Below are 144,179 nucleotides of genomic sequence, written 5' to 3'. Positions count from 1 at the left end.
CCCATTAGGAAAGGAATTAAAAAACAAAGAATCAGAGGATCATGGATTTAGAGCTGGAAGAGAACTCCGAGGTTATCTAATACAACTCTTCCATTTTACATATGAAGACAGTGAGGCTAAGCTCCTGGCCCAGGGTCACACAGCTAATAAGTGTCTGAGGCAGGATTTGAACCCAGGTATGCTGACGGGGCAAAGAGAAGGTCGCCTCGGAGGCCTAGGGAAACCCTTTCCCAGACCAAAAGATATTCACCTATCCCTCTGTAGCCAGAATGGACTTTGTTTTCTTTGAATGACTCAGCTTGCCTCATTGAGCTTCCCTGGACACTGGGGCTTGCTCTTCCAGGGCAGGAGGCCCAGCGACCATGCCAGGGATCAGGGAGCTTCCTGTGTGATGAGTCGTGGGGCTGGCTGAGGGAGGTGTGTTAACGTGGTCTACGCTAGGGGGAGGGGCCAAGTCAAGAACCAATCGGCCCTGGTCGTTCAGGTGGCGCTTGATGATGTCCAAAACTCTATAAGAGGGGAGAGGACAGCTTGAAGATCCTCCTTTCCTTTTCCAGTTGGAGCCAGAGATGCCTACAGCCGAAGCTGAGCTGCCGGTAGCAGAGCTGACTAGAGGCTAGTGGGTAATCTTCTTACCGTAGAGGGGAAGCATGTATACGATTTTGCCTTATACCATCTCGCTTCTCTGTGGCCTCCTGGTTACCCTTGTAAGGCAGACTTATTGGGCCTGGAAGCTTTTGATGAAAATATCAAAATGGGGACGCTGGTTTGTGGGCTTGTTATTGTGGAGTGTAAATACATGCTTTAGTTCTCCTGCCTTCTGCCTAGAGAATTCCTTATATCTTGCGGTTCCGGACCTTTTAGGCACATATGAGATTCTCTTTGAAATCATAAATTCTGCCTTCCTAATATACCCTCAATCAAAGAGATGTTTGTGGTGATGGAGTTAACAGTAACATCCTAGCAACCTTGGCACTAAGGACTGCTCACCCACAATAATCAACGGATCAATCAGTAAGCATTTATCAAAAGTTCACTATATATCAGACATTGTATTGGGCACTGGTTAGACAAAGACAAAAACAAACGAGTCTTTGATCTCAGGGAGCACAAAGAGACAACGTACAATGGGTACATACAAGATACACACAGATGAGCTCAAATGGTAGCCTTCGAAGGGAAGGTGCTAGTGGCTGGGAGAACCAGTGCAGGTCCTATTCAGGAGGAGGCACTTGAACTGTGGCTTAAAGGAATCCAGAGATTCTAAGAAGCAAGGGTTAGGAAGGAGACAATTACAGGAATGGAGGTCAGCCAGTAGGAGATGGAGAATCATGTGTTAGGAAGAGAACATAAGCCGGTATGGCTGGACCATAGAGTGTGTGGAGGGGAGTAATGTGGAAGAAGACAGGAAAGAGAGGAAGGGGGACTTTTGGGAGCCAAGATGGTGGAGTAAGCAGTAAATTGCTATAGTGCTCCCATATTCCCCTCCATAAAACCATAAAATAGTGCCCCGGAACAAAGCCTGGAATAGTGGAGCCAGCAGAAAGACGGGGTGGAGCAGTCTTTTAGCCTGGGAGACCTGAAGGATCAGCAAGAAAGGTCCATCTCACTCAGGTTAAAGGGGAGTGCATTCCAGGGCAAGAAGTGTCCCAGCAAGCCAGCATCAAGCCCCACTTCAAAAAACCAGCAGGAGATGCTGAGCCCCAGTGTGATGGAGCAGGCAAACACCAACACCAGGACCCCCCACATGCATTAGCATAGCCAGGAGAACTGGCAGCCTCCATCTTGGAAAACTACCACATGCTTCAATGCAGTCTTAGGTGGGCAGGCCTCCTCCAGAGACCAGACCTCTATGTGCTTCAGTGTATCCCAGGGTATTCAGGTATCTTTTGGCTGCCTGACTTTTAGGTGCCTCAGTGCAGCCCAGGGCAAAAAGGCATCCTCCAAAGGCCAGACCTCCACATGCTTCAGGGAAACCCTAGGTAAATGCAGAAAAACCCCACCTGGCCTCAGAACACACCAGACACCACCACTAGGACCCCAGATCAGCACCAGGTAAGCTGCCAGACCTCTATAGCCTCCAGCTGCCAGCACCTGAGGCCCCAGTGCACAAAGTCAGTGACAAGGCCCCTGGCCCCCAGCATGAGAAGCTTGGTTCAGTGCTCCCTGTGCTCCAGCAGGAGAGCTCAACTTTAAAAGCCAGGAAATAGGCAAAAAGATGAGCAAGAAGCAAAAATGAACATTGACTGTAGAAAGTTATCATGGTGACAGGGAAGATCAAAACACAAACTCAGAAGAGGACAACATTGTCAATATACCAACATCTGAAACCTCAAAGGGGAAGATGAATTGGTCTCAAGCCCCAAAAGCCTTCTTGGAAGAGCTCAAGAAGGATTTAAAAGTCAAATAAGAGAAGTAGAAGAAAAATTGGGAAAAGAAATGAGAGGTATGCAAGAAAAAGTTAACAGCTTGGAAAAGGAAGGACAAAAATTGACTGATGAAAACAATTCCTTAAAAAATAAAATTGCCCAAATGGAAAAAAAAATCCACTGAAGAAAACAGCTGCTTAAAAAACAGAACTGGCCAAATGGAAAGGGAGGTACAAAAGGTAACTCAAGAAAATAATTCCTTAAAAATTAGAATTGGGCAAGTGGAAGCTAATAACTCTATGAAACATCAAGAATCAGTCAAACAAAATCAAGAGAATGAAAAAATAGAAGAAAATATGAAATACTTCATTGGAAAAACCACTGACCTGGAAAATAGATCCAGGAGAGATAATTTAAGAATTATTGGACTACCTAAAAGCCATGATAAAAAAAAGAGCCTGGACAGCATCTTTCAAGAAAGTATCAAGGAAAAGTACCCTGATAGCCTAGAACCAAAGGGTAAAATTGTCATTGAAAGAATCCACCTGTCACCTCCTGAAAGAGATCCCAAAATGAAAACTCCAAGGAATATTGTAGCCAAATTCCAGAATTATCAGGTCAAGGAGAAAATATTGTAAGCAGCCATAAAGAAACAATTTAAATATCATGGAACCACAGTCAGGATTACACAGGACCTAGCAGCTTCTACATTAATGCACTGGAGGGCTTGGAATATGATGTTCTAGAAGGCAAAGGAGCTTGAATTACAACCAAGAATCAACTACCCAACAAAATGGAACATAATCTTTCAGGGGAAAAGATGGACATTCAATGAAATAGGAGACTTTCAATTATTCCTGATGAAAAAACCAAAGCTGAACAGAAAATTTGATCTTCAAATACAAGATTCAAGAGAAGCATAAAAAGGTAAACAGGAAAGAAAAAAAACTATGTTATTTAATAAGATTAAACTGTTTACATCCCTGCACAGAAAGATAATACTTGTAACTCTTGAGAACTGTATCTTTATTATGGCATTTAGAAAGGGTATACATAAACAGAGGATGTGGGTATAAGTTGGTGTGATGATTAAAAAAATTAATTAAGGGGTGAAAAAAGGATTGTACTGGGAGAAGAGGAAAGAGGGAGGCAGAATAGGGTAAATTACATCACATGAAGAGGTGCAAAGACCTATTGTGGTAGAGGGAAAGAAGGGTCGGGAGTAGGCATTGTGTGAACCTTACTCTCACTGGATTTGGCTTACAGAGGGAATAACATATACATTCAATTGGTTATAGAAATCTATCCTACCCTATGTGGAAGTAGGAAGAGAAAGGACAAAGAAAAGGGAAGGGGGTAGATAGAAGGGAGGGGAAAAGTAGTAGGGGAAAGGAGACAGAAAAGGGATGGGTGAAAAGAGAGAGAAAAGTATAAACAGGGGGAAAGAGGATGGAGAGAAAAACACAGTCACTAATCATAACTGTGAATGTGAATGTGATGAACTCTCCCATTAAATGGAAGGGGATAGCAGAGTGGATTAAAAACCATAATCCTACAATATGTTATTTACAAGAAACACATTTGAAGACAGATACACACAGAGTAAAGGTTGGAGCAGAATATATTATGCTAAAGTTGAAGTAAAAAAAAAACAGGGATAGCAATCCTGATCTCAGACAAAGCGAAAGTAAAAATAGATCTAATTAAAAGAGATAAGGAAGGAAAATACATCTTGCTAAAAGGTACCATAGACAATGAAGTAATATCAATACTAAACATATATACACCAAGTGGTATAGCATCCAAATTCTTAGAGGAGAAGTTAAGTGAGTTACAGGAAGAAATAGATAGCAAAACTATACTAGTGGGGGACCTCAACCTCTCCCTCTCAAAACTAGATAAATCTAACCACAAAATAACCAAGAAAGAAGTTAAGGAGGTGAATAGAATTTTAGAAAAGTTAGATATAATAGACCTCTGGAGAAAATTGAATGGAGATAGAAAGCAATATACCTTTTTCTTGGTGGTACATAGCACCTACACAAAAACTGACCATGTACTAGGGCATAAATACCTCACAATCTAATACAGAAAGGCAGAAATATTAAATGCATCCTTTTCAGATCATGATGCAATAAAAATTACAGGTTACAAAAAGCCATGAAAAGATAGGCTAAAATTTAATTGGAAACTAAATAATCTAATCCTAAAGAATGAGTGGGTCAAACAACAAATCATAGAAACAATCAATAACTTCATTCAAGAGAATGACAAGAATGAGACAACATACCAAAACTTATGAGACATAGCCAAAGCAGTTCTTAGGGGAAATTTTATATCTCTAAATGCTTACATGAATAAAATAGAGAAAGAAGAGATTAATGAATTAGGCATGCAACCAAAAAAAGCTAGAAAACGAACAAATTAAAAATCCCCAACTAAATACCAAACTAGAAATTCTGAAAATCAAAAGAGAGATTAATAAAATTCAAATTAAGAAAACTATTTAACTAATAAATAAAACTAAGAGCTGGTTTTATGGGGAAAACAATACAATAGATAAACCTTTGGTTAATTTGATTTAAAAAAAGAAAGAAGAAAACCAAATTACCAGTATCAAAAATGAAAAGGGTGAATTCACCACCAATGAAGAAAAAATTAAAACAATAATTAAGGGCTATTTTGCCCAACTGTATGCCAATAAATCTGACAATATAAGTGAATTGGATGAATATTTACAAAAATATAAATTGCCCAGATTAACAGAAGAGGAAATAAAATAACCCCATTTCAGAAAAAGAAATTGGACAAGCCATCAATGAACTCTCTAAGAAAAAATTGTCGAGGCCAGATGGATTTACAAGTGAATTCTACCAAACATTTAAAGAACAGTTAATGTCAATGCTATATGAACTATTTGGAAAATTGGGTGGAGTCCTACCAAATTCTTTTTATGATATAAATATGGTGCTGATATCTAAACCAGGAAGAGCCAAAACAGAAGAAAAAAGTTGTAGAGCAATTTTTCTAATGAATATTGATGCAAAATTTTAAATAAAATATTAGGAAAGAGATTACAGCAACTTATCACAAGGATAATACACTATGACCAGGAGAGAGTTATACCAGGAATGCAGGGCTGGTTTAATATCAGGAAAACTATCAGCATAATTGACCATATCAATAACAAAATTAACAGAAATCACATGATTATTTTGATAGATGCCAAAAAAGCTTTTAACAAAATACAGCACCCATTCCTATTAAAAACACTCGAGAGCATAGGAATAAATGGAATTTTCCTTAAAATGGTAAGTAGCATCTATCTAAAACCATCAGCAAGTATTATATGTAATGGGGATAAGCTAGAAGCATTTCCAATAAGATTGGGGCAAAACGATGATATCCATTATTACTACTGTTATTCAATATGGTACCATAAATGTTAGCTTTAGCAAGAAGAGAAGAAAAAGGAATTAGAATAGTCAATGAGGTAATAAAGCTATCACTTTTTGCAGATGATATGATGGTATACTTAGAGAATCCTAGAAAATCAACAAAAAAACTACTTGAAATAATTAACAACTTCAGCTAAGTTGCAGGATATAAAATAAATCCACACAAATTATTGGCATTTCTATATATTACTAACAAAGCCCAGCAGCAAGAGATAGAAACAGAAATTCCATTTAAAATAACTGTAGACAGTATAAAATATTTGGGATTCTACCTCCCAAGACAAACCCAGGAATGATATGAACACAATTACAAAACATTTTTCACATAAATAAAGTCCGATCTAAATAACTGGAAAAACATCAGTTGCTCATGGATAGGCCGAGCTAATATAATAAAAATGACAATTCTACCTAAATTAATTTACTTATTCAGTGCATACCAATCAAACTACCAAAGAATGATTTTATAGAACTAGAAAAAATAATAACAAAATTCATCTGAAAGAACAAAAGGTCAAGAATATCAAGGGAATTAATGAAAAGAAATGCAAGGGAAGGTGGCCTAACCATACCACATATTAAACTGTATTATAAAGCAGCAATCATCAAAACTATTTGGCGCTGGCTAAGAAATACAGCAGTGGATCAGTGGAATAGGTTAGGTACACAAGACACAGTAGTCAATGACTATAGTAATCTACTGTTTGACAAACCCAAAGACTCCAGCCTCTGGGATAAGAACTCACTATTTGACAAAAACTGCTGAGAAAACTGGAAAATAGTATGGCAGAAACTAGGCACAGACCAACATCTTACACTGTATACCAAGATATGGTCAAAATGGGTACATGATTTAGACATAAAGGGTGATACCTTAAGCAAATTAGGAGAGTAAAGTTTACCTGTCAGATTTATAGAGAAGGGAAGAATTTACGACCAAACAAGAAATAGAGAACATTACAAAATGCAAAATGGATAATTTTGATTACATTAAATTAAAAAGTTGTTGCATAAGCAAAGCCAATGTAACCAAGATTAGAAGGAAAGCAGAAAGCTGGGAAACAAAGCTTTACAGCCAATATCTCTGATAAAGGCCTCATTTCTAAAATATAGAGAGAACTGAGTGAAATTATCAGAATACAAATCATTCCCCAATTGATAAATGGTCAAAGAATATGAACAGGCAATTTTCAGAGGAAGAAATTAAAGTTATCCATAGTCATATGAAAAATGCTCTAAATTACTATTGATTAGAGAAATGCAAAGTAAAACTCTGAGGTACCACCTCATACCTATCAGATCAGCTAATATGACAAAAAAAGGAAAATGATAAATGTTAGAGAAGATGTGGGAAAATTGGAACATAATGCATCGTTGGTGGAGTTGTGAACTAATCCAACCATTCTGGAGAGCAATTGGGAACTATGCCCAAAGAGCTGTAAAACTGTACATATCCTTTGATCCAGCAATGCCACTACTAGGTCTGTATCCCAAAGAGATGATAAAAAAGAGAAAAATACCCACATGTACAAAAATATTTATAGCAGCTCTTTTTGTGGTGGCAAAGAATTGGAAATTGACAGGGCGCTCATCAATCACGAAATGGCTGAACAAGTTGTGGTATATGTATGTAATTGAATACTATTGTGCTATAAAAAATGAGTAGCAGGCAGATTTCAGAAAAACCTGGACTTACATGAACTGATGCTGAGTGAAGTGAGCAGAACCAGGAGAACATTGTACACTGTAGGGAGTTAGTGCCGACCCCGGGGCTTCTCGGACCCTAGTGCTTAGCCTGTTTCCTGGGTAATACCAGACAGGCTTAGTAGGAGTTGGAATGGTAGGCGCCTGGAGGAAAGACTTCCGTCCCTAGCAGCCCCCCTAACAGCACCCCGCTCCTGCTCTGATAGCCATCCTTTCTCATGCAGGCAGAGTCCATCCACCAAGGACTCACAAGCCCAGTAGGAGGAACCCAGCTGGCCATTACCGAATGCTCTTGAACCAGTGCCTAACACAAACATGCTTTAATTAATGGGAACTTCTTGGATACTTTACAAGGGCATCCTGCCCCGTGCCTCACATAGCTCATACAGTATTGATACCAGTTTGTATCCTGCCCGAGCCTTCGCATGCCTCTTTAGATACTGTAGAAACAGCACTCCCCTCCTGTTCCCAGCCTTCCTTGTCACTGTAGAATAGCACTCCCCTCCTGTTCCCAGCCTTCCTTGTCACTGTAGAATAGCACTCCCCTCCTGTTCCCAGCCTTCCTTGTCACTGTAGAATAGCACTCCCCTCCTGTTCCCATACTCCTACGGAAACCACCTTACCACAGCCCTAGTTTTCCCATACGCTTGTAGGCAACATAGTTTACAATAATCCAGATTCTTCCCACCAGATATTGCTACTTACATCTAATCTAAGTGCAACAATACATTACTGAGGCACATCTCCTTTTTCCCATACTTTCATCCCCTTGAACACCTGCTTCTGCTTATGTAGTGCAAAACCCTATAAAACTGGATAATGTCTGCCAATAAATTGGAGTTATATCCATCTTGACTCCCGCCTCATCATTGCGTACTGAGATAAGGCAACTTGCTGGTCAAGACCCTAACAGTACACAGTAACAGCAACATGCTGTGATGACCAACTCTGATAGACTTAGGCCTTCTCAGCAATACAATGATCTAAGACAATTCCAAAATACTCATGATGGAAAATGCTATCCACTCCAGAGAAAGAACCATGGAGTCTGAGTGCAGATTGAAGCACACAATTGTCTCTTTTTTTTCTTTCCTGTGGCTTTTCCCTTTTGTTATGATTCTTCTTTTATAACATGACTAATGTGGAAATATGTTTAATATGTATAACCTATATCAGAATGCTTGCCATCTTGGAGAAATGGGAGGGGAGGGAGAAAGGGAGAAAAAAATTGGAACTCAAAATCTTATAAAAGTGAATGTTGAAAACTATCTTTACATGTAAATGGAAAAAATAAAATACTATTAAGTGGGCAGCGGCGGGGGCAGGGGAGGGGGAGAAGGGGAAGGAACCAGGTTAGAAAGGAGCGTGAAATGCCAAACAGAAGAGTCCAGGTGACAGATGATGGGAGCTTGAACTGACTAAAGTGAATCTACTGGTTACATTAAGTGCCCAAGGAAACTTTAGCCTGGCATAGGACTCCCCATCACTTCTAGCTCTTTCAGTGATTCATCCTGGACCACCCCCCTTTCATCTGCTCCCTTATACCATGGCTTTCTCCCATTTATGGCTTTGACTGGTCTGACATGGCCTGGTCCTGGCACTTACTTCCATCCACCTGTAGACACTGTTAATCTCTTGTTCTCTCCATTCCTATGCCCTACCTCCATGGCTAAGGCTGCGAAGAAGGCCCTTCCCTTTTAGGTCTCTTTCTGACATGGTACCACAAAAAAGTACATGACTGTTGCAGCTTCTTTTTCAGTAGTCTGTTAGTTCTGATATGCTGCTTCCTATTTCAATGCAGCAAAGATTCATGATTTCATTGGTGTGGGTATTCCCTCTGCCTACTGAGATCACAATTCCTCTATAACTTGGCAGATGGGATATACTTTGGCTGAGAAAAAATGTATCACTGTGAGGCCAACCTGGCGAGATAAGCACCTCCAACTTACTTATACTGGTCTTGAAATCATAGAAACACAGTACATTGTACAGTACATCCCAAGCCTTTGGAGCTAAGAGGACCTGCCGGAGCTTGTATTCTGCTGCTGACTATACTCTGTGGCGAGATACTTCTCTCCTCTCTTGCTTTTGTGACATTACTCTCTTGTTTCTCTTCTTACTTGTCTGGCTAGTCTTCCTCAGTCTCATTTGCTGGATCATGATCCGTCTCACTCCCTAACTGTGAGTGTTCCCTAAAGTTCCATCCTCAGTCCTCATCACTTTTACGCTCTCTCTTAGTGACCTTGTTAGCATCGTGGGTCCGACTAGCATCTCCATGAGTATGACTTGCAGATGCGTATATCCAGTCCCACATCACCAACTATCTATTGGACATTTGCAACTAGACTTCCTATAGGCACCTCAAATTCAACATGTCTAAAACAGAATGCATTATCTTTCCCTCCAAACTTCCTCCTCTCTTGAAATTCTCTATTTCTGTTGAGATCACCACCACCCTCAGGTTCGCAACCTTAGAGTCATTGTTGACTCTTCCTTGTCTTTCATCCCCCAAATCTTGTTTATTTTATCTCCCTCCTCCACTCACATGGCCACCACTCTACTGGTCCTCATCACCTACAGCCTGGATCTAACTGGTCTCTCTGGCTCCTCCCTCCAACTCATCCTCCATACAGCTGCCAAAGTGATATTTCTAAAGCACAGGTCTGACTGTGTCACTCCTTCTCCAGAAGTTCCAGTTGTTGGTCATGGATGTTTGTTAAGTTTGACATGAAAAAGAAAATATTAATATTAAAGGAATGGACTAGTTACGTAGCAAAGGGACAACCAATGGGCAGCACACACTCCATTGGTATTGGTCAACAATGTCAAGAAGTTAAGAAGAAACATCCAATAAATCTGGGAGAAGTCTCTGTGGAGGATTGACAGAAAGTGGAGGACATGGACAAGCATCACATAGACTGAGAAAGGGGAATGTTCTGCACTCCTGGAGGGAGTTCCCACATTAGCAAGACTCTAGCTCCATCAGAATATTGGAAGGCCGACTTGTATGGAGTTTGTGTTCTGCTCACACTCCCAGATTTCTTCTGGATAAGATGCTAAGAGTCATATCTTCTCATCTTGTACTCATGAAGTTCTGACTTCTTGAAACCAAGTGTAAAACTTTACATTTGTTCCTATTAAATTTTGTCTTATTAGATTTGGGTTGGCAGTCTAGCATGGTCTGCAGAGCTATTTTTGGATCCTGACTCTGTCATCCAACAAGCTAGCTTTGTATCAACTGTGAATTTGATAAGCATGCCATCTTTGCCTTTATCCAAATGACTGATATAATTAGAAAAGAGCACAAGGCCAAGCCCAGGGAACAGGAGCACTTCACTAGAGGCTTCTTTCCAAGCTGACATCAAACCATTTGTGACTGTAGTGCTCTTTGGGTCTGGCCATTCGGCCAATTCTGAAGCCCCATGACTATAGTCTAGGCCACACCTCTGAAACATGAAATGACAGATTTGATCAAATACTCTGCTAAAATCTAGGCAAACAATATCTATGATATTCCCCTGATCTACCTGCCAATTTTTGCAGTTATTGTTCCAGATCTACGATTTCTTTGATGTAGGAAACTCCCAGTGTGAAAAGTTCTTCCACCAATACAGGTCAGTAACTTGTCTATGACTTAACATCTTTGAGAGTTTGCTGGGGATACTGAAAGTTTACGTGATTTGCCTATAGTCTCAAAAGTCAACATGTGCGAAAAGCAGGATTTGAACCCAGGTATTCCTCACTCCAAGGTCGGTCCTGTAATCATTATACCACATTGTCTCTTCTACTAGTCTAATAACCTTACCAAAAGAGGAAAGGATATTAGTTTTGAGGAAGCCAGTCTGGCTCTTTCTGATCAGTACTTCCTTTTCTAGAAGTTCGCTAGACATCCCTTTAATAATATGTTCTGGAATTTTGTGAGGAATCAAAGTCAGGTTCACTGGTCTATACATTGGAGATTCCACTCATCCTTTCTTTTGAAAACTGTAATACTTACTCTTCTCCAACCCTGTGGCACCTCTGGACAAGAAATTAAAATAACTTATATGTTTCATATCATGTTAGATAAAGCCCAGTTTTTGTCTGGGTGCTGAAGGTCATGTAGGCAGCAGATTTTAAAAAGTTATTTTGCTTTACTATTTTTAAGTTAACCAACTTTCTTTTGTGTTCTAATATATTAAAAATATTTCAATTAACCTAATGGTATTAACTATTAATTAACAATCACTCAGCATGGCATCTTATAATGGTATAGATTTTCTTCCATCCAAGATAGCACAGTATCTAAAAGCCAAAGTAGTCCCTGCTACTGGAGAGGTTAAGGCTGGTGGAAAGAAGAAAATAATACTTATTAAGCACCTACTATGTGCCAAGCACTTTATAAATATTATATCATTTGATCCTCACAACAACCATAGAAGGTACATGCTACTACCATCCCCATTAAGGAGACTGAGGAAACAGAAGTTAAGTGACTTGCCCAGGGTTACCCAGCTACTAAGTGTCTGAGGCCAAATTTGAACTCTCTATGTATTCCTAGGGCCTGGTACATAGTAGGCACTTCATAAATGTTGATTGATTGATTGATTCCAGGCCTAGTGCTCTCTATCCACTGTGCCATCTAGTCTCTTGACTTGAGTTCAGAACTTTTTTTTTAATGTGAGGAAATCAGAGTTAAGTGACTTGCCCAGGGTCATATGGCTACTAAATATCTGAGGCTGGATTTGAACTCAAGTCCTCCCGACTCCAGGGTTGGTACTCTATCCACTGCCACCTCCTAGCTGCCCTTGAGTTCAGAACTTGTGAGCTGAGTGAGTATCCCACACTACCTCTGGCACTAATGTGGTGAGCCCCTAGGAGCAGAGGCTACCAGGCTGCCTAAGGAGGGGCAAACCAGTCCAGGTCAGAAAGAGGGAGCAAGTTAGCTTTCATGTGGATCAGAATTGGTATGGGAACCATGAGTGGCTGCTGCATGTCCAGCCGGGGTGAGACAGGAAGACCCAGTCTCAAAAATGGATGGATGGATGGATGGATGGGTGGATGGAAAGACTGATAAAGATAGCAAGAGACAGACCACAGTAGGTCCCTGACCAAGCTCCACTTAATGGCCATATTTTGGGCCCTCCGGGCTTAGAGTAAATGTCAATGGTAACTGTTTCTCTTTGGAATAGCAACTCTGGGGGTCTTCCCCTCCCAGCTTGATTTTTTTCTTTTTTTCTAATTAAAGGGGCCAACCCTTCTTAAAGAAGCCTATCCACTGAATGGGCATTACCTCACTCTAAGTGAGTATGTGAAAAGGCCTTAGCCTAAAAGGGCCAGGGTCTCCCATTACATCCTGGGCCATCTCCAGTCATCCTGATGAATATCTGGTCACTGTATCCAGATGGCTCTGGAGGAGAAAGTGAGGCTGGTGACCTTGCACAGCCCTCCCTCACTCAAATCAAAATCAACTACAAGACATGTCATGGTCCTCTTCAACAACAAATGACAAACACAAACTGTGAGTAGACTGAGCTGCCTGAATAGATGAGCGAGAGAGAGAGAGAGAGAGAGAGAGAGACAGAGAGACAGAGAGAGACAGAGAGAGAGAGAGACAGAGAGAGACACAGAGAGAGACACAGAGAGAGACAGAGACAGAGAAAGAGACAGAGACAGAGAGAGACAGTGAGACAGACAGAGAGAGAGAGAGAGAGAGAGAGAGAGAGAGAGAGAGAGAAGCAATGGATGGCTTGCACCAAAATGTCAGGGTCCTACAGTCTTTGATTTCCAGGGTTCCTTAATCTTCACATCAGGTATGATGAGGCAAAGAGCCTAGAGTCAAGAAAATTTGGATCTAAAGCCCACTTCTGATATTAGCTGTGTGACCATTAGCAAATCTAGGAGCCTTAGGCAACTTTCCAAGACTCTAAGTTATAGATGGGCTGTAATCTCTTGAGTTCCCACTCACACAAAATCACAGGTCCTTGATCTAGGGACAATAGTTCCCAATTACATTTTAAAAATCTTGTGGCATTGAAAGTAATACTAAAGCAGGAGTTAAATCCTGCTTATGAAATATATGAAATACTGCATTTGTTCCTACAGATCTCTAAGAAATAAGTTCGTGTAATGATTAATAATTAGAGTGAGAACATAGCCTCCCACCCATTGTGGAACACTGAACAATTAAAAGCAGCCCTTTGATACATAAACATGGTATTATAAAAGAGTTTGTAGGAATGCTGGTAATTTAAGGGGCTGGTTTTCACCCACTCTGAATCCCACATTACACAAATAACTGACATTACAGAGGAATTTATAATGGGACTGCAGCGTGGTATAGTGGAAACCCAACTCTGTCACTTACTACCAGTGTGATCTTAGGCAAGTTATTTTGCTACTCTGGGCCTCAGTTTCTTCATCTGTAAAATTAAGAAAATAGACAAGATGACATCTAAGGTCCTTTCTAGATTGAAATCTGTGATCCTGTCATGCCACTTTTTGTTAGAACATTTCTCAAGTAAAAGGTCTAATCTTTTCTTACTTGATCCATCAGTACACTTGCCTTCTATCCCCTGCCTTTCCATCTTGTTAGGAATTGTGCTACATGCATCTTGTGGGAAGGAGAGCGCCACCCCATCATTTGCCTACCTTGGAGCCACAAAGCCATTTCTGGCTTCATTTGACTTACTCTGGCTGTCCCCGGGGGTCCCACATGTCATCAAACTCCGATCCTTCTGGCACCTCCTCCGGATCCCAGATGTCCTTTCTATTTTCAGTCTTATTTGGAGGGTTGACTAGAAAGAGAAAAAAGATAAGACTGATGCTGCTACCCTTTAAAAAGTGATTGCTGTCCTTTTCCCATAGTCAGTTTTGGACAGCAAGAATCAAGTTGTTTCTATTTGTAGCTATCAGATGAATTGCCTTTTTGTCAAATTTTCTTTTTGTCTAATTTGGTAACGACCAATTTCTACACAATAGCTCAGATCGACCATGCAGTCAGTAAGCCCATTTCCCCAGACAGTGGCTGACACAGACTAGGCATTTAATAAATGCTTGTTGACTGAGTACATTAATCTGATGTGGGCGTTATGACAACCACCAACTATTTTATCCTATAAGTCACCTCCAATACTTGGGGAAGTAGGTAGGGCAAAACACATTTTAAAGAGCTCTATAAAAGTGAGTTCCTACTATTAATATTAATGATGATCGTGGTGATGATGAGAACCTTGACTAGTGCAGGTAGATGATCTCTAGGTTTCCACTTAGCTGTAAAAGTCTATGCTTGTGTTAACAGGGTTATACCATGTGTTACACAGTCCCATCCTCCTACAGATTCGAGGTTGGCAGTAGAACCAGGAGATACACCAGGCCTCCAATGTACACAAGCATCAAGGCCCCAGGAGAAATGCAGGGCTCAGCATAAAAGGCAGCATCCTGGGTGCCACATCAAGTGCAGGAAGGCACCCTCCTCAGCACTTCCTTCCCCAGGCATGAAAATGACTTTCTGGTTATTAGGAAAAGATCTGCTTCCACAGCCTTTGCACATCTAAACCACATGCGCTATGATTTCTATATTATTCAAGACCCAGAACTTCGAGCTGATTATAGCCACATAAATATATTTTACAGAAGTTTATGTAGTGGATCTTTCTTGACTAAGACAAATAAAGAGATAATTTTTCATTATTCATGTTAATGAGGGAGAGAAATAGCATGAATAATTGAAATCTACAGATACCCCATGAGTTTATCTTGGCCATCATTTTCAAGCTCCCAACCAAATCTTTTACTGAAGAGTCTAAGAATCAGTAAGAGTGATAGATGAACTTCACCTACTTACTCTGCCCATAAGGTAGAGAAAATAATGACGAGCAATGGAGTTAGAACACCCCTTATTTTGAAAGGTCTGTAAGGTGCTTTGTACAGAAGTGTTAGAAACACACACAAAGCATCATATTTTGGTTTAGCACAACTTTAACACACACAATTCTATGGACTTTCTCTTATGACTTTTAAAATTAGAGACCTGAACTCTGAAATGTTTAGGAGGTAGGAAGGTAAAGGATAGAGAAGCCAAAAGCTACATAATCCATAAACAAGACAAGTAGTTCTTGAAGCAGCCAAAGCTTTCTGGCTCCACACTACACCTGTCCCTGTTCAGACCTCTCACTGTCAGCGTGTGCCAATGTGCTCCAATGTATGCCTGTGCATGCCACTAACTGGAAAGAGAGCCGATGACAAGTGTGCATGACCAAGGGCCAATGTATGCCTCCAGTGTGTGAGCTGAGTACAATCTCCAGAGAAGTGATTGTGACTGCTGTGGCTCTGTAATGGCAACCACCCTGGCATACCCAGGATGGCTGCTAGTGCAGGTTCTAAGATCTGCTTTACTAAGGAAAGCAACTTAAAAGGGTCAATGATCTTTAATTACATAGAAAACATACAAAGAGAAATAAAGACCAACAGACAGGGCTGTACTGCCTGAATCAAAACTTTACATCCACCACTGAATCAAGACAGCCTTTACCTCTGAGGAGTCGGGGAGCTCTGAACACATGGCCACTCAGAGTCTCGACCAGGGAATCACAACATCTTTCTCATAAGCGAGCCCCCAAAGCAAAAACTCACCTCTCAGAATACATACTCAATAGGCTCAGTGCCTAATTAGAAATTAACAAAAGGTGTGTAAGCCTTCCTGCAAGCAAACAAACTTCCCTTAATGGGCTCCACATGAGGCCTATTGATGAGTGGGGAAGATCTTATTCTTCATTAACCTTACAGGCTCCTCCTCCTCCTCCTCTTCTTCCTCCTCCTCCTCCTCCTCCTCCTCCTCCTCATTTTAGACAGATCTGAGTAAGTGCTAGGTATGGTTGGGATGGTTCCTCCTAATGAGGAAACTTCCTCTACTAATGAAGACTGACACCTATTCTGGGACTTATGCTCTTAGTTGCCTGAGGTACCAGGAAGTGAAGGGACTTTCCCAGGGTCACATGACCAGTAACTGTCCTAACTCCAAGGCTAACTCTCTAGCCACTACATCCCCCTATGACCCTTGGTCGGTATTAATCTTTGCTAATTTGCTACCACTTTCATGATTGCAAACACTGAAATTCTCCCTCTCTGACCACAGTCTCTCTCTCTCTAGGCCTCAATGACATCTTCAGTCAATTTTTTCAGTTGTGTCCGACTCTCTGTGACCCCATTTGGGGTTTTCTCAGCAGATACTGGTGGGGTTTGCCATTTCCTTTTCCAGCTCATTTTGCAGATGAGGAAACTGAGGCAAACAGGATGGAGTGACTTGTCCAGAGTCACACATCTGGTAAGTATCTGAGGCCAGATTTGAACTCAGGAAGATAAGTCTTCTTGACACCACACCCTCACTGTATCCACTGTGCCACCTAGCTGCCAGACTCATCTTCACTAGGACCTTGAGACCATTATCCCTGCTTTGGCCTCACCTTTCTTCCCTTCCCAGTCTTAAACACAGAGTTAACCGGTTCAGCTATGCCTGACCTTCCACCCTTGAAGCCCTTGCCCCTTTGTCCTTCTGCTGCTCAACTCTGAGTCACTCCCACTATCTGCCTTCTCTGTTCCTACTACTACCGAATAGTAATAATAGTAATAATAATTATAACTAACATCTATATAGCACTTACTATGTGCCAGACTGTGCTCAGTGCTTTACAATGATTACCTCTTTTGATCCTCACAATAACCCTGGAATGGAGGTGTTATTATTATCCCCATTTTACAGATAGAAACTGAGGCAAATAGAGGTTAAGTGACTGGCCCAGGATCAACTAGGCAGTAAACACCTGGGGCTGAATTTGAACTCAGGGCTTCCTGACTCCAGGCCCATCACTCTATCCACTGAGCCACCTACTTGCAGAACACTGCTGGAGGAAAGGCTGGGTTCTTTTTAAATGCACATTAGCTGATCTTCACTGGGGTCCCACTGCTGTGCAGCGATATTCTGATCCCTCCCAGATGGCCTCTGTTCCAATCACCAGAGAAGCTGCTCCAAACTTCTTTTCTTGAGCCCCACTCTGCCCATCCTACTTCACTGACAATTGGAAGCTATCGTGAATGCCCTCATCTAGATGCCTTCAAACCCCTTCTACATTGCTGATGATTCATCTTGCCCCCTTTGCTCTGGGCCCTGAGGAAGAGACTGCCTTTCATCCACTTCGGCCCTTGACCAGATCCCCTCCTGTCTCCTGCCAGAGTTTGCCCCAATGATCAGAGAGTTCTCTTCCTCCTGTTTGGCCTCTCCATCTCTACTGGCTCCTCTCAGTTGCCTACAAACATGCTCAGGTCTCCTCGCTGTCCTTGCCATCCCCTAAAGCTATTGTTCTTCATTGCCAAACTTGTGGAAAGACTAGAGTTTACTTGGGAGCCTTCACTTCCTCATCACCCACTCACATTTCAACCTACTGCAAACTGACTTCTGACCCCATTAATTCAATGGAAATGGCTCTCTCTGAGGTGCCCAGTGAGCTCCTAATTGTTTAGTCTGATGGCTTTTGCTTCTCACCTCCTTCATTTCTCTGCAGCTTCTCACACCTTTGATTTCTCTCTCCTCTTGGCCACTCTCTCCTTCCTCAGCTTCCATGACATGGCTCTCTCCTGGAGCCTTTCCTTCTGGTCCCCCTCACTGGATCACCATTCAACTGCTGCTCCTTGTGTCTATATCCTCTCCCTTGGTGATTTCATCAGCTCCCATGGATTTAAGTATAATATCTACAGAAAGTATTCTTAAATCTAGATGTACAATCTGAATCTTTCTTCTAAACTTTAATCATGCATTAAAAACAATCTATTGGATGTCTCATTGGCATCTGAAACTCTCCATGTCCAAAAAAGAACTCATCTTCCTCTCTTATCCCAGCCCCTGCCTCAATCTACCCACCCCTCCTTGAAATTTTCCTACTTCTTTTGAGGGCACCACCAGCCTCCCAGTCATCCAAGTTTGCAAATTCAGAGTCATCCTGGACTCTCCCCTCTCCTACTCCCTGTATCTAGTCAGTTTTCCAGTCTTGCCAATTCTGCTTCCACAACATCTCTCACTTGTCCATTTGCATGGCCACCATTTGAGGCCCTCATCCACCCTCTCCTGGACACTATAGTGTCCCTGTCCCCAGTCTCTCCCTTCTCCAATCCATCCTCCACATAGCTGTGAAAATAACCTTCCAAAAGTAAGGATCTGATGAGCACACATAGGGGCTAAAATGAATTGCAGTGCTACTATTACGGAAGTTACCAACAAACATTGATTATATTATATTATATTATATTATATTTCATATTTTCTTGAACAACATACCTTTGGATTCTTCTTTCTTTGCTGGTCCAATATTCCCAGGGCTCAAGGCTCCAACAGCAGATGATGGATATGACTGAAAGAGTCCACAATTGTGTAAGTAATATTTACACAGCCCACCTGGTTATTAATGATTCAAATTTGATGATTTTCAACTCTAGATCTCCTAGCGCTCTGTCAAATTAAATTTATTACCCATCCCTGATACAATAATAATATCTTACCTTGCCATAGTGATTTTATGTTTACAAAGCACTTTCATATCCATTATCTAATTAAACCCTCATGATAACCCTCTATGATTTTTTTTTTACAGTTTACAAGGTGGTGAAACTGAAGCTCAGAAAGGAAGTGACTTGACCAAATTGGCACGTGACAGACTTAAACGTCTGACTCCTGGTCTGGTATTCTTTCTACCACAGTAAATTGCTACTATTCTCCCAAGAGGAAAAGTGACAAATTACTCTTTTCAGTATCTGGCTTCCATGTCATTGCAGACCTTTAACACAGAGATGATTGGTCTCCTAATGCACCCTGGGCCATCCCCAGTCATCCTGGTAAATATCTGGTCACTGGACCCAGATGGCTCTGGAGGACAAAGTAAGGCTGGTGACCTTGCATAGCCCTCCCTCCCTCAAATCAAAGTCAACTGCAAGTCAAGTCATCATTTCCCTGATGTCATGGTCCTCTTCGAGAACGAAGGACAAATACAACAACAACAATGATTGGCTCAGGACAATGGGCCTCTAGCTGGGTCAAAGGGGATGCATCATTTAGTGACTCTTGGGACAAGATTTCAAGTTGCTTTTCCAGAATGTCTGGACTAATTCCCAGCCATGCCCATTGTGCATTAATGTGCCTGTTCTCTCGCAGTGCTTCCAACAATTGTCATAATATACATGTGTATTTTTGTTTTTTTAAAGACTAAGTTCAGTTAGTCCTCTTTTATTCTTTATGAATTGAAATGTTTATAATAAAAAAGGACATTTTAAAAGGGGCAGATGGGGTGACAGTATCAGAAACTGGAAAGGGGTCCCAAAAGATGTGGACTATCTAAAATTCTCACTGTTGTAATGGAATTTGTCATTTCTACCTTCACAACAGTTCTCAGATACATTCCCTTCTCTCTACTCACAACATTCCCAGTCCAGTTCAGTCCTTCATCACCTCAAACCTGGACTACTGCAACAGTGCTGACGAATTTGCCTGCCTCAACTTTCTCCCCATTCCAACCCCACTCAGTTACCAAAGTGATCTTCCTAAAGTGCAGGTCTGACCATATCAGTCAATAAACTCCAATGGCTCCCTTTTACCTCTAGGAAACCCCTCTTCTTGGCATTGAAAGCCCTTCACAACTTGACCCCTTCCTACTTTTCCAGTCTTTTTATACTTTACTCCCCTCTATGTACCCTGTGACCCAATGACACCAGACTCCCTATTTGAGGAATCAAACAGGACCCCCCCACCCCCCAGTTCCAAGCCTTTACATTGGATGTCCTCCATGACTGGAATGTTGTCCCTCCTCACCTCTGCCTATTGGCTTTCTTCAAGACTCAATTAAAATTTCACTTTCTTCAAGAGGCCTTTTCCCACTGAGTTCTAGCCTTCACCCAAACTACTGGTGCCTCCCCTCTGGGATTATCGCAGGTTTACACTGCATGTATCTTGAACGTGCATACTTGTTTGCATGTTGTCTCCCCTATTAGAATGTGACTCCTGGAGGGCAGGGCCTATTTTTACCTTCATATCCTCAGCATTTAGGGCAGTGCCTGACACATAGTGAGTACTTAATAAATGCTTGTTGATTAGTTGATTGGATCAACGTTCCAGAGGTAGTCCAAGAACTGAGCTGATATTCCTGGTGTCCTCCACACTAGAAACAACTGAACTAGTCTAGATTCATTCAATCAACAAGAATTTATTAAACACTCACTATGTGTCAGGCACTGTACTAGGTGCTAGGGATACAAAAACAAAAATAGCTGAGTCAAACCCGAATAGAAACAGGGCTACCAAAATGTATATTGCTGTGGGCATTATCAGTCTTCTATTGCATTTTTATTTATTTTGCTAAATATTTCCCAATGACATTTTGATATGGTTCCCAGGGCACTGGGGAGCTTTGCTGGTTTCAATGAGCATGTTTGACACCTCTGCTATAGAGAACCAGCTGTTTAAACTGCCAGTTACCTACTGGAGTCACTAGATAACAGTCTTTAACTTATTTTCCCGGAAGGCATACCTCTCTGGAAAACAACCTGTGGATTTAAACAACAGTAAGACTTCAACACGGTGCCTGAAAAAGTACCGCAGCATGCATTCATTTTTAAAATCCAATTTTAGTGCATCTTTTGGTTTTACATCACCTAGATTCCTGTCCCAGAAAGCTAGTCATTATAGTAAGCAATTTTTTAAAGAAGAAAAAACAAGAAGAGGAAAAATATTCAGTGAAACTGATCAATATGTCACAAAAATCTGACATTATCTGCCATGCTTCATACCCATGAAACCCCTACCTCTGCAAAGGAATGGGGGAGGTATCTTCTCTTATCTCTTCTTTCAATCTAAGCTCGTCCTTTGTAATTTAGCAATATTCATTTTTTTATTGTTTTGGTGTTGTTGTTCTTTCCATTTGCATTGTTGTAGTCATTGTGTATTTTGTTTTCCTGGCTCTGCTTACTCCACTCTGCATCAGTTCATATAAGTCTTCCCATGCTACTCTGTATTCATCATATTCATTGTTTCTTAGAGCACAGTCATAGTCCATTACATTTGTGGACCACAGTTTGTTTAGCCATTCTCCAATCAATGGGCATCTACTTTGTTTTCACTTCTTTCTTACCACAAAAAGGGCAGCTAGGAATATTTTGATGTCTGCAGGGACTTTCTTTTTTGTCACTGACCCCCTTGGGGCAGACATATTACATACATTCTTGTGTGACAATCCCAATTCTGTAATACATGCTGAGTCTTTTTATCAGTAACTTTCAGGCCTTTTGATAAATTACCAATTGCTGAAATACTAGTAGCCAGTAGAAAGTCCTTTTTAGTGATTCCTTCTACAGAACATTAAAATTAGTAGAAATAAAGCCTTGAAAGTTCTTAATAAAATTAATATGTTCTCCATGGGCTTTACTGATTGGATCAGTCTATTGTAACAGAGAGGGGAGTTTCAGTTTACTAATTTAACAAAGACAAATTATTAAAAAACTTATTTCTCAAATGAAAATATTAAACTGGTAATAACAGCATTCAGAAGCTTCTGGTAATTGTTGTCTATTATTTGAGCCTGTACCAAAGATCCAAAGCCAATAATTTGAGCAATTTATCCTTGTCATCCCCACCACTTTGTGAAATGGAGGCGACTTGGACTGTTCTTGGTATTAAATCTTTGACATGTTGCTAAATTGATCTCAAAGAAACTTGGAGTCCTGTCCCTGACACCTAGTGGCTGGCTGAGTGACCCTGGGCAAGTCACTTAATATCTTAGTGTTTTGGGCAGCTCTCATAGTTGAAGGTTATACATCGTAGAGAAGCTGCAATTATGATATACAATATACAGCATTGTTAAATATACAATTATATATACACAATGTAACATACAATTATAATATACAGCATTATTAATGGGAGTTCTCTCACTAGGAGTCCCCATGCCAAAGAAATCATAGGTCCCATCCCAAGCCACAGAGGCTTTCAGGGCCCTTATGAGTTAAAAAAAATAAGTACTTTCTTTCTAATCTCAGGAATTCTTGACAATTCTCAGTGAGGTTGGCACAAACAAACCAATGTGCAGGCAAGAAGTCTCTTGCTGTGACAAAGAGTAGGTTTAAAAAAAATCATTCTGGTGATATTTCTTTGGCTCCAAAATGAACACATGCTAAAGAAAAGACAGCAGCTTTTTTTTTGCAAAATTTAATTGCTTATTAACAATAAAATTAATACCATATATTTGTATAGCATTTCACAATTTATAAAGTGCTTTTGCATCCATTATTTCAAACATTATCCTTTCCAATGCATCAGTGCTACTGTATCCGAATGACCGATTATCTCCAGCTTGCTTATAACCCAGACATACAGAATCATTATATTATGACAATAATTTCCCACTATCGGTTATGTTATTCGTTGAGATCAATCATCTCTCTCAACAAACATTCATTAAGGGCCTACTATGTGCCAAGCCTTGTGCTGGGTGCTAGGAATACAAAATAAGGCAAAAGGCAGTCCCTGCCCTCAAGTTCAGTCTAATGGGAGAGACAACATGCAAACAACTATGACAAACATATATGATATATGACATAGGGTATATGACCTGGCATACAAAGAATAAATGGAAAGTAACATGGGAGAGGAAGGGACTAGCAACTAGGAAGATCAGGAAAGGCCTCCGGCAGAAGACAAGACTTGAACTGAGTCTTGAACAAAGCCAAGGATTCATTCCTTCTAAGAAGCAAAGGGAAAGAGGGAGGTCACTCCAGGCAAGGTGAACAGCCCATGCAAAGTCACAGGGATGGGAGATGGGACTGAAGCTCAAGAAGAACAGCAAGGAGGCCGGCATGGCTGGATCAGGGTATGTGGGGGAGCAGTAATGTGTAGCCTCTTTCTGTGTTCTCTCGAGTTCTTGTTTTTTTTTTTTCCCTCGAACAGAGCTAGATGTAAATAACTATCCTTGTGTTTAAATGTTCATGGTGATAACATTTTGCAGTAGGGTAAATCCTCCTCTCTGGCTCTGCTCCAGTTCAAATTGTCACTTCCTTTCTTTCACAATCTCTGTAGGGCAGCAGACTTGATTTCCATCGATGTCTTTAATGACACAGTCCTGGACCATTGTCAGGAGGTGGTCTCCAGACAATTATTTTCCTGCTGTTTCAACTAAATAAGCACAGAGGAGCCCATGTACCTCATTCTCTTATAGCTCCCTCCTATTTCTTTCTCCTGTGTCTTGCTTTTATAGATTCTAAGCACTTATTAATTTCCAGCTTTCTGACTTCGTTTTATTCTTCCTACACTTTTTCCTGACTAAACTTTCTGGTTTCTGAAACTGACCTCTTCTTCCTAGCTCCCAGATAATTAGATTCTCCTCCTGTGCAAATTCCATCTCCACTTTATGACTAATCTAAAGTCTGCCCTTCTCTACCAAATCCACCCTAGAGGGGGAAGCGCAAGGACTCAGTGAATATCTCTACAATCTAATGGTAATGAACTTGCCACTTATCCAGATTATATGCCTTTCCAAACTTGGTATATGAATTCTTTGGAAGGAATACCCTGGTCTGGTGCATATGATGGTGGGATTCCACCATTTTGTGGGAAAACAATTTCCTAATTCCCATAACGAAATGCTTCATTAAGAAACACAACAACAACAAAATACATTTTGTTCAGATCCATGTATTCTACTGTATTCCATAGATTTCTGGGAAACATTTATTTGCCCTCAGGTAGACAGTTTGCTAGGCAGGGTTCCCTATTATCCAAAACTGAGGGAATGGAATGAGAATATGTCTATGATCTTGGGAACACTGGAATGACCAAAAAGAAGCTGTCAGAGGGGTCCCCTAGGCAGTCTAAGACCCTGTCCCTGACTCAAATACTCCTGACTTGCAGTTCTATTCAGGGAAATACTGGAGAACCATTTTTAGGTTCAAACTAGGCCTAAAAATACTCTGTCATTTGGCCCATAATATTTCCTGTGCCTGTATCCACTTTATGGGTAAGTTAGACAGATCAGAGGAGTAGGGAGAAGGAAGTTTGGGACCTAAGGAATACAGTATAAATGAAAGTTATTTCATGTAAACATAGCCTATAGGTTCAACAATACCATTCTCAGCAATAGTTGTTAAGAATTATTTGACAATAAATATAAGTGATAAGCATTTTGAAATGTGGTTGTTCAGTAAAATGTAATCTGTGAATGCACTGGGCTATGAGAAATGATGAATAGAAGGAATACAGAGAAGCATGAAAAGATACATGAATTGATGCAAAGTGAAGTAAGCAGAATGAAAAAAACAATATATAGCCAGTCAATAAGCTTTCATTAAGTGCTTACTCGCTTAATCAACCAATCAGTCAACAGTTATTAAATACCTACTCTACGCCAGGCACTGTACTATGTGCTGGGATACAAAAAAGGGGAAAAACATAGTCCTTAGCATCAAGCTCACAGTCTAATGAGGAAGACAATATGCAAACAACTCTGTGCATAAAAGATATGAACAAAATAGATGGATGGTATTCTCATAGGCAAGATAATTAGCAGCTGGTAGGATTGGGAAAGGCCTCCTACAGAAAATAAGATTTGAGCTGAGTACTGGAAGAAGGAGATGGGTTAGATTGTAAAGGGAACAAGGGACCAGGTTGGGAAGAGCTCTGAATGTCAGAGGACTTTCTATATTGCCCTGGAGGTAATAGGGAGCAACAGTGACTACTTTAATGTAAATAGAAAAGAACAACAACAAAAGAAACTGAATGTTATGAAATCCAATCAAGCTTGATCCGTGAGAAGAGAAGCGAAGACAAGAGAGGAAGGGAGGAGAGGAGAGAAGAGAAGAAAGAAGAAGCAGAGAGGAGAGAAGAGGAGAGAAGAGAAGAGGAGAGGAGAGAAGAGAAGAAGAAAGGAGAGGAGAAGGGGAGAGGAGAGGAGAGAAGAGAAGAGAAGAGAAGAGAAGAGAAGAGAAGAGAAGAGAAGAGAAGAGAAGAGAAGAGAAGAATGCACCTCCTTCCCTTCTTTGCAGAAGTAGGGGACTGTGGATATGGAGTACTGCATACCTCTCAGACCTGTCTGATGCGGTGCTTAGTGCTGCCAAACTTACTGTCCCTCTTTTTTGTACTCTTTTGTTATAAAGGGTGGCTCTTGAGAGGAGATTTTAGGAAATGAAGGTGATTTAAGCAAAATGATATCAATAAAAGTGGGAAAAGCAATTCAAGCTGTCCCTTCTCTCCAGAGAGACAGAGATAGACAGAGAGAGAGAGAGAGAGAGAGAGAGAGAGAGAGAGAGAGAGAGAGAGAGAGGAATGGTTGTTGCTACCATAGTTACACTGGTGCTTTCCTACAGTGTTTGGGAAGGTCTGTTTGGAACATTAACCAGAACTGTTCTCGAGGTTATGCTTCTGTCCATGTTCTACACCAATTTCTGAGCCAGCCTCCAACACTAGCAATCTGACAGGTAAGGCAATGACCCAGCCCTGCCAGCAGCCTAACCCTTGAGCTGTGGATAGATACTTACCACCTGCTCCACGTCATCCTCCTCCTCCTCAGGAGAGCTGAGCAGCTTGGAGAGAGCCTGCAGAGCAGAAGCCGAAGTCATGTTCTCCAGATCCATGTCTCTTGTTTTCCTATGGTCAGGGCGACACAACCAAGAGACTTTTTTCGATTTTGTCCAAATACTTTTCCACCATGTAATAAATAGATAAAGGAATACTACTTGTTCTTCCTGTGCCCACCCCACAAGAATATTCTCCCCTTGACTTGTTTCACTGTCTTTTGCTCCTCCTAGAGATATTTTGGTGCCTCTCAGACAAGGGCTGAGCAGCAGGTTCAGGCCTTTGCCCTGCTTACCTCAACTTCTACACTTTCACCTCAGTTTGGCAATCATTTATTGAACATCTACTATATGCGCAGAACCGTGTTAGGCGATACAGGGTATATTAAGAAAATACCTTGGGGCAGCTAGGTTGGCACAGTGGATAGAGCACCAGCCCTGGAGTCAGGAGGACCTGAGTTCATATCTGGCCCTGAATCAGACACTTAGTAGCTGTGTGACCCTGGGCAAGTCACTTAACCTCAATTGCCACCAAAAAAAGAAAAGAAAAGAAAATACCCTCCAGGAACTAACAATTTACGGAAATACAAGGCATATGCATGAAACAACCAGAGACCAATTCCTAGGCAATATGGTAAAAGGTGAATGAGAAACATAGTACAGACTATACCCCAATATTTGGGGGTTTACTTGGGACCTTGAAGATCACCTACAGACAATGTTAGTGTTGAATTCAACTTTGCGTGCCCTGTAGCTGAGACCCACAGAAGAACATGGGAATCACAGAGTTCTCACTCGTAACATTGTTATTACCCCTTCCTAAGTGAGTTAGTGTGGCTCCCTTGGAACTCACTCATTTGGGTTTGAATCTAGGAAGTCCTGTCCTGTCCATCTGTTCCTGGAAAAAATAGGAGGCTTCCAAATGGAAAAAGCAATAGAACTGATCCATGGAGGCAGAAAGGGAGCAGGCAGAGAATCTCTCCACTCCCATGGGACTTTCATGTAGTCCGATATTTAAGCATTACTGGCATATTTTTTTAGACTAGCTCCCACCTTTTAGAAAACGCAAAGTGATCAAATCAGAGGGAAGAGAAAGAATCAACAGGTCATACCCAAGAGGAGTCAACAGTGGAGCCACTATCTTTGTACTCCAACATCACAGTCTCTGATATGTTGTAAGAGTAACAATGATATTCAAGAAAACGAAGAAGGAAAGAACAGTTAGTTTAGATCATATAAAAATAGGAAAAAATATAAACCTAGAAGGCATCAATAGTTTTTTTAAAGGTCCAATGTGGACCTTCTAATGTTTACTAGCATGTCCTTCTAGGGGTTGTTGAATGTGGTGCTTCATTACACTAGAAGGGCTAGCTAAAGGATCAAATCAGTTGGGGGGAGGGGATATTTAGGGGCTTTTGGCCTGTTAATTCATACATGGTACTTGCTCCTGATGGTCCATCCCAGCAGGGCTCAGTCATGTATATAACATTTTCATTGTAACTCTGTTGGACCATGACATTATGAAAGTCTGGGTCGGAATGTACCCATTGAATGATTCTGACATCAGGGTCGAGGGTCATTTGTCAAATGTTCACTTTCAACCTGGGCCAAGTGGAAGATTAGCAAATGTTCTAATGCAGAAGTAATTCTCGGCTGCTGGGGACAAGACAGAATCACAGATCAAGGATCACGTCTCACCTATGAGCTTACAGAGACTTCAGACACTGACACCACCGTTGGCTATAGAAACCTTGTGGGTCACTAGTGCAATGGGGAAAGAAGGGACCATTATGTGTATAGAATTATACAGATCTAGATCTAGAAAGGACCATAGTGGTCATCTAATCCAAATGTCTCATTTTGCAGATGAAGAAATTGAGCCCCAGAAGGAAAAGTGACATATTCAGGGTCACACAGATAGAAAGTAGAAAATGTGTAATTTGAACCCAGGTTTGACTCGAAATTCAACACTCTCTCCACTATGTCATACTGTTGAAGCTTTCTTCATAACCCAATAGATTGGTCTCAGAAGGATGCCCATATGGAAAATGTACTGCTTTCAAAAAATGAAAAGGCCTACCTGGCTTTAGGATTCTTTTTCACTATGACATTGTGCTAGGTAGAGGAGCTTGATCCTTATGGAGCCAGGGATGTATCAGACAAATCCCTCCCATTGTCTTCTCAGGAAGTTTACTGATTGTGAGGACCCCTATACTTTTTTCTTGCTGTCCTCAAGGTGCTTGATCAAGGATTGAAGCATAGGTTTTTGGGTGGCCTTTTTTTGGCCAGTGTCCTATGTGACAGCTGCAACCCACCTCATGATTTGAAGTGTCATGGATTTCTGTCTGCAGAAATAAGTCTATATGATGACTGAGACATCATGGTGGAAAATGATGGTATAGACACTTGTCAGATACTCAGTTTTAACCAGAGTCAGGTTAACAAATGCTTTTTCTAAAGTGTATTAAGTCTTATATTGAGTATAGGGTATTGTGTTCAGTTTTGGGCACCACAGTTTAAGAAAGATATTGATTGAGGGGATGCCCATCAATTGGGGAATGGCTGAACAAGGTATGAATGGAATACTATTGTGCTATAAGAAATGATGAACAGGCAGACTTCAGAAAAACCTGGAAAGACTTTGTATCAATAATGGAACTAGCAGTTGCTATAAGGGCATGAGAACAACAGCACCAGCACACAGGAGGGCTGCGAGCACAGGTTCTTTGATCTACTTTTCTAAGGAAAGCAACTTTCAGGGGTTAACAATCTTACTTTAATTAAACATACATATATCATTCACTTAGTTCAGGGGGAAAAGTCAGCACTCTGAACTTCCAGAGAAAACACAAACAGAAATTACAAATAGGAGTTACGAGTGGAGAGAATAACAGAAACCAACAGACAGGCTTCTATCTATCTGACCAAATCACAATACATAGTTACCAGAGGGAGAAGCACCAACATCTGGGTTTTCAAAGCAGTAAGTGGGGGGGGGCCTCTTAATGGCAACCCAGAGTCTTGTCTGCCCTAACCACCAACCACTCTTCCAATGAGTGTGTATGGGACAAAAGACCACTGGCTCAAGTAAAAAAAAACAGAGATGTCTCGGTTTCTCAAGGTAGAAACAAAACAGAAGCTTTATTTGATCAAGTCTCAAGAATTGGGCATCTCCCACTACCAGGGCAGAGATAATAGTGAAGAGAGGCAAGGGGGAGAAGGCAATCAAGGGGATATATATCCTTGTACAAACAATTCTAAGAAATCCCACCCCAGAGGCTGGACCCCTGTCCTCATTTGCGGGGACAGGTAGCCTCACAATCTAACCAGGAATAAGTTTTACCCAATACCAGCACAGAAACTACAGAATTACCTTATAGGGAAACTTTAATGTTAAGATGGCAGTTTGTAAGTAGGCTAGGGGAGGGGGAGAGGGGAATATCACCTGATTTCCCCCAAATCATATGATTTACAGGAAAACAAAACTTAGGCCTAGTGAGGTCCACATCCTAACTAAATTTGTACTATTTGAGTATCACCTTGCCTGAGTTATTCATAGGGAAGCTTTCACAATCTTGTATTCCACTCAAAGTCCCTCTTCTTATTCCATAGTTGAAAGCTTCCCACACCAATCCTTATACACTTCTTCAACCTCACGATCTATCTCATTGGTCTTCTCTTCAGGATCTAGTCGGTCCTCCTGCTCAACTGGTTCCCATTCCTGCCCCTTCTCTAAATATTGATTCCCAAACATTTTAGATATAAATACATATATACATATATATATATACACATATACCCTGTGAAGTTTTCACACTTTATTCTCTCACTACCTCACACAATCCCTCCTCTCCTTGACACTATTTTGAAGACTACACACACACCATTGCTGATATGAACTATCCACCCACCTATCTCCTTCATTCATCACACTTTTATACCACATTTTCTTTCCCATCATGCTGGTGTCCCCATTACCCTTTTTAATAAATATCGGTAGGATTGATCAATGTATTGACAAATCAAAGGGGGCAGTCCCCTTTACAAGTACAACTACAGAGACCCAAAAGAAAACAACAATACAATCATCCCTTTAAAATTCAAAAGTCTCTTCCCATACAGCTGTCTGGCAGGGAGCATCAACGAAGTCTTCTGGTCCTAGGTATTTGTTTCAGCCATCCCCACAGCGTATTCTTCTTGGAGGAACCGGCTTTCTGTCCATTCTCCTACAAAATTTACCTTAGCACAATTTTAAGTTACCATTTCTAATAATTATACCCTGATCATCTTTACAAATTCAAAATTGAAACCTTGGCCAATTGCCATATTTCAGAAATTCACATCAGAACCCAAATTCTCATACTTTACATGACTCATCATTAACTTCCCCACCAGAGGGATGAGACTCCAGTACATACATAAATACATTAAATAACCAATTTTTAACACAGTACATATAAAATCTTAACCTAGTCATGTCATGTTTCCTTGATGGCACTACAAGATAAGCCAAGCCACAAACCATTTTTCTTTTTAGCATCATTAATTATGCCAAAATTTTAAACATGCATGATATTAATCAAATAACAAAATAACATTCTCACATTGCTTAAGGAACATTTACAAAGTGAGTTCTAAGTGGCTCGTATGCATTTCTACCCTTCTTCATAAAGCTTTACTAAGTTGGTGCAAAAGTCCATAAGTAACACTAATTCCAAAGCATCATAACAAGCAAAGTTTCTAGTTATTGCAGAATTCTTAGATATCATGAAGTTGTTTTTTTTTCCTCTTTCAGTCAAAAAGGTGCTGTAATGGAATTTCACATTGGTAGCAGTAAGAGAGCGATCATAGGAAAAAATACTACTGCTCTTAGATTCCTTTTTAGACAAAGGGAACATCTTAAAGCGAGTCTTAAGCAGTTTGTTTAAATTTCTGCACATGCCCTAGTTCTAGATAAAAATATTAGATTGCCCAGTAAGATAACACAAAAGAGCTCATATCTTTTACTGACTACTTGCTCTGATCACAGAAATTTGCTATAGAAGGAAAAAAAGCAGGGACATGTGACATGCCAAATATGACAGGATAAAACATCCTTGGCTTTGTTTATAATCCAGATATAGTTATGATTCCTCAATTATGTAGTATCTCTTCCACCTCATTGCTACACTCAGAAATAGTTAGGTGGGAAACTTCCTTTCCAAAGGAACACAGGGGGAAACTGAGGCCAGGAGGATCCCATCCTAGACTGAGACTAAGATTGTCCCCTCAGCTTTTTCCCAAATGCAGATCTCCACCTTTAACAGTATGGATCACATTCCTTCTGAGTAGCTTGTGGCATTTCTCTCAGATACTGATGTAATGTAGACAACTATACCCAGATTCAAACTCAAAACAAAATTAGTTATGGTCCCAAGTGCCTTTTAACCTTAAACAGCAAGTCCCACCAATCACAGCTTAGAGTCAGATACAGAGCTGCAATAAGCAGTAACGATTTACCAGGACTCACATACATAAGGGATTTAATTAAACATCTTTCGTTCTCCACTTTAAACTTGTCCTGGTGTAAAAGCCAAATATTAGAATCCTTTCTATCTATTGTACATAAACTTTTAATTTCTCAGCAAGCTAAGTTCATTGTTTAGGACCTACATAACTCAAACAAGTTCTTTTTCTGGGGCTGATGACCTTGCCCATGCAGATAGTTTCCAGGTGCCTTGGCAACTTTACAAAATAAGGAGAAGTAACATGGACCCCAGGAAGGGGTTAAATAGAAAAACCTTGGGTCTGTTTGCTATCTTTTGCTGTTTCTCTGAGCACACTTATTCAAGGTCGAGGCTTTCTAAAAATCATGCAAAGGATTTTACAAAACTTTTCTTCATAAAAAAAAACTCTCTGAGAAACAGCTTATAATTTATCCTGATATTATTATTAATTCCTAAGTGCTAAACGATTCTTAAATTTTGATCACCAAACCTTTTCCACATAATTGAGAAAAAACCAAAACTAAACATACTCTGGTAAATACTATCTCTAAGCAATAACATCAATAGCTTAATTAACGATCTCACAAATTTATCAAATGATAGCAAAATAATTAAAGACAAAATTTGGTAATTTAAGATTTCTTAAATTACAATTCTTAACCTAATAACATTTAGATTACAAAAGAAATTACTTTTCTAACAACACAGATGATACAGCTGCTTACCAAGTTATGCAATAAGAAAAATTTTAGAAACATAACAATATCATAAACAATTATCATCTATTTAAACTTGAAAACCAAAACCAATTAATTTCCATTTTGGTGGCTTTACCTCAGTCAGATATGACCCCAAACTGCCTGATACAGAGAATCATTCATCTCATCACCAAAACTTCACATTGAAGAAAATCCACGTAAAGTTAATGAATATGAAGCAATTATTTTTAACTTAAAACAGTTTACATTCAAATAGCATTTATTCTATGCCAAGCATTGTGCCAAGCACCTTTACAATCATGCAATCTTTGTAATATCCCTGGGAATGGATTCCACCACCATCCCCTTATTGAACAGTAAACTACAGTAAATAGAATTTTCTTGGGGCTATATAGTTAATAAATTTCTCAATGCCAAATAACAATATGCACTTTTTCTAAAAAATTATTCAAATATGCATTTCTAAGTTCCATTCACATTTTCTTGGGAAAGTTTTACAAATAGTTTGCAATCACCTATTATAATTAGATCGGTTTAAAATGTGCTGGGCCAGTATTCTAACTACTTCTTTTGCCCCGGGTAAAAAGGAAGCCTAAGAAATTTGAATCATTGCTAACAAGGTATAGTCAGTTTCCCTTCCAGGCAGAGGGGGTTGATAATTAATGGAACAGCAATAATAATAACTCACAATAATTAATATCTTTACCCTAATCAATATCCATATAAAATTTAATAGAACCCACCCACAAGTCTAGCCCGAAAGGTGGATGGACATAATTTCTTTTATCTCTTCAGAACTTCATTGGTTTTTAACATTAAAACAGTAATCCCAAATAACCTAGTTAACAATCTTACAAGTAAGTGCTGGCTGAATTGTTTTAGCTGTGACCTTCCATTAACTACAGGTAAAGTAGAAAATACCTGGTTTTCTAAACAGCAATTAAGGCTGAGAAAGTAACTTAACCAGTTTTACACAATTGTTTTCATATCATTTTTTTCTTCAACAAAATTCAGATTAAAAATTGTTTTGTCTAACACTATTTTTAGTCACTTAAGTTTTACAATATAGGAAAATTTTACTACAATTTAGAAGCACAATAATAGTACAAATAGAAAGATTTCAGATGACATTAATTGCATTCCCAAATCATTACATATATTAGGCTTACTAAGCACAGAGGCTTTTCTTCTCTCCTCATAGTCGCAGAGCCTGGCTGTGTACTGGGGTGGGGAGGGTGGGGCTGGGAAGCTGCAGAGTCCAGTACCTGAATTAAAGGTCTAAGGAGTCATTGAGGAGGGTCCCTGAAAGATCTTTACTTTCTAATAGGGGTTGTTGGGTTTGGAAGACTAGGAGCAAAAATTCCAGGTTCCGGTGGTGTGGGAGCAAGGACTTGGGGGCTTGAGAGGAGAGGTTCCTCTGCCACCTGTAGCCTAGAAGTGTGGGCTTCAGGGTGCCCAGGGGTCCAGGGCTGTTGTCAGTGGGGTAATTATTTTGAAAAGGAGCCAACTCTCTATTGTATATTTGCAGCCGAATCAATTTTTAAACTTTCCAAGTAACAAACTTAATTAATAATAAAAATATCTATATCTATTGAGATAATTCCTATTCTAGGAAGTATTTTTCTTTCTCAGGAATGTAATAAGCAACAGTCTTTTGGGTAAAATACGTTCAGATTGATTCTCATTCTCTGGTCATATTTCTCTATTTTGGAAGCTTTAAGCCACTTTTTTTCTCTCAAGTTCAAATAGGAATGAGGGTCACTAAATTGCACATAAGGATCTCTGTAGTTGTATGTAAAAAAAGTACTTATTAACTCTATAGATTTATTTAATACCTTTATGTTATTAAATATTTTCCAATTCTATTTATAGGATCATTAAAGTTCTTAATTCTGAAAATTGGGAAACCATAATTACAATGCATTATAGAACACATTCTAGATTTTTTCCTTTTCTCCTCATACTGGGGAGCTCAAAGTGTCTCTTTTTCATATCTATGCATTTTCCGAATTTGCCTTAGTGCCAAATAGCATAATAAATTCTGACTTATCTTAAGCATCAAATTAGAAGTAACACATTTCACTTAAATTTAAGGGAAAAGTTCCCGCTTTCTTTCTTATCTCTCTTCACATTCCAAACTGGCCAGATCTGGAATGGAGGGAGAAAGAAAGAGCATATATTTTTTTAACAACTTCCCAAAAGTTTCCACCTTGTACTCTCAAAACCTCTATTCACACTGTTTGTGCAAATAGATTATACCTTTCTTAAACTTCCTTCACATGCCTCTTCCCTACATGGTTAAACTTTCTTGCCTGTCCTTTCTGGTGGACTTTGATGAAAGCCCCTTTAAAACTGCATGCACATACCTTATTTCTTTCTAATTATGACCTGACACTCCTCTTTACCTTGCCTTTTCCATCACATAACTTAAACAAGAGAACATTTTTCTCTCTCTTTCTCTCTCCCCCGCCCTCCCGCTCCTCTGAAGAGACTGGAGTCAGGGAGGGAGAGAAAACCAGATAGTGGACGTTACAGGGTGTCAGATTACACACACACACAGAAGCACAGATACAGAGAAACACAGGCCCAAAGATACAGAAATCCAAAAGCTTTTTTGCTTTCCCTGGGAGAGCTTTCCTCAAAGCACCAGGAAAAATCCATTCTACCCACTTAGGTCAAATATTTTAAGAGCTCTTGTCTATGGCCATTTTCCTTTCTATTTTGCTTCAAAGCAATGGGTTTTAATTGCCCTTTCCCTTTATACTTTTGTTGTTCATTCCAATTTTGCAATTGATTGCCTAAAGGACTATCTACAGGTACCTCATGCTTGTGCTCCGACTGCACAGACTTAGACTGTTTTATTTCCCATAATTTACGAGGGCCATCACCGCACCCTCCAAGGTCAGAAGAACTTAGCCGAATGGGGAGGGTCGCCCAACTCCCCAGAAGTCCCCTGTGAAGTGTTCTCGGAAGCATCCTTGACCTTGGGGTTTCCATCCCACCCTAATTTGGTTGAGAGCCGTCACCAAACTCCCCGAGTCTTAGACTCAACAAATAACCCCCAGACCTCCGAGTGCTTACCTCCAGAGAGTACGCCTACTTGTTTATGACTTCACCACACCGGCCGGCCAGGCTTTTTTACTTTTCACTTTGGAATGTCGGAGCCTAGCACAGCTTCTATTCCTCCAAGTCTCTCTCATCAGGATTTTCCCTCAACGGGGAGGAGCCCCACACCAGGACCAGAAACCCCCAATAAATCTTTTTTTGGTGTGTGCTGGATCCTGCTCCCTGGTGAGGAGAACCCCCCCAATCGAGGGGAATCCCGGAACGAGCCCCCAGAAACTGTGTGGGACAAAAGACCACTGGCTCAAGTAAAAAAAACAGAGATGTCTCGGTTTCTCAAGGTAGAAACAAAAAAGAAGCTTTATTTGATCAAGTCTCAAGAATTGGGCATCTCCCACTACCAGGGCGGAGATAGTAGTGAAGAGAGGCAAGGGGGAGAAGGCAATCAAGGGGATATATATCCTTGTACAAACAATTCTAAGAAATCCTACCCCAGAGGCTGGACCCCTGTCCCCATTTGCGGGGACAGGTGGCCTCACAATCTAACCAGGAATAAGTTTTACCCAATACCAGCACAGAAACTACAGAATTACCTTATAGGGAAACTTTAATGTTAAGATGGCGGTTTGTAAGTAGGCTAGGGGAGGGGGAGAGGGGAATATCACCTGATTTCCCCCAAATCATATGATTTACAGGAAAACGAAACTTAGGCCTAGTGAGGTCCACATCCTAACTAAATTTGTACTATTTGAGTATCACCTTGCCTGAGTTATTCATAGGGAAGCTTTCACAACCTTGTATTCCACTCAAGTGAAACCCCCAAAACAAAAAGCTAACCTCAGAGTATATATATACTTCTTCAGGGTCAGAGGGCTTCACAAACATGCGACTCAAACCCATGTGACCTAGGCCTTCCTGAGACTTAAGCAGGTCATGAAAGACTCTTGATTGAAACAAAGGCAAGACTCAATCAAAGGCACTCGATAGCCTTAGAGCTGAGAAGCATTCAAACAAAAAGCAGCAAAAAGTCCCACCCTGCTTGGCATTACAGACTTATATGAACTGATGCTGAGTGAAGTGAGCAGAACCACGAGAACATTGTACACAGTAACAGCCACAATGTGTGATGACTGATTTTGATAGACTTAGCCTTTCTCAGCAATGCAAGGACCTAAAACAATTCCAAAGGACTTATGATGGAAAATGCCATCCACATGCAGAGAAGGAACAATGGATTTGGAATGCAGAGCGAAGCAGACTATTTTCTTTTTTGTTTTGTTTTGTTTTTCTTTCTCATGGTTACTCCAATTAGTTGTAATTCTGCTATGTTACATGACTGATATGAAAATGTGTTTAATAGGTATGTATGTGTAGAGCCCATATCAGATTGCATGCCATCTTGGGGAGGAAGGGGGGAAGGAGGGAGAGGAAATGTAAAACTTATGGAAGTGAATGTTGAAAACTAAAAATAAATAAATATTTTTTTTACAAGAAAGATATTGATAAGCTAAAGAGTGTCCTGAAAAGGGCAACCAGGTAATGGGCCTTGAGTCCAAGGATCAGGTGAAAGTATTGGAGATGTTCAGCTTGGAGAAGAGAGACTAAGGGGGACAGGAAAGGGGGACAGTTGTATATAAATACAGGAAAGGTTCTCATGTGAAGAAGGCATTAGGTTTGTTCTGTTTGGTCCCAGAGGGAAGCAGCAGGAGCAGTGGGGGGAAGGGGCAGAGCCTGACTTCATGCTGGTATCAGGAAAAACTTCCTAAGAATTAGAGAACACTGAAAGTGGAAAGGGCTGCCTTGGGAGGTGCTGGTTCCCTTTCCTAGGAAGTCTTCAAGCCCTGACTAGATGACTACATGTTAGGTATGTTAGATCGGGGATTCCCTTTGCATATAAGCTGAACAAGATGGCTGCTGAGGTCCCTTCCAACTGAAAATTCTAGTTCTGTGATAGACTGAACTCCTATGTAGCAGTGGATCCACTTATTACTCGTGGTATACTGAAACCACAATGCATCCCCATTTGAGGAAAATCTCTTCCTAAGGAGAAGAAAAACTTGAATTAAGCATAATGTATTTTAACACTTTTTGCTCATGTGTTCAGACATTATTTTTCTTTGAAAATTTTCTATTCACTATTAGTAAGTATGATCTTTGTTTGCCTGTTAAAAGTTCAGAAGCTTTTTTATTTTCAGTTTCTTTTGTAATTTCTGTGAGAAGTCTTCTTAGGCAGTGTCTAGCAGCTTCCCACCTCAAAGAGAATAGCTTCTTCCATAGATAAGCCATCCTTGGACAGATTATGAGAATGTAAGTAGTGAATGTAAATAGCAACTGTTTCTGTTTTGGGCCAGAAACCCTGAGGATCTTCCCCTCCCAGATTGACTTTTTAAAAAAATTTTTTATCATTTTTATTTAACATTTTAGTTTTCAACATTGATTTCCACAAGATTTTAAGTTACAAATTTTCTCCCCATTTCTACCCTCCCCCCATTCCAAGATGGCATCAGACTGACTTTTTTTTTGACTAGGTAGAAGAGGTCATACTTTGCCTCATTTCTTACCTAGCCTTAGTCACTGAATGAGCGTTGTCTCAGTCAGACTGCTACCTGGGAAAGACCAAAGCTTAAAAAGGCCAAGGTTTTCCACTGCATGGGACCATGTCCCTCATCCTGACCTATATCTTGCCACTAGGCCCAGAGAGCAATGAGAAGCTGCACAATACAGATCTTTTAACCAGACAACTGATTGATCAGTTAAACCAAAAGCATTTATTCATTATCTAGGTATTAAGTACTGTGCTAGGTGCTAGCAATACAAATACAAAATCCAGATGACCCTCAAGGAGCTGAGATTCTACTAAGAGTTGAAATGAGGAAGGCGATCATTAACCTATAAGGTAAAATCCTCCCATCCAGAACTAATTGTATTCCCTATTAGAGTCATTCATAATTTCATCTTTTCAACTACCAAGTCAAAAAGCCTCATTTTCCTAAAACTCCCTAATTTAAAGAGTTCCATTGAACAGACTATTCTTAACTCTTGTGATTTAATTTCTTCAGTTTTAGCTTTGAAAGTTACATGTTGAATTTATTAAATACTTGAAAAGCAAACTGTATATAACAGAGATTTGCAGTTTTGTGTACGGTTCTTTTTCTCTTATGTGTATATAGAAGTACCCATTTTATTTGGTGTTTGTTAAATTCAGAATAATTTTTTTTTGCAGGGTGGAAGACTGGGCAATTGGGGTTAAGTGACTTGCCCAAGGTCACACAGCTAGTATGTGTGTCAAGTGTCTGAGGCTGGATTTGAACTCAGGTCCTCCTGACTCCAGGGCCAGTGCTCTACTCACTGCACCACTTAGCTGCCCCCCAGAATAAATTGAAAAAAATTTCTTCAGTCTTCTTTCCCAACCTCCCAATCTCACCTCCCTCTACCCCAACCCCAGGCTGGCTTATATTACTGAAATAAAAGAAATTATAGACTTGCTTTCAAGACACATATAGAATTTTGTTTATTTAACTATCCATCATCTCAAGGTGCTGGGGCTGGAGGGTGGTAGACTCCTTTTAAAAGCGCAATATAGGAATCCTTTTATGTGCTTGCAACTGACCATTACATAGAGACATTCCATTAACTTGGGATAACTCAACAAACTCATGCCTGGTTGTCAATTATCACAAACCTGGGCATAGAAATGAATGTTCCTACATCCTCCAGTTCACACCCCAACCTCCCCCGCCCCACACAATTGGCTTCAGGATAAAGCCCCGGCTACATACCAGTTAGCTAGTCAGTCACCAAGCAGGTATTAAGCACTGACTATGTGCTAAGGCCTCTGCAGATAAATAGAAAGACAAAAACAAGGTCTCTGCCCTCAAGGAGCACACATTCAAATGTAGGAGCTATTTAGAAAACTAGACACATAAGATGTGTAGAGTATGAAGGGAGGGTAACTTCAGACTCTAAAATTTAGAGGGAAGGGAATGCGAGTGGGGGGAGATGCAAGGAAAGACCTCCACTAAAAGGTAAGAGTCTTGAAGGAAGCTAGGAGTTGGAAGTGAGGAGGGAGAACATTCCAGATATGAGGGGCAGTCAGTGTAAAAGGCAGTCAGGAGATGGAGTGCTTGCTGTTTCAAGAATGAGAAGCCAGTGTACCTGGATGCATGAAGGTAGTTAAGTGTAAATTAAGTACATGAAGGGTAGTAAAGTATAAGAAGACCAGAAAGGTATGGAGAGGCCAGATTGTGAAGAGCTTCAAATGCCTAACAGAACATATTGTATTTGATCTTGGAGGTAACAGGGAACCACTTTAGTGACCTGCATATTAGGAAGATCACTTTGGCACTTGAGTGGAGGATGCACTGGAGTAGGGAGAGCCTTGTGGCAGGCAGACCCACCAGCATCTACTGCAATAATCCAGGTGGAAGGCAATGAGTGCCTGCACTAGGATAGTGGCTATGTCAGGGGGAGAAGGGGGTATATTGGAGAGTTGTTGCAAAAGTGAAACCAACAGGCCTTGGCAACAGATTGCACATAAGCTGAGGGGAGGGATGTGAAAAAAGTGAGGAATTGAGCATGACACCTAGGTCAAGCCTGGGTAACTGGGAGGATGGTAGTATCCTCAATAGTAATAGGTAAGTGCTTACTTTGGTAGCACTTATGCTAAAATTGGAACAATACCAAGATTAGCATGACCTCTACACAAGGGTGACATACAAATTTATGAAGCCTTCCATATTTAAAAAAACAGAGCAATAGGGAAGTTTGAAAGAAGATACATAGGTTTTGGAGGGAAAGATAATGAGTTCAGTTTTGGACAGGTTGAGTTTGAGATGTCCTAAAGGAAGTTAATGATGAGAGAGGTTGGAGTTCAGAAGAGAAACTAGGGCTAGGTATAGAGATGTAGGAATCCTCTGCATTTTCAAGATTTTAGGAGATACCCTGTTTTTCCAGAGCTAAGGCCCAGCAAGCAGGCTGTGCCCTGAGCTTGGCATAACTATCCCTTGTGCTCACCCTCTGGATGATCCTACCCTCTGGCAAAATGTATTACTTTGACCAGCACCAGGTGTCCACTGGGGGATTTATGGTTTTCCTATTAATTGATATCAATTACCTCTCCTAACACTCTAACAATTCCTGTGCTTGTATAACCACTAAGTGAACCAAACCAGATGCTGTACTCCTGTTCCTGCCATACTAACTCTTGTTCCCACCATGCTAACTCTTGTTCTGTACCCCACTGAATGATCACAAAGCTCAACAATTCCAATAACTTGGGGACTGTTCACACAGGACCCAAGAATGCCTGTATTGTCCCAAGAAATGCCAACCCTGGAAGCTGTTTACTCAAGACCTAAGAATGACTGTGTTGTGATCCTGCCTTTTGTGGCTTTTCATGTACAAAAGCCCTGCCCCTGCCATAAGCCACAAGTCCTCCTCAGGAGGACTTGGTTCCCAAACATCATTTCCTCACTTTGAAATTAAACCATTATTTGATTCCTGACTCACCTGCTTCTGGCCTGCTTTGTTCAGCTCCGGGCACTCACAGGTTATAGACCGGTCCATTTCAGACTACATTTAAAATTCTTTTGTCAGAATATAGATGAATCCATTGAAGCTGATGAGATGACCATAAGAAACTGTATAGAGGGGAGAAAGGAAGAGGGCCCAGGACAGAGCCTTGGGGAACACCCATGGTTTACGAGTGTGATCCAGAAGATTCAGCAAAAGAGACTGAGAAGGAGTGGTCAGATAAGTAGGAAGAGAACCAGAAGAGATCATTATCCTGAAAACTTAGAAAGGAGAGAATATCCAGAAGGACAGGATGATCAACAGTGTCAAAGATTTTAGAGAAGTCAAGAAGGATAAGGATTGAATAAATACCACTAAATCTGGCAATTAAGAGGTCACTGGTAACTTTAGAGAGGGCAGTTTTAGTTGAATAATAAGATCAAGAACCCAAAGGATTTAGAAGTGAGTGGGAAGAAAGGAAGTGGAGGTAGTAAGCATATAGGGTTTTTTTCAAGGAGTTTAGCTGGTTAGTCATCAACTGACAAGCTGGCAACATCTAGAACCAAAGTTCACTGGAACCAGAGACATGCTTTTTGGCCACTCACAGCTGGTTTAGCAGCTGAGGCCATATCCTAGACCAAAGATGAGCCTGTAACTCTGATCCTCCAAACCAGCAGAGTTTCTCAGCTAGCTAATAACGGCACATTCCAACAGCAATCTATGGTTGCTCAGATCCAAACCTTGCTTAGTAACTTGCAGAATTATGACTAAGAGTGCAGGAATCAGACTTTGCCCTGGATAAGACCACTTTGTAAGCATTGAAAGTTGGCAGGTCACAAGCCTGAGCTGTCCCTGAGATCATAGAACAACATAATATTCAATACCCCCAAGAAAGCAGCAACAGGACCAGCCCAGACCTTCATTACAGAAATACACAAAGCCCAGTCCTAATATCAAGTCTGAAGTTAGGAAGGAGGCTAGATGAATATGCAAACAAAAAAAGAATCTCACCATAAAAGCCATAAATGGTGACAGGAACACTCAAGTCACAAATCTCGAAGAAGAAAATCACTCCAAAATATTAACAAGCAAAACCTCAAATTAAAACAGCTTGGACACAAATTCAATAGAATTCTTGGAAAACATGAACCAAGAGTTTAAAAAAGAGTGAAAATGTCATTGTCAATGAATGAGAGTGCTAGAAGAAAAAAACTGGAAAATAAATGAGAGCTAAGGGAGAATTGGAAAAGGAATTAATAGCTTGGCACAAGAGGCACAAAACCTTGACCAACTAACAAACTCCCTGAAAATTTAGAGTGGACAAAATAGAAGCCAATGGCTCCATAAGAAAATAAGAAATTTTTTTTAAAATCAAAAGACTAAAAATATAGAAGAAAACATAAGGCATCTCATACCAAAAGCAGCTGACCTGGAAAACAGATCAAGGAGAAAAAAATTAAGAATCATCAAACTACTTGAGTGCCTGACCAAATCAAGAGCCTAGATTTCAAGAAATCTTAAAAGAGAACTGCCTAGCTCTCTTAGAACCAGAGAGAATTCACTGGTCACCTCCTGAAAGAAATCCCCAAATGAAAACTCCTAGAAACATTACAGCTAAAATCTAGAGTTTCCAGTTCTAAGGAAAAAATATTGGAAGCAGCCAGAAAGAATTCACTTTTAGTTCTAGACCACGTGTTCTTAATCTGGGGTCCGGGAACTTGGTTTTTATTTGTTTTTATATTTTGATAACTGATTTCAATATAATCGATCTCCTTTGTTACCTTCTGTTTCTTAATGCCTTCAAAAAATAAATTGTTCTGAGAAAGGGTCCATAAGACTTCACCAGACTGTCAACAAAGGAGTCCAAGATGACACACAAAAAGCTGAAAATCTCTGTTCTGTATTGTTACCAGTAACAGTTATGTTTTGAGGAGGGATCTTCTAATCATGGATTTGAGAACCCAGTCCAAATATGTGATAACTAATAACCTGGTATGTTTGTTGAGTACTTGCTAGCGGCAATAATAGCTAGCAAGCACTTATATCAATTTAAGATTCACGAAGCTCATTATAAGGTACAAAGTAACAGCAATATTGCAGGATGATCAGCTGTGAACGACTTAGCTATTCTCAGCAATACAATGATCTCTCCATCCCCAGAGAAAGAACTGATGGTGTCTGAATATAGATTGAAGCAACTTTTTTCACTTTCTTTATTTTTCTTTTATTTACAATATGACTGTTATGGATATGTTTTGCATGACTACACATATATGACCCATATGGAATTGCTTGCCTTCTCAATGAGGGGGGCGAGGGAGGGAGGGAGAGAGAGAATTTGGAACTCAAAGTTTTAAAAACAAATGTTAAAAATTGTTGTTTTCATGTAACTGGGGAAAAATTAAATACTAAATAAATACAAAAAAAGAGGAAAAAAAAACCCAAAGCTCGTTACATATATTAACTTATTTCATCCTTCCACCAACCCGGCAAGATTGTCACTATTATCATCCTCATTTTATAGAGGTGGAAATTGAGACTGGGAAAAGTTAAGTGACTTGCCCAGGGTCACACAGCTAGCGAGTGTCAGAGGCTGAATTCGAATACCTCATCTTCCTGACTTTGAGTCTAGAACTCCAGCCACTGAGATGTTGCAGCTTTAGGTACTATCTGCAGCTCTGGCTTCTCCAAGGAGAGGTGACTCCATCCTAAAAGGCACGACCGCTCCCCAGAGGGCTGCTTGAGACTACGTCGCTCTCTGCTCCGTCGCACTGGTCCACTGAGACCGCCCCCATCTTTACACAGCCCCCAACTGGGGAATTGGGATCTCCCTTGCTTTGCCCCTCCCCCAAGAGGCTGAGGGGACCGCCCACCGTGCTCCGCCCCCACCGGTTAATTGGTACCGCCCGCATCGTGCTCTGTCTACGTAGGGTGCCCCCATTGTATCCCCTCCCTAAAGGGCTGCTTGGGACACCCCATTATGTCTTCCCACAGGGCTAAATGGTACTGCCCCCCGCGTCGTGCCTCGTTCCCACAAAGCTGCAGATAGCCTCCATCACGTCCCGCCCCCAGATTATCGATACAGTCCCCCATGTACCCGTTCCCCAAAGGGCTGTTGGAAGATCCACATTTTGTGCCTCCACAGGTTAAATGTTACTGCTGTCGTTATGCCCTGCCCCCACAAGGCTGCTGGGATGACCCCCATTTATCCCCACACATGGTTAAATGGTATCGCCTCCGTTGTGTCCCGCCCCCACAAGGCTACCAGAACTGCCCGTATCGTGCCACACCCCCACAAAGTTATTGAGACCCCCCCCTCCCCCGTGTTCCGCCCCTGCAGGATCATTAGGGATCCCCCTCCCCATCGTGTCCTCCCCCCCCCCGGCTCCAGCAAGTTTATTGGGACCGCCTCCATTGCACCCCTTCCCCAAAGGGCAGTTGAGATACCCCTATTGTACCCCCTCACAGGGTTGAAACCGCCTTTACTTCCCCTCCCCCAGAGGACAGCTGGGGTGGTTCCCACCTCATTGTGACCACGCCCCCAAAGGGCTTCTGGGACCGCTTCCCTCCCGGCCCCACCCCAGAAAATCTCCTCAGCATCTCAGAGCCACAGCACCTGAGGGACGACACCTCAAGATGTTCCGATGGCCTTTTGGCAGGGGCCAAAACAGCCCGCCACCCTCAGTGCCAGGCCCTGGGGAACAACAGCCGAGGCCATTCTTCATGGACAGGGCAGATCAGAGGTTGAACCCGTTCGGTAAGTACGGCGACGGCGGCACCGGGTGGCCTTCATCACATTTTTCACTAGCACAGAATCGGGAGGTGGGAGGGCGGCCTTTCCCCTCCCCCCTTTTTTCTTTTCTTTTCTCTTCTTTCTTTTCTTTTCTTTTTTTTTTTTCTTTTTACCTCAACCTCGGGGGTTTTTCGTGGCGGCAGCCTCGACCCGTCCGGCTGACTCTCGTCGTCGCGATGCCCCCTCAGCCATTTCTCAGACTGCTAGCCGGCGCCTAGCCTAATGGCCCTGACCGTTACCACTTTTCGGACCGTAAGAAATAGGGGGACGGATCTCCATTACCTGCCACCTGCGGTCTGTGTGAATGTCTTCCTCGGCCTTCTTCCGGAGGTTCCCTCCTTAAAGTCGGTTAGTGAGACGCGTTACAGAAATCAAAACGCTTTATAGGGCCTTCGAATCTGTCCTCAAGCAAAAAAGAAGTCCGAGGGCTCAGCTTCTCCCTGTTGTCATGGCAACTACTGGCCTCTTTTTTCCCGGGTACCCGCTAACTTTTCCCACCAATGAAAGGAGCCTGTCCTCTAGAGCGATCCAAGAAGCAGCCAATAGAACGTCCGGACCAATGGGAAGCCTTCCCCCCTCCGCCCCTCCAGTAATCTGCTTCTGCTACAGGCTACGCTGCTTCCCTCCTACCGCACGTAGGACCTTGGCACGTTGTTGCGCAGGCGCATCTGGCTTGCAACTTCACTTCCGGGCCGGGAACGGGAGCGGCTGCCGTTGTGGTGAGTTCGTATCGACTTGGGGGTCTTTTATCCTCACTTTTCTGTTATTTTCCAACAGGAGTTGACAGATTTCGTTTCCCCGTACCTGGGTACTTCTGCCCACGCCCGAAAGCTGGACTAACTGCAAACAAAGCACTGTGGTTGTGAGCCGAAAGGCCGGGCACAGGGACCTGAGCGGAGCCACTGGGGGCAGCTTTTGTCACCACCCGGCTTCCGTTTCTCCACGTGTCTGAGTCCCCTTCCTCAGTACAAGGAGTGGCGGGGGTCCTGCTTAGGAGGAGCCCTCTCTGATCCCTTCTTGTGTCTTTGGATGGAAAAGACCAGCTCATGTGGAGCCCTGCAGCACGCTGTCACTAAAGCAAAGTCGCACGAGCCTAAGTTCCAAGTTTCCCGCCTTTTTATACTTCACTATGGCAGCTCTGTCCTTTCGCCTCTGAAATGTCTTTGCTTGTCCTGTGCTTTTGGTACTTGGGGACTCTTTTCTGATAAATACATAGAGAAGTAGCGTTGGCTTTTCATTTTCCTGCGTGCGTGCGGTTTGCTGAGGTAATATTTTGTTGGATTATGTTTGTCAGTGACTTATCAGTAACGGTGGCTATTTAGAGTTTTCCTGAGTTTAGTACGGGAACTACTTAACCCACGTGGCAGCATTTAGTGGCTTTGATGAGTGTATACAGTAAGACCAAGATGTGTATTTTGTTTGTAGACCAGCCGAGTTTCTTTCCTGCTGCCCTGACTGCCTACTTTTTCACGCTAGTGCCTTCCTTAATGCGGAAAGGGAAAGTCATCAGCATTTAAGCTTTTACCTTAGTAGTCTGGTACAGTGCTAAGGAGCTGAACCTTTCCGGAGTAATTCAGCTTTCGATCAACCATAATAAAAAGTTTGGTGGAGCAGGAGGCTATTGAAGCTGTTGGGGAAAATAGAAATTTTTGTTGGGATTTGTTCTGTGAGCTATTATTATACAGAGGAAGTTTGGCATAGTGGATAGAAAGCTGGTTTTGAAGCTTAGGGAGAGCTGAGTTTAAATTCCTCCTCTGACACCTAGATGTATGACCTAACTTTTCAGTACTGGCACTGGCCATTCTCAAAGTGAGTTCTGTAGAGAACCCTGGGAGTTCCTGGCTCAAAATTCTTTTCATAACACTAGTAAGATGTCTTAAGTTCTAATAAAGTAGATAAATATTATTAGATATACCCCATGTAAATAAAAGCTCTTTGTTGGATTCTTAAATAGTTTTTAAGAGTTGGAAAGGGGTCCTGAGACCAAAAAAGTTTTAAGATCCACTTCTCCAAGCAGCCTCTGTAGGACTCTTTAAGTTGCAAAGAATGTGCCCACCAGCATTGGTAGAGGGAATTTACTGGCCCTGAGTTCCCCAGTAATAGTGAAATCACAGGTCACAACCCTGTCCCTACCTATTACCTTGCATAATCATTGGCAATCTGCTCTTTGCTTCTGTGAATTCGTGAAGCTTGCAGACAATAATATATAAATAAAATCTGAATTAGCACTCTGCAACTCTTCTATTCTTCTCACTGACAAAAAATTATAGTACCTGGGTTAGTGAACTCACTATTCTTTGTAGTGCCATAAGATAGATGTGTGTTGATAGCATTTGTCTCACACAGTGAAGGATGGTAACTCACATGTACATAGTACTTTAAGGTTTGCAAAGCATTGTCCTTACAATCCTGTGAGGCAGGTTGTTTATGGCTACCCCCCCCCCACCACACACACACACACACACACACATACCCCCACTTTACAGATGAGGAAGCTGAGGCTCAGAGGGGTTGAGACACTTGTCCATGGTCACACAGCTGGTAAGTGGGAGAACCAGGTATTGGAACTCAGGTATTTTGACTCCCAGTCTTATACTCTTTGCACTATGCCTGCCTCTTATGATATTTGTGGATTCAAAATACTGGATGTAATTATGTGATTGCCACTTTTCATCAGAAGTCATAGTTTGTATTTCCTAGAAGCAACCTGGCCAGTTTGCTATGGTAACAGTCTTAAAGGAGAAAACAGGTGCCCAGCTCAAACCAAGCTACAGGATGGCACAGACCTTATAGGAAACACCCTGTGGATGCATTAGACTGAGACAGTATGTAAAACACGTTCTTTCTGGTGGTGTATCATTTGACATATGGCCATAACTAGCGGACCAGGTGTGAGTGGCCAAAAAGTATGTCTCTGATTTCAGTGAACTGGTTCTAGATGCTATACCAGCTTGTCAGTTGTTGATTACTGTGTGGCTGAGTCCTGACATGGGTGCCATTGCCTGGAGGATCTAGAAATGTACGTGTCTTTTTCCAAGGTTATGATACTTGATAACCTGGTAGTGTGCTGAGTTCTCCCAAGCTAATGCTTAGCTTGGAATCTCCCCATGGAATGTAAGTTGCATGCCCATAGGAGGATTCTTATCTTACACGTTTAAAAGTGGTCTGCTGTTCTTCAGCCTCAGCAGTTTGGAATTCTGGGTGGCTAGCTCAAAAAAATTTATGTCTGTGTCCTGAAGGTGAGTCTGTTTAGTACTTCGTTATTTGTTTTATCTCAGCACATTCAGGTGAGCCCAAAATCAGCCTGGCTTTTTTTTGGGGGGGCGGGGTAAATTAGGTAGGGTAAGAGGGTAGGGAAGAGGACTTAGTGATTAAAACACAAAGAGAAATGAGAAAGCTTTTGTGACCGAAGGGATGTGTTTCCCCTCCTCCTGAAGACAGGTAGTTTTAGGGCCTCTGTAAATGTACCTGGGAAGCCACAGTTAAGAAGAATGGCTTTATTGGAGGATGTAAAACAATAGTCCTGGATGGGAATTTCAGGTTGATTTCAACTGCCAGTAGAATATCACTCTGTCAGCACTTTGGTATTTATTTAGTATTTATATCCCCAGTGCCTATGGCATAGTGTTGGAACTGAGTAGGTGCTTGTTAATTGAGTGCTACAGGATTTCATGTAAGTATTTAAAAACCACTAAACTTGACTGCCTGCTGTTTGCTTGATTACCCAACTTCTTGTCATGGAAACTTTGTCCTGGGGAGATTGCAGCATTCTGTGTCTTAGGAAGTTGCTTGGGAAATGTAGAAGTTAAGGGCCTTCCCAGGGGTCACACAGCCATTCAGAGTTGGATGTGGAAGTTGAACCCAGATCTTCAGCCCACTATGTCATGCAGCTTCTCTGTTCATTCTCTAAAGTTTGTAGAGTTTTAAATTTGGTGACCCTTGGAGAATTTACCTTGAGGAAGTGAATGAATGTCCAACTTTAAGACTTCCAACTCAGTCATAGCTTTGTGCTGTGAAAATTAAGAATTAATGTGACCTTTACTTATTGAATTCTCTGGGGCCCAAGAGCCCAGAGAGGAAAGTGCCTGGCCTCCTCTGCCACTTGTGGAGAGTTGCCTGATGCACTGAGTGGTTACGTGAGCTGCCCTTGGGCACACTTTGGATGTCTGAGGGTGTCTGAGACAGGGCTTGCTGCCAGGTCTTTGGGCTCCACTCCCTCCTGGCTGCCTCTCACTGCTATATCTTTTAGTTTCCGGAGCCCTGCTGCTAGAGTCAGGCAGAACCTTTCCTACAATTTGAATCTTTGATAGTTGCCTGGATCACTGAGAAGTTAAGTGACTTGCCCAGGGTCATGCAGTCAGGATGTGTGAGAGGCCCGACTTGAACCCAGGTCCTCCTGGCTTTAAGCCTGTTTCTCTCTCCATTACAGTACTCTGTTCCTCTTAGGAGATCTTAGGCTTTATTAATAGAAACATAGTATGCAGAATATTCTACCTCTGGGGACAACTGAGTGGTCCAGCAGATAGAACACCAGGCCTGGAATCAAGTAGACCTGAGTTCAAATGTGGCCTCAGACCCTTACTAGCTGGGTAAGTCACATAACCCTGTTTGCCTCTGTTTCCTCCTCTGAAAAATGGAGATAATAATAGCACCTACCTCCCAGGGTTGTTGTGAGACTCAAATGAGATCATTTGTAAAGTGCTTAGCTTAGTAAGCACTGTATAAATGTTAATATCATTATCTTTGCCTGGATTATCATGCTGAGTTCTGAGTTAGGAAAGATACCGATAAGCCAGAGCTTGTCTAGAGGAGGGTAGCCAGGATGGTGAGGGGACTTGAGAGCATGCTATTTAAGAATTGGTTTGAAGCGCTAGGGAAGGTTAGTCTGGGTAGAGAAGATTTGGGGGGGGGGGGGGCGGGGAGGATATGATTGCTTTCATGTGGAAGAAGGTCTTAAATTAGCAGCACAACTTGGAGTGATGACTAGAAGTTGCAGAGAAGGCTGATCTAGGCTTTCTCTAAAGAGACACTTGGGCCACCATGCAGGAAGCAGGAAGTTAGTTCCCCCTTAGAGGTTTTCCAGCAGCAATTGGGTGAACAGTTGTCAGGAACATTGTTGATGACTTCTTGTGTGCACTGCATTTGATGGACTTCTAAGGTTCCTTCCAGCTCTAAGATTTCATGTTTCTGAGTCTGCATATTGGAAGAGAAACAGGAGCTCAGAGCCTGTAAAGACAGGCCAGGTAAATCCTCTAACTTGGATGGGCTTGTTCTAGTTAATGCCTGCAGGATAACTGTGCATGTTGACAGAAGTGGATCAGAGACCTCTAAAGCTGGAAATATCTTAGGTAATTAAAGCTCTACCTCTCATAGTGCCTAGTTATGTTTTTGTTTGTTAACTAAAAAGGGCTGGGGGCCCATTCTAGAACTTTTTGCTTAGGCCCCAGAATTAGTAAGCTAAGCTGTTTGTTTGAGGAGTACTTGAGTTTTATATAGTCAGTAATAGTATCTCCTTTCCCTCATTTGAAGGGAAAGCTAGTCCAAGATTAGCTCAGAGATCATTTGTGGAAGGTTTGTTACACATGTGGTTTACTAGACATGGCTACTTTGGAGAAAGAGATTTATAACAGTAGTTATCCCTAAGGGCTTTAGCCATTGCACATTAATCAGTTTGAGGTCCAGCCCTGAAACTTTATTTAAAGCAGAGTTCTGGCATATTGTTTCCAAAATCCATCTTTGCTTCTTTTTCTTCCTCTCTTCTCTTAGAACTTTTTTCTGTCTCTATGTTGTATGAAGGAATTAGACTAGGTGACCCCTAAGGTCCTTTTCTGCTCTGGGTGTCTTCTTCTTCTTTTTTTTTTTTTTTTCTTCTTCTTTCTCCATTATCTAAGGCAAGCATATAATGCCCAGAGGTCTACCATCTTCTACCTCTGTACAATTTTTCAACCAAATTTGAAGAATTTCTTCTGTTTGGCATTTAATGCACTTTGCCATGTGGCACCAGCTTCTCTTTCCTCCAGGCTGATTGTGCATTACTCTCTAACATTCTAACCCAACTGGCGTACTCGCTGTTCCTTGCATAGGATGTGTCATTTCCTACCTGTCTTTTCAGGGGCTCCTGTGTGAAATGCTTTCCCTCCTTATGTCTGTCTCTTGGAACCTGTGGCTCCCTTCAAGGCTCAGCAAAAGTACTACCTCCTAGAAGAGGCCTTTCTTATCATCCCCCAAGCCCCTCCCCAATTATTTTGTATTTACTTGGTATATTTCTTGTATTTACTTACTTATGAACCTGTCATTGCCCATCCTTTCCCATTTTCCAACCCCCGGAAAAATGTAAGCTCCTTGAGGGCAAGGATCTGCCTCATGTTTGTATTTGTAATCTCAGTGCCTGCCACAGTAGGCACTTATTAATGCTTGCTGCTTCATTGTTCTCAATAATTAAGCCTGCAGTATGTCATGGAATATTTGGGTCCTTGGAAATATTTCACAGAATGAAAAGATTTGTGTCTCCACTAATTATTTGATATGCTTCTAGAAATGCTAACTATAGGAAGAAGAAAAGAGCAGAATTAAGACAAGAGCAGTATAAGCATCGGTAGAGAGAAGACTGAATTATACTATTTGCAGGTGACATGGTGGTATACTTTAAAAACCCCCAAGATTTCAATAAAAAAAGAAAACTAATTGAACCAGTGCAGCCAAAATTAGAAGAAAAGCAGGAAATGAGGGGATCTTCACAGCAAGTTTCTTTGATAAGGGTCTCATTTCTCAAATATATAAGGAACTGAGCCAAATTTATAAAAATATGAGCCATTCCCCATCTGATAAATGGTCAAGGAATATGAACAGGCAGTTTGCAGAAGAAGAAATCAAAGCTATCAATATTCATATGAAAAAATGCTCTAAATAACTAATAATTAGAGAAATGCATACCCATCAGCTTGACTAAGATGACAGACAGAAAAGGAAAATAAATGCTGAAGGGGATGTGAGAAAAAAAAAACAGTGCTAATGCACTGTTGGTGGAACTGTGCATTTTGGAACTGTTCCCACAAAGCTATAAAACTGTGCATACTTTGATAGCAATACCATCACTAGGTCTACACACCAAAGGGATGAAAGAAAAAGGAAAAAGACCCACATGTACAAAAATATTTATAGCAGCTCTTTTTGGGGTGGCAAAGAATTAGAAAATGGAGAGGCTGCCCATCACTTGGGGAACAAGTTATGGTTTTTGAATTGTGCTGTAAGAAGTGGTGAAAGGGATGTTTTCAGAAAAATCTGGGAAGACTTAGATGAACTGATGCCAAGTGAAGTGAGCAGAACCAGGAAAACAGTGTACACAGTAACAGCAATATCGTAAAGGTAATCAACTGTGAAAGACCTAGTAAACAGCTCAATACAGTGATCTGCCACAACGCCAAAGGAGTCATGATGAAAAATGCTGTGCATCTCCAGATAGAGGAGTATGGGCTCAGAGTGGAGATCAAAGTGTATTTCTCTCTCTCTGTCTCTCTCTCTCTCTGTCTCAGTCTCTCTCTGTCTCTTTCTGTCTGTCTGTCTCTCTCTGTCTCTCCCCCTACCCCCCATCCAAACATAGCTAATGGGGAGATATGTTTTACATGATTTTATATGTGTATTAAGTATTCCATTTCTTGTTTTATCAATGGGCAGGGGAGGGAGTGGAGGGAGGGAGAGAATTCGGAATGAAAATTTTTTAAAAAGAAACCAATTGAGGTGATTAAAAGCTTCAGCAAGGTAGAAAATAAATCTTAAATCACCATTTCTGTACGGTTCTCAAAGTCTAGTCTGGGTAGGTGGGATCCAGGAACTCCCTTTCAGAGGACAAAAAGAAAGAAACAAGCATTTATTAAGTTCTTACCATGTGCCAGGTATTATTCTAAGCACTTTACAAATATCTCATTTTATCCTCACAATAACCCTGCAAAGTAGGTGCTATTATTATCCCTATTTTACATTTGAGGAAACCGAGGCAGACAGGTTAATCGATTTGCTCAGGGTCACACAGCTAGGAAGTATCTGAGGCTGGATTTGAACTCCACTCTTCCTAACTCCAGACCCTGCACTCTAACCACTACACCATCTAGAAGCCCAAGGGTGTCCCAAATCCTTGGGTCTATGAGGCAAAATTATTTGATCATAATTCTAAGACATTTTAATTTCTAATATGGTAAATGTTGATGCAATGCACATAAACAAAAGCTCTTTGGACAATCCTCAGTCATTTTTAAGAGTACAAAGGGATCCTGAGGCCACAAAGTCTGAGAATCACTATTGTACATTACTAAAAAAAAACTCAGGAGAATCTACACTAGGAGACATTCCATTCAAAATAACTACAAAGTACATAAAACAGTTCTCAGTTAAAGTACCACATGTTACATACAAATACAACTACAAAACACTCTCTAGAAATAGAGGCTTATATATTCTCAAATGACTTCCCTCTCCATCAGTTTATGTGAGACTTTGCATGTTTCTCTGAATTCCTCCTGTCTCCTTAGTTGTGCTGCCATGATATAACACTGTTTGACCATTTCCCAGTCTCTGAGCACCCACTTGGTTTCCAGTTTTTTTCTACCACAAAACGGTGTAGCTACTAATATTTTGTTATATTTCACCTCCTTGAGGTATATGCCCAGTGATGAGATTACAGGATCAAAGGCTATGAACAATTTAGTAACTTCAATTATGTAATTTTGTGTGCCTGTCTTCCTATAATCCTTCCAATACTACTAATATCTTTTATCATCTTTTCCAGCTCGATGAGTATAAGGCAAACCCTTTCAAGTTGTTTTCATTTACCTTCTGTTGTCCAATGAAAATCACTTGAAAGATTTCACTCTTGTAAGTTGCTTTACTTACAGACTTCCATGTTTGCTGGAATACTTACCTTCTATTAAGGGGTTGCTAGTTGTGGAGGTATTGAAACAGATTGAATAAAGAAGAAAACGCAGCACAAAAGTGGCCCTTTAAATGGGCAAAAGATACTGGAGCCAATGAGATTGCGGCTTTACTCTCACTCTTTTAGTATCTTAGGATACCCCTGTGCAGCCTCTCATATATTAATGGTCTGTCTTTCACTGTCTTTTCTCCCTCTGAAGTCATTGTAAGGTATTGTAACCAACCTAAACTTCTACCTGAGATGTTTCTTTTCATTACCCCTTTGAGTTCATTGTAATTTTATTTCAAGAATACCGTGGTCCACGATTTGTGACCTTATAGCCTCAGTGGAAAAATATTGATGTTAGATGGACCAATTTAAGATCATTGAAAACACTATGATTTCCTGCTGGGAAATATAGGCCCCTAGGCACATTGTCTATCTGAAACACCTTTCCAGAATATGCACATAATGGCTTCTTAGTCCTTTTTTCTTTGACTTCTTTGCAGCTTTCTTGTCCTTCCCCTGCCCCCTTCTCCCTTGGCTTCCTTCTATTACTCAGCTCTCTCCTACCTGTCTGCTTTTTTTTTTTCCAGTCAAGATTCTCCTATTTACTAAGTGTGGCTACTCCCCGACCCTCCCAGTCCTTGTCCCACTCTCCTCTTGCTTTACCCTGTCCCATGAAGATCTCAGTTTAGCTTCCCTGGGTTTAATCATCTCTCTGTAGATGACTCCTCCCCACGGCTCCCCCTCAATCTACATTTCCAGCCCCGATCTCTCTTCTGAACTTCTGCAATACAAATAGCCTATTAGAGTCTCCTCTGTTAGAAGCATGTATCTCAAACTTAACGTGTCCAAAATTGTCCAAAACCCTAGGCTTAGCCATTTCTGATGAGGACACAACAATGCTTCTAGTCACCCAGATTTCCACTCTCATTTATCTATGGAGTATTTGTCCCATAGAGAAATGATCACCTCTCACCTCCCTCATTTCAAGTGCCAATAGATTGTTGGCACCACTTTAGTCTTTGTAGCCCTAGCACCTAACATGCAGCCTGGCACAGAAAAAAGGCTTCATTCATTACCTTCCGTGGTAGTTTGCCAAGTCTTACCAATTCTGTCCCCACAACATTGCCTCCACTTACACAGCCTATGCCCTTCAGGCCCTTATTACCTCTTACTTAGACTATTGTCCTTCTAAAACACTTTCTAATTACCTCCTAAATGGTCTTCCTGCTTCCCTTCTCTTATTCTCCAGCCCACGTTCTAGGTGCTGCCAAATTGATGTTTATAAGCCACAGACCTAACCATGTTAGTCTCCTACTTAGAAATCTCTGGCTCCCTATTCCCTTTAGAGTAGAAACAAAAGCCTGAGCTTGACTTTCAGAGCCCTCCACAGAAGGGTGCTCCCAGCAACCTTTCCAGTCTTGTTTCATATTATCTCCCTTCGTATACTCTCCAAAGTGACCTCTTGGCTTTTCCTAATACACCACATCCCGTTTCCCATCTCTTTGTTTTTGTCCAAGCTACCCCTTAAGTCTGGAATGCATTTCTTCCTCCCTCATCTCCATCTCTTAGAACCCCCAGCAGCCCTCAAAGCCCAGCTCTGGTAATCCTGAGTCCCTTCCTCCTAGCCCCCCACCCCCTTAGTGGTCTCTTTTTCTTAGAACTCTTTGATTTGACTTGGTCTCTGTTTACTTTGTGTTTAGCTCCTTTAGAGCAAGGACCTATTGCTTCCTTCCTATCTTCCTGGCTCCAAGTGTATAGCACTGTGGGATTTGCCCATAATCTGTTCTTAACAAATGCTTATTCAATTGTCTTGTTTACTGTTGTGTGTCTTATTTAGACTGGGCAGTATGCATTTTTTTTTTTCATTCTTTTTGGTTTTTGACTGTGAAAGGTGAAAACTGTCTCTTCTCCCACACCATGATAAAATTTGGCTTGGATTTGGTTTGGACTCCAGATGTAATTTGTTGTAGGGAAGTGATGTCAAACTCAAGTAGAAACAGATCTCTTTCATCACATATTGACTTAGAAATCCACAAATTAACATTATCTATGTTGTATTATATTTTTATTTACTTTGTTACATGTTTCCCAATTGTATCTTAATTGGGTTTGGGCACTCTTGAGTATCCTAGAGTTTGACCCTTCTGGTTTAGGGAGCTCCTGTTAGAAAAGCCCACCTTCGAATGCTAATCTGCATTTTCTAGTTTTAGTGGAGTGACTTACCCAGAGTGCCATAGCCAGGGTGCAGCCAAGATGAGGTCTGGCTTCAAGGCACACTCTAACCATCCTGTGCCAGGCTGCGTGCACTTCTTTTCAGCAAGGAATGAGGCTAAAAATCAAAAGACTAAGAAAATGAAATCCTAAGACAAGTAGAGGAAAGGTTCATCTTCGTGGATGGTGCATTTGGTGTTTTTAGGCTGGTGGTGCGGACTAATTTAGTGTCCCCAAAAGCTTTGAAACAAGAAGCTGCCTGGATTAAAATATTTTCATACTATATTTAGGGCAGACATTCACATAATTGAAGGAAACAGATGAGGAATCAACACTGGAAATTACCTTTTTCAAGAACTATATATGTACTTAAAATACTTCACATAAGTGCTAGATGTCCCAAACATTTTAGTGCAGTTTTAAGCTTTAATGAAGCTTAAGTAACAAGAGCACATCTATCCCAGGGTTGTTCAGCTTTAATACCTTAAAAACTGTATGAAGACTTTTGGGACCACCTCTATAAGGAGTTAATAATAATAGCCAACGTTTATATAGCACCTGAAGGTTTGCAAAGCAGTTTGCTTACAGATATTATCGATTTGATCCTTAGAACAACCCTGGGATATGGGTGCTCTTCTTATCTGCTTTTTACAGATAAGGATTCCAGGTCTTCCAGCACTCCCCACTACATTTCTGGCCTTGTGAAGTCTGGTGGGAGCCTCTCACTGGGATTACTTTGAAAAAAAGCATTCAATTGAGCATCTAAGTTCTAGAGGGTTTAAATGTAAAACCAAAACCAAAAATCCTTAAACAAAATCCCAGTCTCATTTCTTTACAGTCACATACCATATGTACATCCACAGCACTAAAGTATTCACATCCCAAACCTTGGTTTTAAGTACAATATTTGTTCTTAAGTGGAAATACTCCTTGCTCTCCATTGCCACTTCCAGGTTCTCTCCTTACCACAGTCATTCAGTAACCTCTCCTTTGAAGTCCATACAATCCACATTGTCCACACAATCAAAATTCTGGTAGTGGTTGTCTACAGACCTCCAGATCACTCCCCTTCCTTCCTCAATGAGTTCAGTACCTGGCTCACAATCTTTCTCTTCCTTAACTCCTGCCCTCATAATAGGGGATTTCAACATCCATATTGACACTCCCTCAAACACCCATACCAGCCAGTTTCAACCTACTCACTTCCCATGACCTACTCCTCTACCCTACCTTAGCCACACATAAAAATAGTTAATTATACCTTTGATCTTGCCATCACCCATAAATGCACCATTAACATGTTCATGAACTCCGAAATTCCCTTCTTGACTTTCCTCTTCTCCTTCAGCTTGCTTATGCCAAACCCTATTCTTTATCCACACTGTGACCCTCCAAGGTCATCTCCTCCACACTAGCTGCTCTCTCCTCTTTACCCCATCTTGATCACTTGGTGAATCAGTTCAACACTACACTGTTCTCTTGTGCTCTGCCAAGCCTCAGCCTTGGATGGCTCCCACCGTCTGCTGCCTTTGTTCCTACACATATGCTGCTGAATGAAGGTAGGGAACAATCACAACCATTCTTTGACTGGGTCCCCTACCAATTTATGGTACAGAACCTCAACTGGGCCCTCACTGCTACTAGACAATCCTACTCTACCTCCCTTATCCACTTACTTTTCCACTCTCCACGGCAGTTTCCGTGGGTCCCCCTCCCTGTACTCTCTCACCTGAGAATCTTGCCTCCTATTTTACAGATCAAATTGAAGCTATTTGCCATGAGTTCCCTTCTCTTTCCTCTTCCTCGTCTCCTATCACTCAGATTCCTTCTGCCACTCTCTCTTCCTTCACCCCTGTCTAACACGAAGAGGTGACCTTCCTCCTCTACCTGCTAAGGTGATCCCATTCTATCCTGTCTCTTCTAAGAGTCTCCTCTGTCATCCTCACTCTTTTACTTATCTTCAGTGTCCCTCTCTGCTGGTTCCTTTATTGCCTCCAAAAAGGCCTGTGCCCCCCATCCTGAAAAAAAAAAGTCATTTGATCCTTCTGTCTTCACTATTGTCCTATATCTCTTCTGCTTTTTGTGGCTAAATTTCTTGAGAAGGCTGTCTATGACAGGTACCGCTAGTTCCTCTCCTGTCACTCTCTTAACTCCCTACAACCTAGCTTTCACCAATGATTTCCTAATTGCCATATCCATGGCCTTTTCTCAATCCTCATTCTTCTTAACCTCTCTTCAGTCTTTGACACTGTTAATCAGCCTCTTCTCCTTGATACTGTCCTCTCTCTAGGTTTTCTGGATACCACTTTCTCCTGGACCCTCTTCTCTTCTCTTTCCATACTATTTCACTATCTCAACAGCTCCCATGGATTTAATTACCATCTCTGTGCTGATGATTCTCAAATCTAGCTATCCTGCCCTAACGTCTCTGCTGACCTCTGCTCTCCCATCTCCAACTGCCTTTCAGACTTCTCCAACTAGATGTCCAGTAGGCATCTTAAAGCAAACATGTCCAAAACTGAACTCATTATCTTCGCCCCTAAACTGCCCTCCCCCCCCCCCCCCCCCCCGCTTCCTCAGTACTGTCACTGTCTTCCTGGTCACCTGGGCTCCCAACCTAGGTGTCCTCTCTCACTCCCCCACATCCAATTTGTTGGTTTCACTTCTGCAATATTTCTCCAATACATCTGGTCTCTCCTCTGACAATATCACCTCCCTAGGGCAAGCTCTCATCACCTTTACCCGGACTATTGCAGTAGCCTGCTGGGTGGTCAGCTTGCCTCAAGTCAAATCACCCTCCATTCGGCCACCAAAGTGATTTTTCCAAATGCAGATCTGACCATGTCACCCACTTAACTCAGTAAAAACTGTTGGCATCAAATACAAAATCCTCCATTTGTCATTCAAAGCCCTTCATAACCTCTTCTGCCTCGGCCTTTCCAGTCTTTTTACATTTTACTCTTGGACTCTGTGATGCTGGCCTCCCTTCTGTTCTCTGAACAAGACATTCCATCCTTTGGGTCTGGGCCTTTTCTATGCCTACTCCCCTTGCCTGGAATGCTCTCCCTCGTTTTCACTTTCTGTATTTCTTTGGGTCCCAATTAAAATTCTATCTCCTACAGGAAGTCTTTCCCAACTCTTTTTACTTCTAGTGCCTTCTTCCTCTTAATTATTTCCAATTTATCCCATTTATAGCTTGTTTATACATAGCTGTTTTGCATGTCGTCTTCTCCGTTAGCCTGTGAGCTCCTTTGAGATCACAGACTGTTTTTTGCCTTTCTTTGTATAGTGCCTGGACATAGTAGGCACTTAATAAATGCTTATGGCCTTTACTCCATGACTTCTGAGGCCTCTTCCTATTTTAAGATTTCTATGAACTCAAAATCCTGGGCTATTGGAATTAGGCTCAGAGAACTGCCCTTATACTTTGTCCCAGGTATACTGTCCTAGACAGCAGGATTATATTGGCAGGAGAAACTTTGGCATTGTTGTAAACTAAGATCTTAGTGGCTGTTGTTAAAAACTGACAAATGATTTCAGTTGTAGACATAGCTAGTGTTGTTAGTGCCACATTTTCATTTAGAGGCCCACTTAAAAATCATTTGGTGCCCAATGAAATTTTCATTATTTTCCAGTATCTGTTAATGAAGCATCATGTAAACTTGCATGTACTACTACTGACAAATCTTATCTGACTCACTGGCTTTCCATTGTTTCTCAAGTGAGTTATTTAAGGATCTTCCTGTCAGTGCATCACGTATTTCAAGTTGTTCTCAAGAAGGTTAGGAATATAGGAATTAGGTGGGAATGTTTTTTTTTTTTGACGAAAGATATTTTTTTTTTGGTACTGAGAATTCCAGTTGCTATAGTATGGTAGGTTTTTTTTTTTTTCCTTCATCCCATTTAGATTTCTAAAATGACCTGATTTCCCCTCCCCCCCTCCCCCCCCCCAAACCAGGGTTTGGAATCATGAGTCAATTTAATTTTGGAGGATCTCCTGCCACCGGAGGTGGTTTCACCTTTGCAAAGACAACTACCACCACAGCAGGACCAGGCTTTTCTTTCTCCACACCTGGCTCTGGAGGAGGGTTTAATTTTGGGACTCCCTCCCAGCCTACCGCAAGCACGCCTGCTACTAGTTTGTTCTCCCTGACCACCCCTGCCTCAACTACACAGACTCCAGGCTTCAGCTTTGGATCACAGCCCACACCAACTCCAGTTTCCGCTACTCCGGGGTTTTCCTTAGGGTAAGAGCTATACAGTTTCTGGCTCTCTAAACAGCTGTGGATATAATCACCTCTCAAGGACAAGCTTTTAGTTTGGAGCAGGGATAAAGGGTCAATCAATTTTATAGGAAGGCATTTATAAAACTACTATTTGGAATTGTACCACTCAGTCCCTAAGTACTCTCTTAAATTAAACCTGTCTCTGGATCGAAGCAAATGGAAGGCTGATCTGCAGCCAGAATTCTTTGTGACCCACTGAAGGATAGGAGGAGGGCTCTGAGAGTTTGGCATGTGTCCTTATTGTGGCTCTCTAGAGTGATCTTTATCAATGTAATAACCAAAAACTCAGTATTAAAAGCATCTCCCCCCCTCCCCCTTTTAAAATGAGTTTCTTTGTCAATCCAGTCTGACCCAACCACTCCCTTTAGTGACTGAGAGAACCATTTGCTGCTTCCTTTCAATGGCACCTGTGAGGTAACTGAGCAGTTACCTTCCGGAATTTTTCTTTCCCTTTCATTTCAATTATCTAATAGTTTGTGGTTAAAGAATGCCAGGATAGCACTTCTTTGGGAAGGCAAGTTGAGCAGCAGAACATTTATTATCTAGGTTTATGAAATGCATTAAGATTTTTTTGGGTCTGTACCCAAGAAAAATTAATAGGATGCCTGTCATTTGGCATTGCCACTCACTCTCTAAAATACCAACTTATCTTATGAAAATAGTCTCTGAGAAGACATAGCATTTCTACCCACCCTAAAGAAAATCCTAGGAATCACTCCTCCCCTGAATCCTAGTTTCGAGTGATCTTTCTCCTTTATTCGGAGCAGGCCAGGATCTTGCATACCTGTCAATGAGCAGCTAGCCCATTACTTAAAATATACTAAGATCTGGCTCTGTTTCTGTGTATTAAGCTGAAAATTAATCTAGTACAATTGTTCCTAGTTATAACTTAATTTGGTATAGGCTCTAAGAACTGCCCTTTAGTAACTGACAGCGCTTCTGTGTTGCTTTGTTAGTCATAGTTCTGACGCATTTCCTTTCTCCGTTTAGGTTAAGTACACCAAAGTTAAATTTGGGCAGCAGTGGCACCCCATTCTCTTCAGGTATCACAGGGGGCTTTGGGCTTGGCAGCAGCACACTTACTAATTCCATAGCAAGCAATGTGTCAAGCCAGGCCTCAACACCTACTGGCTTTATTTTTGGCTCTTCTACTACCGCCGCCCAACCTACATCATCTATAGGATTCTCCTTCCCCAGTGGAAATGCCTCCCAGATGGGGACCACTGGTTTTAACCTCGGCTCAATGGGGAATGCAAGTCAACCAACAGCATTTACAGGGTTAACCTTTGCTGCTGCCACTCCAGCTTCCACTGCAGCAACTTCCACACAACCATATACTGCCTTCAGCCTTGGAGGACAGCCTACAGGTAAGCTTTCTACTGCTCACTCTCTCCCGGAGAAGCCGCCTATCCAAGGTTCCTTGTGAGAGTCTTAGATTGATTTTCACAGTGACTTAGCTTATTGGGGGGGGAGGGGGGGCTTCATCGTGGAGATTTCTGAAACTTATTAGTAAAACTGGTGATTAAATAAGTTGAGAGAGAATTCCAGGATCACTTGGTATACTGGTCTGTTTCATTAGTACTTTTGACACCTGTGTGCTTATATTCCTGTTCACCATGGATATGTTCTTTGCTACTTTTTAAAACATAATTTCAGAAATGAAGCTAAGAGAGACCAAAAATGCCATACCACAGTAGTAAGTACTGTAGAATTTTAGAACAAATTAAAAATACTCATACTAACCTTTGATGCCTGGCATGGTTAGGGAATGGGATGTTTTGTGTAAAACATTCTGCTTAATAGTTTACATATAGTATGTAGCTAGTATATGTTATACTTGGGTTACCAATTTTCAGTTAATTGTAATAAGATACACATAACGCTAAAACTATCATACTGAGCATGATCCATTATCTTTCTTTTTCTCTCATTATTTTCAGTGAACGAAGGGTGCTTGTAGTATGACCCTAGAGTTGTCTGTCATTAGGAAAATAGACAATTGTATTATAGATGTTTTAATAAAGAGTTCTAATGATAAGATCCCAAATGAGCCATCTTTTGTTTTAGGTAGATGTTATAGATTGGTGGAAAACTGCTGGGGGAGCCTCTTAATGAATGTTTATAATGACTTGATTTTATAATGGGTTTTAATAAACTGAAAAAATGAGAGCTAATGAGATAAGGTATCACAAGCAATGTAAAGAATGAGCCATTTATAATATGTTTAGAATGGGGCGGGGGTGGGGGGGGAGATTGGATGTCAGAATGTTTGTCTCTACCAAAAAATCCATTTAAGCCTAATGAAATGAGGCCTATTTTCTTGATTCTTGCCAGAAACTAAAGGAATAAAGTTATAGACCATTAACTCGACTTTGCTTGACTATAATTATATCATTTATTTAGTATTGAGTGGGGAAATTGTTTTCATACTGGTTTCACTCACCAGGGAAAGGTCCTGTTTCTAGGAAAACAAAACTCTTTGTCTCTGAAACCCTTGACTCTGAAGAAGTAAGGCTACTTTCAGTTCAAAGTAAGTGACCGTACTGATGTGTTTAAAAGTCCAGCCAGCTGTGGGTACAGTTTAGGCAACTGAAAATATGCCAGTTCTGAGGCCAAGTGATTAAGATCATAAGTGTAAGCACAATACGTCAGCTAAATACGACAGCCTTTGGCACTACGATGTGATTGTGTTTTGTTGGACTGAACAAATCTGTTTTGCCAATAGCATGATTGGTGCAATATTCAACACCATTTCCTCCGTGTGTGCTTTAGGAATTGCTGCCGATGGACTGTCTTTATACTAACACGTCCTTGTATAAAAGCAGCAGTTTAGGGATAGCTAAGCTGTAGGCAATGGCGGATGGAAACAACTGCCAAGCAGCTCTACACCTGGCAGTGCTCAGAAAGCGATGCTGATCATTTTTCTTTCAGATACACAGGTACCTGCTTGCTATCTGTCACTAATTGATCTTTTCTATCTGTTCCTTTATTTCTCTCCAGGTTTAGGATTTGGATTATTGGGCTCCACAGGCTCTCCTGCTGTACCCACTACATCACTGGCCTCAACCTTCAGTCAGGGACCTGCCTTGTCTTTTGGCCCCAAATTCTCAGGTAGATGACTGGGAATGCTTGCATGCTCACTTGCCTGCAGTCTGATAGAAGGTCCTAGAATCAGTGAGAGTTTGGAGGTATGGAAAATGGTGCTGAGAAGCTCCAGGTATCCAGAGGCCATTTACTAGTGCTTTCTCTTCCTTCCCAGCGGCATTACTAGTGTATTTAGGACCTGAGAAAATTAGGTCATGTGCAACCATGTTGTTTTGCACCAGGGAATGGGCAACTCTAGATAGAAGTTTAATTATTTCAAACTATATTTGGGGAGTTCAAATCCAGCCTCACTTACTAACTAGCTGGATGACTCCAGGCACTTAACCCTGATTGCCTCCAATAAAATAGCATTTATTAAGTGTCTACCTTGTGTCAGACACTGTATTAAGCACTTTACAAATATCTCGTTGAGTCCTCACAACAACCCTGTGAGATAGATGCTATTATTACTTCCGTTTGACTGATGAGGAAAGTGAAGACAGACCGGTAAGTAGCTTGCCCCGGATGACGCAGCTAGTGAATGTCAGAGACCAGATTTGAGCTCAGGGCTCCCTGACTCCAGGCTCAGCCCTCCATCCATTGAGCCACCTGGCTGTCCATTGGCACTGAGTGGAAATTCACTTCCTTCCGAGGCAGCCCTTTACGCTTTGGACGGCTCTGATGTTAGGAGCTGAATTCTTCCCTTTCCTCTTCTATGGGATAGTTTTTCAAGTATTTGAAGACAGCTATCATGTCCTCATAAATCTTCTCTTTTGCGGTCTAGACAGCCCTAGTTCCCTCAAGCATTCATCGTATGGCATAGTTTTAAGTACTTTTCCTGGACACCTTCCAATTTGGGGCTTTTCTAAAATGAGACACACACAGGCGCCCGCCCCCCGCCTCGCCCTGAACCAAGAACAGTGGTATCCTTACCTCCCCCATTTAGTTACTGACAAGTTGCCAGGCTGCATTTGATGAGCCCATATCAGATGTTTTCCTGCACCCAATTTAATCACAGATATAGATGGACAAATGAAAGCCCAGAGTTTTTATTTGGGGTCCCCCTCCATGTTTGTTGTCCTATCATTGAGTAGTTGGGATTTGGGGAGAGGGGCAGGAGAGAGTGTTGGGGTTTTTTTTTAACTGATATAAGATTTTATTTTTATCCTTGTTAAGTTTCATCTCAATCAATTTGGGCTGTTCCAAGCTTGCTGACATTCTGACATCCCAACTTCATGTATCCACAAATGTGACAGGCATGCCATCAATGTTTTTATCCAAGACCGATAAAAATTTTCAGTAAGACAGCTCTATTACAGACCTTCATCGGGATTAATATCACTCCATTGACTCTAGGTCCAGTCAACCAGGTCCAAATCCATTCTAACCCATGTCTTTCCATCTTGTCCACAAGGATATTATGAGAGACTTTGTAAATGCCTTGCTGAAATCCAAGTGTTCTATGTAGATGGCTTTCTTCTAATCTACCATTTTAATTAAAAAAGGAAATGAGAGCTAATCCAAAAAGTTAGACCTGCCAAAAAAAAAAAAAAAAGAAAATGAAGTTAGTCTGGTGCAAGCTGGTCTTAATGAGCCCATGCTGCCTCTTAAGGATCACTGCTTCCATTTCAGAGTTCTCAGAAGCCATTCCTTGGAATAATGCTCTCTAGAATTTTGCTAGGAATCAAGTGAAACTTACAAGCTGATAGTTTACCCTTTTTTCACCATCAGTACAGCTTTTGCCCATATCTAATGCTCTGTTTTGGCAGTTTTTCAAAGATCATTCACATTGACTTAGCAGTCAGAGCTGCATGAGTGCCCTGAGATTTACTTTATCCAGCCGATTTGATTTGATTACAGTTTGAACATTGAGGACAAGGTAGGTGATCTCTTGCTACAGCTTGTTGCTTAGGTAGAGTGGGGCCTTGTTCAGTTTGAGGCAGCATTTATGAAGCCTTTAAAGGTTATGATGGTCCTTACTGTCCAGGCTCAGGCATTTGTACTTAGCTTCATAGGCTGAGTCGTCGTCATATGTTCGTGAACACGAGGAGAGTGGTGTTTAGAAATGATTGGCCTGGCAACTGGCTGAATGCTGGAGTAGATAAGCAGATTAGAGTCAAGGAAGCCAGTTCTGGCTTTGGCAGGAATCACATTCTCCAATATGAGGTGTTAGGTCTGGCCTAGGGCGAGCATGGAAAGAGAAGAAGGATTGTGAGACATTTCAAAGGAAGAATTGGTGGGAATTGTCTAACTAGAATTGGTGGAAATGATTGGCCGTAGAAGAAGGAGAGGGAAGAACTAGACAACTCCAAGGTTTTGGCCCACAAGATACGGGCAAATGGTGACAGAGGGAGAGGTTGGGGGAGCTGTTGAGAGGGAAAGATGAAGAGTTTAATTTGAGGTGACAGGATATCCCAGATGGTAATGAATTCGGAGTTAAAGACCTTTCCAACACCCTGGACTCACAATTTGTCAGCCTTGAATGAGCTTTGCCTCCACTTCAGCCAGTCACCAAAATGTCCACCCCTTCAACCTTTTCATCATTTGGAACTCAAGGTCTTGAACATTGACATTCCCTTCTGACCACAACTTCCTCTGCTTCCACCTGACCCCTTCCCTCCCTCCTGCTTCACCTGTTCCTTGCCCTCGTTATAATCTTCGGTTCCTGAAGCTCCTATTCTTCTCTGTTTCTTTGCTCCTTTCTGGCCCTCTCCTAACTTCCCATTTAGCCTGAACCTCACAGCCTGCAATTTCTGTGATGTCTCTGCTACAACCCCAAGATCTTTCCCATCTTGATTTTTCACTTCTTTGATATTCCTTGATAACCTGAGGTAACACCAGGCTTTATCTCTCTCTGCTCCCACTTCGGGCCGCTGGTCATGGTTAGAGAAAGGTATGAAACCATGCTGATTCAGTCTGCCCCAAATCTATTCTGTTTAACCTCAGCTGGGCCTTTTACTGCTCCTTAGCATTCCTTTCAAGCCAGTCTTATCTTCTCCTTATTCTCTTCTCCATGAAGACTGTTCTGACCTTTTTCCCAAGCCCTCGATCCCACCTCTATATCGTTTTTTTCCAGCAGATAATCTGGCCTTCCCACATGGACTTGCTCAGCATCCTTCCATGCCTCTAAGCTTCTGAACCTCCAACTATCCTTTCTTCCCATCTCAAAGGAAGAGCTGTCCCCTGTGTCTTTACAAAGCTTATCTCCTACCTCCGTGGTTTTGCTTAGACCTTCATGTCTGTACAACTGCATTTTCTTCTATTAAGTTAAATTTTTAAAAATTAGCAATATATAGAATAAAATCTCACGTGTTGTAGTCAGATTGTGATTGACCTGTTGACGGGAGAGGTTCTCTAGGCTTCTCTACTACTAATTACTTTGAGCCTAAAAACATAGCTTCTTTTGTGAAAGCTACGGTATTGTCAGAGAGATTCCTCTAATTATTGTGTACGAGAAAAACAAAGATGATGAACTCATATTACTTGTATAGCTGGATTACTTTGTATAGCTGGATAAACAGAGCATTGAGTTGGGCCCACCAGTATTTATGTTGGATAGAAACTAGAGATAGACATGAGTTGGGCCCAGAGTCGAATTGAGAAAAGATCTGGCTGGATTGCATTTGAAAAATTATACCTTACTTTCAATGAACCCAAACTGCTTTATGCCACAAACATCTATCACTTTAACTGCTCTTCCCCTCTCCCCTCAACACCCCAGCCCCACCCCAATTCTTCCAGTGACACTTGGACTATAAATCTGTGGTCTCCTTGTTAAATCATCAGCATGGGAAAATCAGGATTACAGGTAGTCCAATGGAAAGATACTTGATGGGCATAAGTAGATCACGTCCTCTGTGTGATGTGTGTTGTAAGACGGTGGCCTCAAACTCAAATAGAAGTGGATTCCTGCCAGCCTCACATTGACTTAGAAAACCACAAATGAACATCGTTTATGTTGTGTTGTATTATTTATGTTGTTAAACATTTCCCACTGACATTTTGATCTGAGTCACCTTGCACTTGGGAGTTTTTGTGGGCTGCAAATTTGATACTTTTGTTGTAAGAGACATTCTTGAATCTGTATGACTGCAACAGGCTAGTCATGTAGAGCAAGAATGAGACAGGATTTATGGTGCAAGTGGTCTGTTGCTCTGCTGAGATATTAAAAAGAATGAGAAGAGAGGAGAGCCTCTCACATTTTGGGTAGATCCTCTAGAGAAAGTTGATGGGAAAATGTGGATAAGAGTCAGGCCTGAGATGTGATCCTCCTCTGCTTTCTAGGCCTTTTATCAACAAGTGATTAGCTTTGTGTTCTGATATGTCTCTTAACCTCAGTGTTCTCATCTGTAAAATGGGATTAATCTCTACCTTGTTTCCTATGAATAAAATAATGGGTGTAAGATTTTTGAAAGATGCTGTATAAAAGATTATCTCTTCTTTTTGTATTATCATTTTCTTCTATGAGCCTTTTACTCTCTGTAGCTTTCAGGTTTCAGGGGATGTGATTGGACTTGTTTTTTATTTGAATCCATGTAATGCCAATTCTTTTCCAGCAGCAGCAACCTCTGCTCCCACCACCACTGTGCCTACATTGTTTGCTTCCATAGCAAGTTCTTCCCCTCCAGTCTCTTCTGCCCCAAGTGTCTCAGGTAGGTCACCAGTTTTAAAGACAATCTCATCCATTAAATCTGGGCTCTTAACTGGGAACTTGTTAATAAAACTGAAGGTCCCTTCCGCCCCCGAATTCATCATTATACTTGGTCTGGCCAGCATCTGCTATTGTTCTCATTAGCAGCTCCATCAGACTTACTGATAGAGCTTTCATTCTGAATTTGGGATCTGAGTGATTATTAAAGCATATACAGTGTCTCAATGTGCACCACATTGAAGCAACTCTTTAGACCTGGCAAAAATAACTGGGTATTTTCCCAGGTGTGTCGAAAGGAAGAGGAAGTCTCACTGCCTGTGTGAACGTGGTGAAGGAATAAATGGCAGGGACAAGATACAAGTCTCTGAGCACATTGAACCTTGCTCTGTATTGTGTGCTAAGGCCCAGAGTGATCTTGTTGCTCTGTATTTGGTTAAAATATTAGAGTCCAAACTGTCAGCGAAGGTTTCAGGACCTTCTCTTCTCAAGGGACTCATTATATTCTGGAGGCTGATTTGCCCTTCACTTTGCCATCCCTCTCATCTTTGAAAAGGAGCTGCAAGCAACAGGTGTCAGATTTTCCTTTTGACCGTGGGTCTGCATTGCTGGAATTGTTCTGTGACATCTCACTGAAACCTCGTTCTTGCACCATCTTGGTTCTATTACAATGCTGTAAAGTGCTGAGCCTCCCCCGCCCCCAGCCCCAATCCCTATCATTGGGTAGTGAGGTGCTGAGAAGTGCTGGAATCAGAATGGAGACATTTGGCCTCCACCCTGCAGTGAAGTAGGCATGGATGAGCTTTTGGAAATGGCTGCTAGCTAGTAGAATGCTGTTAGCTCTTTGCTGCACTAAGAGACTCTAGTTTTGGAACACAACTGTGATCTAGAAAAATTCTCTTGATTCACACAGACTTCCTTTTCAAGTAGGGCACATTTTGTGAAGGTATAGTATATTGTCAAGATCACAGATTAAAATTTAGAAGTCTTGGACTGATTCCATTTAATTGATGACTTGGTATATGATATCTGGCAATTCACTTTCCCTCCCTGGGCTTTACTTTCTTTATAAAATGAAATAATAATATACTGGAAAAAACCTTGATTGGGATGATCAAAGTATCAACGAAAGGGTTTTCAAATGTTCCTTAGTAGCTAAATATGTTCCATTTTCTATACTGTATCAAAATTTCTATACTGTATTCAATAAGTTCCAATTTCTATACTGTAATTGTTCCCAACAGTTGGGGCCCCATCCACTTCAGTTGGAGCACCTGGTCTTGGAGTGTTGGGATTTGGATTAAAGCTTCCTGGTTCAACAAGTGCAGCCACTTCTACTACCACTAGTAAGTTCGGGATGCGGGGCTGCATGAGGGGCTCATTGGAGGCTTCTGAGGCTGCCATTGCAGTGAGAGAAGTCAGACTCCAAAGCTGAAGGGCTAGTGTTCACAGCACCATGGAGCGTACTAGGGGCTCTGTGAGCCTTGTCTCCAAAGAGCCTCATCACAGCCCAGGTATTCTCTCCATCTTACAGCCGATGAAAGGATTTACCCAGGGTTGGAAAGCTAGTTCATGTCAGAGGCTGGATTGGAGCTGGCACCTGCTTTCAGACTCCAAGACAAATGCTTGCAGAGCATTTGAGAGGTGGCTGGGACCATGGCACCAGAGTAGGAGTCAGAAGGCCTGAGTTTTTTTATTTTTATAGTCCTGGCTCCTCTGACCTTGGGCAAAACCACTTAACCTTTCTGAGAAATCTGTAAAATTGTCGAGGTTGTTCTGAGGATCAAGTGAGATTGTCTCTTAAAGGGCCATATTGGTGTGAGGGGGCAGGTATTTCTCAATGCAGGGCATTAGTAGATTACCACCGAGATAGCTAGATACAAGAAATGCATCTCTGAGCTAAGACTGCCATCTTTCATTTCCCAGTTTTCCTCTCTGTTGTGGTATTAATTTTTCCCTTCTGACTTGACTACAATCAGCACTATACTTGTCCTGAGCAAAACTTGCTTTCAGATTTTTCTACTCTTCTTAATTATTTTATTAGCGTATCACATGTTACAGATGTTAATACCTCTGATGCATGGAAGTGTTAACCCTTGAATACTTCTTAACCCCAGGGCTGTTCAACATCATTCATAAGAGAGCCCTGCTTTGTTACTGGGGATATCTGGCTGGGGTCAGAGAGGCCATAGCATTCCCAGTACAAAGTCAAACCCAGGAAAATAATTGGTGGTGCGCAGGAAGCAGGTGCCTAGGAAGGAAAGCTGGACAGTGTGGTTTTTACATCTTTTGTTTGGATTGTGAAGTTCCAGAACATCTGAGGACATCAGAACATCTATCTGTTTAAGTGTAAATTCAGAAACATGTTGCAAAGCCAAATAAAAAAGAGTGTTTTTAGTCCTCTGCTGTTTTGGGTCGTGTAGCCTACTGCCTTTCTCCTTTAGGGATAATAAAGAATGACTCTTTTTTTAATTCATTCATTCATTTATTTTAAGAGTGACTTAAAAAAAAAAGTTGACTCTATAAAATGTCTGAGACTTGCTACTTGTACCTTGGTGCGCTTCCTTTTCAGTTTTACAGCTTTGCTTCTTGTCAGCCAAAACAGCATTGAGATTTAAATATTATCTCCTATGTCAGAGTCATATGAAAGGTAAGAAGAGACAAAGGTCATTATCAGTGCCATAGAAACCATATGTCGAATGATTGAGAATTTAAAAGGCAAGCTTTTATTTTGCACTGAAACTGATGGGAATTGGGAATATCATGAAGGTGATTCTCCCAGGATTGATTAAGGACTACATCAATCATTCCTGTTTCCAGAGAATGAGTTGAATTTTTCAGAGGAAAGTCAGAGATCATAAAACTTTAGAGATAGAAGGGAACCTAGAAATCATAAAGTCCCACCTCCTCAGGTGGTGGCCCATTAGAAAGGGAGCTAAGGTCCTGAAAGGTCACGGCTTCCCCCAAAGTCATAGACAGCTAAGTAATGGTGGAGTCTAGGTTAGGAGACCTTGCTTAGGTCTCCCAGGTTATCAGCGAGTCCAATGTACTTTCCACTACACCGTGCTGCCTCTTCTCAGATCAGGGAAATAATAGAACAAATAAGGCCTCTGAGTAATGCCATGATGGGGTGGACCTATGGTCTACTGAATCACTAACTGACAGTGCCCTAAGGGACTTTGTGGGTGCTGGGTTGTCTTCTGTGATATTGGCTTGAAAAGGTCCAGGATAAACCCAAGGGTCCCCTCTAGAAACTCTTAGTACCTCATAATGGATTTGTCACCCATGAATACAACTAAACATTTTTTGGTTTTGAGCTTGTTACTTCTCAGGGCAAACAGTTCCCTCAGATTTTCTACCCACTGTGCTACATTGTAAGACATCACTCCATTCCATTTCAAACTTGCAGGGAGGCCCTCCAGGTCTGGCATTTGGGGATATGGTGAGCACAGCCTTTCTCATTTTCCATCATGCCTCCTACACGTTTGTTGCCTTTGGTGTGGTACACTTGTTTGAAGAAGCCAGAAAGCACAACAGAGCCTAATTTTGAGCCCATGAAGTGTTTTTCCTGAAAGTTGAGCACTGACAGGTTCGATTCAGGAACCTCGTGACTCCCAAATATGTATTATTGCTTTGAGGTCAGACTCCTCCTTCCTGAAAATAGAAGGCCTGTCGGCTCCTTCTTTTACAACATAGAAATGGTGCTGGCTGTTCCCTCCTTCCACCCCAGCTCTTCCCTACCTAGGACCTTAGGAGATGAGAGTGGGAGGTTGGCTTTCTGTCACAGTTCCTTTGGGCAGTTGGCTCTCTCAATATATATTTTTTTTCAACCAGCCAGGTATTTACATGGAACCTGCTGTGTACCAAGTATTTAAGCTAGGTATTCTGAAGGATATGGCAAAAGTATACCATGGTCTGTGTCCTTAAACTGTTCCTCAAAGTTCATTTCTCATGCCATGGATGACTTCCTTCCCATTTTTCCCTGAGCTCTGCCCAAAGGCAGTAATAAGCATTCCCCTCAAGCCTCAGGCACCTCTTTGGTTTATACTTCTCTAGTACACTTAATCACTATGTCTTAGAGATAGCTGTTTGAGTTTTATTCTCCCTCCATGAAAGCTGGGTCCTTTTGTTGTCTAAACTTTGGTATCTCACCCACACCGTATGGAAAGAAGAGTTTAGACCTGATAGGGTTCACATGTAGTTCTACTATTTCTTGGAGTTCTCCAGCAAGTCAAATTAGACCCTTCAGCTTTCCCTGCAGCCTTGAGGCAGAACTTCCATTTGTTGGACCAATAAGCATATAAAAGAAGAAAGGGATAGGGGAATGCATTCATAGCCTGACCTTGTGGCTGCTTGTTCTGTCTCTCTCTCCCCACTGGAAGTACTGGGGCTATTCACAGGCCAATCACATGCCGAGTGGCGTGGGAGCCGACCTAGGCTGCTTGGATGCCTCCTTTAGGGACCTTCGTGGGCCCTTTGCTCCTGGGGCCTCCCCACCTTGATGCAGTCTTCCCCAGTATACTCTCAGACACAGTACTGGTTGTTATTAGGCTAATTCCAAGATTGGGGAGTACCAGCAGAGGGAATGTGCCATAAAAAGACAGACATGGGAACAGAGCCCCCAGCCCTGAAGGACACAGTTGGTCTTTCATTTTGGAGGGTATCTGAGAAGAGGCAGCTGTACTTTAAGCCCACCGTGGATAAGAGAGTCTATCCCCTGAGTTGGTCCTGTTCTACATCTGGTTTCTTAAGTACTTATTCAGAGATGGGCCAGAACCAAGTGGGAGCTAACTGACCTCAGGGGATTGAGATGAGCAGAGTTTAATGACTTTCTATTTGCTTTTGTCATACTTCACAATGAGATAAAACAATGAAATAAAAGTCTCCTTATCTATTGGCCTAGGTTATGTATAGGATATGTCTGTACCTCAGGCACTGAGTGTTATGTTCCTGAGTCCCCAGTCCCACCTCCCCCAACCCCCACCCCATTGCTTTAGTTCTCTTTATTTAGTTATCAGTTTTTGAGGTGGAGCACATTACCATTGCCAGCCCCTGCCCCCTTCTAGCCCTGGAACTATGGTTACCCTTGTGGTAGACATTATCTTTCCCTGCCCTTCCCAGAGAAGAAAGTTGAAACAGCAGCAGCCTGTGACTCTTGGTTCCTGGCTTGGGGATGACCAGTGGAATCTCCTAGGGATTGAGTAGCCAGCAGAGCTAAATTTGTGGAAAATTGGGGGTCTGGCCGAATAATAGAACAGGCAGTTGACTAATGGAGAAGGAGGTCAACCGGGCTATTTGTGGGGCCTTTAGATGGAGCCTAATGGCTGGAAATAATTGAAAGGGGCTGAGTTCCTGGGGTTTGCTATGCAGATTTAGCAGGCAGAAGTTTTTTAGGCCTCCTGACTTTGCAGGGCTATGAAACAGAATGAGTGAATGACAGGAGCTTGATATTATCAAGGACATACCCCAAAGTCCCATTCATCCACACCCACAAAAATGTCAAGTGATATCATTTGATAAAGGAATTGCTTCCCTCTCTCTTTTACTGATAGTCTCATTTGGGTTACTTTTGCCTTTTTACTATTGTATTTCATTCAATCTTTTGTGCATAAGAAAAACTGTCACTGAACAGGCAGGCAGAATGGCTAGAAATCAGCTCCTTGAATATAAGGAGGTAGAAGAATAGTGAAGGGTTACCATAATTTGCCGGCTTTCTTATAGACAACCTTCCATTTCCTACCTCCACATCTTTGCAGAAGCTTCCCCTCCCCCCCACCCCCATGCTTAGAATACTCTATCTTCTCCACTTCTTGAAACTGTTTATTTTGTAAATAGTCTGTGTTTACTTATCCGTGAGTACTTTGTTATCTCCTCAGAAGAATATAAGCTTTCTAAGAGCAGTAACTGTCTTACTTTAACCATCTGTAGCCCTAGCACAGTACCTGGCCTCTTAATACATTTTTTGTTCGTTGATTGATTTCAGTGTCAGAATGTGTAAACACACTCCTAGGTCAAGTGGCAACTAATTTTGAATATTTCTAATAGATATTTCTTAACAAATTCATTGTCTAGTTTAATAGATGTCCAACTGAATTTCTTTAGGTGTAGGAAGTGTGATGGGGGCAGTCGAGACCTGAGATTCTGCCCGCAACACTAACGCCAGCGTTAGAAACCCCAGGGATCATTTGACTCAGGGCAGATCAGCTCCTCACCAGAAATGGTATTGTAAGCCTGCACTGGAATGCTGTGTGGCTCTGGAGGTCCTCCATTGGCCCTCTCCCCTCTATTTCTTTCATAACAGCATTGCCATCTAAGCCACAGCCTTCCTTGTCTTTGAAATGGTAAGTGATATCATTGGCTCTTGGTTCTCCACTTTAACCTTGTATCCTTTTGTTTCAGCTACGACCTCAGCCATCACTTCAGGCTTTGGCTCGAATATAAAGCCACTGACAACACTCGGCACTGGCAGCATTCCTTCCACCTGTGCCACTTTGCCCTTAGCTACTGCAGCTCCAAGGTAAGGCATGATTTCAAAGTACTCCAGGATTTCACTTCACTGATGAGGCAAGCTCTTGGGTGTACATAGCTCACTTGGATATCTTCCAAAAGCATCTCAAATACAGAGGAACTGCTTCGGAACCTAGATCCATTTAGAGGCTAGATTTCTGTAACCCTTTGACAGGAATATTAATTTATTTGTCTTTGTTAAATACTGGGAAAAAACAGTCCATGGACTCATAAACTGGAAGGAACCTCAGTGACCATGTAGTCTTACCCCGTGGTTTTATAAAGGAAGGAACTGATTTATCTAAGGTCACATTAGCCTGTTAGTATCAGAGCTAGGACTTGAGCCCAGGTTTTTCATTCGAGGCCAGGCTTTCTTTATGGTGGGGTTTGGTTATAATGTATTCCATTGTTGGAAAAAAAAAATAACACCACCCAAAAAACCCCCACTTCTTCTAGCAATCTTTTAATGAGTGTGCCAATATGTCTAAAGTAAATCTACTACTTTTAACTTATTTTCATTTTTAAATTTTTTTTCTATCATTTGAACCCTTTCTAAGCCCACAAGTCTTCATTCCAGTATCCTTGAATGATGGAAGGTGGTCCTATATCTTCAAGCCAAAGATCAAAACGTCTAATCTTTGCTTAGCTATCCAGTGTCTTCTGAGACTCATAGTTTTCGAATAACAATCAGCAAAATAACCGTTCAGTTTCTAGCTTAGTGGCTTATTAGTGTAACTGATGTCCTAATTACAAGCCATTAGGTCAACAAAACACAGTATTTGGTTTAGCTATGATTGTCCTGAGGTAAAATCAGTAAGCAAAGGATTACGACTGAGATTAGCATAGGGTCAGAAACATAGACTTCAGGATCTCAGGGAAAAGAGGCATAGCCAATGGCAAAATTAGGAACTAAAGCCAAATTGTAGAACATGGTTGGATGGAGCCATGATTGTTTAAGGTCAGGAGTCCCAGAATTTGGCTGAGATGGGTGGGAGAAGCACTCTTGACTCCAGGTTCAGCAGCTGGAGAAGGATACCAAAAATATTACCAGTGAAAAGGAAAGTGTTTGAGGAACTGAAATTCATGGCCATGCCAATAGTGTTTCCTTCTTCACCTAATTCTACCCTACAGGTTTAAGCCCTGTATGCCCCATCTAGTAAAGTTTTTATTATGTTTTTCTGACAGTCCTAGCGCAAGTTAGTAATAATAGCTGACATAGATTGGTCAGCCAATAAGCATTAGACTATGTGGCAGGCCCTGGCAGTACAAAGAAAGTCAAGAGACAGTCCTTGCTCTCAAGGAGCTCACAGTCTAACAGGGGAGACAACATGAGAGGAAGTATGTACAAACAAATCATATGAAGGATAAATTAGAGATAATATTTATAGTTTGTAAAGGCAACTAGGTGGCACAGTGGAGAGAGCACTGGGTCTGGAGTCAGAAAGACCAGAGTTCAAATCCAGCCTTATAACCTATGTGACCTTGGGCAAATCATTTAACCTCTGTTTGCCTTAGTTTCCTTAACTGTAAAATGGGGATAATAACAGCACCCACCTCACAGGGTTATTGTGAGGATCAAATGAGATATTTGTAAAAGCACGGTTGTAGGCATCCCTTTACACCCACGGCTGCTTAGTGTTAGGCATATGTTATTTTATCTTCGTAACAACCCCTTAGAGGTAGATAACACTTTTCTCATTCATTTATGCTCACCCAAGTAGAATCCGAGAACTTCATTGTCTGGTACTCCCCTACGTTACTGTTTGGAAGCTCTCCCTTAGGAGCACTCAGGTTCATGGAGCATCAAAGAAAAACCTAAATGTTTTTATTTGCAGGCCCACAATGGATCAAGAGATTCCCCCATCCCAAGTCGGGTAGGCTCATTTCGTCCAACCCCGTTGAAGAGCTGTGTGATTCTAATGATTTCCAATTCTGCCTTGGGTGGTGCTCCAGCAAGGAGCAAGACCAAGGCTAACTAGTTTTCTGTGCTGTAGGGACTCTTCCTAGTCACATCATTCCAGTGAACTTCTGTCTTCTCTTCTAAAATGGTTCCTATCAAGTAAGAAGCCATATCTCTCATCCTTCCCCCTGCCTGGCTGCCCACCATCCATGTTGGTGCCTCCCAGTTCACAGGGACACTTGAGCTTCTTACCCATTTGTTTTTGCTCATTCATTTTGGGAGCATACTGAAGGGAGCCAGAGACTACTCGGCCAAGGACATGGGAAGGACAACTAAAGGAACTGAATTAGAGATCTCTGGTCTCTTCCAGTTCTAGATCTTTAATCCTATGATACCCATTTGACACATGTGGAAACTGAAGCTCAGATGGGTTAAATAACTTGCCAGTGACACAGCTGTGAAGTGTCAGAGGCCAGATAGAATGGAAAGCTGCCAGGGGCAGCAACAGGGACAAAAAGGCAGCATACTCTTTAAAATAGTACATTTTACTAATGCCTTTTGTCTTTAAATCAGTCATTTTGCAGCACCCACTCTCTCTAGATTGAACTTTCTCTTATGACAAAGCAAAGCAATTAAGTAAAAATGCCCCAAACAGACCATTTCTAGCAACATATTCCCCCACCTCTCTGCCATAAGAGAGTATGTTTCATATCTCTCTTTCATGGCCTTCATTGATTTTTCTATTACTCAAAGCTCAGCTTCATTTTAGTGATCTGTTCATTTACCTTGTTTTCGCCATGTTGCTTGTTTTGCTCTTCATCAGTTCGTACAAATCTTCCCACCTTTCTCTTTCCTCTTAATTGTTATTAAATCACATCTCATCACTTTTTTCAGTCATTCTTCAAATAATGAGCATTCACTTTGTTTCTAGTTCTTTGCTTTGGTATATATTAGATCTTTGTTTCTGTCTTTGACTTCCTTGGAGGCATATGTCCAGAAATCTCATTGCTAGGTCAAAGGGCATAGACTCTGGGCATGATTGTACATATCTATAATCCCTGTTACCAGGAAGGCTGAAGTTAATGAATCACTTAAGCTCAAGAGTTCTGAGCTGTAGTAGGCTAGACCCAATCTAGCTGTCCACACTAAATCTGGGACTGGGTGTGGCCTGGGGAATTTGCTGCTTGAAAAATATTCATCCTGCCTGGAAATGGGGAAGCAGTTGGAACTCCTTGGGGCAGCTGGCATGTGGAGGAGTGGGAGAGCATGGACCCAGAGAGGAGATTTTGAGGCAAATGGAGAAAGAAAGATAATCAACCGAGGGTATAGATCAGTAATGCACTGCATCATCAGGGACTTGGTGGAGGAAGGGCCAGTGTCCTCTCTGATACCTGCAGTGATTGGCATTGTTCTGGGAGTGAGACACAATGGAAAACGGGAATTTATGGGGCAAGCTCTACAAGGCAGTTGCAGAAGAGCCTAGAATGGATATCTTGAAAGTTTTGATCGCATGAGGAATACAGAGAAAAAAGAGAGACTAGATAATTATAGGGGTCATGAATTAAAGAAGAGAGTCTAGAGTAGATAGAGAGGGTGAATAATGAAGACAGTGAGAGAAATCTGTTTTGGAAAGGGGCACAAAAAAGTGAAATTTAAAAAGCTAATGAACAGGATTAGCTGAAGGGGAGGAGAGAGAGAGAAATATGCCAACTTAAGAGGGAAAAGGGGAGATAATAATTATATATAATCAGTTAAAAGCAAGAGAGAAAAAGGAACTAATGAGCAAAACCCTAAAGGGAAAGTGGTAACAAACAAGAATAGGGGAATCAGGTTGTGACAGAGAGATCCAATGGGAACAGGACCACCTTAAAAAAATCATAATAAAGTAACTGAAGGAACATAATACTGCATTTATAGCAGCAGGAAAAAAATCATAACTTTAAAAAATATTAGAGACAGATGAAGGAAAATAAAAATCTAGCTCTCATAACTTTAAATATGAATGAATTAAACAGTCCAATAAAATGAAAAAGTAACAGATCAAGTAAGAAAACAAAAACCCTACAATCTGTTGCTTACATGAAACACATTTAAAAAGCAAAGAGATTCACAAAATACAGGGGATAGAAGAAAAATTGACTATATATCAGATAAATTAAAAAAAGCAGGAGTTGCTATCATGCTATCAAAGTGAAAACAAACATTCAAAAATTAAAAAGGGATGAAAAAGGAAACTGGATTATGCTAAAAGAAACCATAACCAACAAGCCAATATTAGTAATAAACATGTATTCCACATGCCTTAGCATCCAAATTCATAAAGGAAATATTATCTGAGCTATAAGAAGACATAATAATACAATATTGACAGGAGACTTCAGCATCTCTCTCACTTTTGGATAAGTCTTTTATTTTATTTTATTTTTTTTTAGTTTTAGTTTACAACACTCGGTTCTACATAATTTTGAGTTCCAGATTTTCTCCGCTCCCCCCCCCCCCCCCGAGAGGGCATGGAATCCAATGTATCTTCTACGTATAACTTCACATTGAACTTATTTACACACTAGTCAAGTTGTGAAGAAGAATTATGACCAATGGAATGAATCATGAGAAAGGAGAAACAGAACCAAAAAAAAAAAACAGTTTTGGATAAGTCTTAATGGAAAGATAAAACAGAATGTATGGAACTGAACAAATTGCTGAAGAAACTAAGAGTTAAAAGACTTGTGCTATCTTTAGCTGAACTCTCAACATTCCTCTTCAAATAACTTTAAAATAATACCTCGAATCAAATTTTGAACAGCAGAGCTACCAAAATGTCAAGGTGTGACATTTTTCCAGCCTAAGAAAACTTAGGAAGTTGGCAGGAGAGGTCTGTGATACTAGGGTGGAGACCTCTCCAGAGTGCAGGTGCACAGTGGGAGCAGCAGAGGCGGTGGCAGAAGCAGCTTTGGAAGTTCTCAGCCCAGAGACAGTAAGGCAGTTGGACAACTGGTCAGAAAGAAATTACAGGGGACCCATTGCTGACACTGATTGGCAACTCTTATCCATAGCAATTCTGGGTTGCAGTTCTAGGGCAGAGAGGAGTGCATGGGTCATTCACACGGGAGCAGGGGCCTTGGTCACAGTTCTGAGGTGGAGAGGAGCTCTAGCACTTGTGGCTGCAGGAGAGCAGGGGACCTGGTCACAGTCCCAGGGCTAAGAGGTGTACTAATGTTTGTAGCTAAAGGGGAACAGGGCACCTAACTGGGCACCCGGTTAGCACAGACCAAGAGAGCAGTGATCACACCTCTCCCCGGATCCCACTGTCTTGGAAGCACCAAAAACTTGCAGACCCCCAGGACTAGCTTTGAAAAGAGCACCAAAAAGCCAGAAGCTTGGGACAGTGCCTCCTCACCCCCAAGTGAGCAGAGGCCAACATTAACATAAAGTTCAAAGCCAAGATAATAGGCTGGAAAAATGAGCAAACAACAAAAAAACTTGACCATAAAAAGCTATTACAGTGGCCGGGAAGACCAAGGCAGAAGAAGACAACAATGTGAAAATAGCTACAAACACAGCCTCAAAAAAAACTGCTAATTGGACCCAAGCCCAAGAATTCTTGGAAGAGTTTAAGAGATAAGAGTGGTAGTGGAAAAAATTGGAAAAGAAATGAGAGTGATGTAAGATAATTATGAAAAGATAATTAACATCTTGGTAAAAGGATCACAAAAAAATTACTAAAGAAAATAACACCCTGAAAAACAGAATTCGCCAAATGGAAAAAAGAGTCATAAGAGCTCACTGAGGATTGGGCAAGTGGAAGTGAATAACTCCATGAGACATCAAGAAACAAAGTCAATGAAAAAACAGAAGAAAATATGAAATATCAGAAATACTACTGACCTGGAAAATAGAATAAAGAGAGGTAATTTAGAAATTATTGAGCCACCTGAAAGCCATGATTTAAAAAAAAAAAAAAGCCTGAATGTGATATTTCAAGAAATTATCAAGGAAAACTTCCTTGATATCTTAGTTCCAGAGGGTAAAACAGAAATTGAAAGAATCACTGATCACCTCCTGGAGAGATCCCATATTATAGCCAAATCCCAGAGCTCCCATGTCAAGGAGAAAATACTGCAAACAGCCAGAAAGAAACAATTCAAACACTATAGAGTCACAGTCAGGATAACACAAGATTTAGCAGCTTGTACGTTAAAGGATGAGAAGGCTTGGAATACGATATTCCAGAAGGCAAAGGAGCTAGGATTACAACCAAGAATCGCCTACCCAGCAAAACTGAGTATAATCCTTCAGGGGTGCAATGGACATTCCATGAACTAGGGGACTTTCAAGCATTCCTGATGAAAAGACCAGAGCTGAGTAGAAAATTTGAGTTTCAAATACAAGATAATCATAAAAAAGTAAACAGAAAAGGGAAATCATAAGGGACTAAATAAGGTTAAACTTTTTACATTCCTACACGGGAAGATGATACTTGTAATTCATAAGAGTCTTCTTATTATTACGGCAGTTAGAAGGCTTATCCATAGACAGGGCACAGGTGTGAGTTGACTTCATGAGATGATTTTTTTTTTTAAATGAAGGGGTGAGAAAGAGGGATGTACTAGGAGAAGGAGGAAGGTAGAATGGGTAAAATGTCCATATTAGCCTCATTGCAAAAGAAAACATTAAAAATAATTTTAAAAAGTAAGAAAAGTATACTTCAATCTGTACTCAGAGTTCATCAGTTCTCTGGAGATGGATAGCATTTTTCATCATGGTTCTTTTAGAATTTTCTTGGATCATTGTTTTGATCAGATACACTAAGTCTTTCCCACTTTCCCAGTTGATCATCCTTACAATATTGCTCTTAGACAATGCCTCTTGTTCCCTGACTGAATCTCTCATCTCTACTTATTCATGTCTGATCCCTCCCTCCACACCCCCACATCTGGCTTTGAAGAAGCCAGGGAAATGGCCATAAAAAAGAATGCTATCTGCTTCCAGGGCTACCTGGTGTAGCTCTTTCCCTGGAGGCCCTGATCCTACAGATCCCCTTTCTCTAGCCATTTTCTACTACACACACCCTTCTCCTTAAAGTGAGTCTTTAGCCACCCCCTTTCTTTCGGTCTCTTTCTGGCAACGGTGATTGCCACTGTTTAGATTTTTTGACTGATGGTGCTATGTTGACTTTTCGAGAGAGGCATAGGCAGACTTACCTGGAAAAATGGAAGGTATGGGATGGCGGGTGGACTTACCTGGAAAGAGGGAAGGGATGGGATGGCGGGTAAAACAAAAAAGATCATTAATTCTAGGTGCACAAACACCAGGAATGATTGGCACCTTGGGCATTTCCCCATCTCTTCTTATTGATTTTTTGTCCCTTATTCTAAGAATCATTGTACCTACCCTGGGGCTGTATCCTTGTCTTTTTCAGTGTGACCCCTGTGATGACTTATGCACAGCTGGAAAGTTTGATCAACAAATGGAGTCTCGAACTGGAGGACCAAGAGAAACACTTCCTTCAACAGGCCACCCAGGTGAATGCTTGGGACCGGACATTAATTGAGAATGGTGAGAAGGTAAGAAGGTAGTCTTCCTTCACTTTGATGAACCAAAGAAAGAATTCTCCTCCTATGATGACTATTACAGATAACTTAATCTGCCTATCACAGGTGAACTGACTCTTAAAGGGATTGTACTTCTCATTTGTTTTGGTTTTGGAGCAGCATTATTTTCATCACTGCACATTCTTATTTGTTTCTTAGATTACTTCTTTACACAGAGAAGTAGAGAAAGTGAAGCTGGACCAGAAAAGGTAGGAATTTTGTCAAATTCCCTGGGTTAGGAGATCGGGGAATTTGCTTTCTTGAGGCACTCTGTACTTTTTTGGTCACTTGTCACTGCTTTTTAGTTCCTGAGCTTACTGGAGTTATTTCTTTAGGTTGGACCAAGAATTAGACTTCATCCTGTCACAGCAGAAAGAGCTGGAGGACCTGCTGGCCCCTCTAGAGGAGGCCGTGAAGGAGCAGAGTGGAACTATCTACCTGCAGCACGCAGATGAGGAGCGAGAGAAAACGTAAGTGCTTTGGTCCAAGTCTGGAAGAACCAGGCCAGCTGGGGCTTATGGCAACTGAGAAAGCCTCCTAAAAGAGGAAGGCAGAGATTTGGAGGGTATGGCTGAGGCAAGATCTATTCTGGACATTTGCTTGCTCTCTCTTAATTACTGTTTTTTTCCAGAATACTGAGAAACCAAGTCATCCTTCTGACAGTTGTTATAGATGATGTAAAATAGGGATGATATCATAGATAACTGTTGCATTGCTAAAAACATTTGTACTTGTCAAATGTGTTCTCAAAATAGAAATACTAAAGCAGTTTCATTTGCTAAGTATCATAATGTGGGCTCTTTCTGGACCCAGTCTTCATGCAGTTTGCTTTATTGATAAATCAGTTGCTATTTCAAAGAACTCGATTACTTTGAAGGGAAACTGTCTGATTCCCCAATGTCAAGTGGCAGACATGTTTCAAGAGTGCTTGGGAGTTATCTCTCCTTTACTCTTCCCAGTGTTTTCCCCATGCAGCTCTCCTACTTTGTTTCTCTGCAAAATGAGGAAATGTTTGGAGAATATTCGTGAATGTGCTGTTGGAGCTAGATTATAAGTAAATCAAACCATGTTGTTAGTGATTTATCCTTATGAAAAGATGCACTTACCAGTTAACCCTCATGGAACAATGTAAGGATATGATAAAAGTACAGTTCTGATTCTGGTTTTGTGTTTTAATCTTTGTGAATCTTTGTATTCTAGGAATTTAATTTTGTCTTGTGCAGTATCTAGAGAACAGACAGCTTTGGCCATGAGGTCTTAACAAGGGCATGAAGAAATCTTTGAGGAGATAGTGTTCCCTGAATTGTTCTGTGCAATCAAATTTATCTTATGTCAAACCAGTACCACGAATTTTTGTTGACCTACACAAGTGATCTCCATACCTAGGCAGAGAAAAGCAGCAGATGAGCTATTAATAGATCTGATTGAATCACTGGAAATATTTAAATGTGAAAAGGCTTCCATTTACTTTTGCTCTCAAAATCCCGCACACACTAATTTTGTTTTTCTTTCAACTGGTTAGTAAGTGTAAGAATTTGATCAGGGCACCTGTAATTGGCAGCAATGTGTAAGTAGAAAGAAAGTTGGAGGTGGAATGAGTGGGCTCTGAATTCCATCTCAGATACTTGTTAGCTGTGTGACCGTGAGCAAAGCAGTGCCCCCTCTGAGCTTTAATTTCCCCATCTGTAAAAGGGAGATGATAATTCCTGAACTCCCCCACTTTACCAGGGTTGTTGTTTGGGAAGTACCTTGTTACCCTTTAAGTACTTCAGAAATGTGAGCTGTTTCTGACTTGTCACAGACTTGCGGAACAGATTTGTTCATTTTTTGCACACTGTAGAATGTCATGATAATTTTAGCATTCAAGAGTTCTTTATTACTGAAGTGGCCTAGAAGATGGTCAAGGTTATTGACCAAGAAAATGGTAGGATTCCATAGGCTGTGGAGCAGGGTGTTAGTGAAGTCAGGGTCACTCAAGGGCCCAATTAGCCTTGGTCTGTTTCAAGCCTTTGGGATTCTCTGAACATCTTGCCCAGGAGGTGCTTTGCTTTAAATGGGTGTCAGTGGTCATGGGGGTGGAGGGGGGCACACTGAAAGTGTAGGTCTCCTAGTACTTAGCAGAAAAACCCTAACAGCTAATATCCTACTACATGAACTAACTTGAAACATTGCTGTTATTTTGCAGGTATAAACTGGCAGAGAACATAGATGCCCAACTGAAGCGCATGGCCCAAGACCTCAAGGAGATTATTGAGCACCTGAATACATCTGGAGGGCCTCCTGACACCAGTGACCCAGTGAGTATGCCCCTTTGGGTATCTGAGGGGCAATGCCCTTCCTTGGTTCCATTTTACCATTGCCTTCTTCCTTCAAGTCTTTGTGCCTGCCTCTAGAGACAGCAAAATTCCGAGGAGGTTTTTTCTTACCAACTTCAATTTTTCAGGATTTTCTAAACTTTCCCATCAGTAACTTCTTCCTCACCATCCTCTCTAGTGAAGGCTCCATTTTCTCCTCACCTCTTTATGTGTACCCTTTCACATATTGTCCACGTAGCCCTTTGGGTTGTGTGTGTATGTTATTCTCTGTATGCTTGGGTGACTTCCCTTTGTTCACTCATGGGCAGATAGGTTGTAACTTACCAAAAGTTGTTTGGTTGGTTAGTGTTGGAATTCAGAACACATGATCACAGAAAAAAAGTATAAATGGTGGTTGGCTTCCCAGCCATTCCACAGAAACTTTACTTATATCCATGATGTAGCTATAGAATAATACTATAGTTTCTCTTTGTTTCTTTGGGGAAGCTGTGTACTAAGTTTCATCTGAGAATTTAGTATATGGGAATATATCTTGCCCTGGGAGTTGTTCCCAAGTCTGGTCGTATATCAGGTCCTGACAGTATGAATGCATGTGATTCTAGCTTCGTATTTTTTTCTCTAGTTGATGATTATGGTTTGCAGTGGTTCTGAGGTCTAGGCAGGTCACTTGGTTGACTTCTGCATTCCTACTTTACTTATCCATTCACTGTGAAGAAACTGGACATCAGCTCTATTTCATATCCACGTCTGGAGACTGGGACAACAGATTTCCCTAAGTTCATTCATTACAACAAGATTTCTTTACAACAAAACTCGAACTTCAAAGTAATTTTTATTTAAAGAAATTTGTGTGTGTGTGTAGTCAATACTTAGCTATTTGTGCTAATTTAGGGGAGTTGTGTTTTATGCTCCTCAGGCAGCCCTTTGCCAAATTATGAAGCAGGGAGTAGCATGGTGTAGTGAAGACCTTATTGGCTTGGGAGCCAGGAGACCTCTCCTATTAGCTAGTTAGGATACTTTGGGCAAGTCTCTTGAAAGTTGACTTGTTGCACTTAAAAGAAAGCACTTTACATACACCCTCACTTGATCCTAACAACCCTGTGAGGCAGGTAGTGCAGAAGTTTTCATTGTCATTTTGCACATGAGGAAACCAAAAGCTCCAAGAGGGGAGGTGATTTGTCTCCACGCCGGGACCTAGCTCTCTGATCCAATGTTCACTTAATCAACTAAAGACTTCTTGGTCTCAAAATGAATGTCATAGATTCCAAATAAGATTGATTTTCAATTGTTCTTGTTCCTGGAGAGGCAATGTGACATAGTGGGTAGAGAGCTAGCTTTGGAGTCAGAGCGCCACATCCTGGTTGAGTGACCCTGGACAACTCAAGTCACTCTACCTCCCATTGCTCCAGATGACTGTTAAAACTGTAAATGGCAGAGCAGTAGGAGACCTATATTGGGAGACTGAGTTCCTTACCGGGACCCCCTGACACAGATGAAATGCCAGGTCCATTTAACAAAAAAATGGCTTCCCTGAATTTGCCTAGATAGTAAATAATTTCTTATATACAAACATTTCTTTTTGGTAAAAAGAACTTTGGAGTTTTGTTTTAGTTTGGTCATGATGAATGGACTGGATGGAAGTCTGTGTCTGTTGTCAGCAGGCCTGACTATGAAATTGAGCTGATTGTTGCCCAGTTTCTCCAGAGTGAAGAGGTCACAGGAGGCACACGGCCAGCCTCTTCTGCCATGCCCCCTGTAACCATTTGTTTTCTTTTGTTTTTTTTAAGAGGAGGTAGAGGGTAAAGTTGGGCCAGATAATAGTGTTTGTTTTTGGCAGGAAGGGCTGTGCTGTTGGACCTAACATTGCTCCAGCCAGTCTTTACTGTTGACTGAGAGTTAAGGCCCGCCCACCCAACTCAGTCTAGTTCTCATCTTTATTTACTTGTACATCCCTTGTGTAGTCTGCTGCTTGCTAAATGTCTCCTCACTCTTAAGGGTGCTCCTTCCTGCCCCCCAGCTCCCCCAGCAATATCCTGATAGAACAGGGCAAGATTGACAGCTCATTGACACTAACAGTAGCCCCGTTAAGGACAATAAGACGTCAGCTTTGTGCTCCAATTAACCATTAGTGCAAGAAGGCAAGAGAAAAGGAAGAACTCTTGGGGGTTAGAGTCAAGTTTTGAGTCCAGTTTTGGGGTTCCTGATTCACTGGGTTTCACTTGACTTTGAAAAGCCAAAGTGGATTTTCTCCAGTATCTCACAAGGGTGGTAGGGATTTGGCTCCTTAGCCCCTTCATTTTCTGTTCTTCCACCAGCCATGATGCTTTTCTCCCTTTCCTCTTCAGATACTGGAGTCATAGGGGATGATGGCCAAGGGTTTTATGATGTAGAGCAGAGAAAAGGGAGCTTTTGGTGGTTGGTTTCTATTTTCTCAGTAACCACAAACCCACCCGAAGATATAGTACTGCAGGGAGCAAATCTCCCTTTCAGAATTCATATCTGATATTTTAGATAACTAATCTATAGTTGAAACCTCTAAGTTACGTCTAGGGCATGTTTTCCATTGCTCTCCACTGGGGTGATGGATTGTTCCTTCTCATCTCTAGCTAGGTCTTAAGCTAAAATCAAGGGATTCCTAAACAGGAAAAATGCGCCCTCTTCAATCTATCTTTCAAGATGTCACTGGATTCTTTAACCTCCCCTACTCTATCTCACCAGATACCTTGGCTAGCTCCCAGAGAGGTCCCTCTCATGGAAACTTATCCTTCCGGACCCACTGTCCACCAGCCTGAAGCCACAGTTGTCTCTCCAGTTTGGAGCATCAGGTTTCCCAATCCCTATAAGCTGCCCAGGCCAGGCCTGTAAACCCCTTCCCCATGATTCTCTATCGTGGGCTAAGGACAAGATCTCCTATCCAACCTTGTTGCCATGGAGCTGAATGCCAATTGCTAATTGTGATGGCAGGGCAAAAGAAGCGTGAAGAGCTCAGCTCTGTGCTCAGCCAGGCCAAATCAATGGACAGGAACCAGAGGAAACATTTGTCATAATACTCTTCTTGTAGCGGATTTATTATAACCTAAGCAAGAAAACACTGTTTCTATGGGCTGCCTGCCAGAGCCTAGAAATAGCTTTGGTATACAAGGCTCTTCCTTGCTTTTACTTGTCAGAAAAATATCTGCTAAAATCATGAGAATCTTCCTTCTCTCTCAGACTGGTGCTTATCATGTTATAATCTTTTTCTTTTTTTTTTAAATACACAAAATATAATACATCAAGTTACAAAGAAAACCAAAGTTTAGTTAAAATAAAGATGTGGGGCTTTTCCTCCATCCAAGTACATAATCTCCTTGAAATTTAGGTTAAAAACCCATACTTTGCATACGCTCTTAGTGACCTCATCAGGTCCCATGGGTTCATTTATCCTCATTCCCCAGATGCCTTCTTATAGATCTGACCCTTCAAATTTAGTCTTTCTCCTGGCAAAAAATGAAATAGTCCCTGCTCTTAAAGGTCTTAGATCCAAAAGAAAACTCTCCGCCAAATTCAGCCCTCTTCCAAACTTCCCTATTTCTGGAGAGGATGAGATTCATAGCCTCAGAGTCATCCTTATCTCCACACTCTTCCTCAGCCCACATATTCTGTCGTTTGGCAAGTGTTGTTGAATCTCCCTTCACAGCCTCTTTCCCATGTACCTCCTGCTGTCCATTTCCACAGCTGCCACCCCATCTCACCCCCTCCTTACCGATCAGCTGCCCTTTGGCCAAGGCCTCCTGGGTAGCCTCCCTGCCTCCAATCTCTTCCCTCTCCATTCCAGCCTCACAACTGCCAAACTGATCTTCCTAAAGCCTAGGGTTGACCATGTGACTCCCATGCTCTAGAACCAAGTGGTTTCATACCTTACGACCTTTGAGATCAAATCCAAACTTCTCTCTTTGGCATTCACAACCCTCTTTATAATCTGCCTAGTTCCAGGCCAGCTTTAGAAAGTCATTGTCTGTTATTACTCTCCTTCACACGCTTTATGCTTCAGGTACACTGGCCATCTTACTCTTCCTCACTCTCCCATAATGTTCTCTCTCTCTCTCTCCTCTCCATACCTTTACATAGACTTTGCCCCATCCCTGCATTCTCTCCTTCCTCACTTCTGCCTTCCAGACTCAGCTCAGATGCCAACTCTCACATGAGGCCTTTCCCGATTCTCCTCTTCCCTCAAATTGTATTGTACATATTTTGTATATATGAGTACAATGTACCCTCCTTGATGGCTGGCACTGGCTTGTATCCCCAGTCTCCCTCCACCCCTTGTCACAGTGTCCTCCCACTTGAATCCATTTCTAGATTGCCCAGTTTTTAGATTTTCGACCTATACATTTTCAGGACTGTGTTCACTTTGCACAGTTTACCTTGAGACACTGGCGCCCAGTATTACCACCACGCTCAGTGTCACACCACATTGATCCTGCTCTTGGGGGCATGAATTGTGATGCCACCAGCTGCTCCTCACTTTTAGTTCTTGTGGAAGTAAGAGCCATCCAGGTTGCTTGAGGCAATAGGTCTGAAGTGGGAATATCTCAAATTCATTTGTTCTTGCTCCCGAGGGGAAGCAGCCAATATCCCAGTGATACCTCCAGGTACCACAGGTGACCAAGCAATAAATTTGTTGGGACTGCAGGACCAACCCCACATGCCACTCCTGCCCCCTCCAGTATTATCTTGCTTATTTTTAATGCTTAACGTTTATCCCTCTAGTGATATAGCTAAGCTGTGGCTCTTTGTTCAGCCCTATTATAGGGGCAGCTAGATGGAGCAGTGAATAGAGCACCCTGTTATATGAGCAGCTAGGTGGCATAGTGGGTTGAGTGCTAGGCCTGGAAGACTCGTCATTTCCAAGTTCAAATTCAGCCTTGTATGCTAGTTGTGTGACCCTGGGCAAGTCACTTCACCCTTCATGCCTCAGTTTCCTCATCTGTAAAATGAGCTGGAGCAGGAAATGGCAAACCACTCCAGTATCTTTGCCAAGCAAACCCCAAATGGGGTCAAGGAAGAGTCACAAACGACTGAACAACAACAACCACCAGCTCTGTTGTAAGTATTTAAATTCTGAAGTGCAAAACTCTTCAACTAAAACTTTTCAAAGCGTCAGAAGCCCATCAGTGTTCTTTGTGCTCTCATGGAGGGGGGGGGGGGGGGGGGGGCCGGTCAGGTCGAGACAGGACGGGATTGGACACAGACCCTAACCTTAATCCCCTCTCCAGCTGGCAGTGAGCTCTCCATCAACACTTTGGATTTAGCCTTTTCTAACTTGGTTTCTGTTTGTCTCCCTATATCTCCCCCACTGATCAGGAGTGACTTGAGTCCTGACTCAGACAAATTCCCTCATTGTTCCTGGCCCCTATTCTTTTGGACAGAACATTCCAGAACACTTTGGGTTTTTTGTACACGGTAGCTCATAGACAGTTGCTTCAAAGGACTGATTTTAATTTTACAAATATAAAGCGGGAGAAAACAACACGTACTGATAGTCCTTTCCAAGACAAGTACATGTGAACCCTACAATTACCGAGCACACAAGGAGTGTCCCATTGGTTTTTTTAACACCACCCTCAAATCATTTTATCCGCTATTATTTCTCTTTCAGGTGAGAGGCTCAATCAGAATCTAACATGTATTCTTTGTCTTTTTTTAGCTCCAACAGATCTGTAAAATTTTGAATGCACATATGGATTCACTTCAATGGATCGATCAAAATTCAGGTAGGATTTAATGGGTATACCTAGCTAGCTATGTAGAGCGAAAGGTCAAGCTTGGTGAAAAGAGCAAGTGCTGAGCTCTTTGATCGTCAAAGGGTCCAAGTTTGAATCTCTGCTCTGCCGCTTACTACTTCTATGACTTTGAGTAAGTCACTTAGCCTCTCTGGGCCTTGGGTTTGTGTTTTGGAAAAGGAGGTGGTAGGACTAGCTGTCCTCAAAGGTCCCTTCCAGCTCTAGACCCAGGAGCCTGGGATGATCTCCTTTTACTGCTGATTGAGATGCTACAGGTCCTTTTGTCCTTCACGATTACTGTCTTAATGTGGGTGCTTCAGATATGGGTTTTATCTATCTTATGGTGTATCCACAATGGTATTACAGATACCTTAGGGATACTGTATTCTAAAATGAGTGGTTTAGAATGCTCAGAGGGTCTTAGAATAGAGAGGTGTTTCCTTCTGCTGATTCACCTCCCAGCAATTAGAAACTCCTCTATGACGAATAATATTCAAGAGTTTCTGTGTCTAAAAAAAAAATTGTTGCCACTGATTTCATCGCCTGGTGACAAACCTCTTCACATTTACTAAGTGGGTCCTTGACAACAGGACACTGAACCCTAGGATACTCACTGAGTACTAATTGGTCATTGTAACAATTATTTGCAAAGAAGTCAGCATCCTTCTAAATGATTTCGACTTTAAAGCACTTCAGTGTTTGTTATTTTTAGGTTTTTGTCACAATTGCCAGTGAATTACTTGCTAATTACATAGATAGAAGGCCCAAAAAAAATTTCCAAGGACCCACATAGCCTTTGTGCCTTAATGGAGAAACCCTACCTACCTGAACTGAATGCCATTTCACTGATTTGGGATGGGGGATATTTTTTATTTTAAAATCTGGTTCATTAATTTCATCTTGCCTTTCTTTGTCCCAGCCTTGATTATGCAAACCTGATGGAGTTCAGGCATATTCTTCTACTTGATTCTTGAACAACAGCCTTTTTACTTTGTCTTAGCCTTGTTTTTATCTCCAACCAACCCCAGGGGGTTTGCACACAGAATCCACTCAATAAATATTTCAAAACTTAAGCAAAAAATCCTTTAGTTCAGCGCTTCAGTTATGTGATGCAAATTAGTTCTCTGCTTTCAATTCTATAAATTAAACATCCTTTGCATAGAAAGATGAGAAAGGCAATGAAACCTTGGGAATAGTCAGTCTGAATCACAGAACTGTTGGTGTTTGGAAGAACTACCTATTAGAGTCAACTCTTCTCTGGTGTCCCGCCAGCTACAGTCCCTTCTCTTTTAACTGGCACTGCCATGTATGCTCAACACTTGGCATCATTGGTTTTCATAATTAAGGGCAGGTGTGGTAGAAAGAGTGTGAATTCAGAGGCAAGAGTGCCTGGGTTCAGATCCCACCTTACACTTCCTAGCTGTGAGATCCTGGGCAAATCATTTCAAACCTGCTCAGTTTCCTCATCTCTAAAAAAAGGATAATAATACCTTGAGACTGTACTTCACAGGGTTGTGAGATGACAGAGAATGTCTGTAAAAGGCCCCATATGTTTTGAGCGTTACGGTAATTCCAGCTGCTGTTACGACCCCTGAGGCCCTACACCACTTCTGTTTAAATTCTGTATAGGTTGTATTTTGTAGTCACTCCCTAGTCAATAAACTTTTATTAAGCATCTGCTATTTGCCAGGCACTTTACTAAATGCTGTGTTCCGTTGTGTTTTAAATTTCTTAAAAATCAGTGTTTCATCTATAGTGGTGGTTGTTCAGTCACATCAGACTTTTTGTCACTGCGTGGACTATAACACGCCATTACTGTCTATGGGGTTCTCTTGGCAAAGACACTGGAGTGGTTGGCCATTTCCTTCTCCAGTGAATTAAGGCAAACAGAGATTAAGTGACTTGCCCAGGGTCACACAGCTACTTAGCTGAGGCCAGATTTGAATTCTGGTCTTCCTGATTCCAGGCCCAGTGCTGTATCCACTGAGCCACCTAGCTGCCTCTAACCATCTTTGGTTACTGTTTGCCAAAACATTTGATTGTCTAGAGCACCCCATTTTGCAGTCCTACAGATTGAGAGTTTCTGTCTGGACCAGAGCTTTTGAATGGTTTTGTGTTTTGGAGAGTAAAGCATGGCGGTGGGGGTGCCCTTTTTCAGAATAAAGGTTTTTAAATGCATAAAATGAAATACACAGGGTTACAAAGAAAAGCAAAGATAATGAAAATAAAGATGCGTTTTCCCCCCATCCAAGTTCATGGACACCAGGTTAAAACCTCTGGTCTATACCAAACCAAATGTAGCTTGAGAAAGAATCACAAGTGAGAAAAGTGATGGGAACCCCTGCCCTGAATATGGTCATTGAGCTGGGACTAGGAAAAGCCTTGTCATTGCTGCCTGGCTGGATTGGTCATGAGGATAAGCATAGCAGCCTGGCCCCTTTTCTGTGTCTGCAATGTCTGGCTTGGCTCCCTGGAGCAGCACGCTAGAGCCTGAGGCAGGCCAGCCCCCTGGGGCTCAGTAGGGCTGAGTCCTGGGCTGAACTTGGAGAAGGCGCTCCCTAAGCCTGCATGTGGCTTCTCGGCACCAGGACAGCCCCAAAGGAAGGAGGAGGGGTGGACTCCAGCTACTATCTCAGGTTCCAAATGGAGAGAATTGGAATCAGTGGGGATTGTCTTCATTTGGACTCCAGTAACCCTGAATTTGTTTAACTGTAAATTGTAGGAGAGACTCTAGTCAGTGTTGTAGTTAGAAGATAAGTCACCCTCCTCCCATTATTGGGGTGTTTCAGAATGGTGTTGGCCTTGAATGATTGGCTGTTTCTGAGGCCAGGGCAGCAGGTTCTGTGCCTTCATAGGCTAGGCAGCTCCGCTCTGCTCCAAGGCCACACACTGCAATGCAGGCTGTCACCATGACTGGTAAACAAGTTGCCACAGCCCTCGGCCTAGTTTCATTGGGTCAGCAGGGCTCTTGTCTTTGTGCTCTGTCAAAGACCATCCATTTTTTGTTCATGTAGGAAGAACCAGGATTTCAGCCAGTTTATCCTTTCCTTTAAATATTTGATAATGTAGCACCGTTGACTAATGACTTTCTTCGGTGCAAGACTAAAATTTGATTCTTACCTCCCCTTGCTCCCTCCCCCCATGGGTCTTCTGAAGTCTCCACATGGAACAGAGCAGGATTTAGATGAGGTCTTAGCCATGGTGGGTGGAGTGGTTAGGGGCAGCTGTTTACTCTTAGAGTGACTATTTCTGGAAACCAAGCCAACATCATTGATAACTGAGCAGGTGACACTTCTGTGTGGAGGCTTTTTGTAGTAATACGAAACCGGCATTGGAAGCCTTAATAAAGGAGATCACAGCTGACCCTGATTTCTTCCCCTCTACTCCAGCCCCAGGTGCCTCTTTCTTCTCCCTCTTATGTCAGGAAATAACAAATACTAAGCAATAGATAGATTAAGAGATGCTTCTTGCAGGGGAGGGTTTGGTTTTTGGTGGCAAGTGAAAACATGTAGATGACTTTGCCCAATAAAATGATAACCAAGCTAATCTGGTTACCCATAAACCACCAGTTATAAAGCAGAAACACCAGTCGGATGTTGAGCCCTTATTCCCATGTGTCAGTTTATCACTAATAAATTCTAAAATGTAGCATTGTGGAAAGGGCTTTGGACTTGTGGCAGGGAAGGCCAAAGGAAGAAGCATTTGCATTGGGAAATGAAGGGAATAAACGTCAAGCATCTACTATGGGCCAGACACTGTGCTAAGCATTTGACAAATGTTATTTCATCTTATCCTCACAACAACCCTGGGAGGGAGATGCTGTTATTATCCTCATTTCACAGATGAGGAAACTGAGGCACATAGATGGGAAGTGAGTCACCCAGAGTCACTCAGCTAGTACATGTCTGAGGCCAGATTTGAACTTAGGTTTTGTGTCTCTAAGCTCAGCCCTCTAGCCACTGTACTACCCAGCTGACCCCAGGTTCAGGAAATATGGGTTCATATCTTGGCACTCTCACCCTTAGTAACAGAGCCTCAGTTTCTCCATTTGTAAAATAGAGGTGATATTTTCCACCTTATAGCCAGATATACTCCACCAAGTGGGCCTTCCGTTGTAGTAACAACAACAACAAAAGTTAAGCAAAACCAAAACAGTGACTACACTGGAGAGTGTACACAGCATTCTGCCCCTGTAGGCTCCCCCCCCCCCAACTCTCTAAGGAAATGAGAGAATGGTGAATCTCTACTACCTTTCATTTTAGTGTTCTTTTAACTCACATCAGTTGAGTCGTATATTGCTGATTCTACTTTCCTCTGTATCAGGCCATCTAAGTCTTCACATTTTTCTCCGCATTTGTCATATTTGCTTCTTACAGCACAAAGCTATTTCACTGCATTCATATACCACGATTTGTTCAATCATTCCCCAGTTGATGAGCACCCACTTTGTTTCTAGGTTTCTGCTACTGCAAAAATGCTACTATAAATATTTGTTCTATGTCGGTTAAAAATTGTTTTTGAAAGTCATTACTTTTGTATTTTAAAAGGTCTCTGGGAAATATTCTTAATGATTTTTATACTCTTTAATGTCAGTTCAGATTTATTTTCTCATAAAGCACAGCAGCTGTTCAATTAATCAATTCACATATTTAGTGTGAAAGAGCTAAGCCTCCTTTAAAGGTGGCTTATGAATTAACACAACATTTTTTTAGAGTACTTTTGTTTAAATCATACGACAGTATTCTGCCCAAAGTTGAATTCTCCATGAGCAGGTTGTCTCAGGAGGAGTCGGGGCTGGATATGAGGAATTAGGTGCTACTGGGACATGTGGCTGGTTCTAAGTACATTTCTAAGTCTCACATAGTGGCTATTCTCCATGTTTCTTCTCCCCATCATTATCATAAATAATTGGGAGTAGGCTCTAGCTGCAGGATGAAATCAGGGGCCCAGAATGGCCCAATTTCCTGGTGTCAGATGAAGTACTGGGACTTTGTTAATTCTTCATTCACAAATACCTGTCTTGGCAACCACCGGAGTTGCAGAACAGTTATCCCTTCCACATCGCAACTTTACCCATCATGGTTTCTCTATATTGCGGGTCGTCATAAGAAATTAAATGAGAATTTGGGGGAGTTTTGCAGAAGCCACAGATGACACACAAATGCCAGCAGACAACACAGAAAACGTTTAGAAATTCAAAGATGCGTAAAATATATATATAGTATTGTGTAACATCAACCCAAATTTTACAATGAGGTACTACTAGTGAACACCCCATAAAAGAAAAAGAAAAAATTCAGACTTTTTCTCTGGTACAAAAGGCAGGCCAAAAAATTGCACGTGGATTTTTCAGATTTTGGAGGGGGGAGATGCACAGTAGATTTTCCAGATGGGCTGGCGTGCCCCTAACCCCCATGATGTGGAAGGGATAACTGTACTCACATCTCTAGGATTCTTTGTTATGCCACAGTTCTGTTGTCGTCTTTTTATATCGCTTTTTTATTGCTTGTAGGTTAGTTCATCATGTTATACGATCTTCCATTAGCATTTATGGAGCACCAGCCAAGTCCTGTAGATAGTATAAGCACTCTACTGGCCCTTCAAGTTATATTCTTCTTTATTATAGCTGTGGAAAGCGAGGAGTTTTTATGGGTTCCATTTTTGGAAAGTTAGGTGGGCATTCATGTAGCATTTTACTTGCTGAAGGGTCTCAAAATTTTTTAAGCTTAAAATGGATTTCCTCTCTAATAGTCCTAAATAGGTTGGAGCACCATGCTTGTTCCACAGTCAAGTGGGAAGTGCCAGGCACTGTGCTAAGTGCTGGAGATACAAAGGTAACAGATCAGTCCCTCCCCTCAAACAGCTTACAGTCTAAAGGGGAAAGAACATTAATAACTGTGTGCAAACGAGCCATAAGTAAAATAAACTGGAGATGATCACAGAGGAAAGGCTTCTTGTAGAAGGTGACGTTTTAGCTGGGAACTGAAGGAAGCCAGGTTGGCCAGGAAGCGGAGAGGAGGGAGAGAATTCCAGGCTTAGGAAATAGTCAGTGACAATGCCTGGGATTGGGAAATGGAGCAGAGTGGGTGGAGTGAGTAGACTAAGCTGTAGTAAGACTGGTAAGGCAGGAGGGGACTTAGGTTATAAAGGACTCTGAATGCCAAACAGAATTTTATATTTGATCCTTGAGGTGATAGGGAGCCACTGGAGTTTATTGAACTGGGAGGTGGGGCGGGGGGCGTAAGGACAGAACATGATTGGACCTATGCTTTAGGAAGATCATTTTGGCAGCCAAGAGGAGGATGAACTTGAATGGGGAGAGACTTGCAGCAAGAAGACCAAGCAGAAGCCTACAGTAGTAGACCAAGGATAAGAGGATGAGGGGCTATACAGGGGGACGGGACGGTTAGAGGAGAGAAGGGGTATGTGAGATGCTGTGAAGGTAGGCTGTACAGGACTTGGCAGCTGATTAGACATGGGGGATGAGAGATAATGAAGAGCTAAGAATGATACCTAAGTTGCAAGCTTATTTGCCCGGGAGAATGGTAGTGTCCTTGAGAGTTAACAGGAAAGTTAGGAAGAGGACAGGCAAGGGCAAAAGTCAAGAATTTTTTTGTGTAACTGAAAATTCCCAAGGGGATTTAGTGAGTGTACAAATCCAGGCAAGTGAGTATTGCCCAAAACAGGCTGACTATCCCTGAGCGATTTCATTTTTTACAAATGTAAAAGATTTTCAGTTGTTTATCCTAATATGATAAATACTTATCTTTTTCATAAAGTACCTCTAGGGTCGTTTTGGAGAAGCAATTTTGTTTCCTCCAGCTGTTTGAGAGTCATGAGGTTTTTTTAATGAGACGTGGTTTGTGGGTTTGTTTTTCTTTTGCAACAGACTGTGCCGACAGGGCAGATTCAAAATGAGATTCATATAAAAATGAAATCTTTTCAAATCTTTATTAATTACTTTCTGTTTTCATCTCTCTGAAGACAAGCTGGAAGATGTCCAAAGATACCTTTGATTTCTATTTAAAATGTTATCTCTTCTGTAATAGGATCTGATTTATTGAGTAAGGCTGCTTTATTTCCTTTTCTTCCTCTTTAATAAATTCTCTGGGAAACTTTGGTGTCATTTGGTTTATAGGGCCATCTCCTGGCCTTTAGGGGCATAACCTTCTACTTTAAGCAGTTGAAAAAAATACTCTTAATCTGCCAAGAGATCTAATGGTGATGCAGAGATTTTGAGTCTCTTAAGAATTTGCCTCATCCTGTTTTAGTTAATTGGAAGGTGTTTCATGTCTTTCACTTGATTGATATCTTTCCATAACTTCATTAATGAACCACCTGCCCCCTTGTAAATAGAAGAGATCTGTCTTTTTGTCTTGGGAAATTCTGTAAATAAAGATTAGATTAGGTTATCAAAACCAAAAAATTGAACAAGTCCTTAGCTCATAGTAGGACAGATTGTCATTATTATTATTGTTGTTCTTGTTGTGATGGCAAGTCCAGCTTGGGGGAAAATAGGCCTTCGTACATCTGCAACATTAGATCCCGCACTAATCCATTTTTCGGACCTACCTAAGTGAAATTCCTCATCTGGATAGCCCCCTCAGGTGCATTAGATAGAACAAGTTTGAAATCAGTCACGTATAGTGGGACTTAACATTGAGGGGAGAAACAGATTTTTCCCCAAAGCCGTTTTCTTACTATTTGTGACTAAGAAGCATAAATAAAAGGAGCCTTGCCATAATGCAATCCTCAGGGGGTGTCCCCTGTGTGCACAGAGCACTTTATAAGCAAGGCTGCCTTTTACGACATTTCACCAACGAAACCGTTGGATGGGTTTCTCCATGAATCAGCCTCATGCTGTTTTATGGCCAAGTACGTGTGCTAAGTAAGGTTCCAGCGAACAACTCAGTTTCTTTTTGGTCCAGATAGGTGATTTCATTGGTATGGACACTCCCCACACTGATGCAGAGAAAGAATTCATCTGCAACCTAGGGAGTTACCCAGTGGCATTGAAGGTTAGATGATTTGCCCATGGTCACATAGCTAGCTAAGTAACCATTTTTAATTCAAGAATTTCCTGGCATTTTATCAGTGAGAATGGTGCCATGGAAAAAGCCCTAGGCCTGGAGTCAGAAGAGCTGTCTTCTAGTCCTAGCTCAGCTACTCACTATTTTGACTTTGGGCAGGCAGATTTTTACCTCTGAATTTCAATTTACTCATATGTAAACCGGGAATAAGAATAGCTGCTGTCCCTACCTAACAGAGTTGTCGAGAGGCCCAAATGCAGTGATGTGTGTGAAAATACTTTTGGAAACTGTAAAGCTCTTTGGCATTTCCAGAATGTATCATTTTGTCAGTATGAGCACGCCTCCAGATCCCCAATCCACACTGAGCCCATTGGCAAAGCTTGGTGGGGAATGCCAGATCTTGTATTCTCATAACCCGGCCTTGGGGACCTCAGGCTCACTTCTTGTCTTGCAGTGAGGCATCTCAGCAAGATTTGAGTGGAGGGTAAAGTGATATGAAAGCGTCATGTCGTATTAGTGAGGAATCCAAAGCATAGCACCCTTGAGCTCTCATTCATAAGAGGTGTTGATGATCTCCACCATGGAGGATTTCTCCCTAAGAACTCGATGCCTTTGAATCTCTCCTCTCAGTGATCCTGCCAGCCGCAAGCAGCCCTGTGAGGCAGAGGCATTTCCAGACACAGCCTTTGTTTGAGCCCTCACTGAGTTGCTGCCTGACTGTGCTTGGCCTCTTTGCCAGCTACTTTGATAAATCCAGCTGTCATCGAAGAGCTAGGGTGTATCCAGGACTGTGTTAACTTGTTCTTTTCCTTATTCACCTAATCAACCCAGCTTCTTTAGAAGCCTCTTTAGACTTTGAGTGCACAGATAGGTTTGTTACTTCCTATCATATATCTCCAGTCAGCAGGATGGCACTCTTGTTTGTGTCTGGAAGAAACCGGATTCCTTGATAGCTTGGAAAATACTTCCTTTTCCACAGCTCTTGAGCAGGGAGGGGTTGGGAAGATGCTGAGCTTAGCTTTGCTTCTCTCTTTTCACACATAGCTTATACCGAATATAGAGATAAAAATGAGTATTCATTTGAAAACCTCATTTCTATATTAGGACTCTGGTTAAAGGCATTGTGGGGCTATGGAAAGAGGGCTAGATTTGAAGTTCAGGGACCAGGTTCTGATCTTGGTTCTGCTACTTACTAGCTAGGTGACTTTGGGCAAGTTATTTCCCCTCTCTGGGCCTCAATTTGTCATCTGTAAAAACGAGAGGGTTGCACTTGATAGCCTTTGAGCTCCTTTTCAGCTCTATGATCAGAATTTTCTTGGCTTCCTATCAGAATCTGAGCCAGCAGGGATCTCAGAAGCCATCTCATTGAAGCCATACCCAAATGAGAGAGTCTATTTGACAACCTATCTGACAAATAGCCCTCCACCTTTCTCTTAATCATCTCCAGTGATGGGGAGCCTACCACCTCCCAAAGGCATCCCATTCCATTTTTGAATAGCTTAGAACTGAACCTACTTTGTAAAACTTGAGGAAAAGGTGAAGAAAATAACTTCTATCCAAATCAGAATGAGAGTTGACTCTCATCACAGTCTCTTTGAAAAGAGTTCGGATGGTTTTACATTTTAGACATGTAAAGAGAACTCCTTGAGAGATGGCTATTTAGCTAATTAGAACAGCAAAATTGCTTTTTTGACAGTGGCTGTCAAAGTGTATTGAATCAACTGTTTTCTTCAAGTTCTAATCTAAAGTGCAGGCTTGCCGGAGCATACACAAATGGATAGCTGAACAAAACCCAAGCTCTCGCTCTCATCCCAGGCTTACCCAGGGTCTGGCTAAGATGGGCGAAGGAATGCAGTTTGTTGTTGTGAAGGAAGACATCCAAAGAGATTTCCATTTGAAGCTTTATTCTGAAAGAGTCTTAAATTCTTTGTGGAGACTGGACAGAATGCTAGGAGTAAGCTTCTAGTAACCTAGAGTTGTTTCTTGGCTTTTCTTTTGATTTAGAATTTTTTAAATGGTAGACTTGTTAACTGGTAATTTAATAATGATGCCATCAGCAAATGAATAGATTGTGCCTCTAGGATGCTTTTGTTTTGAATCTAAAGATTTTTCTGTCCTCAGTGGGAGCTCCTGGCATGTCAAAAGGGATGGGGGTGGGGCAGGGAAGAACATATCTGACAAATTAGCTTTGGGAATTTTGCCTAGCTCAGTTCCATTTTGATGTCCCCCTAATCAGGACAGCAGCCAGATGTTAAATCCTTAGGCTAGGAACAAAAATGTTGACTATAAGTACAATTTCCTAATTTGCTGACTAGCACCTAAGGCCTATGGAACACAAACCCATGCCTTCAATTACCTGAGCAGCACTGGTAGGCTTTAATGAATACATACATTTATGTGAGTCTATGACTAAAAGCTGAGAACATTTCCCAGAGGATGCTTATGTATGAAGTGGACTTACATGTAACTGAAAACCAAAGAGGGCAGCCGGTGAGAGGCTGTGTTTGCCCATTGTTTCTCTAGGTTCCAGAAGGGAAAATGCAATGAATTTGCCTCCACTTTCCACCCTGCAAATAAATGGTGCTTGGTTTAAATGAATGAATGAATGAACGGACAGATAAATAAAAGGCTTGGAGAAATTTTGCAAGCAGATACCACAGAGAGAATGTAAGATATTGCATTCCTATCCATTCTGTTACTGGGAACTTGATCAAATCTCTCCTGCTGTCTCTGTGGAAGACATGGAGGGAAGTAGGCTACACAATAATACAGTTATTTAGAGTTGTAACTAGTTGAAAGGAAAGGCTGGACTTAAAAGAGTAGTATATATCTATCTGGTCACTGGATCCAGATGGCTCTGGAGGAGAAAGTGAGGCTGGTGACCTTGCACAATACAATACTCAGTCTCATTTTGGAAGACCATCTTCAATGGAGTGCCCAAGGGAGTGTGCTTGGCCTTGAACGATTTCTTTTTTTTGTCAGTAACTTGGATGGTGGGCAGAGATTTGCAGGCTGATGGGAGCACATTTGCCAAGAGGGATCACCAACACACACAAATATCTGAATTAGCTAGAATTCCAGATTGGGCCAAATTCAAGATGATGGAACAAAAGTCTTACACTTGGATTCACAAATGTAAGGCAAGTGGAGGCAGAATCCGAGGGTTTTTTGGTATTCTAAGTCAGTAGTGTCATATGACAGTTTGACTTTGATTCCTGGAAATTGATTATTAAAGAAACGGCTAGTGAGTAGCCAGAAAAGGAAGCAGTGACAAAGAACCAGCATGGCTTCTTCAAGAAACAGGTCATTATAGGCTTGCTTCCTTGTTTGATCAAACTATTGGCCCTGGGATGCTGTACATATTGATGGGGTAGATTTTAGTCAAGCTTTTGATCCAGTGTCACTTGCTATTTTTAAAATTTAATTTAATTTATTTTGTTACATTTTGAGTTCTGAACTGTGTACCTCCCCACCCTGTGCTAGAGAAGGCCACCATTTGACACAGGGGTGTGTGCGTGCGTGGGCGAGCACATTCTCTGGAGGTGGATTAGCATCTTCCTACATAGGTCCTTTGTAGTTGATTTGAATATAATACTCAGAATAGCTTAGTTGTTCACAATATCCTTCGAACAGTATTGCTGTTACTGTATATAATATTCTCTTGGTTCTGCTTTTCACTCTTCCTTATTTCATGCAATTCTTTGCATGTTTTTATAAAATCAGCCTCCTCATCATTTTTATAGCACAGTAGTATTCTTTCACAATCATATACCACAACTTGTTCAGCCATTCCCCAATTAATGGACATCCCTTCAATTTCTAGTTTTTTGCCACTACAAAAAGAGCTGCTGTAAATATTTTAGAACATATAAGTTCTTTTCCTTTTTCCCTTATCACCTTGGGAAATAGATCCAATTTGCCGATTCAATGAGCATATACACAATTTTATAACTCTTTGGACCTAATTCCAGATTGCTCTCCAAAATGGTTGGATCACTTCACAATTCCACCAACAGTGTATTGGTGTCCCAATTTTTCCACGTCCCCTCCAACATTTGTCATTTTCCCCTTCTGTCATTTTAGCCAATCTGATAGGTGTGAGATGATATCTTAAAATTGTTTTAATTTGCATTTCTCCAATCAATAATCATTTAGAACATTTTTTCACATGACTATATATAGCTTTGATTTGCCTGTTCATATCCTTTGACCATTTATCAATTGAGGAATGACTCATATTCTTATAAATTTGACAGTGTTCTCTATATTTGAGATACGAGATCTGAGAAATTGTCTATAAAAATGTTTTCCCGTCTTTCTGCTTTCCTTTTCATCTTGGCTATGTTAGTTTTATTTGTACAAAATCTTTTTAATTTAATGTAATCAGAATTATCCATTTTACATCTCACAATGCTCTCTCTCTCTTGTTTTTTTCGTAAATTCTATCTATAGGTCTGATAGATAATATGTTCCATGTTCTTCTAATTTACTTATGATATCTCACTTTATTTCTAGGTCACGTATACATTCTGACCATATCCTAGTAAATCATGTTAAGATACTGGTCTATACCTAATTTCTGCCAGGCTGCTTTCCATTTTTCCCAATAATTTTTACTAAATAGTGCATTTTTATCCCAAAAGGTTAAATCTTTACATTTGTCAAACACGAGGTTTTTTAATCATTTGTTACTGTGTATTGTATGTCTACTCTGTTGCACTGATCAATCTTAGTTTTTATAATTACCACCTTATAATACAGTTTAAGATCTGGTACTGCTAAATCTCCTTCCTTTACATTTTTTTTTTCATTAATTTCTTGGATATTCTTGACCTTTTGTTCTTCCAAATGAATTTTGTTATTATTTTTCTGGCTCAATAAAATAATTTTTTGGTAATTGGGATGGCATTGAATAAGTAGATTACATTAGGTAAAATTGTCATTTTTATTATATTTGCTGTGCCCATCCATGGACAATTAATATTTGTCCAAAATCTGAATTTATTTGTATAAAAAATGTTTTACAGTTATGTTTATATGGTTCCTGGCTTTGTCTTAGCCGGTATACTCCCAGGTATTTTATGATGTCCATGATTATTTTAAATGAGATAACTCTTGCTATCTCTTCTTGCAAAAATAGTAATGATTTTTGTGGGTTTCTTTTATATCCTGCTACTTAGCTAAAATTATTGTTTCAACTAGCTTTTTAGTTGAATCTCTAGGATTTTCCTGCAAAAGAGATAGTTTTATTCCCTCATTGCCCATTCTCATTTCTTCAGTTTCTTTTTCTTCTCTTTTTGTTATTGCTAGCATTTTTCATACAATACTGAATAATATAGGCAATAATGGGCATCTTTGTTTCACTCCTGATCTTATTGTAAAGGCTTCTAGCTTATCCCCATTACAAATAATGCTTGCTGATGGTTTTAGGTGGATGCTTATCAGTTTAAGGAAAAATCCATTTATACCTATGCTTTCTGGTGTTTTTAATAGGAATGAGTTGTATTTTTTCAAAAGCTTTTTCTGCATCTGTTGATATAATCATGTAATTTTTGTTATTGGTATAATCAATTGTATTAATAGTTTTCCTTATGTTAAACCATCTCTGCATTCCTGCTATAAATCTCACTTGCTATTCTTGTGAAATGAGGATGACTAGATTGGAGCATTGTTCCATAGATTTAGAAGGAGTAAATGGCCAGATCCAGAGAGTAGTCATTCATGTCAGCTTGGAGGGAGGTCTTCAGTAGAGTGCCCCAGGGATCTGTGCTGAGGTCCTTGATAAAGATGTTAAGAGCAAAGAGCCAACCTTTAGCTCTTTGGCAATTTAATCACTGCAGCTAACACAAATTGGGAGGAATTGCTAATATACTGGGTGACCAAGTGGGAATACAAAAAGATCCTGATGGGGTAGAACAGTAACTTGGATTTAATCAGGATGGTAATAATAATACTAGCATTTGTAGAGGGCTACTTTTGGTTTACAAATCACTGTATATATGTCATCTCATTTGATCCTCACCAGAACACTGAGGTAGGTGCCCATTTTACAAGATGAGGAAACTAGGCAGAGAGAAATTCAGTGACTTGCCCAGGATCACACAGCTGGTAAGTGTCTGAGGCTAAATTTGAATTCAGGGTTTATACCCATCGCACCTTATGAGGAGTACAAGGTAGAGGAGACATGGTTCATCTGACAAGTTCTGGGGGTTTTGGTGGACTGTCAGCTCAATTTTAGTTAGTAATGTTATATGGTAGCCAAAAAAGCTCATGTACTTTTGGGCTGCTGTGCTGTGAGAAGCCTGACTTCCAGGAATCAGGAGGCTTGATTGGCCTCAGCGCTAGTTAAAGCACATCTGGAGTAGCATTCCATTCCAGGCACTATGTTTTAGAGAGGACACTCCAGGCAAGGGTAACAGGATGGTGAAAAAACCTTCAGTTCATCCCGTATGAGCAGTAAGTAGAGGAACTGGGAATGTTTAGCCTGCAGAAGAGTACCATCAGGGAAGACACGATAACTACCTTCAAGTGTTTGAAAGAGATGTCATGTGTAAGAGACACTAATTATGCTTCTTATTCTTAGCTGCAGAGGGCAGAAGCGGAAGTAATGACCAGTAGACAGACATAGGCTTGATATAAGGAAGTAAGTAGGAATGGAAGGACCCACCTTGGAAGCTGGTGACTTCCTCTCCATTGGACATCTTTGAGCAAAGACTGGGTGACCACCCGCTGAGTATTTTGTACAAGGGACTCTTTTCATTATCGGTTGGATGAGCTGACTGCTAAGGTTCCTCCTCCCAACTCTGAACTTCTGTAACTTTTGCCCTAGAAAAATGATTCCATCATGTGTTTCCCCACAGCCCTGTTGCAGCGGAAGGTGGAAGAGGTATCAAAGGTTTGCGAAGGTCGTCGCAAGGAGCAGGAACGCAGCTACCGGATCGTGTTTGATTAAATGACTTGAACTCTGTTGAATAGTGTTTCCATTGCTGTTTCATTACCTATCCATTACATAACAGAACCTAGGGTATAAATTTGAGTAAAACATACAGTTACCTATTGCAGTTATTTTTTTGTTACAGTAAAGTTCGTGTGGGTATTTTTTTTTCCATTCTAAATCTTAAGTAAAACGTACAGTTAATCTATTGCAGTCAATTTTTGTTACAGTGAAGTTTGTGGGAATTTTTCTCCATTCTAAATCTTTACGGTGGTAAGGAAAAGTATGCTGGAATTTGCATTGGTTATATCAAAATTTTGTCAATCTCTTTATGCCGATTAAATTGCTCGATGCTTTATGAAGTCTTCCAATACGTGTAAATGTGTCACTTTTTTTTTCCTTCCCAATTTCATCCAAAGATAAAAATGTGGGGGAGAATGATGCTGATATCCTTCTCAGTATTACATTCTAGTCTCTGTGCTGGGTTTCAAGGAGTATATAATAAAGAATAAGATGTAGTGTCTGATCTTGAAGGAGCTTAATCTAGTTGGAGCCACAGACACAGCCCAGTTCTCTAGGAGGAGAGAAATCACTGCAAGCTGGGTTAATCAAGAAGGGCATGAGACTCAAGCCAGAGCTGGAGAAAAGAGTACTATTCAGACAGCCCTCCACTTGGTTTTGCTAAGTAGCTATGGTAAAACATTTCATTTATTCAACTTAAAATGTCAACTCCTCAAAATAGATGGGTTTGGGGGGTTTTCTCTTTTTAAGGCCTAATTCCTAAACATGATCTCTTCTAATTTGTTTGACTTCAATTTCTCTTAAATTGTAAAAGGAGATCATCCAAAAAACACAGGAACAGCTAGGCGGTGCAGTGAAGAGAGCATTGGGCTTAAAGTCAGGAAGACCTGAGTTCAAATTGTTTCAGATACTTACTAGTATGACCCTGAACAAATCACCTAGCCTCATTTTTTTCTCATCTGTAAAATGGGCATAATTATAGCACCTATCTCACAGGGTCATTGTGCAGCTCAAATGAGCTAACACAAAAAGTGCTTTGCAAACCTTAAAAGATCATATAAATGTTAACCATTATTAAAGACAAGAATAAAATGAGCCTCTTAGATAAGCCTCTCAGAAATCACTACAGCCTATTAATCACCTGTAATTCCTCTGCTGGGCTGCATTTGACAACCCTTTATAGCACATATAGGATCCTAGATTTAGAGCTGGTAGGGGCTTTGGAGGTCAATTTAGTCCAGCTTCCTCATTCGATAGGTGAAAAAACGAAGGAGCAGAGGGGAGGTGGGTGACTTGCCAAAGGCCACATGGGTAATAATTGACAAAGCTCAGATCTGATTTGTTATCACACTCACATATCCAGGCCTCTTTTTTCCATACCACAACACTGAGGGAGGAAATTACAGTTTTAAAGTGGATAACTAGGGATCTCAGTCACCTAGCGAACAGAAGGTACCAACTCACACTTTCCCCCTACTACATTTTTCAGAGAAAGCAAAATACTAGAATATTTGTCATGGGATGCCCTAGGTACACCTCTTTTGAGAGAAAGCTTGGCAACCCTTTATGTTTACAGCAGTAGTGTTGTTTTTGACTTCTGGCCCCTTGCAGTTTTTCTTCCTAGTGTTTATAGATTCCAAGTTTGTCAGTAACTGTGTGTGTAATGTACACCGTAAAGAGAAATCAAGAATACTATGAAGAAGAAAAAGCCTCGAAATAGAAAAGTGTGATGTTTAAAAAGTTCAAGAGACATTGTTTCTGGGTAATTAATCATCTTACTAATAATTATAACATTTTATTAACAAAAAGGTCAGTGACACTCATGGCAGTGGGCTCACATTTTATATGCCTTGGAAGAGTAGGTGTTCCTGAGAGAAACAATCAACTCTGATTGGTTAACAAGTAATGAGAGAGAATGAGAAGTAGACCTATCATTTACTTCTAAATTACCCCCAGCCTGAGCAGAAGACAGGTGGGAGTTTCACCTTAGGTTAAATTCCTTGTAAGTTTGGGTGGGATAGTAATAACTAGATTGAGGAGAATGTTAATCCTATCTGCTATCCTCAGTCCTGACCTGCTGAATGTAGAAAAAGGGGGAGAACTCTGATCTCCCCAATACATTGGTTATTACTAATCATTTCTCTCAGAAGTCCGTTATTGGGTCTCAGTTTCCACTCATGAGGAAATGAAACTTGACTCCCTGAGATGTCAGTCTCCCATTTCTGGTGATTTGAGTGAGGAAAATCACTGACACCTCTAGAAGAAACCACCCTATAAAGCAGTGGTTCTTAACCTTTTATGTGTCCTAGACCCCTCAGAATGTTTGAAAAGGCATAAAGTGAAATACATAGAATTACAAAGAAAAGCAATTATATTGAGGTGGTTATCACATTTTAAAAAAAAATTCATATCTAAATCACTATTGATTAGACTAATGCATATTAAAACAAACTCTGAGGTACCGCCTCATACCTATCAGAAATGGCAAATGCTGGAGGGGATGAGGGAAAAATAGGTAATTTGGAACTAGGCCCAAAGAGCTATAAAACTGCATGACCCAGCAGTACCATGACTAGGTCTGTATCCCACAGAGATCAAAGAAAAAGGAAAATGACCTTTTGTGTACAAAAAGGACCTAGATGTACATAAATATCTATAGTAGCTCTTTTTGAGGTGGCAAAGAATTGGAAATTGAGGGGATGCCCATCAACTGGGAAATGGCTGAACAAGCTGTGGTACATGATAGTGATGAAATACTATGATGAGGGGGGTGATTTCAGGAAAACACGGCAAGACCTATATGAACTGATGCAAAGTGAAGTGAGAAGAACTGAGAGATCATTGTGGACGGTAACGGCAATGTTGTAATGATGATCAACTGTGAAACTCAGCTACTCTGATCCATACAATGATCTAAGATGATTCCAAAGGGCTCATGATGAAAAAGTGCTATCTACCTCCAGAGGGAGAACTGATGAACTCCGAGTGCAGATTGAAGTATAATTTATTTTTCTTTTTTTTTTAAATATGGCCAACATAGAAATATGTTTTGCATGATTTCACATGTATAGTTGATATATTGCTTGCCTTTTCAGTGGATAGCAGGGGGATAGGAGGGAGGGAGAGAATTTGTAACTCAAAATTTAAAAAGAAAAAAATGTTAATAAATTTTCTTGGAGGGGGGGAAGGCAGGGCAATTGGGGTTAAGTGACTTGCCCAAGGTCACACAGCTAGTAATTGTGTCAAGTGTCTGAGGCCGGATTTGAACTCAGGTCCTCCTGACTCCAGGACCGGTGCTCTCCTCACTGTACCACCTAGCTGGCCTCATATAATAAATTTTTTTAAAGGAGTTCAGAGACTAGCGTCACAGGGCCATAGTTCTAGTGCTGGAAGACATCTCAGAGGTCACCCTGTCCAAGGGGTGCTGGGGGATGTCTTGGCATCCCCTAGTCTTTTTTGAGGAGGAGCTACAGGGTGTCCCTAAAATCTGGACACAAAGGAAAATCGACAGCAATGTGGAGTTATTGCATTGAGTTCACATGAATCTTTCAAAGCGCATCAACCTTTGCATCACAAATGATGAAAATCATATTGAAGATGTTGTTTGTTAATATTCCAATTAAATAAAATGTTGAAAATTTCATTCATTTCATTTCTTGAAAATACGCATTTTTGCCTATGTGTCCAGACTTTAGGAACACCCTGTACTTCTCATACATCCTTGAAACTTTGAGATCACCAAAGATGGTGATGGGACTGATAATAGTCTGTGAGGGAAGGAGTTGCCACTGTCCATTGCTCTCCCCTCCTGGTGGGAATCCTGGAAAACTGGCAGGGGGAACATAGCTTAGAAAAGAAGTGGGGTAGCAGCAGTCAGCTTGGAGAGATACCAGGTCAACCTTCTCAATTGACTGGAAGATCCTAATCTGCTGGTTGGGACCCTTAGTGTAATCTAGTCAGAAAAATACCTATGGAAAACCCTAGGAAAATGTTAGCCTTCTGGATAGTGCAATAAGGCACTAGAAAGGATGCTTGTAGGAGGTGAGTGACTTGGTGTGTGGAACATGGCATATACCATCAGGCACAGTCAATGCTTTTCTGGTTTTGCCAAATTGCTTATTTTCTGTTTCTTTCATCTTCGTTTCAAGGGATGGGTCACTGAGTAGGGGACGGGAGGGCTATATTGGAAATAAAAGTAAAAAGCAAAAGACATCAGATTTAGAAAGTATAGTTTAGAAACAACAACAAATTCATGGGCCCCTGGAAACCTCTTCACGGATCATGAAGTCCTGGAGAAGAGCCTAAAATCCCTTAGGGTGGTGGTTTGTAGTACTTTAAGTTGAAGGTAGGCATTTTGGGAAAGAATCAGCTATGGGAAGTGAACAGCTCCTCGTGTCTGAACTATTACAGTTGCCTGTAGGTTGGTCTGCCTGCCACCAGCCTCTCCATGCTTCAGGTTGTCTTCAACTCAGCCATCAAAGCGATTTTTCCTAAAGCTCCAGTCTCATTGTCATCCCCTGTACTCAAATTCCAGTGGCTCCCTATCACCTCCAGGATCGAATATATTTTTTTTCAATTTTTAAACATTTTTATTTAAAGTTTTGACTTCCAAATTGTATCCTTCCCTCCCTCCCTTACCCCATCCCTGAGATGGTAAGCAGTGAGATATAGATTATACATATGCAATTATGTAAAACACTTCCATATTAGTCATTTTGCATGAGAAGACTCGAACAAAAGAAAAAAAATGAAAGAGTGAAAATAGCCTGCTTCCATTTGTATTCAAACAATATGAGTTTTTTCTCTGGAGGCGGATAGTATGCTTCATCATAAGTCCTTTGGAATTGTCCTGGATCATTGTATTGCTGAGAATAGCTAAGTCATTCACAATTCTTCAAGCAATATTGCTGTTACTGTGTATAGTGTTCTCCTGGTTCTATTCACTTCACTGTATCAGTTCATGTAAGTCTTTACAGGTTTTTCTGAAATCATCCTGCTTGTCATTTCTTATAGCACAATAATATTCCATTACAATCATATACCATGGCTTGTTTAACCATTCTCTAATTGATGAACATTCCTTCAATTTCCAATTCTTAGCCATGACAAAAAGAGCTAATATAAATATTTCTGTACATGTGGCTCCTTTTCCCTTTTTCTTTTCTAGTGTTCTACCTAACACTCCTCTGTGGACTCTGCAATCCAGTGGGCTCCTTGCTGTTCTCAGAAGATACTCCTGCCCAGCTTTGGGCATTTTCAATAGCTGTCCCTTCATACATGGAATAGGGGCAGCTACGTGGTACTGCAGTGGACTCCTCTTCCTGAGTTCCAATCTAGCCTCAAGTACTTACTAGCTGTGTGACCCTGGGCAAGTCACTTCACCCCGTTTGCCTCAGTTTCCTCATCTGCAAAATGAGCTGGAGAAGGAAATAGCAAACCAAGCCAGTATCTTTGCCATGAAAACCCTAAATGGGATCACAAAGAGTTGGACACAACTGAAACAACAACAAAGAATGCATGAGATGCTCTCCCTCTTCATCTCTTGCCTCTTGGCTTCTTTCAAGGCCCAGCTAAAATCTCACCTTCCACAGAAAGTCTTTCCTAATCCTCTTAAATTCTAGTTCTTTCCCTCTTAATTATTTCCTATTTATCCTGTTTGTGCATAGCATGTTCATACATAGTTGTTTGCACGTTGTCTCCCCCATTAGGTTGAGTTTCTTGAGGCAGAGGCTGTCTTCTGCCTTACTTTGTATCCCTAGTGTTTAGTAGTCCCTGGCACATAGTAGGTGCCTAATAAATGCTTAATGCTTGACAGCTGTTTTAAGAAGGTGGTATCGATGAATGAGATGCAGATTTCTGGACTAAGACTTCGAGTACAGGAATAACAGCAAAATGTGGCTCATGGCTGGGATGTGGGAACAGAAGGGGAGGAACCGATCTCATTAGGGATGTAGTAGAACCACTGATTTTGAGATTTATGCCTATGAAGAAAGCCAAGGTGGAGAGGAGGGAAGCAAACAAGCTGTATTGTAATGGAACTATGCTACAGATTACCTGACAGAGTGCCAAGGAACCTATAGTCAGGATCACATATGTTTGAGCAACTTGATTAAATGCTTACATCCTCATAGGGAGAAGAGACTATTCCTTCAGAATCATCTTTTCTTCCAGGTCAAGAGAGAACAAAGACAGATTCAGGGCCTGGCTTAAGATAGAAAGGCAGGAGAAAGGGATACATCAGAGAAGAAAGGAGGAGGAAGAGGGAGGAACTTTGTATTTCTCATAATTGGGGTGGATCAGGATATTTGAACATGAAAGTGGAGAGGAAAGCAGGCATTTCACAACCGTCTTTCTTTATCTGAACTTGACAAAGGAAGGTTGGATAGGTGCACACAGAGGTTAGTGTCGAAATTCGTTAAACAGAAATAGGGAGAGGGAATAGAATGGGATGGAGTATCGAGTCAATAGGGAGAAATTAGTCAAAAGCAAAACAGTTGTGAAGTATTTATTATAAAAGGGAGATTAAAAAGAGAGAGCATAAGACAGTAATTTAGTTCTGGACTTCAATTGTACATTAGTGGTGTTTACTTCATTTCCTTTTTCCCAATTTTTTCTTGGAGTGGGGTGGGGGAGATTGATTGATTAAAGACCTACTATGTCCCCAGGCACTGAGGATACAAATACAAACACCTAACAATCAGCCATGAATATGAATGGAACGACCCAGACTCCCTCCTCTCCCCCTCCCTTCTACCAGCTACCCAGTAGAAGGAATAGAGTCAGACCTAGCCCCAACTACCTCTGTAGTACCCCTTGGAGTCTGAACTTCACTATTCACCAATTGGTTCCCTATTTAATTTTGTGTTATTTTAAGGCTTAGTCAGTTTATTATGTTTTAATGACCAATCCACCATACTGTGTGAGTCTGAGCTCCTCCAAGCCTGTCATTTCAGTTGCTTATTGAGAAATTTGAAAAGATATTCCATGATTAATTATTGATTGAGAGTTGTATCTAATCAGTGTATCTAATCACAATCAATATTTGTGAATCAAATTCAGACTTGATTTGTTAGTAAAAATTTGTAAAAGTTTAGCTTTACTACTCCTGTGGGCTAAAGTCCAACCACAAAAATTCTAATCTGTGAGCTTTTGTTGACCATGGGAGAAGATGAGTCAGTCTGGTGATAGGATGTTTACCCAGCATGAGATTTTGCGGAGGATGTCAGTCATGGGATGGTAAGTAGCACCAACCAATCAGGAGTAAAATCCATCTGTGTAGTCACTGTGGAAATGCTAGAAAAGAGTTACTCTGCCTGTAGGTTTTATCCTTGACTACGGAGGAGCCTTAGATCCAATTTATTGGTATTTGCCAGCCATGCTTGGGACTTTGTGCCTCAGTTTCTCTTTATCACAGGTTTTTTAGGCAACACACCTATTCCAGCCCTGTGGTTTCTCCTGCTTCTCCCCTTAACCATGCAATAATCATTAGCCCTTTAGAAAGAAGCTCCTCAGTTCTCATCCCCATACTCTCAACCCTAGTCCACCCATGTCCCACTCCAACTATACTGTTCCCTTCCACTGTGCCTTCTGGAATTCCCATTCCATAGTTAACAAACTCCCCTTCATCCTGGACCTCTTTTTCTCACACGCTTTCCCTCTATTAGCCCTCACTCAAACCTGGCTCCTTCCCTAGTGAGAGCACAGCATTGACGATACCTTCTCTCAAACTACCTCCCTCTCCCCACTGTCACTTTAGACTTTCTCTTGACCTCTTTTCAGCAACATTGAAGTCCACTCAATCAAATTTTCCATCCAGTGAGCGGCACTGAGCAGGGGCTGCGGCGGCTGTCTGTGGGTGCTGGCGGCAGAGGAGGAGAGCAGTGGGTGGCCTCGGCGCTCCCCTTGGCGGGGTCCGCCAGAAGATGAGTGCGGCCCGAGAGTCCCACCGGCGCAGGGTGAAGCGCTCAGCCTCCTCTGACTACGATATCAGAACTAGCAAATGGGAGGCAGCTGACTTGGGCAATGAAGAGAGAAAACAAAAGTTCTTAAGACTAATGGGAGCTGGAAAGAAAGAACACACTGCCGTCTTGTCATAGGAGATCATAGGTCAACATCTCACTTCAGAACAGGGGAAGAAGATAAGAAAATGCTTTTTGGCAGGGCAATCGGGGTTAAGTGACTTGCCCAAGGTCACACAGCTAGTACATGTGTCAAGTGTCTGAGGCCGCATTTGAACTCAGGTCCTCCTGACTCCAGGGCCGGTGCTCTACTCACTGCACCACCTAGCTGCCCCTAGAAGATAAGAAAATGAATGAAGAACTGGAGTCACAGTATCAACAGAGTATGGCCAGTAAATTATCAGGGAGATATCAGCGACGTTGTGGACTTGGCTTCAGTGCGTTAGAGGATCCCGATGGGGAAGGCGATGCTGCTGGAAATGATGATGACCACGATGATGATGATGATTCACCTGACCCTGAAAGTCCAGAGGACTCTGAAAGTGATTCAGAGTCTGAGAAAGAGGAATCTGCTGAAGAACTACAAGCTGCTGAACAGCCAGAGGAAGTGGAGGACCCCAAAGCTATGAAGGATGCAAAGAGCAGTTACAAAATGATGTCTGTTAAATCCAGTGGTTCATAACTCAGAACGTGTGATTAGTCTATTCAAAGTAAGCCTTATTGTTATAATATAATGCACAGTATAGGGCTGCTTCTATAGCACAGACCTTTGTATCACAATTTTTTTAAAAAGGCCCCTTTAAATAATTACAAAACGTGTTTGCTTTCAGATGCCATGGATTATAGTTTTATGGGCATGATTAAATCCATTTTTGTAAAATGTAAGAGTTGCATTGTACAAAAGACAAATAAATATGATTCCAAGCTTCCTTTCACATTATCATCAAATACCCTCTAACTACTCCTCCCCCCCCTCACTTTTTTTAGTCCCTTCTAATGAAATTATGTTGAAATTTCTTTTACTATTTTGTGGGTGTTTCTGTTTTTGACAGCTGTATATTCCATTCTCTTTTTTATTATTATTATTATTTTTGTCCCTAATGTTTTCTCTTGTAAAAGTTAATTTGATGATGTGAAAAAAAAATTTTTTTCCATTCAATCCAATTTATAGCAGCTGTAGTATGCTAACGCCTAGGTCATTCTCCCCCTTTTCTCAAGAATTTCAGCATCTGACTCACCTTCCTCTCCCCAATTCCCACCCTTACACTAGGGAACCTTAATGCCCATGCAGATGCTCCCTCAAACTTCCTAGCCTCCCATTTTCTTAGCTTTCTTAAGTCCCCTGACCAACTTCTTCTTCACCTCAGCCACCCATAGGCATTGTCAGACTATGGGTTTTACCCACATTTCCCTCAAGTATTTCACTTCCCTAATTAAAAACTGTGACATTCCCTGATCTTACCATAACTTCCTATCATTCCATGCTCCCCTTTGTCTCAGCCCTCCTAAAGCCTTTTCTTTGTTCTGCTTTAGACCTCCAATCCTTCCATGTCTGGTACTTTTTTTAACTTAAAAAAATTGTAAACCAGTGATAAAAATTGTACTAGGGACAGGAAATTTTTAAAGGAAAGGAAAAAAACCATCAAAAGGTAAGGGAAGCAATGTATGATCCAGGCAGGTGATGGAACAGGGAGGGGGAAATGATACATGTGTGCACGCACAGGATGAAAGGAAAAGAAAGGGGGCAGCCAGGGCCATGGCTCCTGGCTAGTTATGCTTCATGATGTATATAGTTCCGCAGGTGCTTTTTCATCATCATTATTTATTTATTTATTTAATCTTTTTAGTTGTCAGCATTGATTTCCACAAGAGTTTGAATTACAAATTTTCTCCCCATTTTTACCCCCCCCAACTCCAAGATGGCATATATTCTGATTGCCCCATTCTCCAGTCAGCCTTCCCTTCTGTCACCCCTCTCCCCCCATCCCCCTTTCCCTTACTTTCTTGTAGAGCAAGACAGATTTCTACACCCCATTGCCTGTATATCTTATTTCCTAGTTGCATGCAAAAACTTTTTTTTGAACATCTGCTTTTAAAACTTTGACTTCCAAATTCTCTCTCCTCTTCCCTCCCCACCCACCCTCCCTAAGAAGGCAAGCAATTCAACATAGGCCACATGTGCATCATTATGCAAAACCCTTCTATAATACTCATGTTGTGAAAGACTAACTATATTTTCCTCCTTCCTATCCCATCCCCCTTTATTCAATTTTCTCCCTTGACCCTGTCCCTATCTGCCCTCCCTTCTATCGTCCCCCATTTTATATCCCCTTCCTCCTTTCCTGTGGGGTAAGATACCCAATTGAGTGTGTATGTTATTCCCACCTCAGGTCAAATCTGATGAGAGCAAGATTCACTCATTTCCCCTCACCTGCCCCCTCTTCCCTTCCAACAGAACTGCTTTTTCTTGCCACTTTTATGCGAGATAATTTACTCCATTCTATCTCTCCCTTTCTCCCTCTCTCAATATATTCCTCTCTTATCCCTTAATTTGATTTTATTTTTTTAGATATCATCCCTTCATATTCAACTCACCCTGTGCCCTCTGTCTATATATATATATATGTATATTCCCTTCAGCTACCCTAATACTGAGAAAGGTTTCATGAATTAGAGACATCATCTTTCCCTGTAGGAATGTAAACAAAACAGTTCAACTTTAGTAAGTCCCTTATGATTTCTCTTTCTTGTTTACCTTTTCATGCTTCTCTTGATTCTTGTGTTTGAAAGTCAAATTTTCTATTCAGCTCTGGTGTTTTCACTTAGAAAGCTTGAAAGTCCTCTATTTTATTGAAAGTCTGTATTTTGCCTTGGAGCACTATACTCAGTTTTGCTGGGTAGGTCAATCCCTTAATGTAGAAGCTGCTAGATTTTGTGTTATCCTAATTGTGTTTCCACAATACTCAAATTGTTTCTTTCTGGCTGCTTGTAGTATTTTCTCCTTGACCTGGGAGCTCTGGAATTTGGTGACAATATTCCTAGGAGTTTTCATTTTGGGATCTTTTTCAGGAGGTGATCGGTGGATTCTTTCAATTTCTATTTTACCCTCTGGCTCTAGAATATAGGGCAGTTTTCCTCGATAATTTCTTGAAAGATGATATCTAGGCTCTTTTTTTGATCATGGCTTTCAATAATTTTTAAATTATCTTTCCTGGATCTATTTTCTAGGTCAGTGGTTTTTCCAATGAGATATTTGACATTGTCTTCCACTTTTTCATTCCTTTGGTTCTGTTTTATAATATCTTGATTTCTCATAAAGTCACTAGCTTCCACTTGCTTCAATCTAATTTTTAAGGTAGTATTTTCTTTAGTGTCTTTTGGACCTCCTTTTCCATTTGGCTAATTCTGCCTTTCAAGGCATTCTTCTCCTCTGGCTTTTTGGGGCTCTTTTGCCATTTGAGTTAGTATATTTTTTAGGTGTTATTTTCTTCAGTATTTTTTTGGGTCTCCTTTAGCAAGTCATTGACTTGTTTTTCATGGTTTTCCCGCATCACTCTCATTTCTCTTCCCAATTTTTCCTCTACTTCTCTAACTTGCTTTTCCAAATCCTTTTTGAGCTCTTCCATGGCCTGAGACCAGTTCGTGTTTTTCCTGGAGGCTTTTGATGTAGGCTCTTTGACTTTGTTGACTTCTTCTGGCTGTATGTTTTGGTCTTCTTTGTCACCAAAGAAAGATTCCAAAGTCTGAGTCTGAATCTGAGAGCATTTTCGCTGCCTGTTCATGTTCCCAGCCAACTACTTGACCCTTGAACTTTTTGTAAAGGTATGACTGCTTGTAGAGTAGAGAGTATTTTGCCCCAAGCTTTAGGGGCCTTGTGCTGCTGTTTTCAGAGCTACTTCTACACAGCAAGCTCTGCCACAGCAGTGCTCCTCCTCCCCCAAGAACTGCCAACCTGGAGCGAGACTCAGATCTAAGCAGGCTCTGCACTTCTGCTCTGATCTGCCACTTAATTCCTTCCACCTGGTGGGCCTGGGTCCTGAAGCAACTGCAGCTGTAGCTCTGTAAGCAGCTACAGAGCTGCACCACTTCCACTGTCCCCGGGGTGGTGGCCAACCTTTCACTCCATCCCTGCAGTTTTTCCCACTAACCTTCTCTGTTGTCTTTGGTGTTTGTGGGTTGAGAAGTCTGGTAACTGCCACAGCTCACTGATTCAGGGCGCTACATCCAGTTCTGCCCAGTTCCCAGTCTGGTTGGTCCTGGCATGGCCCACGCTGGGCTCTGCTCTCCTCCCAGCATGGTGCAATAGACCTTACCCAGTGACCATTCAGGCTGTCCTGGGCTGCAGCCCTGCTTCCCTCTGCTATTTTGTGGGTTCTGCAGTTCTAGAATTTGTTTAGAGCCATTTTTATGGGTGTTTGGAGGGTCCTGGGGGCGAGCTTTAGGCAAGTCCCTGCTTTCCAGCCACCATCTTGGCTCCCCAGCAGGTGCTTTTTCAAGGCTGTGGGATTTGTCGGGAGCTCAGCAGCATGGGTTATCAATGTTGGGTTCTCCTGGTGGGATCTGGATAGACAGTCTGATGGTACTGACATCATCCAGAGCTGACCACTTATTCTTGAAGATGTCCAAGGAGATAAACACAGGTGTGACAAACTTCACCATGGAAGCATTACAGGCATAGCTGCTGGGAAACTCTAGGGATGGCTTGTACCTCAGGTCTTCACGTACATTCCATACATCACCCCAACCCATTTGAAGAGATTCTCTGACTCAGGAGGTAGACATTTCTTTGTCTCGACATCATTAGGGTCATCAATTTCTGCTGTAACCTTTTGCCCAGGGACCTGCGGGAGGCACCCTCTTCCCAAACTCAGCCCACCACCAGTGTTTGTGTCAAGATTCTGGGACTACTGGGGATGGCAGCTAAAAGATGAGAAATATGGGGGGGAGCATTTTCCCTTCAATACTTTCTCAAGCCACTACACTTGCTCAGACTTCACTTTCCTCCCTCTCCAACTTCAACCCAATAGTTAGCCATTGAACTCAACATTCTCATCTGCTCTTAAATCCCTTACCCTATCATTTCTGCCAAGACTCAACCCTGTATAATTGCCACCATTTCTCACACCTGCTCCCATACCCCAATTGCTGGGCACAGCTGGATTAAGTTTCACTAGCCTGCTGTTGGGTACATTACAAATTCATGTTATCTGACCTCAGTTGGGCTCTCACTGCCACAAGGCTGGCTCTTTCTTCCTCGCTAATTGATAATCCCTATCTCACACCCCACAGAAACTACTCTAATCCATCTCTTCTGAAGCCCCCCTTTCCTCCCTCTCTCAGCTGAGGACCTCTCATTGAGGAAAAGTACTGAGAAAAATGAGACCCTTTGCCATGAGCTCCTTGTTCTCCCAATCTCTTTTTGTCTAAACCCCTTGATGTCATCTTCCAATGTCTCATTTCTCCAAGACTGACAAAGAAGTGCCCTTTCTGTCTCTTGGCTTGATCTTATCCTCTCTCCTCTAGCAGATTGCCCCCTCAATCATCACCCTGCCCCCAAATCTTCAACCTCCTCCTGTCAACTGATTCCTTCCTTACTGCTTTCAAACATACCCAAGCCTCCACTAGCCTTAAAAAATAAGTAAAACTTTCACTAGATCCTACCACGCCCTCAAACTATCATCTTATATTCCCCTCCCGTTCTCAGAAAACCTTCTTGAAGAAAGCTATCCATAAGGGGCAGCTAGGTGGTGCAGTGAATAGAGCATCAGCCCTGGAGTCAGGAGGACCAGAGTTCAAATCTGGCCTCAGACACTTGACACTTACTAGCTGTGTGACCTTGGGCAAGTCACTTAACCCCTATTGCCTCACCTCCCCTCTCAAAGAAAAGAAAAAGCTATCCATAGTCACTATCTCCACTTCCTTTCTTCTCAGTCCCTTCTCCAACCTTTGCAGTCTGTCTTTTGACTTCATCCCCCAACTGAAACTGTATTCTCTGAAGTTACCAGTGATCTCTTAATTGCTAAATCTGGTGAGCCTTCTAGATCCTAATCCTTCTAGACCTATCTGCTGCATTTGACATCACTGACCACCCTCCCCTCCTGGTTGTTCTGTCCTCTCTGGGTTTTCATGAAACAACTCTCTCTTGCTTTGGGGGCCATCCCCAGTCATCTTGAGTTATGTTTTTGCCACTGGACCCTGATGACTCTGGAGGAGATAGTGAGGCTGGTGACTTTGCATGGCCCTGCCTCACTTAAATCCAATTCACTTGCAAGTCAAGACATCTCCTTCCTTATGTCATTGGTCCCCTTCGAGAACGAAAGACCAACAACAGCTTTCCTGCTTTACCACATAATCAGTTGTTCCTCCGTCTCTGACTGCTCACTCATCATTTATATCATAGCCCCTAGCTGTGCATATTTCCGAAAATTCTGTCCCGGGCTTTCTTCACTGTCTCTCTTCATCAGATCCCATGAGTTGATCATGTCTCTGCAGATGACTCCTGGATATATACAGGGGATCCCAACAACCTTAGTGCAGTTTTAAAAAGCTTAAAACTTAAAAACCAACAGTCTTAGTTCAGTTTTTAGCTTTGCAAACTCCACTGAGACTGTTGGGATGTCTTGTATATTGTGACAAATGAAAAACCTGAGAGACAGAGTTTCTGGGTAACTAATAATCAATTTATTAATTAGGCTAGCTAATAATCAATAAATTGAGGGTCAGTGGTTTCTCTTAGAAAACCAAAGACAAAAGACATGGAGAGCCTGAACACCTTAAATATTTTTTGAATGAAATGCCCCCGACAAGTGAAAATCAACCCTGGTTGGGAGATGTATGATGAGGAGGTGGGCTAGAAGGCTTCAGCTCCTCCTGCTGAGAACTTGGCTTGATCATGAGACTCAGCCACCTCCAGCTATTGGAACAAGGGAATCCAACTCCATCCAGACCACTCTGGTTGGTTTTCTCCTTCATGAGCTGGGTCACCCTAAATTCCAATGGAGGCATACAAGAACAGGGGCTCATTTCCTTGGGGCGAAAAGTTGCCTAGACTGGATTCTGTTTATATTCTAAACAGAAGTAAGGTCTCCTAGTTGGGTGGGGTACAGCACAAGATCAAGGAGCATGTTCCCTGAGGGTTAGGGACATCTCATCACTCAGTCATATCTTTCAGACACTGACTGATTCTGCAGGGGCTGGGCCCTAAATGAGGGAATAAAGGAGAAAAAGCCTAGATCCCAAATTAATAATTGGTTATTTATTTGTTTTATTGGTTATTTTTTATTTGGTTATTTATTGGTTATTTTTTTTGGAGGGGGGAAGGCAGGGCAATTGGGATTAAGTGACTTGCCCACAGTCACACAGCTAGTAAGTGTGTCAAGTGTCTGAGGCCAGATTTGAACTCAGGTCTTCCTGACTCTAGGGCTGGTGCTATATCTACTCTACCACCTAGCTGCCCCCCCTTTTTAAAATTTATTTATTTCGGGGGTGAGGCAAGTGGGATTAAGTGACTTGCCCAGGGTCACACAGCTAGTAAAGTGGCAAGTGTCTGAGGCCCGATTTGGTTCCAGGGCTGGTGTTCTGTACCACCTAGCTGCCCCCTTTAAAAATAAGAATAATAGTAAATAATAGTAAAATAATAACTTCTCTCGACATCTAGTCCTAGTCTTTCCCCTGAGTTCCAGTCCCACATCACTAATTACCCATAGGGCATTTCAAATTAGATGTCCTGGAGGCATCTTAAATTCATTCTTTCAAAATTATCTTTCCCTCCCCTCCAAACCTTCCTCTTCCCAACTTGCCTATTCCTGTCAAGGTACCCTAGCTTTCCCATCTCCCAGGTTTATAACCTTAGCAGTATCCTGGACTCCTCACAGTCCCTCACCCCACATATCCAATCAATTGGCCGAATCTCAACATTTCTATCTTCGTGACAATTCTCCAAAGTAATTTTCCTTAAACATAGATCTATGTCACTTTCCTGTTCAACCAACTCCAGTGGTTTTCTCTGGCCTCTGGGATCAAATATAAACTCCTTTATTTAGCCTTTACAGACCTACACAACCTGACGCCAACCTACCTTTCTAGCCTCCTTGGATATTGCTCTTCAGCTTAGCCAAGCTGGCCTTCTCTCTTCCTCATACTTCATCTCCCATCCTCCTCTTGTAAGTGGCAGCTCAAGCATCATCTTCCACATGAAATCTTTCCTAACCCCCCAAATCACTAGTGCCCTCCCTCTCCCAAGCTACCTTGTATTTAATACTTGTATTAATTAACTTTATATTTATCCTGTATTTATTTTTACTGTTAACAAAGCACTTTATTTTAAAAACAGTTATATCTTATTGTCTTATTATGTTATATCATGTATTTATGTTTTATCTTTATATCATATATTATGTTATGTAATGTCTTTTACATTTGGAGGTTTCCTTATATATCCTTCTCACCACACCACCCCCTCCCCAGCTCCCTCCAGGACAGCGATTCTTTATAACAAAATCTGCATATATTTTTACATGTGTTTACTGTCTCTCTCGTTAGAATATAATGTCCTACGAGTAGAGTGTTTCATTCTTTGTATTTGTATCCCCAGTGCCTAGCAAAGTTCTTGGTACATGATAGGCATTTAATAAATACTTGTTAATTGATTGATTGTTGAGCTCATCTATATAACAGAGGAGGGTGGCAAAATGGATTAGAAAGCAGATCCCAACAATGTTATTTACAAGAAGCACACTTAAAAAAAGATTCACACAAAATTAAAATTTGGGGACCAAATAGACTGTATTATATTTTCTATTATGTCTCAAATAGAATTTATTATATCCTATGTGGATCCAAAAAAAAAGCAGGGTTGGCAATAATGATCTCAAAGTAGTAGTACAAATATTCATAGATAAAAGAGATAAGCAAGGATATTGCATTATGGTTAAAAATAGTGAAACAACAGCAATACTGAATATATATCACTGAACTGCATAGCATCTAAGAACTAAATGGAAAAGCTAATTGAACTACAAGGAGAAATGTTACAACAACAGGGAGAAATAGACAGTAAAACAATACTTGTTGGGGATTTCAGTATGCCCCTTTCAGACCAAGGCAAATCTAACAACAACAACAACATAAACAAATAAATAAATAAACAAGAAATAAGATTTTTTTAGAAAGTGGAATAGAATTTTTAAAACACTTGATGTGACAGAGCTGTTGATTCCTGAATGGGAATCATAAGGAATTTCTCAGCTTTGCAAAAACTAATCCCGTGCACAAACAAATGCAGAGAAATAGAAATAAAAACACATACTATACTAATAACAATGCAATAAAAATTATAATGAATAAAAGGAATTAGAAAAAAATGTCCAGACTTAAATACAGACTAAAATAATCCTTAAAAAAGAATAAGTTAAAGAAAAAAAATCAAACAAAATTTTGTCAAAGAAAAGGATATCCATGAGACAACATACCATATTTTGGGACACATCTAAATACTGTCACTCACAAAAAAGAAAGATGAGATCAATGCATTGGGCAGGAATTTAAAAACAAATAGAAAAGCAGCAAATTAACAAAACAAACACAAAAGTACAAATTTTGAGTATCAAAAAGAGACCAACATGATTGAAAACCAGATGCCATTGAAAAGATCATAAAAATGAGGAGCTATTTTTATTTCTTAGAAAATTAAGAAAATACACAATCATTGGCTACTTTGTTTTTTTTTTAAAGAGAAGAAATTCAAGTTACCAAAATCAATGAAGAAAATAGAAAACTGACAACAGATGAAGAATAAAGGAAAATGTTGGAAAACTTATGCTGAGTTATATGCTCAAAAGAACCTGATAAATAAAATGGATGCATAGCTAAAAAGATATGAAATACCATGATTAATAAAACAAAACAAGAAGGAAACAAGCATTTATTAAGTGCCTACTATGTGCACTGTGCTAAGTGCTTTACAATGGCCACATTTGACCCTCACAATAACCTTGAGAGATAGGTGCTATTATTATCCCCATTTTACAGATGAGGAAACTTAGGCAGATAGAGGTTAAGTGACTTGCCCAGTGTCATACAGCTAGTGTCTGAGGTCAGATTTGAACTCAGGTCTTCCTGACTTCTGGCTCAGCATTCTATAAAGAGAATTTAAACAACCTGATCCCATAACAAGAAATTGAATAAGCCCTAAATAAACTCCCAAAGGAAAGAAAAAACCCAGGCCCAGATGAATTTATAAATGAATTCTTGCAAAGAAAAATTTACTCCAATATTACATAAATTGTTTGCAAAAACAACAAAGAAAAAGGCATTTTGCCAAACTACTTCTAAAAAGACAAAAATGATGCATATAACCAAAGGAGAGATGGTTTCATGAAAGAAAACTATAAATCAATATATTTAATGAATATTGATACAAAATATTTAATAAAATATTATCAAAGAAGGAACAGCAACAAATTTTAAAGATTACTCACTATGACCAGGTTGTAAACCTGGGAGATTGGAAAGCTAGTGTACCTTGACAGGAATAGGGAAGTTGGGAAGATGAAGGGTTGGAGTGGGAGAAAGATAATTTTGAACAGAATGAATTTAAGATGACTCCAGGACATCTAATTTGAAATGCCCTATGGGTAATTAGTGATGTGGGACTGGAACTCGGGAGAGACTAGGACTAAGATGTTGAGAGAAGTTATTATTTTACTATTATTTACTATTGACTATATGACCACTATGATCCATCAATGGATCAATTCTTTATATATCTTGGATATGACACTTTTATCAGAGAAATTTGCTGCAAATATTTTTTCCCAGTTGCTTGCTTGCCACCTAAATTTGAAATTTTATGTAATCAAGATTGTCCGTTTTATGTTCAGTGTTCCTCTCTATGACTTGCTTAGACACAAACTATTCTCGTATCCATAAATCTGAAAGGTGATTTCTTCCTTGCTCCTTTATTTGTTTGTTTATGATGAGATCTTTTATATCTAGGTCATGTATCCACTTGGAGCTTGTCTTGGTGTGTGGTGTGAATTGTTGATTTAACCCTAATTTCTGCCAGATTTCTGTTCAGTTCTCCTAGCAGTTGTTGGGGGCGAGGGGAGTTGGGTGGGGTTTTTTTGGTCAAATAGTTCATCATTGTGGGCCCCCCACCCCCTGCCCGCTGCCAGTAACTAGAATCTTTGAGTTTATCGAACCCAAATTGCTACTGTGTTTGTTCACTTCTGTCTGTTGTATACCTGATCTGTTCCACTGATTGACCTCTTTATTTTTTAACTAGTATCAAATTGTTTTAATGATTATTGTTCTGTAGGACAGTGTGTAAGAGCTAGTACTAATAGCCTCCCTTCCTTCACACTTTTTTCTAATTATTACCATGGAGATTCTTAACCTTTTCATTCCTTTATGTTAATTTCATTACTATTTTTTTCTAGCTCTATAAAATAGTCTTTGGGTAGTTTCATTGGTACAAAGCTAAAGAAGAAAATTAATTTAGATAGCACTATCATTTTTGTTGTAATGGCTCAATCTACCCATAAGTTCAATTTTGGCATGAAATGAGATGCTCATAAGTCATTGAAGAGTTAACAAAATGGTAGCCCTAATACAGCAAGGATATGCAACAAGGAGAGAGTGGAACAAACGCATCTGGTCAGACTGGCAGGGGATGGGGATTTGCATGGTATTCAGATGTTCATCAAGTCAGAGGGCCCCAAATCCACATGGGACTCAGGACTCTCCCCTTTTTTGGAGGGGGAAAGCAAGGCAATTGGGGTTAAGCGACTTGCCCAAGGTCACACAGCTAGTAAGTGTGTCGAGTGTCTGAGGCCGAATTTGAATTCAGATCCTCCTGACTCCAGGGCCAGTGCTCTACTCACTGCGCCACCTTGCTGTCCCAGGACTCTCCTTTTTAGGCCCTTAAGTGACCAAGAAACTGCGTCAAGGGAGGTAGACCTCTACAGTGTTGTCCTCTTTTAGGAAAAATTAATCCCTGTTGAAAGGAGGAGAACCCTGCTATATATTGGTGCAATCATCCCCATGGTGGCAAGGTTCTAAGGATCTCCTGGAAGACCTTCCACTATGTAAATGCTTTCAGAGCTCTTACTAAACAGTCTTCCTATCACAGATGAAAATAAAGAAAAACTACAGCACTCTCCCCCCACCCCCAACCCCAAAGATTCACCGTAAAGGAAAAAAAGTATAGGTAGACAAAAGTCAGAAATCCTAGGCTAAATTCAGAAGGACCAAGTCTCACATCTCAATGAGCTGGTCTGACAGGTAGGTGGTGCCACATCTTTACAATTTACAGTAGATCTTGTCTCCTGATTCAAGGTGATGACAATGAGTCAGTAAGAACCCTGGGAATATCAGGGCCACATCACAGACGATGACACCTCAGGCACAGTCAACAATACATTATACATCAAGGCCATCTATAATAAAGTGGTTCCTATCTCAGGATCTAAGCTGATACTGAGGCCTTCCCTGTACCCATTTACTAATTCTTGGCTCCTCCACCAAAACCTTCTGCTCCCTGAGCACCAGATCAAGAGAATGATAGAATATCTGCCCCCTTAAAGGCACTGTTTGAAGGGCTTCCCATTTCTTCCACAGTGGCTAAATACAGATTCTCTCTCACCCCCACTCAGGAACTCAGAATCACCACCAAGTCAGTTGGGGATCCCCTATCTTCCAGGTAGATAGATATAAATTCCTCATCATTTCCCACCTGACCACTTTCCTAAACTTTATGATCTCTGGAAACTCATCATTCTGCAAGATGAAATCAACTCAGAAACTCTCACCTTTGTATACAGGAACAGCAATATTGTGCAAAGGGTAATTGTGAATGACGAAGCTATTCTGAGTACTATGAATATTCAAATCAATTATGAAGGATTTATGAAGGAAAATGCTCTCCACCTCCAGAGAAATAACTGATATATGGAATTATGTATTGTTTGGTTCCACATATATATCCATATCAAATGTTGGCCTTCTCTAATGCATGGTTGGGAGGGAGGGAGACAACTTGGAACTCAAAATGTAACAAAAAAAATAATTAATGTTGGAAAAAAGAGAGAAACTCCCCACTTTCTCAGTACCCCCTGTCCCTGGGGCCCTCCCTTCCTCTAGTTGGAAGAGTGAGTAGACATCTGGGAGCTTCTCCCAGATCCTTAGTTTGAGGAGGGCACCTAGGAATTCACCTCATCATTTCCCACCCAGTTGCTTTCCTAAACTTCATGCTCTCCAGAAACTCATCATTCTGCAAAATGAAATCAGTGCTGAAAACTTCATTCCCCCAGATCATTTCCTACCCTGACTGTAAGACTTCATCATGTCCCCATGGGGTAACTAGCCACCCCCCCTTTTTCAGCTTTTTAATGTGATGTCTTCCTCAAATTGTGAGCTCCTTGAGGGCAGGGACTGTCTTATGCCAGTCTTTGTATACCCAGCGCTTAGCACAGTGCCTGGCACATATTATGCACTTAAATGTTTATTAACTCTGACTCTGAAATTCACCATAGTTACATACCAACAGTTTCACCTCCCTTGTACTATTAGAAAGCAAGGCATTTCCCATTAATACCTCTCCTTACTCCCCTGAGCCCTTTCTAAGAAAGAGTTGTCTGAGGAAAGTTAGTGTGCTAATTGAGGGGGATCTGAGCTATTTCTCCAGAATATACAGAGCCCTCAGAAGGGGCAAAGACTTTGAGGCCAAGGCAGCTGTTCTGGAGGAGGAATAAGGAATAGCTAGATAGGGCTAGTTGGAAAGATGTCCAAAAAACTAGTCCAGAGACTGGATCCCAGAAACCACTGGACCAAAGAGCCCTTTCAACTCCATAGGGTGGCATTGATTAGTCACAGACATGGCTTCCAGAGGTTGGATACCTGACCCAGGCAGGCAGATGCATTACAATGCAATTATTGATTAGCAGGAGCAAATCTCTTGCCCTGAGATGAGAGAGTGACATTTTGTTAGTTGGGGATAAATTGAGAGCCTGGAACAAGGAGCCCAACTGGGTAGGAATAGCTGCCTTAGCCTTAGTTAGGAAGATCATATGGTTGCAAGCCCCACACAATATGGTATCACCACATCAATGTCCATGTTGGCAATGAACACATTCCCCAATTCCTGTTGTTTTTTAACAACTCCAACCTGGTTGATGTCTCATGATGGTAACATGCCCCACAAACAACTAAATCTAGTAGGAGGCATCAGCAAAATTCCCCCATTGATCCTGACCCCCAAAGGTGGAGCCTTTGGTTGTCCAGTCCTACACTCTCTAGACCCTAGGCCACTTGGCCAGATCCATGGCCATTGCCCAGGAATCACTGTAGATGAAGATCTTCTCTACTCCATCCTTTGAGGCTTTCCTAGATGCCAGCCACACAGCCTGGAGTGTATCCTCCTGAAGGGACTTTCCAGGATCCCCAGTCAGCAGACTGTTCTGCACCTGTTTTTGTACAACCAGAGAGGTACTAATTGCTTTACATTTTAAATAAAGTTTTATTGTATTTAAAAGTGTAAAAAACATTCCTAGCAGGCAGCCATACAACAAGTGGCCAGTTGATTTGGGCCACTATGCATACTTTGAGGATTCCTGCTCTACACTATCCCCTTTTACCAGATTAGTGGCTAATGAAGTCCAGGTGCATATGCTTCTCTGATAGCAGATAGAATGATTGGCAAACCAAGGAAAACAGTGTTCCTTGGAAGCCAGGACCTTATTGCTGGGGCCCACTGGACCAGTAGAAGAAGCAGGGTTCCAGGATCTGGCCTAAAGGCCTCAGTCTCTGGCAGTCACTACTTGTTTTTGAAGGGCATTGACACCAGAGGGAGCCAGAAGAGTGAGATTTTGAATGTACCAATTCCATTTATCAACAGAATCTTCCTGTATCCTGCCTACTTTGTTGAGAGACAATTTTGCACCATCCATCCAACTCATAATAGGCAATTCTAGACAAAAGGTGATTGTATATCCCTGTGTCATATGTTCATAACAACTAGGGCCCAGTAATAGGCACAGGACTCTTTTTCTTTTTTAAAATGTTTTTTTCAATCAAGAAAATCTGTCTTTTCTCCCTTTCACCTCCCACCCCAGGCTCCCATTGAGAAATGAAGATAAACAAAACTCCTGTTACAAACATGTATAATCAAACAAAACAAATTCCCACAATGATCATTTCCTAGGAAATATGTCTTGATCTGCACTCTGAGTCTATCAACTTGCTATCAGGAGATGGGTATCTTTTGATGGTACTGGGAGCAGGACTCTGTTGCATTGCCCAAACACAGTTCCAGGTCATAGTCCCAGGGTGAGGAGGAGCACTAGCAGGAGCTCAGATCATGCTCTCCATTCCAGGGCAGAAAAGAGTGCTTGTGGTCACTCATAGACCAGAGCACAGGCCAGCAGAGCAATGACCACACCTCTCCTTAGGTTATGCCACATTGGAAGAACTGAAAACTTACAGACCCCCAGAACTAGCCCTGAAAACAGCACAATGAAAAACCAGAAGCTTGGGATAGTGCACCCTCCTCCACCCTGGAGCAGAGCCAAACTTTAATATAAAGTTAAAAGTCAAGAAATAGGTTGGGGAAATGAGCAAACAATACAAAAGAACCTGACCATAGAAAGTTACTGTGGAGACAAGGAAGATCAAAACACAAACTCAGAAGATAATGAAATCAAAGCAGTTAATACAAAAACTCAAAGAACAATGTAAATTGGTCTCAGACCCTCAAAGAGCTCAAAATGGATTTTAAAAACCAAATAAGAGAGGTAGAAGAAAATTGGGAAGAGAAATGAGAGTGATGGCAGGAAAATTATGAAAAAATAAGTCAACAGCTTTACTAAAGAAGGCACAAATAATGCTGATGAAAATAACACCTTGAAAAACAGAATAGACCAAATGGCAAAAGAGATACAAAAATTCACTGAAGAAAAGAACTCCTTAAAAATAGAGTTAGCCAAATGGAAAAAACAGGTACAAAAGCTCACTGAAGAAAATAATTCCTCAAAAATTAGAATTGGACAAGTGGAAGTTAATGACTCCATGAGATATCAAAAAATAATAAAACAAAATCAAAAGAATGAAAAAATAGAAGAAAATATGAAATATCTCATTGGAAAAACAACTGACATGGAAAATAGATTGAGGAGAAATGTTAAAAATTATTGGACTACCTGAAACCTATGATCAAAAAAAAAGCCTAGACATCATATTTCAAGGAATTATCAAGGAAAACTGTCCTGATATCTTAGATCCAGAGGGTAAAATAAAAATGGAAAGAATCCACCAATCACTTCCTAAAAGAGATCCCAAAATGAAAACACCCAGGAATATGATAGCCAAATTCCAGAGCTCCCATGTCAAGAAGAAAATAGTTCAAGCAGCCAGAAAGAAACAATTCAAATATTGTGAAACCACAGTCAGAATAATATAAGATTTAGTGGCTTCTACATTAAAGGATGAGAAGGCTTAGAATATGATATTCTGAATGGCAAAGGAGCTAGGATTACAACCAAGAATCACCTACCCAACAAAACTGGGCATAATCCTTCAATGGGAAAAGTGGATGTTTAGTGAAATAGAGGACTTTCAAGCATTCCTGATGAAAAGATCAGAGCCAAATAGAAATTTTGACTTTCAAAAACAATATTCAAAGGAAGCATAAAAAGATAAATAGGAAAGAGAAATCATAGGGGAATCAATAAGGTTAAACATTGCTACATGAGAAGATGATACCTGTAACTCTTAAGAAATTTATCATTATAAGGGCAGTTAGAAGGAGTGTACAAAGACAGAGGGCATGGGTGTTCGTTGATATGATGGAATGATATCCAAAAAAAAATAAAATTAAGGGGCAAGAAAGAAGGATGCACTAGGAAAAGGGCATAGGGAGAGATACAATGGGGTAAATTTTAAAACAGACATGAAAGAGCTTTTATAGTGCAGGGGAAGATGGGAGGGGCCGGCAACATTTGAAGATTACTCAATGGAAATGGCTCTACAAAGGAATACCATATACATTCAGTTACAGATAGAAATCTATCTTACCTACAAGAAAGTAAGAAAATGGGTGGTTGATAGAATGGAGGGCAAATTAGGAGAGGCAAAAGCTCGTGAGGAGGGATAGAATAAAAAGAGAAAGAGAGGAAGAAACAGAAGATAACGGAATAGAGAGAAATACACATAACTGTGAATGTGATTGGGATGAACTTACCCATAAAACAGAAGCAGATAGCAGAATGGATTAAAAACCAGAATCCTAAAATATATTGTTTACAAGAAACAGTCTTAAAACAGAGAGATACACATTGAGTTAAGGTAAGAGGCTGACACAGAATCTATTATGCTTCACCTTAAGTTAAAAAAAAAAGCAGGAGTAACAATTATAATCTCAGACAAAGCAAAAATAGATCTAATTATATCATTACCAAATATATACATACCAAATACGATAGCATCTAGATTCTTAAAGGAAAAGTTAAATGAGCTACAGTAAGAAATAGACAGTAAAAGTATACTAATGGGGGATCTCAATTTTACCCTCTTAGTACTAGAGAAATCTAACCATAAAATAAACAAGAAAGAAATTAAGGAGATAGATAGAATTTTAGAAAAGGTAGATATGATAGACCTCTGGAGAAAACTGAATGGAAATGGAAAGGAATTTACCCTTTTCTGAGCAGTACTACAAAAATTGACAAAAAATGACCATGTATTAGGGTGTAAAAACCTCACAACCAAATGCAGAAAAGCAGAAATATTAAATGCATCCTTTTATATCATAATGCAATAAAAATTACATTCAATAAAAAGCCATGGAAGCAGATTAAAATTAATTGGAAATTAAATAATCTAATCCTAAAGAATAACTGAGTCCAAGAACAAATCATAGGAATAATCAATAAGTTCATTAAAGAGAATGACACCAATGAGATAACATACCAAAATTTATAGGATGCAGCCAAAGCAGTACCTAAGAGAAATTTTATATCTCTAAATTCTTACATCAATAAAATAGAGAAAGAGTAGATCAATGAATTGGGCATGCAACTAAAAAAATTAGAAAAAGAACAAATTAAAAATCCCCAATTAAACACCAAATTGGAAATCCTGAAAAGCAGAGCAGAGATTAATAAAATTGAAAGTAAGAAAACCATTGAACTAACACATAAAACTAGGGAGAAAAAACAAAATAGATAAACCATTGGTTAATTTGATTTAAAAAAAGAAAGAAGAAAACCAAATTACCGGTATCAAAAATGAAAAGGGTAAATTCACCACCAATGAAGAGGAAATTGAAGCAATTATTAGGAGCCATTTCCCCCAACTATATGCCAATAAACAATCTAAGTGAAATAGATGAATGTTAACAAAAATATAAATTGGTCAGATTAATAGAAGAAATAAAATACTTAAATAATCCTATCTTGGAAAAAGAAATTGAACAAGTCATCATTGTGCTTCCTAAGAAAAAAATCCCCGAGACAAGATGGCTTCACAAATGAATTCTACCAAATATTTAAAGGACAATTAATTCCAAGACTATATAAACTATTTGGAAAAACAGGTGAAGAACGAGTTCTACCACATTCTTTTTATGACACAAATATGGTGCTGATACCTAAACCAGGAGGAACAAAAACAGAGAAAGAAAACTGTAGGCCAATTTCCCTAATGAATATTGTTGCAAAAATTTTAAATAAAATACTAGCAAGGAGATTACAGCAACATATCATGCACTATGACCACGGGGAATTTATACCAGGAATGCAGGGCTGATTCAATATTAGGAAAACTATCAGCGCTACTGACCATAAATAACAAAAACAACAAAAATCATATGATTATCTCAATAGATGTAGAAAAAGCTTTTGACAAAATACAGCACCCATTCCTATTAAAAACACTAGTGAACATAGCAATAAATGGAGCTTTCCTTAAAATGAGAAATAGTTTCTATCTAAAACCATCAGCAAGCATTATTAATAATGGGGATAAGCTAGATGCCTTCCCAATAAAATCAGAGGTGAAGTAAGGATGCCCATTTTTACCACCATTATTCAATATTGTACTAGAAATACTATCTATAGCAATAAGATAAGAAAAAGGAATTAAAATAGGTAATGAGGAAACAAAACCATCATTCTTTGCAGAATATATGATGGTATACTTGGGGAATCCTAGAGAATCAACTAAAAACTAATTGAAATAATTCAAAACTTTAGCAAAGATGCAGGATATAGAATAAACCCATATAAATCAGCATTTTTATATAATACCAACAAAGTCTAGCAGGAAGGATAGAAAGAGAAATTCCATTTAAAATAACTACAGACAATATAAAATACTGGGGAGTTTACCTGTCAAGATAAACCTAGGAATTATATGAACACAATTACAAAATACTTCTCACACAAATCAAATCAGATCTAAAGAATTGGAGAAATATTAATTATTTATGGGTAGGCCAAGACAATATAATAAAAATGACAATTTTACTTAAATTAATTTACTTATTGAGTGCCATACCAAACTACCAAAGAATTATTTTATAGAGCTAGAAAAAATAATAGCAAAATTCATCTGGAAGAACAAAAGATGAAGAATATCATGGAATCAATGAAAAAAATATGTGAAGGAAGGTGGTCTACTCGTACCATATTTCAAACTATATTACAAAGTGGTAATCATCAAAACAGTTGGCTAACAAATAGAGTGAGGAATAAATGTAATAGATTAGGTACCCAATACACAGTAGTAAATGACCATAGTAATCTAGTGTTTGAGAAACCCAAAGATCCAAGCTTTTGGGATAAGAACTCACTATTTGTCAAACACTGCTGGGAAAACTGGAAAGCAGTTTGGCAGGAACTAAGTGTAGAACATCTCACATGGTATGCCATGATAAGGTCAATATGGGTACATGACATAGACATAAAAGATGATATAAGCAGATTAAGTAAGCATGGAATACTTTACTTGTCAGATTTTTGGATAAGGGAAGAATTTATGACCAAACAAGAGATAGCAAGCATTATGGAATGGAAAATGGATAATTTTGATTACATTAAATTAAAAAGGGTTTAGCACAAATAAAACCAGTGCAGCCAAGATTAGAAGAAAAGCAGAGAACTGGGGAAAATTGTTTTACATCAAGTTTCTCTATAAAGGTCATATTTCTCAAATATATAGAGAACTGAGTCAAATTGATAAAAAATATTAGTCATTCGCCAATTGATAAACAGTCGAAGGATATGAACACGCAGTTTTCAGAAGAAGAAATCGAAATTATCTATCAATCTTCATCTATATCTATAGTCTTATTAAAAATGTTCTGAATCACTATTGATTAGACAAATGCAAATTAAAACAATTCTGAAGTACCACCTCACACCTATCAGATTGGCTAATATGACAGAAAAGGAAAATGACAAATGCTGGAGGGATGTGGGAAAATCGGGACACTAATATACTATTGGAGTTGTGAACTGATCCAACCATTCTGGAAAGTCATTTGAAGCTGTGCCCAAAAGGCTATAAAACTGTGCATATTGACCCAGCAATAGCACTACTATGTCTGTATCCCAAAGAGACAAAAGGAAAAGGACCTCTATGTACAAAAATATTTATGGCAGCTCTTTTTGTGGGGGCAAAGAATTGGAAATTGAGGGGATGCTCATCAATTGGGGAATAGCTGAACAAGTCGTGGTATACAATTGTGATGGATTATTGTGTCATAAGAAATGATAAGCAGGATGCTTTCAGAAAAACCTGGAAAGACTTACATGACTTTAATTTTCTTTTTGAGGGGGGAAGGCAGAGCAATCGGGGTCACACAGCTAGTAAGTGTGTCAAGTGTCTGAGGCTAGATTTGAACTCAGGTCCTCCTGATTCCAAGGCCAGTGTTCTACTCCCTGTGCCACCTAGCTGCCCCAGACTTATATGACTTTAAAGACTTACTTAAGGACAAGGAGTCAAGATGGTGGAGAAAAGGCAGGGACTAGTTTGAGTTCTCTCCCAATCCTCTCCAAAGACCTTTAAATAGTTCCCTAAAACTAAATCTGGAGCAGCAGAACCCACAAAAGGATGGGGTGAAACATTTTCCAGCCCAAGACAACTTAGAAGATCAGCAGGAAAGGTCTGTTGCACTGGAGTGTGAGTGGAGTGCAGTCCAGCACAAGCTGAGCCAGTGCAGACCAGGCTCCAGAAAATCAGGAGTAGGCCATGGGAATGAATGAATCAGGAGCAGCAGCCCACAGACACTAAAGTAGTCAAACAACTGGTCAGAAGGGTATTACAGGAGTCTCTTTGCTGGCACTGGGGGTAGGACTTTGTTGCTTTGCCCATGCCTGGATCTGGGTCGCAGTCCTGAGTCTCAATGCCAGGGCAAGGAGGAGCACTAGCACACCAGTGCTAGTGGAACAGGGACCCATGTCACAGTTCCAGGGCAGAAAAGAGTGCTTGTGGTTGCTCACTGAGTAGAGCACAGGAAAGTAGTAAACTCACTTCTCCTTAGATCATACCACTGAAGAACTGAAAACTTACAAGTCCCTAGAAGTATCTCTGAAAACAGCTGCACAAAACCCCTGAAGCTTGGGACAGTGCACCCTCCACCCTGGAAGCAGAGCCCCGCTTTAGCAAAGTGTTAAAAGTCAAGAAATAGGCTGGAAAAATGAGCAAACAACAGAAAATATTTCTGACTATAGAAAGTTATTATGGTGACAAGGAAGATCACTTTAGCAAAATGTTAAAAGTCAAGAAATAGGCTGGAAAAATGAGCAAACAACAGAAAATGTTTCTGACTATAGAAAGTTATTATGGTGACAAGGAAGAACAGAGTCAAAGCTCCTACATCCAAAGCCACAAAGAAAAATATGAATTGTTCTCAGGCCATGAAAGAGCTTAAAAAGGATTTTAAAAATCAAGTAAGAGAGGTAGAGGAAAAATCGGGAAGAGAAATGAGAATAATGCAAGAAAATAATGAAAAAAGTCAATAGCTTGGTAAAGGAAGCATAACAAATACTGAAGAAACTAACACCTTAAAAAACAGAATAGGCCAAATGATAAAAAAGTACAAAAATCAAATGAGGAGAAGAATGCCTTGAAAAGCAGAATTAGCCAAATGGAAAAAGAGGCACAAAAATTCACTGAAGAAAAGAACTCCTTAAAAAAAAGAATTGGATGGGCAGAGCCAAGACAGCAGCTGGAAAGCAGGGACTTGCATGAGCTTTCCCCCAGGGCCCTCGAAACACGGGTAAAAAACGGCTCTGAACACATTCTAGAGCTGCGGAACCCACAAAATAACAGAGGGAAGCAGGGCTCCAGCCCAGGAAAGCCTGGATGGTCGAGGGGAAGGGTCTATCACATGCGGCTGGGAGCAGAGTGAAGTAGAGCCCAGCATGGGCCGCACCAGGACCAACCAGACCAGGAGCTGGGCAGAACAGGCCACAAGGCCCTGAATCATTGAGCTGTGGCAGTTACCAGACTTCTCAACCCACAAACACCAAAGACAACAGAGAAGGTTAGTGGGTAGAACTGCTAGAATGGAGTGAAAGGAGTGTGCGGTTGGCTCCAACCCCTGGTGCTCAGAAGTGGTGCAGCTCTGGGACTGCTTCCAGTTACTGTTGCTTTTGGCCCCAGGCCCACCAGGTGGGAGGAATTAAGTGGCAGATCAGAGTAGGACTGCAGAGCCTGCTTGGATCTAAGTCTCACTCCAGGTTGGCAGTTCTTGGGGGAGGAGGAGCACTGCTGTGGCAGAGCTTGCTGTGTAGAAGTAGCTCTGAAAACAGCAGCACAAAACCCCTAAAGCTTGGGACAAAGTAACTCTCTACTCTACAAGCAGTCATATCCTGACAAAAAGCTCGAGGGTCAAGTAGTTGCCTGGGAACATGAACAGGCAGTGAAAATGCTCTCAGATTCAGACTCAGACTTTGGAATCTTTCTTTGGTGACAAAGGAGACCAAAACATACAGCCAGAAGAAGTTAACAAAATCAAAGAGCCTACATCAAAAGCCTCCAAGAAAAATATGAATTGGTCTCAGGCCATGGAAGAGCTCAAAAAGAATTTGGAAAAACAAGTAAGAGAAGTAGAGGAAAAATTGGGAAGAGAAATGAGAATGATGCAAGAAAATCATGAAAAACAAGTCAATGACTTGCTAAAGGAGACCCAAAAAAATACTGAAGAAAACAACACCTTAAAAATAGACTGGTTCAAATGGCAAAAGAGCTCCAAAAAGCCAATAAGGAGAAGAATGCCTCAAAAGGCAGAATTGGCCAAATGGAAAAGGAGGTCCAAAAGACCACTGAAGAAAATACCACCTCAAAAATTAGATTGGAGCAAGTGGAAGCTAGTGACTTTATGAGAAATCAAGATATTATAAAACAGAACCAAAGGAATGAAAAAGTGGAAGACAATGTGAAATATCTCCTTGGAAAAACCACTGACCTGGAAAATAGATCCAGGAAAGATCATTTAAAAATTATTGGACTACCTGAAAGCCATGATCAAGAAAAGAGCCTAGATCTCATCTTCCAAGAAATTATCAAGGAGAACTGCCCTGCCCTGATATTCTAGATCCAGAGGGCAAAATAGAAATGGAAAGAATCCACTGATCGCCTCCTGACACAGATCCCAAAAAGAAAATTCCTAGGAATGTTGTCGCCAAATTCCAGAGCTCCCAGATCAAGGAGAAAATACTACAAGCAGCCAGAAAGAAACAATTTGAGTATTGTGGAAACACAATCAGGATAACACAAGATCTAGCAGCTTCCACATTAAGGGGTGGGAGGGCTTGGAATACAATATTCCAGAGGTCAATGGAACTAGGACTAAAACCAAGAATCACCTACCCTACAAAACTGAGTATAATGCTCCAAGGTAAAATATGGATTTTCAATAAAATAGAGGACTTTCAAGCTTTCTCAGTGAAAACACCAAAGCTGAATAGAAAATTTGACTTTCAAACACAAGGATCAAGAGAAGCATGAAAAGGTAAACAAGGAAGAGAAATCACAAGGGACTTACTAAAGTTGAACTGTTTTGTTTACATTCCTACATGGAAAGATGATGTGTGTAATTCATGAGACCTCAGTATTAGGGTAGCTGAAGGGAATATACATATATATACACACACATATATATATGTATACATATAGACAGAGGGCACAGGATGAGTTGAATATGAAAGGACGATATCTAAAAAAATAAAATCAAATTAAGGGATGAGAGAGGAATATATTGAGAGAGGGAGAAAGGGAGAAATAGGACAGGGTAAATTATTTCAAATAAAAGTGGCAAGAAAAAGCAGTTCTATTGGAGGGGAAGAGGGGGCAGGTGAGGGAAATGAGTGAATCTTGTTCTCATCGAATTTGACCTGAGGAGGGAATACCATACACACTCAATTGCGTATCTTACCCTACATGAAATTAGAGGGAAGGGGATAAAAAAGGGGGACAATAGAAGGGAGGGCAGATAGGGGGAAGAATAATCAAAAGCAAACACTTTTGAAAAGGCACAGGATCAAGGGAGAAAATTGAATAAAGGGGGACAAGATAGGAGGGAGGGAAATATAGTTAGTCTTTCACAACATGACTATTTATAGGAGTGTTTTACATAATGATACATGTGTGGCCTGTGTTGAATTGCTTGCCTTTTTAGGGAGAGTGGGTGGGGAAGGAAGAGGGGAGAGAATTTGGAACTCAAAGTTTTAAAAGTAGATGCTCAGGAGGCTGGGCCTGGGGGGGAGGGGGCGGGAAAGAAAGTTGGAGGTCTACTCGAAGAAGCTGCGGCCGCCAGACCCGGAGTGAGACCGGCCCGTGGCGCGGAGTGGAGACCCCATGCGGCCCTGGACCGGCTCCACCCCAGAAACAGCTGCGTGTCGTACCTGTACCTCAGGAGCTGGGCTGGGCCATGGATTCCCTGGACATGAACAAACTGAGCGGCGGGCGGAGGACTCGGGTGGAAGGGGGCCAGCTGGGGGGTGAGGAGTGGACTCGTCAGGGGAGCTTTGTCAACAAGCCAACTCGGGGTTGGTTACATCCCAACGACAAGGTCATGGGACCTGGGGTTTCCTACCTTGTTCGGTACATGGGTTGTGTGGAGGTCCTCCAGTCGATGCGGGCCTTGGATTTCAGTACTCGCACCCAGGTCACCAGAGAAGCAATCAGTCTGGTGTGTGAGGCTGTGCCAGGGGCCAAGGGGGCTGCACGGAGGAGAAAGCCCTGTAGCCGCCCACTCAGCTCCATACTGGGGAGGAGTAATCTAAAGTTTGCTGGAATGTCCATCACCCTAACTGTTTCTACCAGCAGCCTCAACCTCATGGCTGCAGACTGTAAACAGATCATTGCCAATCACCACATGCAGTCAATCTCATTTGCGTCCGGTGGGGATCCGGACACTGCGGAGTATGTCGCCTATGTTGCCAAAGATCCTGTCAATCAGAGAGCCTGCCACATCCTGGAGTGTCCAGAAGGACTAGCACAGGATGTCATCAGCACCATTGGCCAGGCCTTTGAGCTGCACTTCAAACAATACCTCAGGAACCCACCCAAGCTTGTCACTCCTCACGACAGGATGGCTGACTTTGATGGCTCAGTTTGGGATGTGGAGGAAGAGGAGCCACCTGACCATCAGTACTACAATGACTTTCCAGGGAAAGAGCCCCCTCTTGGTGGGGTAGTAGACATGAGGCTTCGGGATGGAGCTGCCCCAGGGGTTCCTCGTCCACCTCCACCCAGTACCCAGACCACCAACCACCTAAGAGCCACTTTGCCCGTTGGACAGCTAGCCAGTGGTGACCCTGATATTCGAAAACAGCTCCCAACTCCTGGACCAGGTAGAGAACTATTTGATGATCCCTCCTATGTCAACGTCCAGAACCTGGAAAAAGTCCGGCAAGGAGCTGGTGGTCCTTCTAACCCTACTACTAATGGCATCGCCCCACGTGACCTCTTTGACATGAAGCCATTTGAAGATGCTCTTCATGTCCCCCCACCTGCCCCCACAACACCAATGGCTGAGCAGCTCCGAGGCGAGCCCTGGTTCCATGGGAAGTTGAGTAGGCGGGAGGCTGAAGGGCAGCTGAGGCTCAATGGGGACTTCCTGGTTCGAGAGAGTACGACTACCCCAGGCCAGTATGTCCTTACTGGTCTGCAGAGTGGCCAGCCCAAACATTTGCTGCTCGTTGATCCTGAAGGCGTGGTTAGGACAAAGGATCACCGATTCGAGAGTGTCAGTCACCTCATCAGCTACCACATGGACAATCACCTGCCCATCATCTCTGCAGGCAGTGAGCTATGCCTTCAGCAGCCGGTGGAACCGAAGTTGTAACTGACCTGATCCTGTCCCCAGCCCTGTTCCAGCCTCCAGGACACTCCCTTTCACTTTTCTGGTCCCAGTTCCAACAGTTTTCTGGGGGAAAATGCTATGGCTGCAGCACTCTGTTGTATCTGTGAGTGGCCTGAATCCTACGGTTCAGGACCTGGAGGAGGAATTCACTTTTCTGCTCCTTCACCAGAGTATTAGTGCCCATGCAGCCTCATGGCCCTCAGATGGGCCTGGGCAGAATCCCCTAACAGGAGAAAGGAATCTTAGGAACAACTCCAGTGGAATGGGATTTTTCTTCAAAGGGATAAAATTCTGTCCCTCCTCCAGTGTTTAAACCTTGTGCCTTTGACCATGCGCCAGGTCTAAATAAGTTTTATGCAAAATTTTCCTGTGGGCTAAAAATGATGATACTCCCATCTGACCCCCAGGATCCTGTCTCCCAGCCCTCCCTTAGCCTGGGCCTCCCAGACTGCTTAGGAGACTGGGGGGTAGATGTGGTTGCTTGCCCTTCTTCAAAGAGGATGTTTGATCCTCAGAGCCTATCCTAGAACTCCACTTCCTGGCCAGGGGGAGGTGAATGTCCCATCCCTATTCCTCCCTTCTACCACATACACAGAGTGCCTCCTGGCCAGGGCCCCCATTCTAGGGGTCTGTATATACATTTCGTAAACATCCATTCCCCCCACCCCCAGCATTGCATGCACATTGTCCTACTTTACAGCCAAAGTGTAGCCCCTTGTAGCCTCTCCCAACTCCTTTGGGTTGGACAGTGAATCCAGTATTTGGTTCTTCCATACAGTCAACTCTCAATTTTCTGCATTATTTGAGGGGTAATGGTTATCTATAGCAGTGGATAATCCCCAAATAATTTTTATTTAGTTTGGGAACATTGTAGTTTTGTCAACCGAATTATTTCCTGATTGTCTTGCTTGAGCACAAAAGTTATCTCATCTTTATACATATAGCACCTTTTTTACTTTTTCCAAGACTTTATCTAGTATATCATTTTACCATCATGACGAGCCTGTGAAGTAAGTAGCACAGGCGTGATTATCATCTCCATTTTACAGGTAAGAAAACTGATGGATAGAGAAGGTTAGGCGATTGTTGAAGGCCACATGGCCAGGAAATGGCCAGGACTAAAAGCCAGACCTCATCCTAGCCTAGGAAAAAGCCTGGAATTTAATTGTGCTGCAGATAAGCCTCAGAGGGGATCATTCAGATCAATGTATTTATTGAGTACCTGTTGCTAGACGTGAGGAATACAGAAGAGGTAGAAGATACTCCTGAGGAGTCGTGGATAATGGAGAGTTGACTGTATCTTTATCTCCTCCTCTTCTAATTCTCCCTTCTACCCTTATTTTGTTTGAATCTATTCACGGGTCTCACTTATACCAAAGGGAAATGTCATTAAGATCATTATTTCTTTAAAAAAAAAAGAAAAAAAAAGTAGATGCTCAAAAAAGGGTTGTTTTTGCATGGAATGGAGAAGTAAGATATACAGGCAATGGGGCATAGAAATCTATCTTGCCCTACAAGAAAGTAAGGGAAAAAGGGATGGGGGGGGAGTGGAAGGGGAGTGATAGAAGGGAGGGCTGATTGGGGAATGGGCCAATCAGAATATATGCCATCTTGGAGTGGGGGGGGAGGGTAGAAATGGGGAGAAAATATGTAACTCAAAATCTTGTGGAAATCAATGCTGAAAACTAAAAATATCAAATAAAAAAATCTAAAACTAAAAAAATAGAATTGGACAAATGGAAAAAGAAGTACAAAACCTCACTGAAGAAAATAATGCCTTAAAAATTAGAATTGAGCAAGTGGAAGCTAATGGATCTATGAGACATGAAGAAACAATAAAATAAAACCAAAAGAATGAAAAAAAAAGAAAATGTGAAATATCTCATTAGAAAAGCAACTGATCTGGAAAATAGATCCAGGAGCAATGATTTAAAAATTATTGGACTTCCTGAAAGCCATGATCAACAAAAGCCTAGACATCATCTTTTCAGAAATTATCAAGGAAAACTACCCTGCTATTCTAGAACCAGAGGGTAAAATATTAATTAAAAGAATCAACCAATCACTTCCTGAATGAGATCCCAAATGAAAACTCCTAGGAATATTATAGCCAAATTTCAGAGCTCCTAGGTCAAGGACAGAATATTGCAAGCAACCAAAAAGAAACAATTCAAGTATCATGGAGCCAGTCAGGATAACACAAGACTTAGCAGCTTCTACATTAAAGGACTAGAAGGCTAGGAATATGATATTCTGGAGGGCAAAGGAGTTCATATTACAACCAAGAATCACCTACCCAGCAAAACTCAGTATAACCCTTCAGTGGAAAAAATGGATCTTCAATGAAATAAAGAACCTTCAAGCATTAGTGATAAAAAGACCAGAGCCAAATAGAAAATTTGACTTCCATGTACAAAACTCAAGAGAAGCATAAAAAGGTAAACAGGAAAGGTAAACAGGAAAGGGACTTAATAAGGTTAAACTGTTTACATTCCTACAGGGGAAGATAATACTTGTAATTCATAAGAACTTTCTTATTAGGGCAGTTAGAAGGAGCATATATAAACTGAGGGCACAGGTGTGAGTTGAATATGATTGGATGATATCTTTAAAAATAAAATTAAGGGGCAAGAAAAGGGAATGCCCTGGGAGAAAGGGAAAGGGAGAGGTAGAACAGGGTAAATTATCTCACATAAAAGAGGCAAGAAAAAGCTTAACAGTAAAGGGGAAGATGGTGGAGGTGACAGGGAATGCTTGAACCTTTCATCAGAATTGGCTCAAAAAGGGAATAACATACAGTCTCAATTGGGTATAGAAATCTATTTTACCCTACAGAAAAGTAGGAGGGTAAGGAGAAAAGATAAGGGGGCAGTGCTCATAGAAGGCAGGGTGGATTGGGGGAGGCAGTAGTCAGAAGCAAAACACTTTTGAGGAGGGACAGGGTGAAAGGAGAGAGGATAGAATAAATGAGGGAAATAGGATGGAGTTAACACAGTTAGTAGTCATAACTGTGAAAAAATGTTTGAAGCAAGTTTCTCTGATAAAGGTTTTATCTCTCAAATCTATAGAGAAATGAGTCAAATTTGTAAAAATAAGAGCCATTCTCCAATTGACAAATGATCAAAAAATATCAACAGCTTTCAGATGAAGTAATCAAAGCTATCTATAGCCATATGAAAAAGATGCTCTAAATCACTATTGATTGGAGAGAAGCAAATTAAAATAATTCTGAGTTACTACTTCACTCTTATTAGATTGACTAATAGGACAGAAAAGGAAGGTGACAAATGTTGTAGAGAAAGTGGGAAAGTTGAGAGACTAATGCATTCTTGGGAGAGTTTGAACTGATTCAACCATTATGTAGAGTAATTTGGAACTATGCTCAAATATTTATAGTAGCTCTTTTCTGGTGGCAAGGAATTAGAAATTGAGGGGATGCCCATCAGCTGGGGAATGGCCGAACAATTCATGGCATATGATTGTGATGGAATGTTATTGTGCTATAAGAAATGATGAGCTTGATGCTCTCAGAAAAACCTAGAAAGACTTACATGAACTGATGCAAAAAGAAATGAATAGAACCAGGAGAACACTGTACACAGTAACAATATTGTAAGATGATCAACTGTGAATGACTTAGCTATTCTCAGCAATACAATGATCCAAGACAATTCTGAAGGATTTATGATGAAAAATGCTATCCATCCCCAGATGGTGTCTGAATACAGATCAAAGCATACTTTTTTACTTTATTTTTCTTGGGTTTTTATTTTGATCTATGTTTTCTCTTACAACATGACTAATATGGAAACATGTTTTGCATGTATAACCTATATCAAATTGCTTGCCTTCTCAAGGAGCGGGGTGGGGAAGAAGGGAGAGAATTTGGAACTCAGTTTTAAAAACAAATGTTGAAAATTGTTTTTTACATGTAATTGGGGGAAAATAAAACACCAAATAAAAAAAAAACATTCCATACAATGTGAAGTGAGCAGAGCCAGGAGAACATTGTACACAGTAATAGCAAAACTGTACAATAATCAACTGGGAATGATTTAGCTATTCTCAGCCATACAATGATCTAAGACATTTCCAAAGGACTCAAGATAAAAATGCTATCCACCTCCAGAGAAATGATGGAGACTGAATGAAGATTGAAGCATTTTTTTTTACTTTCTTTTTCGTTTGGGTTTTTTTTGGTCAGCGTTTTCTTTCTCAACATGACTAATATGGAAGTGTTTTCCATGATTACACATGTATAAGAGAGAGGAGGGGAGAGACAGAGGGAGAGAATTTCAAACTCAAAATTGAAAAAAAATATTTTTAATTTTACATGTAATCGGAAAAAAATAAAATATAAAAAAAAAGAAATTGAATGTTGAGTTATTTCGAGATGTAAGGGACAGCTCAGGCTGAGGACCTGTAGGCTTTCAGTGCTCCCAAAGTGGTGTGATCCAAGGGAAAGTCTGACTTCTGCCCTCCTGGCCTGAGGTCCGCAAGTTCCTGACCTGGGTTTGGGTCTGAGCAACACAACTGTGGGCTTGACCATATCTGGAGTTCCAATAGTCTATGGCTTAACTCAGCTATTAGCCTAGTGGAAAGCTCTGCTGGTTCAGGGAGTAGCCCAAGGGGATTTTGGACTTGAACTTGGTGGGATTAATGCATTGTTGTTATTGATGTTTGTCCTTTGGTTTTAAAGAGGACCAATGACATTCTGGGGTAATGTCTTGACTTTCGTGTGAATTGGATTTAAGTGAGGCAGAGTTGCACAAAATAGCCTCACTCTCTCCCTGAGTCATCAGTGTCCAGTGGCAGGACAAAAGTCAAGACAACTGGCAATGGCCCAGGATGCAGTAGATAACCCTGGCGTCTTCAATGCCTGACCAAGCTCTAAGTGCTTCACAAGTACCTGCTTTGGCCGCCTTAGTGGCAGTTGGGACAAATTGTTCTCATCTGCCCATTCTGTTATGGAAA

The 144,179-nt window shown here is 41.1% G+C and overlaps 3 protein-coding genes, 1 non-coding gene and 1 pseudogene across 9 annotated transcripts in view; 4 read left to right on the top strand and 1 right to left on the bottom strand.

Moving 5' to 3' along the window:
* Positions 1-26,176, bottom strand: part of DNAAF6 (dynein axonemal assembly factor 6) — a 59,947-nt gene extending 33,771 nt beyond the window's left edge. The window contains exons 1-3 of the mRNA XM_036740485.1: positions 26,072-26,176; positions 18,840-18,912; positions 14,202-14,307 (exon numbers count right to left, since the gene is read on the bottom strand). Coding sequence (XP_036596380.1) covers positions 14,202-14,307; positions 18,840-18,912; positions 26,072-26,167 — 275 coding nt within the window. The 5' untranslated portion in view covers positions 26,168-26,176. The remainder of the gene's footprint in view (positions 1-14,201; positions 14,308-18,839; positions 18,913-26,071) is intronic.
* A 13,837-nt stretch (positions 26,177-40,013) lies between these two features.
* LOC118833110 lies at positions 40,014-40,117 on the top strand. The gene has a single exon (XR_005009284.1). It is a non-coding gene; the product is annotated as a U6 spliceosomal RNA (small nuclear RNA).
* A 5,246-nt stretch (positions 40,118-45,363) lies between these two features.
* Positions 45,364-105,234, top strand: NUP62 (nucleoporin 62). 6 transcript variants are annotated; one of them, XM_036740484.1, is made up of 15 exons: positions 45,380-45,398; positions 59,763-60,051; positions 61,081-61,133; positions 61,272-61,457; positions 63,091-63,201; positions 67,734-67,826; positions 69,067-69,168; positions 74,222-74,339; positions 76,165-76,203; positions 81,649-81,793; positions 81,980-82,029; positions 82,156-82,290; positions 84,006-84,117; positions 89,822-89,888; positions 104,788-105,234. In XM_036740484.1, exons 2-15 carry the CDS (start codon positions 59,774-59,776, stop codon positions 104,877-104,879), a joined length of 1,581 nt encoding a protein of 526 aa, XP_036596379.1. In that variant the 5' UTR covers positions 45,380-45,398; positions 59,763-59,773; the 3' UTR covers positions 104,880-105,234. The 6 variants fall into 6 exon arrangements, with proteins under 6 accessions (XP_036596374.1, XP_036596379.1, XP_036596378.1 ...); XM_036740483.1 differs by having other exon boundaries at positions 67,731-67,826; XM_036740481.1 differs by having other exon boundaries at positions 61,081-61,457.
* A 7,570-nt stretch (positions 105,235-112,804) lies between these two features.
* LOC118833103 lies at positions 112,805-113,522 on the top strand (annotated as a pseudogene).
* A 24,166-nt stretch (positions 113,523-137,688) lies between these two features.
* LOC118833102 (SHC-transforming protein 1-like) lies at positions 137,689-139,506 on the top strand. The gene has a single exon (XM_036740498.1). It carries the CDS (start codon positions 137,769-137,771, stop codon positions 139,185-139,187), a length of 1,419 nt encoding a protein of 472 aa, XP_036596393.1. The 5' UTR covers positions 137,689-137,768; the 3' UTR covers positions 139,188-139,506.
* The last annotated feature ends 4,673 nt before the right edge of the window (positions 139,507-144,179 follow it).

The sequence above is a fragment of the Trichosurus vulpecula genome, assembly GCF_011100635.1.
Source record: "Trichosurus vulpecula isolate mTriVul1 chromosome X unlocalized genomic scaffold, mTriVul1.pri SUPER_X_unloc_1, whole genome shotgun sequence".
NCBI classification, from domain to species: domain Eukaryota; kingdom Metazoa; phylum Chordata; class Mammalia; order Diprotodontia; family Phalangeridae; genus Trichosurus; species Trichosurus vulpecula.
This window is presented reverse-complemented; position numbering and strand designations above follow the sequence as displayed.

What these genes read in the sequence shown, in the direction of transcription:
- NUP62 (XM_036740480.1), top strand. Translation starts at nt 59,774, where the DNA reads ATGAGTCAATTTAATTTTGGAGGATCTCCTGCCACCGGAGGTGGTTTC. An exon ending in TTCTGCCCCAAGTGTCTCAG is followed by an intron (nt 67,827 to 69,066) that starts GTAGGTCACCAG and finishes TGTTCCCAACAG; the next exon opens with TTGGGGCCCCATCCACTTCA. An exon ending in ATGGATCGATCAAAATTCAG is followed by an intron (nt 89,889 to 104,787) that starts GTAGGATTTAAT and finishes GTTTCCCCACAG; the next exon opens with CCCTGTTGCAGCGGAAGGTG.
- LOC118833102 (XM_036740498.1), top strand. Translation starts at nt 137,769, where the DNA reads ATGGATTCCCTGGACATGAACAAACTGAGCGGCGGGCGGAGGACTCGG.